The sequence below is a fragment of the Cibotium barometz genome, chromosome 16 (genome assembly GCF_041138505.1).
Source record: "Cibotium barometz isolate CiBa-2024 chromosome 16, ASM4113850v1, whole genome shotgun sequence".
In the NCBI taxonomy this organism is placed as follows: Eukaryota; Viridiplantae; Streptophyta; class Polypodiopsida; order Cyatheales; family Cibotiaceae; genus Cibotium; species Cibotium barometz.
This window is the reverse complement of record NC_141061.1, coordinates 49,647,079-49,791,257: the sequence shown is the minus strand read 5'-3', so window position 1 is coordinate 49,791,257 and position 144,179 is coordinate 49,647,079. Positions and strand designations below refer to the sequence as shown.

The following is a 144,179-nucleotide window of genomic DNA, read 5'->3' as shown; positions in this document are numbered from 1 at the left end:
GAGTCATCGCAACATCTCTATTTATCTGGCCATCACCTCCATCATGCGATCTTTGGATCTTATAGAAGAAGAGGTAGTGCGGCCAATCACAGAAGAAGAGAAAGTGAGCAACGTCTTCAACAAACCTTAGTGAATGTGAGCAAAGAAATCATTCTTGAGGTAAACTCTTCTGTGCACCTACATTTCAACTTCATCCCCTCCGACTTCTGAGAGCTCGGGAAAGCTTCACGCGCAAAGGTACAACCAAGATTGCAGAGGGCAAAGCTGCACCAGTCGGAACAACAGAGCCAGACAGCCGCTTGTGAGAGAACAAGCAAATAGAGCTTGTGCAAGAGAAAGCTCAGAAGAGCTAGCAAAGTAGATCAACACTAGCTATGTGATGAGCACAGAGGTACTACAGGCCATGGAAGTTGCACAAAGATGAGGCATGAAGAGGAAGACGATGGTGGGTCCTGTTAAAATTACAGCAATGTGATGAGCTATGGTGGATCAAATGCTAGAATCAACATCATTAACAAAGTGATTAGATGATAATTAAGATCTGATTAGTGACTAATAGCTTAATGTAGGCATGGATAATCAAAAACCAGCAAATTCTCATTAGGCCAATGCCTCAATTTATAAAGTTTACATCCAAGCATCTAGGAAAAAAGGGAAAAAATTATAATTTTCTACTAATCCTAATTAGCAAAGTAATTAGCAAGATAATGGGTCACAAATTGATGGATTCTAACCTGGCTCTGATACCATGTTAAAATTACAGCAATGTGATGAGCTATGGTGAAACAACATCATTAACAAAGTGATTAGATGATAATTAAGATTTAATTAGTGAGTAATTAACTAATAGCTTAATGTAGGCATGGATAATAAAAAACCAGCAAATTCTTATTAGGCCAATGCCTCAATTTATAGAGTTTACATCCAAGCATCTAATCCCACTAATTTCTCCTTGATTCACTCCACCTCTTTTGCTTGATTCTCTCACCAGAATATCTTCCAGAATATCTCCACACTTCCTAAATCTTCTCATGCTACCCTTTATTCTCTCAGTAGATTCTCCTCACCTTTTCACAGGTTCTTTCACATTTACACGTTCTCTTTTACAGCCTCTAACCAAGGGCTTGTTCCCGCACACACCCTATTCACTTGTATATTTCAACGGGTCCTGCAATAAAGGATAGCGGATGGTATCATTTGTAGAAGACCTGATTTCAGTAGAGTTACGTAAGCATAATAGGAGTGGGTTTGGAGTAGCAAAGACCTAACGACAACCTATCTGGCATGCACAGTGAAGGCCTCTTGAATTAATTCATAATTTTATCAAAACTCTTAATTCATATAAGGGTAGGTTCACACACCCACTCTCTTTTGGGACCTCAAGACCATGTTCATATGGAACATGCACTTCAATTCACACACATGGACCTCGGATGCAGCCAAAAGCAAAAATGAAAGTCACACAAACAAAAGCTTTAATTGCCTTGAAATATCAGGGAATATCGGCTTTTTTGTTAAGTCCTGGATTACATAGGTTCCCTGCTTGGTTGTGACCAAAATGGTTTGTATAATTTTTATTTTTCACCCATAATTAATGATGGGCAATCGTCCCCGAGCCTGCATGCTTAGAACAAGAATATCTTATAATCACCCACATTGGTATGAGGGTTACCCTACCCGAGCTCATCGAGAAGCTCAAAATGGTTATTGTGATGTGTGCATGAGCGTGCATGAGCAATGCACGTGTGAGGTGCATGCGCATGGGTTGGTTCCCACCCAAACTTCTACGTTCAAATTGGACTCAGTGGTTTCCGCTGTGAGCGAGTCGGCTCAAAATGGACTAGGTGTCTAAGATGGTAGACACGCGCACACATGTTTGGTTGATGGACACTCCAATGTATCATTGGAGGGGGAGTGTTGAGAGATAGCGATTGCGGTTGTGCAATGCTACATTGTGATGGGTGATGGGTGAGTTATGGAACACCTTCATTAAGAGGAGGGGGTGTTGAGAGATGTAATCGCGTTGTTATGTGTATGTGGGAAAGCACCCTAAAGGTACAAGATATTGTGGTGAGATAGGAATGCCACATGTAATATTGAATGGTGTGTGAGTGTTGACCAAAAGAGTGGAAAAGGAGTTGCCACATGGATGATGACATGTAAAGTGGGATAAGGCTAGAAAGCCTATAACATTGTATGGTTCATTGTGATATGCAATAGCATAGAATCGAGTGTTAAGTGTGCAATCTCTCTCTCTCTTATGGAGTTCTTAGTGTGGTATAATGCACCTTAAATATGTTTGCCTAATTTATGTCCTTCACCATGATCAATCCCATTTTTGGATTGTTATTATGGTATCAGAGCTTGGGTGGGCTCTTGGTCATGGTGATTATTTATGTATAGATTTCTTGGTTATGAGTTCTTTAATTAAGCATTATTTTCAGTTATTAGGGAAAAAATTATGCACACTCATATTATCATTTGGATTTGCATTTGTGAGTGAGGATTTGAGGGAGATTTGAAGCTACCATTCTCAAGTTTGAGAGGAGATTTACAACGAGGAGGTTGCATAGAAGCTGCCCAAGAGAGTTGCAAATGGGAGTTTTACATGGAGAGCTTGCTCATCATCAAAGAAGCTGAAAATGGAGATTTCAACAAGTATGAAGACTATGGAGTCTTCGGTGCCAACAAGGAAGCTGCCAAGGAGACAAAGGTGTCTCAAGAAGGTTGGTTTTGTGAAGTTTTGCCTCAAAGTTTTGGTTTTGAGCATGGAAAAATGCTCAATGATAAGGGTTGCTATATGATGGGATGAGTGGATCCCATAGCTCTTGCACTTTAGCAAAGAGCATGTGTGGAGGTGAAAGGCTTGTACAAGCAAAGGGAAAGCAATTGTGGGGGCTGGTTGGAGCCCAAGTGGAGAAGATTTTTCTCATTGAGTAGCTATGAAGATGAGGCAAGTTGGAGAGTGCTTCAATGGAAAGCACTATGTTAATGCAAATTTTTGGTTTCCGTTTGTGATAAACATAGGCATGAGCAAATGATGAGTGCTTTATGGAAGGAAGCACAAAGGAGTGCACAAGGGTGATGCACAAATGAAGAACCTTGGATAGCATGCAAAGAAGAAACATGCTTATGTGGGAGCTCGTGTGATTACCATGATAATGCCTCAAGAGACAAGCAAGAGGTAGAAGCTAAAGAAGAAGCAATACTCGAGAACACAACAGCTACTAGCAGAGCAGTGCATGAAACATTAACAGCACTGTACATGCACAAGAAAGTGGAGGCACAGTGTGATGGCTACAGGAGGAGATAGTAGCGCAAGTATGGTGCCAAGCAAGTATAGCAAGAAAGCAACAAACAGTAGCAAATAGGGATGCCTGGAGAGAACCAGCAGAGAGAAGATGAAGAGAAGAGAACACGAGCCATCTCTCACAAAGCAAAGGGAATCATCGCAACATCTCTATTTATCTGGCCATCACCTCCATCATGCCATCTTTGGATCTTATAGAAGAAGAGGTAGTGCGGCCAATCAAAGAAGAAGAGAAAGTGAGCAATGTCTTCAACAAGCCTTAGTGAATGCGAGCAAAGAAATCATTCTTGAGGTAAACTCTGTGCACCTACGTTTCAACTTCATCCCCTACGACTTCTGAGAGCTCGGGAAAGCTTCACGCGCAAAGGTACAACCAAGATTGCAGAGGGCAGAGCTGCACACTCGCGGAACAGCAGAGCCAGAGAGCCGCTTGTGAAGAGAACAAGCGAGTAGAGCTTGTGCAAGAGAAAGCTAGCAGAGTAGATCAACACTAGCTATGTGGCGAGCACAGAGGTACTACAGGCCATGGAAGTTGCACGAAGATGAGGCATGAAGAGGAAGACGATGGTGGGTCTTGCAATAAAGGATAGCAGATGGCATTATTTGTAGAAGACCTGATTTCAGTAGAGCTACGTGTGCATAATAGGAGTGGGTCCGGAGTAGCAGAGACGTGTAATGACAACCTATCTCGCATGCATAGTGAAGGCCTTGAATTAATTCATAATTTTATCAAAACTCTTAATTCATATAAGGGTAGATTCACACACCCACCACTCTCTTTTTTGGGACATCAAGACCATGTTCATATGGAACATGCACTTCAATTCACACACATGGGACCCCGGATGCAACCAAAAGCAAAAATGCTACATTGTGATGGGTGATGGGTGAGTTGTGGAACACCTCGATTAAGAGGGGGTGTTGAGAGATGTAATCGTGGTGTTGTGTGTATGTGGGAAAGCACCCTAAAGGTGCAAGATATTGTGGTGAGATAGGAATGCCACATGTAATATTGAATGGTGTGTGAGTGTTGACCAAAAGAGTTAAAAAGGAGTTGCCACGGATGATGACATGTAAAGTGGGATAAGGCTAGAAAGCCTATATCATTGTATGGTTCAATGTGATATGCAATAGAATAGAATTGAGTGTTAACTGTGCAATCTCTCTCTCTCTTATGGAGTTCTTAGTGTGGTATAATCCACCTTAATTATGTTGCCTAATCTATGTCCTTCACCATGATCAATCCCATTTTTCGATTGTTATTATGGTATCAGAGCTTGGGTGGGCTCTTGGTCATGGTGATTATTTATGTATAGATTTCTTGGTTATGAGTTCTTTGATTAAGCATTATTTTCAGTTATTAGGGAAAAAATTATGCACACTCATATTATCATTTGGATTTGCATTTGTGAGTGAGGATTTGAGGGAGATTTGAAGTTACCATTCTCAAGTTTGAGAGGAGATTTACAACGAGGAGGCTGCATAGAAGCTGCCCAAGAGAGTTGCAAATGGGAGTTTTACATGGAGAGCCTGCTCATCATCAAAGAAGCTGAAAATGGAGATTTCAGCAAGTATTTCAACAAGGAAGCTGCCAAGGAGACAAAGGTGTCTCAAGAAGGTTGGTTTTGTGAAGTTTTGCCTCAAAGTTTTGGTTTTGAGCATGGAAAAATGCTCAATGATAAGGGTTGCTATATGATGGGATGAGTGGATCCCATGGCTCTTGCACTTTGGCAAAGAGCATGTGTGGAGGTGAAAGGCTTGTACAAGCAAAGGGAAAGCAATTGTGGGGGCTAGTTGGAGCCCAAGTGGAGAAGATTTTTCTCATTGAGTAGCTATGAAGATGAGGCAAGTTGGAGAGTGCTTCAATGGAAAGCACTATGTTAATGCAAATTTTTGGTTTCCGTTTGTGATGAACACAAAGGCATGAGCAAATGATGAGTGCTTTATGGAAGGAAGCACAAAGGAGTGCACAAGGGTGATGCACAAATGAAGAACTTTGGATAGCATGCAAAGAAGAAACATGCTCATGTGGGAGCTCGTGTAATTACCATGATAATGTCTCAAGAGACAAGCAAGAGGTAGAAGCTAAAGAAGAAGCAATACTCGAGAACACAACAGCTACTAGCAGAGCAGCGCATGAAACATTGACAGCACTGTACATGCACAAGAAAGTGGAGGCACAGTGTGATGGCTTTAGGAGGAGATAGTAGCGCAAGTATGGAGCCAGCAAGTATAGCAAGAAAGCAACAGACAGTAGCAAATAGGGATGCCTGGAGAGAACCAGCAGAGAGAAGATGAAGAGAAGAGAACACGATCCATCGCTTGCAAAGCAAAGGAAATCATCACAACATCTCTATTTATCTGGCCATCACCTCCATCATGCCATCTTTGGATCTTATAGAAGAAGAGGTAGTGCGGCCAATCGCAGAAGAAGAGAAAGTGAGCAATGTCTTCAACAAACCTTAGTGAATGTGAGCAAAGAAATCGTTCTTGAGGTAAACTCTGTGCACCTACGTTTCAACTTCATCCCCTCCGACTTCTGAGAGCTCGGGAAAGCTTCACGCGCAAAGGTACAACCAAGATTGCAGAGGCCAGAGCTGCACCAGTCGGAACAACAGAGCCAGAGAGCCGCTTGTGAGAGAACAAGCGAATAGAGCTTGTGTAAGAGAAAGCTCAAAATAGCTAGCAGAGTAGATCAACACTAGCTATGTGGCGAGCACAGAGGTACTACAGGCCATGGAAGTTGCACGAAGATGAGGCATGAAGAGGAAGACGATGGTGGGTCCTGTAATAAAGGATAGTGGATGGCATCATTTGTAGAAGACCTGATTTCAGTAGAGCTGCGTGTGCATAATAGGAGTGGGTCCGGAGTAGCAGAGACGTAATGACAACCTATCTGGCATGCACAGTGAAGGCCTTGAATTAATTCATAATTTTATCAAAACTCTTAATTCATATAAGGGTAGATTCACACACCCACTCTCTTTTGGGACCTCAAGACCATGTTCATATGGAACATGCACTTCAATTCACACACATGGGACCTCGGATGCAGCCAAAAGCAAAAATGAAAGTCACACACACAAAAGCTTTAATTGTCTTGAAATATCAGGGAATATCGGCTTTTTTTTTAAGTCCTGGATGAATTTCTTACATAGGTTCCCTGACTGGTTGTTGCGACCAAAATGGTTTGTATAATTTTTATTTTTCACCCACATTTAATGATGGGCAATCGTCCCCGAGCTTGTGTACTTAAAACAAGAATATTTTGTAATCACCCACATTGGTATGAGGGTTACCCTACCTGAGCTCACCGCCGAGAAGCTCAAAATGGTTATTGTGATGTGTGCATGAGCGATGCACATGTGAGGTGCATGCGCATGGGTTGGTTCCCACCCGAACTTCTACGTTCAAATCGGACTCAGTGGTTCCGCTGTGAGCGAGTCGGCTCAAAATGGACTAGGTGTCTAAGATGGTAGACACGCGCACACATGTTATGTTGATGGTGGACACTCTTATGTATTATTGAGGGGAGTGTTGAGAGTAAGGTAGCGATTGCGGTTGTGCAATGCGACATTGTGATGGGTGATGGGTGAGTTGTGGAACACCTCGATTAAGAGGGGGTGTTGAGAGATGTAATCGCGGTGTTGTGTGTATGTAAGAAAGCACCCTAACGGTGCAAGATATTGTGGTGAGATAGGAATGCCACATGTAATATTGAATGGTGTGTGAGTGTTGACCAAAAGAGTGGAAAAGGAGTTGCCACATGTAATATTGAATGGTGAGTGTTGACCAAAAGAGTGGAAAAGGAGTTGCCACATGGATGATGACATGTAAAGTGGGATAAGGCTAGAAAGCCTATATCATTGTATGGTTCATTGTGATATGCAATAGAATAGAATTGAGTGTTAAGTGTGCAATCTCTCTCTCTCTTATGGAGTTCTTAGTGTGGTATGATCCACCTTAAGTATGTTGCTTAATCTATGTCCTTCGCCATGATCAATCCCATATTTGGATTGTTATTATGGTATTAGAGCTTGGGTGGGCTCTTGGTCATGGTGATTATTTATGTATAGATTTCTTGGTTATGAGTTCTTTGATTAAGCATTATTTTCAGTTATTAGGGAAAAAAATTATGCACACTCATATTATCATTTGGATTTGCATTTGTGAGGATTTGAGAGAGATTTGAAGCTACCATTCTCAAGTTTGAGAGGAGATTTGCAACAAGGAGGTTGCATAGAAGCTGCCCAAGAGAGTTGCAAATGGGAGTTTTACAACATGGAGAGCCTACTCATCTCATCAAAGATTTTGTAATCACCCACATTGGTATGAGAGTTACCCTACCCAAGCTCACCGAGAAGCTCAAAATGGTTATTGTGATGTGTGCATGAGCAATGCACGTGTGAGGCGCATGCGCATGGGTTGGTTCCCACCCGAACTTCTACGTTCAAATTGGACTCAGTGGTTCCGCTGAGCGAGAGTGTTGAGAGGAAGCGATTGCGGTTGTGCAATGCTACATTGTGATGGGTGATGGGTGAGTTGTGGAACACCTCGATTAAGAGGAGGGGGTGTTGAGAGATGTAATCGCGGTGTTGTGTGTATGTGGGAAAGCACCCTAAAGGTGCAAGATATTGTGGTGAGATAGGAATGCCACATGTAATATTGAATGGTGTGTGAGTGTTGACCAAAAGAGTGGAAAAGGAGTTGCCACATGGATGATGACATGTAAAGTGGGATAAGGCTAGAAAGCCTATATCATTGTATGGTTCATTGTGATATGCAATAGAATAGAATTGAGTGTTAAGTGTGCAATCTCTCTCTCTCTTATGGAGTTCTTAGTGTGGTATAATGCACCTTAATTATGTTTGCCTAATCTATGTCCTTCACCATGATCAATCCCATTTTTGGATTGTTATTATGGTATCAAAGCTTGGGTGGGCTTTTGGTCATGGTGATTATTTATGTATAGATTTCTTGGTTATGAGTTCTTTGATTAAGCATTATTTTCAGTTATTAGGGAAAAAAATTATGCACACTCATATTATCATTTGGATTTGTATTTGTGAGTGAGGATTTGAGGAAGATTTGAAGCTACCATTCTCAAGTTTGAGAGGAGATTTACAACAAGGAGGTTGCATAGAAGCTGCCCAAGAGAGTTGCAAATGGGAGTTTTAGAACATGGAGAGCCTGCTCATCATCAAAGAAGCTGAAAATGGAGATTTCAGCAAGTATGAAGACTATGGAGTCTTCAGTGTCAACAAGCAAGCTGCCAAGGAGACAAAGGTGTCTCAAGAAGGTTGGTTTTGTGAAGTTTTGCCTCAAAGTTTTGGTTTTGAGCATGGAAAAATGCTCAATGATAAGGGTTGCTATATGATGGGATGAGTGGATCCCATGGCTCTTGCACTTTGGCAAAGAGCATGTGTGGAGGTGAAAGGCTTGTACAAGCAAAGGGAAAGCAATTGTGGGGGCTGGTTGGAGCCCACTGGTTGGAGCCCAAGTGAAAAAGATTTTTCTGATTGAGTAGATATGAAGATGAGGCAAGTTGGAGAGTGCTTCAATGGAAAGCACTATGTTAATGCAAATTTTTGGTTTCCGTTTGTGATGAACACAAAGGCATGAGCAAATGATGAGTGCTTTATGGAAGCACAAAGGAGTGCACAAGGGTGATGCACAAATGAAGAACCTTGGATAGCATGCAAAGAAAAAACATGCTCATGTGGGAGCTCGTGTGATTACCATGATAATGCCTCAAGAGACAAGCAAGAGGTAGAAGCTAAAGAAGAAGCAATACTCGAGAACACAACAGCTACTAGCAGAGCAGCGCATGAAACATTGACAGCATTGTACATGCACAAGAAAGTGGAGGCACAGTGTGATGGCTACAAGAGGAGATAGTAGCACAAGTATGGTTCCAGCAAGTATAGCAAGAAAGCAACAAATAGTAGCAAATAGGGATGCCTGGAGAGAACCAGCAGAGAGACAGTGGGATTACCAGGCGGGGGTCTCAGAGTCTCTGTGAGGTGAGAATACCAGTCGATTGGAGGCCATCATTTGACTATTTGAGTCAATCTTGAGCAGCAGCATCTCAGGGCTTTTGTAGTTCTTCTCCTAAGCGGTGAAGCCCGACTCAAAACCTCTCCACTTGGTGCAGTAGATCGTGCAAACTAGTAGCAGCAATAGAACCATGGAAGGCAACCAAACCAGTAGCTAATCACCGATTAATTGAAGCACCATTTGGTGTTAATCAACCCAATTGACAAGCCAGGCTACTGGTGCAGCTCCAAGCACAGTAGCAGGATCAGTTGCAACATAGTTTGAGGCTGAATTGGATCCTTCTCTACCAGTTCGTTTTCCTCCTACATTTTAGGAGAGAAAGCCCATTTAAACATTTATTTGTGATTTTTTATAAGGTTTCAAAGGTCCCTCATAATTAACTTGTGATAAAAGGGCTTATCACACTCTTGATATTTTCATCTTTGTGGGAGAATAGCATTACACATGCATTCCTTGTGTGAGATCCCTGTTCCCACCGAGCAACTGATTCGGGGTACTAGCAGCGGAAGTAGCACTTCTCGCGCAGGACAGGGGTCCCACACTCGGGGCCTCGCCCACGGATATCCGGACAAGAGACTAATCCGTCGGTTTGTCCAAAACCGAAACCGGAAAAACTTCCTTTACTCGAAAAGCACGGGCGATTCCACCAGGATAACTCTTTACTCTAACGTAGTCAAGATCATTACTGATCAAACTGATCTGACTGCACCTTTAACGGTACTTGGTCAAATCAAGGAAGAACTTGCACTTGGATCATTGGGATCAACGCTTTTTTCCCCATCAAGAGGCACAGCCGTTGATTCCTATCCATAGAACAATTTCTATCCGGATTTACTTCATCTATCGTAATAATAGAATTTAAATCTCGATTTACGGATCCATCAGTCCAGCCTAACCCCATCTGATCCCATGGGTTAGCCAACCGCCCAACCACTGTAGTGATGGGATCCAATTTGAAATTTGGTTGAAATGTAATAATGTAAGATTCTCCCCCAGCCTTCGAGGTATACAGGAGTAAGAATCTCCCTTTTTGATCTTATAATTATTCCCTCTCTAAAATAAAAGAAAGATTCTGTTTAAAAAAGGAAGAACCTTTTTCCTGAATACTTCTCAAGAGTCCCACCTGTTTTAAGGATTCAGAACAACGAGTTCAGAAGTGAGAATCCATGTTTTGGATATCAAGGTTTTGGTCTCGAGTACGACCCAAAAGAAGTTCTTTATCTCTTGGGAAGTATAAGAAGTTATCTCCCAGATATTGGACCAAAGAAAGTAGGTGATTTAACTTACGAACTTCTTTTATCTCCTCATCTCAAAGTTCTTAATGCCTTCTATAGAAAATTGTGCCAAACCCAAATCATGGAAAGACGGTAAAACTTCAGTGGCAAGTTACCGTTGGCTTCTAAGTTACGCTAACTCCTTCCTTTATATAAGTCATAACTTTTACTTGTCGTTCACAGTAATCTTACTCCCATCGATCTCCTCTCTTTCTTAATCTCCTTCATGGCTTGGCAACAAGAACTAGTTTTATCTATAATGATTCCTCACCTTCAAGACGCAAGTGAGTCTGTGAAGAAGGATTTTATAGAACAGTATGAGCGCTCACTTTTTCCTCACCTAGGAACTTCTGTAGCGCAGACCAAATGGCGGACCTATCAAGACATAACTAGGGTAACACCCTGGGGTCAGCAACATTTTCGTAACAATGTCCGCTTAGCCATGGTTATTGAAGCTTTGGGTTTGGGTCCCCGATACTACTGCGTCATGAGATCAAGGCATCCTGGGTTTTCTGAGCGGGTCTTCTTACTGGCGTGTTTTCTTCCTCATGAGAAGATATGCCTTTACCCCGTTTTTGGCTTGCCTCTCAGAGGTCCTTTTGTTAGAACACCTCATACCACTGAGATAGGCGCAGCAATAACCCACAGAATCATTCCAATAGATGAGTTACCTTATACTTGTGCAGCTTGTGAGGACTGCTTTTGTGACCATATGATGGACGGGCTTATGGAGGTGTAAAGAGTTCCTCTATCTTTACTGTATAAGTTCCGAGAATGAATAAAGTTTAAATCTTGTTCGTATTTTGAATCTTGCTCTCTTTAAGACTTATCTTGGTGGTTAATCTTGATTAAAATTTTTCTCTAAGTCTCATATTCGTGAATCAGAGCGAAATTGAAAGCTAATAAGGATAATTAAATTCTTATCTGAAATTGGTAATAAGAATTCAGAAAACAACTCTTACTCCTTATTCCAATATCTTCCACGACGCACGTGTGGGTATCTTCGGCGACCCAGAGCCCGAGCACCGTATGGTCAGCACCCTCTAGGATCCTTCGCAGGTGACCTAGCGCTTCACTCATAGGCCGCTTCCTTGGTCCCTCATCCACCGTACCGGAAGCTCACCATTTAAATCGAGTCGAGGCTGGTCAAGACCTCGATCGACCTTGCTACGCGAGACGTCCTCCATTGACTCTCCGTCAGCAGTTGCAACTTTAACAGTTAGGTCTTCATGACCTTAATTCCATAAGACGGTCAAAATGCTTCCCCAGCATTCATGACATAAAACAGTCATTTACAAACAGTCACAAAATACAGTTTCTAAATCGAACTCTTGTCTTTCCATATTATCCACTCTCGGACCACATTACTTATTCCACATTCCATTCAGTGTGTACTCGTTCTCATCCATTCACTCATATAGACTACATTATCTCACATACATCTTCATATTCATTATTCTACATACATATCCATGTTCGTACGTCCACATCATACATCCAATTTCACATTCATACATACGCATCTACATGCATACATCCACATCTACATTCATACATCCATACCTCCATTTCCACATCCACACATCCACATTCATATTCATACATCCACATTCACATGTATACATCCATTTTCGCATCCTCATTCATACATCCACATTCACATACATACATCCACATCCGTATCTACATCCATACATTCACATCCACATCAACATTCACATTCATACATATACATCTACATACATACATACACATCCGTATCTACATCCATACATCCACATCCACATCAACATTCACATTCATACATATACATCTACATGTATACATCCACATCACATTCATACAACCATATTACATCCAATCTCGTCCTAACACATCCCATATACATCTTAACACATCCTAACTCATCTTAACACATTCTATCACATCTCATACACATCTTATCACATCTTTTTACATCTCATACACCTCTTATCACATCCTATCACTTTCCATACGCATCTTATCAAATCTTATCACATCTCATACACATCTTATCACATCTTTTTACATCTCATACACCTCTTATCACATCCTATCACTTTCCATACGCATCTTATCAATTCTTATCACATCTCATACACATCTTATCACATCTTTTTACATCTCATACACCTCTTATCACATCCTATCACTTTCCATACGCATCTTATCAATTCTTATCACATCTCATACACCTCTTATCACATCCTATCACTTTTCATACGCATCTTATCAATTCTTATCACATCTCATACACCTCTTATCACATCCTATCACTTTCCATACGCATCTTATCAATTCTTATCACATCTCATACACCTCTTATCACATCTTATCACATTTCATATCTTTTTTTAAAAAAAAGAGAATTCTTATATTTGATATAAGATTTCTCTACACATTTATTTATACATAAATTCCATTTAAGGAGACTAACACTTTCGAAATTAAAATCAATCTTTTATGCATCTTCTTATGCATAATTTCAATTTGGTAGGGAATTATACTTTTAGAATAAAAGAATTTCTCTTATGCATCTAAGTTAAGCATAAAATCCATTTATGAGGAAAATCACACTTTTAGTATAAAAAGAATATCTTTTATGCATACCTATATGCATGAAATCCAATATGATAAAAGTAACACTTTTGATATAAAAATTTTTCCTTTATGCATACTTCTATGCATGAAAATTAAAAATGATAAAAGTAACACTTTTGATATAAAAATTTTCCTTTATGCATACTTCTATGCATGAAAATTAAAAATGATAAAAGTAACACTTTTGATATAAAAATTTTCTTTTATGCATACTTTTATGCATGAAAATTAAAATGGTAAAAATAACACTTTTGATATAAAAAATTATCCTTTATGCATACTTCTATGCATGAAAATAAAAATTGATAAAAATAACACTTTTGATATAAAAATTTATCCTTTATGCATGATATTAAAATTCAATGTCTCCATGATTATAATGAAATTCTTTCAATTAATCTAGGATGATAATTCCTAGAATATGGTAGGAAGTCCTCTTTTTATGCTTTGAATGAAATTATTTTATGCATAATTTTTATAAAAATTTTGCCATAGCTTCGCTGCTATGACTGATAAATCTCAATTTTTCTAAGGGATAATGCTTATCATTAAAGAAATAATTAAAATAATCTCTAATTGGATTATTAATCCATAATGGATTGAATCATTAATATACATAAACTAAAAGCATAGAAAAAAGCCATTAATTTGGCCTCAAGCATAGCTTAATCTTGGTTTAGGAAAAGCTTTATGAAAAGCTTGATTTGGATTGAGAATGGGTCATGAGTATGACCATTTCTTGAGTGAGAGAGAGAATTTACATAAAAATCATTAGAATTTAAACATAAATGAAAATTAACTTCAATAGCATTATGTAACTCTTCACTACTATTCAAACTTCAATAGCATTTAAAAAAAACCATACCAATTAAACTTCTCAAGCTTGAGAGGGGTTGAGAAGAGAGAAACATTGAGAAATTATAGAAAGATCAATATTCACTAATTACCTTATAACTTGCTTGATTCTTTGTTCACGGTAGAGGCCCCCAACCAATCAATTGGTTAAGTATGTTGATGGAGCCACTAATGGGGATTGAAGAAAGAGGGAAGCTCCAAAAACTAGTGAATTATTAAATGAATTCACAGTTCTTGGCTTAGGTGGAGTAGAGTAACGATGCATAAACACTATATATTTTTCAACAAGGGGGAGGCTTCTATTTATAGGAAAAATTGAGCTCCTAACCAAACAAACTGATTCTAGAATTTTCTAAATCAGTTTGGTCAATATTTGACCATTTTTAGGTCAGTTAAGCTAACTTTTTGGAACTAGACTTGAATGAGGAGAGAGGAGAGATGAAATATCTCAATTTTTATGAGTTTAAAACTCATTCAAGCATGTGAAATATGCACCTCCTTTAAAGAACTCCTCTTCCTTACATATGTGTCATAATGGAATCATTTTAATATTGCTCATAGTTTTTTTTACTAATAATCCTTGTACATTTTCAACTCTTCATCTTATGTGAAATATGCACCTCCTTTAAAGAATTCCCCTTCCTTACATATGTCATATTTTTAATATTGCTCATAGTTTTTTACTAATAATCCTTGTACATTTTCAACTCTTCATCTTATGTGAAATATGCACCTCCTTTAAAGAATTCCCCTTCCTTACATATGTCATATTTTTAATATTGCTCATAGTTTTTTACTAATAAACCTTGTACATTTTCAACTCTTCATCTTATGTGAGCATTTAAGGGACTCCCCTTCCTTACATATGTGTCATAATAAAATCATTATACCCAAAATATCTCATATTTTTAATATTGCACATAGTTTTTTTACTAATAAACCTTGTACATTTTCAACTCTTCACCTCATGTGAGCATTTACTCATTTTTGGGTATTTTCTTTTTACAAGTTGGATTTATCTCCTCCCTACACATGGATTGATGCTATTGGTCCATAGGAACCTTAATTGGACCATAGTCTAAAGATTTCTGAAAATCTAGACCCTTAGGCTAAGGTTCTTTATAGCTATTTTCAATTAATTCCAATTGCACATTGAAAATTCTTTTTGAATTTCTGTTTCAGGGGAACTTATTTTAATAGGATGAGATATTTTTCTATCCAAAAATATTCAAAATCTGAATATTCTCTTTCTAGAATATTTTCTCTCTCTAGGTTAAAACAGTTAGAAACAAGTCTTTTATATTTCTGAAGAGGGATTGATTACAGGGGAAGATGCTGGACATTTTGAGAGGCTGGGGAGGAATCTTACATTCTACCCCACTTAAAAAACGCGAGATGTCCTCATCTCGCAACTTGTGATAATTTCGCAAGATTCACGAATATGAGACTTAGAGAAAAATTTTAATCAAGATTAACCACCAAGATAAGTCTTAAAGAGAGCAAGATTCAAAATACGAACAAGATTTAAACTTTATTCATTCTCGGAACTTATACAGTAAAGATAGAGGAACTCTTTACACCTCCATAAGCCCGTCCATCATATGGTCACAAAAGCAGTCCTCACAAGCTGCACAAGTATAAGGTAACTCATCTATTGGAATGATTCTGTGGGTTATTGCTGCGCCTATCTCAGTGGTATGAGGTGTTCTAACAAAAGGACCTCTGAGAGGCAAGCCAAAAACGGGGTAAAGGCATATCTTCTCATGAGGAAGAAAACACGCCAGTAAGAAGACCCGCTCAGAAAACCCAGGATGCCTTGATCTCATGACGCAGTAGTATCGGGGACCCAAACCCAAAGCTTCAATAACCATGGCTAAGCGGACATTGTTACGAAAATGTTGCTGACCCCAGGGTGTTACCCTAGTTATGTCTTGATAGGTCCGCCATTTGGTCTGCGCTACAGAAGTTCCTAGGTGAGGAAAAAGTGAGCGCTCATACTGTTCTATAAAATCCTTCTTCACAGACTCACTTGCGTCTTGAAGGTGAGGAATCATTATAGATAAAACTAGTTCTTGTTGCCAAGCCATGAAGGAGATTAAGAAAGAGAGGAGATCGATGGGAGTAAGATTACTGTGAACGACAAGTAAAAGTTACGACTTATATAAAGGAAGGAGTTAGCGTAACTTAGAAGCCAACGGTAACTTGCCACTGAAGTTTTACCGTCTTTCCATGATTTGGGTTTGGCACAATTTTCTATAGAAGGCATTAAGAACTTTGAGATGAGGAGATAAAAGAAGTTCGTAAGTTAAATCACCTACTTTCTTTGGTCCAATATCTGGGAGATAACTTCTTATACTTCCCAAGAGATAAAGAACTTCTTTTGGGTCGTACTCGAGACCAAAACCTTGATATCCAAAACATGGATTCTCACTTCTGAACTCGTTGTTCTGAATCCTTAAAACAGGTGGGACTCTTGAGAAGTATTCAGGAAAAAGGTTCTTCCTTTTTTAAACAGAATCTTTCTTTTATTTTAGAGAGGGAATAATTATAAGATCAAAAAGGGAGATTCTTACTCCTGTATACCTCGAAGGCTGGGGGAGAATCTTACACCTTGTGTGACAAGCATCATATACAATGCTCTAGAGATATAAAGAGCACATCTCAGTTTGCATTTCTTAGTGAAAGGGTTGAAGGGTTCAAGTGTGTGGTATGTTAGGTCAAATGCCAAGGTATCTCCACACCAAAACTAAAGCACAAATAGCACTTTCAAAGGAGTCAAAGAGAATCACTAAGAGCAAACCAAAACTTTCATACTGCCAGTCATGCGTGCAAAAGTAGCAGGTGCATTAGTTATACCGAAAGGCATAACCATAAAATCATAATGACGAGTTGAGTACGAAAAGCAGTTTTATGAATGTCAGAACTAGTCATTCGAACTTGATCCAGATTTCAAGTCAATTTTACTAAAGATAGATGCACCTTTAAGCTTGTCTAGCAAATCATCAACACGAGGGATAGAATATCTATTCTTAACTATGACCTTATTGAGAGCTCTACAATCAATACACATGTCATAAGTCTTATTTTTCTTTTCAACAAGAATAGGTGCACCAAAAGGAGAACTACTAGGTCAAATAAGTTTCTTGTGTAATAATTCTCTAATTTGGCGTTCTATTTCTTTTTATTGAAGAGGATTTGTACAATAAGGATCTCTATGAGGAGGTGGTTGGCTACTCGGAATAATCTCTATAGTATGCTCTTCAAGATGTGAAAGAGGTAAGGTAGAAGGTAAATCATCTACAAAATAATCTTGAAACTTAGCCCCATGAATGCTTGCTCAAAAGGAGTGAGATTGTTTTCATATGCTTGCACTTCATAAACTAAAATCATATATGCGCGTGATTGCTTCCAAATTGCACATTTAGCTTGGATATGGGATAATAATGGATACATCTCAAGAGAATGATCACCAACTAGTTGCATGAGAATGCCATTATTTGTAAAATCCATAGTATGCATGGAATAATCAATATGTGGATTAAATTCATGTCTAAATGGCATACCAAGTATGATATCACTAGAATGCAAAGGTGCAATGAGAAAGTTTCATTTTTATTTATAAGGTCCAATTTGCATCTCAAGAAGGTCACGTACTTCACGAGTGCCCATGTAGCGTGTGCCTTGAAATGTAAATTTAACCTTATAACACGAACTGCCTTTTCAGAAATAAAATCATGTGTACTACCATCATTATGCAAAATAGTGATATCATTTCCATTAATATGTCCTTTCATAATACGAAGCAAAGAGTGAGAAGTGATTGAAGTACCTGCCAATTTGCTTTGCGTACCCACTTCTTCAGTGTTGAGTTGTTCTTCCTTCCAATCTGGAGCCGTATGACCATCATCATCGTAGTATGTGCAATCTTCGATATTGTGAAGTTGTGCCACTTGAGTAGGACGAAAGGTACACTTGTCGGCTCGATGTCCCACTTGATGACATTTGAAGCATGTAGACACATTTGGGTAGGGCGAGGAGTGGGTGCATTACTATTGTGACTAGAATTGGATTTGGGGTGTACATTGCTTGGGTTGGTAGTATTAAAATTATTCTTTACATTTGAATTGAAAAAAGTGTGTGCATTGCAATTACCATTATTACCATTCCATGGACGCCATTGTTATGTAATGAAGGAGATTAATAAAATTGAGGGCATCGAACAGAAGATCTAAAACCTTAATTTCCCACGAAAGAATATTGTCCATTGGGTGGAGAAGCATATTGACCACTGCAAGGTAATTGACGAGGCAAACCTTTCTTGCACTCGGAATCATGAGCAAGAGAGATTGCGTCATCAAGAGAAGTTGGCTGCTTGAACATGTTCACATCCGCTTGAATAGTTGTCTCAAGACCATCTTCATACTTTTGTTGGAGTGACTCTTTAGGAACATCCCCGAGCATATGAAGCATAAGAAGTGATTGCCAAAATCTCTCCGTGTATTGAGAAACTGTATCACGATCTGTCATGCGAAGAAGATTCCATGCTCGATAAGTGTTAAGGTGGAATTATGAAGAAGAAAAGTAGATTCGAATTTGTCTTGGAAATGATCCCAAGTGAGAGGCCTAGTAGGACCCATGCGAAGTGCATTCCACCACAAAGAAGCTCAATCACTTAAATGATTAGTAGCACACTTTATTTTATCTTCCTCCTCAGAGAATCGTTCACCAGCAAAATAATCATCAAATTGAGTGAACCAAGAAAGAACTAGACCACCATCTTTTTTACCGTCAAATTTGGAGAACGTGAATGTGCGAGGCTGATTTTGGAGTCCTTGTGAGTCCGTTGCGAGTCGAAAACAGATTTGAGAATCTTGCTGAAGCGATCATCTTTGGGAGGCATGACATCAAAAGATTCCTCATGACCGCATTAGCGTTTGCGTTGTTCTTCAAGTTGCATCTCGAGGAGTAGAAGAATGCGCTCCTCCAAGGTAGGAGCGGGAAGAGGTGACACATTCGAAATGGTTAGTGGTTGAGTGCCATCAGAATCCATGGTTGTAGATGCTTGGTAGAAATCGGGGATGTAGAGGAAACAAGGATTGGAAAAGAATATTTCCCCTCAAATTATATGTGTGTGTGTGTGTGTGTGTGTGTGTTTATTTTTTATTTTTTTTAAATTTTTAATACTTCTTCTTTTCTTCTCTTCTCTCTCTCTCTCTCCTTCTTCTTCTCTCTCCCTCTTCTTCTCTTCTCTTTTTTCTTCTCTCTTCTTTTCTTTCTTCTTCTTCTCTTTTGCTCTTCTACTTCTTCTCCTTGCGGTTTCACCAAAGAACACCACGCAACCCCCCTCATAATCCCACAGTGTTGAAATGATAAATAAACGAAGTATAAAGGAAAGCAGAGGATAGTGTTTGCCTTTTTCTCTTAGAAGCACCCACGTTAGGATTCTGGGAAGGTGAGGTTGTCGGCGCGCTGGCCGTCCCCGCAGGAGATGAGGTCACCGCTGCGCTACCCGTCCGTCGCTTATATTGGCGCTTGTTATCAGGGTTGTTGCCGGTGCCAACTGTATTGGATGCCTCTTATGCTCGCTTTTATCTGGCGGTCGATAGTCGGTGTGTTCGTCAGGGAGTCAGTACGTATTAGCCGGTGACCGGTGCGATGTCCACTGTAGTAGTGTGCACTGTAGACAAGGAGATAGGCGACACTCTAAAAATTGGTGCCAACCTAGGGTTTCATGTCGGCGTCTCTCACATTCACACAAAGGAGAACAGTCCTGAGCTGTTTGAGTGCCCAATACACAACTTTTTTTTTCCTGTCAAGAAAAGTACGTGGCATAATTCTCTGTGTTTCCGAGCTCTCTAGCTCTGATACCAATATTGAAAACTCACAGTTGGCCCTCTATAAAAATCAACTTGAAAGAAACACTCAAGCTCTAAATAGAATAAAGCTTTGCACGCGACACAAGAATGAGTTAAATCTCCCCCCCCCATGAGAGTGTCTCGCATCCTCTTCATAGTGTATTTAAATATATTTCCTTGTACAAAAAAAAAAAAGCAAGAGCCAAAAATACATATAGCCAAAAATATGGATCTCCACATTACGCTCGAATAAGCCTAAATACAAAAATGTGAACACTCTAAGGTTCACTTATGAAATAGCACTAATGTATATCAAAATGTTGCACACTAATGTGCACATAAAATTTCACTACCACTATTGAATACATAATCGTCACGCGCCATACGTCAATAGATTTTCGTCGAAGCAAGCCCCCAATGGATCCATGCACATCCCGCACACTAACCCTGCCACTAATCTGCACTGACATTCACAATATAAGCTCAAAATATGTGAGCAGTTAGAGGTGATCAGTCTCGCTTCACATAAAATAAATCCATAAATTTTAAATAATGTGAATAATTCCAACAAAATCAGCCATACCAAGCCAAGTGAACATAGTTTCAAGTTGGTTACAACATGTTGGAACATTAATTATTCCATATCTAGATTACCATCCCATGTTTTAGGTGATTGAACTAATAGTTTACTTAAGCTAGTTCTATTCATTTTATCTTGATATCCTCCAATCCTAGACCCACCCGTATCTAGATTACCATCCCATGTTTTAGGTGATTGAAATAATAGTTTACTTAAGCTAGTTCTATTCATTTTATCTTGATATCCTCCAATCCTAGACCCACCCGTATTTCCAAAGAGAATTCTAAGCATTCTATCTTGAAACTCCACAAAAACTTCATATTGATCCCAAACTACTTGTAATTCAATCACTCTTTGTATAATTTTATTAGCCAAACAAATCTCTATATCATCCATGGCATCCTCCTCTTGATGAGAATGATCTCTAAGTATCTTTATACACAGATTAATACCATCAATCAAAAATAAAATCCATCATATCCATCTTATGTGAAGGTCCTATTTCTACTTCTCTATGTTTTGATTGGACAAATTGGCAAGCATGCAAACCAAGATTAGAGACAATAGTGCCAAATCTCGTAAACTTTGTTGTGCCTTACATACATGGATGCAGCAACCATTCACCCACTCGAGCAATCAGTTTTACATCTACATCATAACTACCTCCATCCATGAGATACATCAATAGTTTCATCATGGATAGATTTATTGTCATCCATAAAATTATGCTCATTCTCTTCAAATATAGTCTAGCTCTTGGGTGACTATTTCTACACAAGTCTTGGCAATAGTGTTGTGCGTAGAATGTCGTTCTACTACAGTCTTGGTAACCAAGATGTAAGTGTCTACATTTATAATTGCATACACATCTTCATAGGTTTTCATCTACTATTGATGCTATTTGAAACAAAAATATCTAAGAATACATAGTACTAATAATATATATAGTATGCCTTAAAACACACACACACACACACACACACACACACACACACACACACACACAATCTTATATACATGTGTTAATTATTTATCTTATATATGTGTGTTATATACATGTCTTTTTTATTTTTCTTATGTACGTGTTTTTGTTATATAAACATCTTATATATATGTCTTTCTTATTTATCTTATATACGTGTGTGTGTGTGTGTGCGCGCGTGCGTGTTATATTATATACGTGTTTGTTAATATTATATTTATATTAAATATTTCCTTTTATGTCTTATATACAAATTGGCAAGCATGCAAACCAAGATTAGAGATAATAGTGTCAAATCTCGTAAACTTTGGTGTGCCTTACATACATGGATGCAGCAACCATTCACTCACTCGGGCAATAAGTTTTACATCTACATCATAACTACCTCCATCCATGAGATACATCAATAGTTTCATCATGCATAGATTTATTGTCATCCATAAAATTATGCTCATTCAATTAAATATTTGCTTTTATGTCTTATATACAAATCGGCAAGCATGCAAACCAAGATTAGAGATAATAGTGTCAAATCTCGAAACTTTGTTGTGCCTTACATACATGGATGCAGCAACCATTCACCCACTCGAGCAATAAGTTTTACATCTACATCATAACTACCTCCATCCATGAGATACATCAATAGTTTCATCATGCATAGATTTATTGTCATCCATAAAATTATGCTCATTCAAATATAGTCTAGCTCTTGGGTGACTATTTGTACACAAGTCTTGGCAATAGTGTGCATAGAATGTCGTTCTTCTACAGTCTTGGTAACCAAGATGTAAGTGTCTACATTTATAATTGCATACACATCTTCATAGGTTTTCATCTACTATTGATGCTATTTGAAACAAAAATATCTAAGAATACATAGTACTAAATATATATAGTATGCCTTAAAACACACACACACACACACACACACACACACACACACACAATCTTATATACATGTGTTAATTATTTATCTTATATATGTGTGTTATATACATGTCTTTTTTGTTTTCTTATGTACGTGTTTTTGTTATATAAACATCTTATATATATGTCTTTTTTATTTATCTTATATACGTGTGTGTGTGTGTGTGTGTGCGCGCACGCACTATCTAAGGGTCAAAGATAAGGCCTAGGTGCCTTATCTTTGAGTGGTGCAACCTCTTGCTCTCTTGAGTATCACTTCATCTCTCTCTCTCTCTCTCTCTCTCTCTCTCTCTCTCTCTCTCTCTCACACACACCTTTTTCCATGTATATGCACTCACCCACCATGCTTTCCAACGAGCTAGGTTGGGTCCATTGCCATGTTATATGCTCGACATCATCTTAAGTATGAGCATGCATGCATTCCCTTATGTGTGCATGTGTGTTGTATGTGTTGTATGTGTGTGTGTGTGTGCGCGCGCGCGCGCGCTCGCACATGCGTACGTGTGTGTGTACAAGATTCCTAGTAATCCCTTGCACACATAAAACATCATGCAAACACTTCACACGTTGTTTGAAAACTCAAGTTGATGAGTAGTATTAGGATGAGTAGAATCATCTCCAGTTGGACAGACAAAATCTTTACTTCTTATTTTCTTAAAAACCACTCTTCATGATAATTCATGTGTTTAGAATGTCCCAAGTCATATGGAACTTGTTGATGTTTCATCAACCATATATTTGTTCTGAGTCAGGCTTTCTCCATTTTTCCCAACATTTCTTGGTTATAATGCTGACACCTTCTTCTCCCTCGTCCAAGATAGCACTCGCTCAGTGGCATTCGTGTCAGGCATTCATATCATTATTCTCATAATAGTGTCCCAACTCATTTAGGTATGGGGATGTTTTTGAACTTAAAACACTACTTTCTCCGCTTGATGGTAGCAAAATTTTAGCTTTGGATTGTGTTTCCACTTTACCCTAGGTAGTTGGTTTTGGCACTTGATCTTCCCCCACCCAGTCCTTAACATCTCTCCGAAGTGTAGTTATTGTGGAGCAAGGACACTATTGGCATTTTCACCTCTCAGCTGAAAGGAATGATATCAAGTTCACCACATCACAAGGTCTACTTGTGGTCTCAACAGGTTCATGAAATCATAATATCTTTTGATGTATAAATTACTAAATAATTGTTTAACTTTTATATTTTTCGATATAGTATGTTCACCAAGAAGTTCATCGTATGATGTAATAAACATGAGGGATTCTTCCTTTTTTCACATTCTAACAGTGCAGACACATTCATAATAAGTCAATTAATTAGACACATGTTTTATAATTTTAAAGTAACACAATTTTGTTAAATATATTTGTTATCACAACTAAAAAAGAAATAAAGTATCTTACAATCACAAGTAAAAAATATTCAATAAAAAATATAGATAGATATAGAGTGTGCTTAATTACATTACTATGAAAAAGAAAAACAATTAACCCAATTTGCGTTATAGTCTTTGAAAAAATGCAAAGAAATCTCAAGCACATGTCAACATATTAATCACAATAAATGGATTTGTATTTATTTAAGGGCTTTGACAAATGTAAAGCAATCTCAAATACATGTCAACATCCCTTATAGAAACTTCTTTACTTCACTAAGCAATCGATAAATGTAAAGCAAGCTCAATAACATGCTAATTCTATAACAAATTTATAGTAAATTTATTTTAGTAAACGATTAACAAATACAAAGCAATATTATGCATATGTCAATCCCTTAGCAAACCAACCTCTGATAAGAGAATTGGCATATATAAAGCAAGCTTAAACACATGCCAACCCGTTTTATCAAACTTAGATCTCTTGCTTAAATTGATAAATGCAAATCAAACTCAAATACATATCAAGTCTAGCAAAGTTAAAAGAAAATCTAGTTACTTCCTTCTTCCTAAAGACCCACCCCCAAGGCCTTCAAGATTTCCCTTTTGAGATTTAAAGTTCTCATAAAACTATAAGATTTAAGTGCTAAAATTTTCACTTTGCATGCAACTATTTTGTATGAAAATTCTATTGCTCAAAGTCTTTTATAAGAAAAAAGTTTAATACAAAATATTTTTCATTGAAAAAATTAAGGTAAAAAAATAATCAATATAACTTTCATGACATGTCAACAAATAATCTATATGAGTAATAAGCCCAAATTATTATTCAAATATTATCCACACAAAAAAATGCAACTCAGCTAATTGAAGCTTTTCTTATTTTTTTTAAAGAGTGAGAATCCTTACCCTTGTTATTAATGTTCGATGGGAGCACAATTGGTCTCACCACTATTATAACTATACATCCACATCTCATCTCAAAGTAGAGAGCTAAACCCTTGAAAGGTGAGAGGAGTTAGCATGACACAAACCCTACAAGATGTGGTAAAACTATCAAAACTATCATATCGGACTGGCAATAACATGTGGTAGTGACAGTCAAAGCGAGAACACTCCTGGCAATCATATGGTCTTAAAGATCTTTGAACAACACCTCCACTTCTTCTCCTTCATTTAGCTATTGTTTTTTAAGGTACATTTGAAAATCTTGGATTCTTGATGGATTCATGGTCGTGTGCTAACTCTTTAGCATGGCACAACCTTTTTTGTAGCTGGCTCAACCATGATCAAAACACTATCTTTCATGCTAATAATGATGGCATAAAAAACATATGCATTGCTTTGTTTCCAAGCCAAGAAAATCGTCAACCATAAGTAGTACTAGATTTCCTTGTTTGTGGAGGATGAATAACAATGCTAATGATCCTATCTCGAAGTTCATACAAGGATAAGACTACCATCACCTTGAACCCAAATGATGGTGGGTAGGACCTTGAAGAAGATAATAATTTATTACATAGAAACTAGCAAATAAGCTTTGTACAAAGCCAAATTTGTGATAACATGTGATACAAGGCTCACAAGAAGCAAGAATTTTCATACAAAGAAACTTGAACTCAAAAGCCAATAATAGAGATGGAGAACAAGAATATATTGGTGATATACAAAATAGAGGCCTAAGCCCCACACCGATATGCAATGGCTAAATTCTAAGGCAGACGCTTATATGTTGATAGATATGTTAATAGAAGCTAGGGTGAAATAGAAATAAAGGCAAAGCAAAGAGTAGGCATGCTAGAGAGTGACTATATAAATAGACAATGAAAAATTAGAGTGACTAGAGTAGGCATGCTAAAGAGTGACTATGTAAATAGCCCATGTAATATACATGTGGTGCAAGTAACCCTCCACAATGAAGTACAAGTTAGGTTGATATGACCATTCAATTTTTGGGCCCTCACCCAAATCACCTAGGTGCCTAATTCGAAACCCACAACTTCAAGAAAGGATGTCTAAAGTCTAACGTCCAATATGTATATCGAGAGAGAATGATCCAATGAATCATATAACTTATTTGGACAATGTGCCAAATCTATCCAAGTAGTCTTGAGGCCATATAGCCATCTAGCCTCCTAAGACACCATCTTATATGGATATATATAAGCTAGGCATTCTATTTGCTCATCCATGGCTACTCATAATGGGGCTTAAAGTGGCATTTTCTTTTCCTTTAGTCCCACAAGTCTTTCATGGCGGTGGTTGAGATCACCTTAATGGAAGGGGTGGAAGGAAAACCTAATGGAAGGGCCACCATTTTGTTTTTCAAAACAAAAGGGAGGGGAGGTTTAAATAAATATATTCAAAGAATACATGTGACCACCCACAAGTTTCAATAAGAAGTTATTGAGTCAATACCTAGAAAATATTGCACCACCTCAAGGTCTTTCATATTAAATCCATGGCTTTTTACTACCAAAACATGAGTTTATCATTTTCAATCAATGTGTGTATGATGATGACTAATTGCATCACATGCCCTTACATAGAAATTGAAGGTCTTTTTAACGTTGGAGCTATGGTAGTGGCAATGGCGAACGTCAATGTGCAAATTGCTGCGTTTTGCAATCTCAGTAGTTGTGAGAAGTTCTTTACGATTTTGGTGACATTCTTAAAGGTTTGGAGAGTAAAAATCAATCAGGGTTGTAGAGTTTAGATGTGCAAGAGTACAATTTTTTAATTTGTAAAAGTTATATCAAAATATATATATTGAGAATTTCACTCAAAAAGCTGCAGAATTTCGATTAACAGAATTTTTAAAGAACAACAAATTTTGATTGAATCAAGAATTACACAATCCAAAATCAAGGGCTTTGAATAAATTTGAAGTTTTTAGGAAAATTCAAGTAATCGAGCAGTTAAAGAACCCCCCCCCCAAAAAAAAAAGAAAGCAGTGTAAGAGAAAATCAAGAAACATGCTTGAGGCTGCAAACTGCGGAACAAAGACTTGTCAAATGTGTCGTTGATGAGCGGAGTCAAACTGCATAGAAGAGGGTATGAAGAGAATCAATGCTAGTTTACTCAGGAAGTCAAAGTTTCTCTACCTCGGGAATATACTTCTCTACCTCGGCAGCAGAGGTCTCGGGCTAAGATAGATATACCTGGAGTTGGAGATGGAGCTGAGAAACAGAATTGTGCAATTCCATAACCGGAAGATTAATTGGTTCATGGCCGCCTACGAAGTGAAGTGTCAAGCCCAAAAAATAGAGCCACCTAAGGGGTTGCTTCAAGTGTTCTACGAAGCCCTCTTGTGGTATCTTGTGGCATCATGAATATCCATGTAAATAAATATTGGGAGCAAGGAAGGCATATCCGTTCCAAGAAAGGCAACAATTACAGTATCGCACATGAAAATTGCAAAGTTAGTCGAAGCTAGAGAAACACACTCTTGTAAAATAAGGCAACAAAAACGTTGTGAAGATGAAGAAAGGGTGAGAGATTACATGGGTGGTAACTAACCTATATACTACCCTTAGATGCACAAAAAGAAAGATGTGGATACTCCAGAAGATGAACGTGAAGAAAGTGAGATAGATGGACACTCGTGGCATTGTTGCTGTTTATGTACCTGAACCCCCCTCTCGGCAGTAAAGCTGAGGTGGAAGACGATGAACAAGTGGACCTCCCTAGCCTCGGCTGTAAAGGGCTCAAGCTCCATGCACCATGTTGACCAAGCCATCTCTTGATGGCCTCCGGGATCCTCACATCACCGAAGGAGTGAGAGAAGGGGATAGCCTGGCTCCTAAGAGTACCCTCCACTGAATCGCTGTCCCACTCCTGTGGGGCCACGCTTAGGGGGGATGAGAAGATGGCCGCACCAATGTCCTAGGGAGACAGGCACGAGTGGTGAAGAACCACACATATTTTGAGAGGTGCCACAACCTCCTCTAGTGAGCTAGTCTAGTCTCCATTGTGAGTCCATCTAAAGAAGGTATAGTCCATTGTGTGTTCCATGAAGCGGGGACAGCACCCTTGGACTCAGAGGAGAGGGTGGAGACGGGCGAGGAATAAATGACCATTTCCATTTTTGATCAGAAACTGTTGCCAGGGCCGCTCTCATGCGTTGCTGGAGGGTGGCCCCTGGGAAGGGGCCCCAGGGGGAGGGAGGGCTTCTATAAAACTAGATGGGGTTTACCCATTCTCAAATTTATATCCCAGTGATATTGTTTTTCAAAATAGCATGCTGTTCATAATCAGGTCAGTTGCATGCAGATATAAAAATGTCTAAAGCAATGCCAAGAAACAAACAGGCCGTAAAAGCACTTGATGCATAGGTTGCTTTCGAAACAGCACCATTTGCAACATTCCTGACAAAATATGTGAAATCTCTCAAACAGCCCCTTTGGAGCCAAAATGAGAGTTACTTCTTTACAATTCAGCTGCTTTGAAGCTTTCCCTGCAGAGAACCAAAAGGTGAAGCATTTCACATCATCAGTAACTGATCATGAATGTGAACACGCCTTTCTTAATAAAATGACACATTCAAATTGCATGGATCTGTTCTCCTTCTCTCTCTCTCTCTCCAAGATGCCTATGTTTTTTCTTGCTAGAGATGCATGACCACTGGGAGACTCAGATGAGGCTGCATGCCAAGACTCACACTGCATGACACCACCCAGACCACTATTATTGATTTCTTTGGCTCCCACCTGGTATTCCGACAGAGCAGCCAGCTCTCATCAACTGCAGCAAGAGAGTACGCCCCATGCTAGACATGCATTGTCCCCCCACATACATGGTGTCATCAAAGAGAGAGAGAGAGAGAGAGAGAGAGAGAGAGAGAGAGAGAGCACAGATTCTTCCGACAGCTAGACATCCCCAAGCCTCAAGATCACCAGCTCCAGATCACAGACATACTCCACCGCCATAGAGCGGCTCTACCACAGGAGGTTGCCACTAATCCCACCTCTTTGGTTCTTGATGAGGATACCACATTATTGATTGGGTTGACCACATTGCACATGCAGGACTCATGTAGTACGTGGGTCCTGTTTTTGGGGTAGCTAGTTTTTTCTTTCATGTTTTGTTGTCATTAAGTTATTCACAGATCATCTGTACTACTTTTGGTCTCATAGACCTTCTAGATGTAAATAAAGTCTTTCTTTCCTTTTCTTCCTCCAGACATCTTCTACACTGCGACACACCAAAGTTGATTACCAGTAGTGACTCTATGCCTCATCATTCCAGAAGAGGGTGCATCACCGTTTCTCACAGTACATAAGGACATAACAGATTTTTCACATCAGGAACATGTCCTTATAGTAGGAGATTTTAATGTCAGATCTGTTGACCAGCAAGTATAGTTGATTAATTTGCATCACCGTTTCTCGTACATGAGGACATAACAGAATTTTCAGAGCAGCAACATGTCCTTATAGAACGATATTTCAATGCCATACGTTAGACCAGCAAGTATAGCTGATTAATTTTGAGAGAGGGGACTACGAGTAGTGATGCTATGCCTCATCATTCACGGAAGAGGGTGCATCACCATTTCTCACAGTACATGAGGACATAACAGATTTTTCACAGCAAAAACATGTCCTGAAAGTAGGAGATTTGAAGGCCAGATCTGTAGACCAGCAAGTATAGATGATTAATTTTTCAGGGGAAAAAAATGCAGTTAGACTCCAGAGATTGAGCCTGACAAGCAAGGACAGGCACCACTTTTCGGCAGGCATGTTTATCTCAATGGCCCCATTCAAAGGGGTTTGCTTGCTTTTCTTCGAGTGGAGGCTCTAGTACAACTGACTATGTCATAGAATCCCAAGGTTTTACCCACAATATTAGAGACCTCATCACGCACTCCCCTCCATTGGGAGGGGATCATAACTATATCAGTTTCATCCTTTGATGTGCCCGTTGTATATCAAGCTACCACATACAGATAAACTTTGACCACCAATTAGAAGGGGTGTACCTTACTCACCTCTTTCTCCATATTTAACACAATCCATCCAGCAAATGGCCCTGATATCTTTCGTTCATAAGACTCAGAATAAGTAGATCTCGTGCGGGTTTCATTGTCCTCAGAATAAGTGGTATGAAAATGAATGCAGAGATAATTAAGAACAACTGAAGCAAGTTGTCATGAGTGGCTATGTGTCTATTAAGGATGCCAAAAGAGCCAGGAAGAAATTTATTCATCATCAGAAGAGGGGTTTCTGGTGCATGCAGGTAAAACACATGATTAACGGTTTAACCTCCTCTTGAGCAATGAGTCTGAGGAGTGTTGCAAAACTGTTTTGAAATATCCCTCTCCACACCTATTACAGACCCCACGCACATGTTCTCAATCAGCCACCACCTGATCTTTCACACTTTTCAAGGCCTTCAACCACCACCTGATATTTCACAGTTTTCAATGCCTTCAGCTTCCTCTTTGTTCAACACAGCTAATGTAAAAGATGCCATTAAAATTTCTTCACAATGGGAGAGCTATGGATCACGAAGGACTATACACTAAATTTTTTGCCTACCGTTGGAAGTCCTTGCACCAGTGCTGGCTGCTTAATGAAGTATGTCACCGTTACTCTCACACTTGCTCTTGTAATACCATTACTCCTATCCAGGCTGGGCACTCTAGGAAAATCACGGTGAGCCACACTATGACAAGGATCTATGCCTCAGTTCTTCAATCTTTAGTTAGCACTTTTGAAGATGGAAATGACCTGCGGGCTAGAGGACAGGCTGGTTTTAGGCACAGTTATTCCACGCTATGGATCATATCTTCACTTTGAGGGGGGATGTTATTAAAGAAGCATATGCTCGTTCTCAGAGAGTGAATTGCTGTTTTGTCTACTGCTTTTGACATGCTTACACAAATGAAGATCTTTGTTTAGGCTTCAAGCAATAGACTTCCCATCAGATCTTCTCTAGCCAATAATGGCACTCTATAAGCATGTCACTGGATGGTCTAGAACTTCAACAGGATGTCTGATGAAAATAGACGAAACATTAAAGGGATGGGACAATATTATTATTATTGGAAAGAGATCCTTCTATTAGTTACCAAGCAAAACAGCCATAGTCACAAGGGATGGGGGACGGTAACAGGGGACGGGGACGGGGACGGGACAGGGGACAGCCATAAGTAGGGACAGGGGACAGCCATAAGTAGGGAACAGGGACGGGAGAGGGAACGGCACTCAAAAAATACTTTTTTTTTTAAGTTTTTCTACTCTACACTTACTCTAATTTGGAAGTACATGAAAATGAGCACAAATTTACACTAAAATGGTAAGCTTTTGAGTCATATTAACAAAATACGTTGATCAAAGAGTGAAGGCGTTGACGCTTGATTGTATAAATAAATAAGTAGATACAAAATGAGTCATGACTCAAGAGTCAGGACTAAGCCTTAAGGAGGCACAATACATGGAAGGACTCAAATGAGTCAATGACAAAAAGTGCTAAAACCTAGAGGCTAGAGCTAAGTAGTAAGGCCCATGAATCATGATCCATGAATGATCATCCACGTAAAGTGCTCGCCTCATGGTCATGGGTAGCTTGTGCCAAAGGAGCATCAAGCTCATCCTCACTCTCATCCTCCCTGGCATGCTGCTGCTGCACCTCATCCTCACTCTCATCCTCCCTGGCATGCTGCTGCTGCACCTCATCCTCTTGTTGCTCTTCTTGTTGACTCATCTCCCACTCGGTGAAGGGATCTGCCTTCTTGGTCACGCTCTTGCAAAGCATTCGCAAGTTCGCGCTGATAAAGACAAGGTCATTGGCACGCTCTACCCCGAGTCGGTTCCTCTTCCTAGAGGCAATATAGGTGCTCCAAAGTTGCTCCAAGCAAGAGGAGCTGACGGCCTGGCTAAGTATGCGGATGGCCAGCTGAGCTGCTGTAGCTCTCCGGTCTATATGAACCAAAGTCCTCCCACCATAGAGCAGCACCAACTTTGGAGCGGTCGATCTGTGCATCATGACAGCCAGAGCCATGAAATGACATGTACATGGAAAGCTAGTCCCTATTCTTGCGCCTAACCGATGCATCAGGCACAAGACGGTCCAACATGATCCTCCATCCAGCGCTCACCTCCCGGTCGCTCTCCTGCTTGTTGCCTTGGAATTCTAGGTCCACCACATAAGCTGCCGTATGCAATGGAGAGTAGTAGGAATTCCACCTTCCTAGACACAAGGCATGGATCTCCTCGTATTTATCTCTGTCACGACTGTGACTAACTCTCTTAATCTCTCCTTATGGATCTCCTCGTATTTATCTCTGTCACGACTGTGACTAACTCTCTTAATCTCTCCTTAATTACTCCTTAATCTCTTATTAACTAAAAGGACACATGTGAAGGATCACCCCCTTACACATGGGTCACTATAAAAGGACATGTCTATTCATTAAAAGACACACTCCTAAGTCCAAAGGACATAACCATTGATTCAAGAGCCACACTTCCAGTGATGTGTCTCTTCACTTGTACCCTTTCGGCCTCTATTTAAGAAAAGCCCATGTCTCAATGCAAACAACTACCTCTTTTCCTGCAGTATTTGTCTTATGTTCATTAATTAAGTCTTAATCATGTTAATAAAGCTATAAAAGCTTTACAATGGTATCAGAGCAAACTTTTTCCGCCCTGTGACATGCCCAAACCCTAACCCTAAAATCAGTCCCAACCCTAACCCTAAAATCAGCCTACCCAAACCCTAAAATTGGGTGTAGCAAGTGTTGAATGAAAGAGCAAGAGAGAATGCGCCATCAAATTCAGCCCCCAACTCCCAATTTTTATTGATTAAGTTTGGGCCAGCCATATGCAAGACACTCTTGAATAAAGGCAAGACAAACAAAAACAGCCTTCAATCAGGAGACTTACCTCTTTAGCCAGCACCCCTTCATGGATAGGCACCCCTCCCATGAACAATCGCATTCCTTCGTGGATCTCTTCCTAGTCGGCTGTGCAGGTGACGAACGCACCCCTTCGTGGAAGTTTCCTTCGGCATAAAAAACTCACATAATGTGGAGTATTTCATTCTTTTGCGGGCTCTCCACTCATCCGGGGCCAATATCACTTTTTACGGGTTCAAGAGCACCTCTCAGATCACATGGACACACATTATCCTCTTCTCTGACGGCATATGGGAGAGGAAACCTATGATTTCAGTTATTTACAGGATACACCGTGTTTCTCCAACGGTCTCAACCCTGTTCCAGTGAGTGTGCCCCCCTTTTTCTAGCCCACTCATTACCGTATTCAGATAGCCACACCAACTTCTCACCTCCGAGAATTCGACGTGTGTGTGATCCGTGTTCGTACTTCTGCACAGGATCTGGATCATAACTGTTTTATACTTAGGCGTCATCCTTATCTGGGCGCTATCCTTCCCGAGTGTAGCATCATTTTTCATCAATATTGCACCTACTCTGAGAACGTTTATCCATCTTCATTCACAGTGCGCCCCTCTACACCAGAATATACACCCTTGACACCAGTAGCTGCCCCAACCCATGTACCTTCTTCTCCAGTAGTAGCAGACTCGTGTGAGCCCAGCCCCAGAGGATCTCCCTTACTATACTGGATGGTCTATAGCCGCTTCACCAAGAAGTAGTCTCTCCTCTCGGGATTTCCAGATGACGCACCCTCCAACCGATGGTTCTTACTAAAGAGCCCAGCGGCGTCATCAACAGCAAAAACCCCCAAAGCCTCATCACCCTGAAGCCTCTACATCAACATCTTCTCTCATGGCAGAACCTGTTGACATACCAGCCCCTCCGGAATGGCAGCCAGCTTTGCAGCAACTTTAGCAGCACTTCCCAACAGCAACTCCAGGAGTCTATGGCATCCTTGGCTTCGCAGATCCAGCAGCTCCACACGGATCGCCACTCCTACACGAGTTCTGTACCAACAGCAGATGTTTTAGCAACAGTACCAGCAGATGCAGACGTCATTCCTTCCGAGGTAAAAGGCGACGACCTTAAAACTCTTTATCGTCTTTTACAACAGTAAAACAAAGAAATTGGAAATTAAATCCCCTGACTCTTATGGTGGTCAATGCAATAAGCACATCTTAGACCAATGGCTCTACAAACTGCGGTTATACTTTGAAACCATGACCCTTTCCGATTCCAAAAAGGTGATTTTTGCGGTATCCCTCTTCAAAGGCACTGCTTTATTGTGGTGGCAATGATGACAGCACGCCGGAAAATCGGTTACAACGTGGGATAAATTCGAGCGGGTCCTCCGTAAGCAGTTCATACCTGGCAATGCGGATTTCTAAGCCCGTACTCACTTACGCCATTTGGACCAAACTGGTTCCTTGGCGTCTTATATCTCCCAATTCACCAACTTGATACTGGAGATTGACTCTTTGTCCCTAGCAGACAAACTTCATGCCTTCGTTGAAGGTCTTAACCCCACACTACGTGCCGATGTTCAGAAATATAACCCTGTTGATCTTGCCAATGCCATACGATACGCCGAGTGTGTTGCAGACATTAATCCTCAAAATTCGGCCTCTTCCGGTTGAGCTAATGCCTTTCAGAACACCAATGGATCTCGTATGAACCGAGATAGTCGCAGAGAATCGTCTGGCACTTCTAACTCACGACCTAATCCCCAATGGAATAATTCTCAACACCCTCGCTGATCAGAAGGATCGTCCTCTTTTCGGTCCTGACGTTCTCAATCCTTCCAACCACGCAGTTCAGACGGGACCAAGGACATGACCAATCTCGCAATCCTCGTCCTTCCACTGTCCCTTCTGGACGGGATCTCTGCCGGATGGCCGGGATATCTGCCATAGTGAGATGCCTGGTCGGACGAGCCCGATGCCTCGCAAATGATGCTCTGAATCCTCCGATGTAGGCATCGTCTCCGATGTGAGGATCCGCGAACCCTCGGGCATTTGGATCTACCCAACTGGATAGCGCTCTCAACTAGAGTCCCACGGGGTGCCTGCTGCTGGGCTCTCGGCTGTGTGTCCTCCTAGGTAGTCCCTCTAAAGAAGTTAGTAATCTGTCTCTGTGTGGACTCCCTGCCACTCGGGCATCTGCTCCTGATAATGGACTCTCTGAGCCTGCGGATCTCCAGGAGATAAAAACCCAAGCATCTCTAATCACAATAGTCCATGACTCTAGCCAATGGTCCAAATCCCTCTCTAAAAAGGCAATGGTAGCGTCCTCGAATCTCATAATATGCTGTGCAACGACAGATGTAGTGCTCTTCCGTCTCTGGCTCTATCCCAACAAATCTGACAAATCCTGTCCCCTGGAGGTATGCCTCTAAATCTATCTGTCTCTATCTCTAATTGATGTGAAGAGGTGCGGATCTGCCCAATGCCGCACCTCAATCCATGAGACAGATGGGTATCCATGTAGCTTGGTCTAAGTATAAAGCCATCCTCAGTGGTGCGGAGAAGATGGTCTCTATAGAAAGCCATCTTCGTCCCCAACTCTTGTGAGGGCTCTACTCATGTCCTCCTAGTGTCTAACTAAATGAGGTCATGTCTGATGACTCTCCTCATCTTTGAATGTGTCAAGGTGAGAGAGGGTGCCTTTAGAGAGTACTAGAAGGGTGGAAGTTTGTCTAAACTGAACCCATGGAGCTCAAACCAGGATGCTATCTGCGCATACCAACATGAAGTGTCTCCCTCCATGGCTAGCTGATGAGAGGACTCTAAAGCAAGTCATGCATACCGGTGTCGGGGAAGCTCCCATGCACTATGAATGAAGGACACTGATCTGGCAAGAGCCTCGACTACGATCGGTGGTGCTCCCATCTCGGCTCTGATAATCTGATGGGGTACCGAGGCCTTAGCCCGAGTCATCCTGGAGATCATGGACACAAGTGGTCTCTCCATCGATATCCATCCATTGTATGTGCGTCCTGATCGACTGTCACGATCTAGGCTAGGCCCCTAGATCTGTACTCCATATAGCATCGCCGATGTGACACTATGTCAAAAAGCCACAGCTTAGTGCATGGCTCCTGAAACTGTACCTGTCAGCACATCTTCTCTAGACCTCCTAGTGCTGCATATCCTCTAGTCAGTCTGGCCTCTGCTTCCCCCCTCATGGAAAATGTGGGCCTAGTGAACACCACTCCAAGATGTGTATGAGTCAACATACTCCACTGTCTCCTGCCCATATGTGAAAATAGGTGCTTATCTCCAGACCCACTGAGCTGTAGAGTTAAACACCATAACCTTGGTCTTACCAAGGTTAACTGAGAGCCCACTGTCCTATGCATAAGCATGTAAAGTATCCAAGTGCCTCTGCATACCCTCTGGTGAGTCTGCTATAAGCACAATATCATCAGCATATAAGAGCAGAGGTATCCAAGTGCCAGCCAACTGGGCTCCTCTGTCCCCTCGTGTCCCAATATAATCAGAGATTTCATCAATGTATAGTCCAAATAGAGTTGGGGAGAGCGGGCAACCCTGGTTCACCCCTATAGTGGAGTGTACTGGCTGGGAGAGACCCTCTGAAGTCCGCACCTGCCCAACTACTGTCTCATAAAGTGCCATAATACCCCAAATGAGCTCACATGGAACCCCCGAGTCTTCCAGCTTGCGCATTAGTCTAACTCTGGGCACTGTGTCAAAGGCCTTGCGGAAATCCACAAAGCCACAGTAGATCCTCCTCCCATGTGCTCTGCCCTCCTCAATGACAGCCCTGAGGGTAAAGATATGATCCAAAGTAGAGAATCTCCTCCTGAAACCGACTTGTCCCTGAGCTCGGACCCCTTGTCTCTCTGCCCATCTGCTCAACTCCTGCTCAAGAATAGAGGCATATAGCTTGGCCAGCGAGTGACCAATCATAATGGTGCAGTAGTTAGTCGGCAGCCTCAGATCTCCAGACTTGAGTACCGGCACAATCGTGGAAGTACTCCAAGTCCCAGGAAACCCCTCACACATGGCTCTATTAAACATGAGAGCTAACAAGTCTGCAATCATATCTCTAGCATGTATGAAATGCTCGACTACAATGCCCTCATGATCCTGTGCCCTCCCTGTATGCAATCTGTGGCCCTCCTCACCATCTCTACTGTGAAGAAGGTAGAAGTGGGTGGACAAGGCTCTGGAGGGTTCGGTAGTGGTGGCTGCTCTAGCATTGTGTAGAGGGAGGCTGCATACTCGCCCCATGTATCTATAGAGGTAATGGCCGGAGGCGGGGGGTGCACTCTATGCAATCTCCAGGCCTCCCCAGAATCCTGACTCAAAAACAACTGATAGATGTCTCTCTCCAGCCGAGCTAAGAATGCGTAAGAATGCTCTCTTCTTCCACCGAATGAGGGATCGGAAGATGATGCGTGACTGTCTATATGTAGCTCTGAGCTCCCTACAGTCATCATCATACCAACTATTCTAGGGCATGCTCCCAAGACGTGGTCGTACTGTGAGCTGCGTGTGTGGGAAGACCGTCGCTGCAGCTCTATGTAAAGCCTCTGTCAAGATCTGTGTGAGCTCTGCTAATGGCCTCTGTGGATCCTCTGCACTCAACAAGCTGTAGATCTGTGCGGTGTATACTCCATCAGTCTCTCTACAGAAGGTATATCTCGGGTGATAGGAGGACTGCCCAACCTCGCAGGTGCTATAGTGGAAATCCACCGTAAAGGAGAGAAGTGCATGATCCACCGTAACTCCGATGGGCCTGGGGCCAATCGCAAAATCCTTAATACTCGGGATGAAGGTTGGCGAGGCTAAAACATAATCCACTGTGCTGGCCCCATGTCTGTGTGGAAAGCAAGTAAAGCCACTGGCAAGTAGATACCTCTCTAGGCCATTTAAAATGGAGAGAGAGAGAGAGAGAGAGAGAGAGAGAGGCTTGAGCCTTGAGCCTTGAGCCTTGAGGGAGAGAGAGAGAGAGAGAGAGAGAAAGAAAGAAAGAAAGAAAGATTTTATTAACGTCTTCCAAAAGACCGAACTCGGCCTATGAGACAAATCGGAGTACCTGTATGGGGTATCCTCTGTCATCCCAACAAAATGAAAAAGTACTGAACAAAAAAAAGCTGAATCTGGGTGTGCGGGGGATGGAGCTCTACTACTAGGAGAAAAATGCAAAGCTATATGCATGGAGTATACAATCATGATATGCAACCTAGCTAGCTCCATCCTGTACCATACTGGGGGTATAGAATGGTATACATCAGTGAAGGGGGTGTCCACAGCTCCCTGAAGAACATGCCTGGGTGTGCTCTGAAGCGAGCCAGTCGCTCCGCACCCTCTCTGTGAAACTGAGCTCTGATCTCTGTCATCTCTCTCTGGTATAGGCGTGGTGTCCGAAAGCCAGGTGCCCTCTGTCTCCTGCGGGCTCTAAGTGTCTCTGCTCTCTGGAGAGTAATTCCCTGCCGTGTAGGGGCTGGGAGGGGGATGGATCTCTGAAAAAATGCAGTAATCTGTGTCTGTCTCCCCCCCTCTGGAGCTGTCTGAGCCTGTAATAATGTCTCTCTGTGGCGCTGTATGTCTAGAATGTATCTCCCCAGTATGCGCTGGTCTGCTGCCTCAAAGATCTGGCGTAGGGAACGTGGCTCTCTGAATAGAATGGGATATCTCTCTCTGATGGCTGTATATGCTCTGCATCTGCATACATAATGCTCCTCACTCTCCACCTCCTCTCTGCACAATCTGCATACCCTCTCCTCTCGGGGGATCCGTGCTGCTCTGCCAGTCTCAATCTCCAATCGGTGTGATGAAACTCTGAGTTGACCAATAGCCACTCGGGAGCCGTGTGATAAAAAGCCCTCCATGTATCTAGGCCTCTCTATAAATCCATCATCAGTGATACTCATGAAGTGATCTCTGTAGTATAGCATCTTCGGTGGAAGAGGCTGTGTAGGCGATATCCATGTCTCTCGTGTATAGAGCTGCCATAGATCCTGTCTCAATACTCTGTTCCTCTCACTATGAGAGAGACGGATATGTGGTGCATCCCTATCATACTGGAATGGTGGTAGATGATCCATGTCTAGGCCATGCTGTGAGAACCAATGTGTGACCTGTGCATACCATGATCCTCTGTCTCCTGCCTCAGCCAGCTGTCTAGATGCCTCAAAAGCTCTGTATGACAATCTGTCCTGTGGCATCTCTCTGAATCTGTCTAGCAGGCATATAGTCTGAAATATGGCCTCTACCATCATAGGAGGCGCAGCAAACTCTGCTCGGATAATGTCATGAGGTACTGACGGTTTGCTGCGTATCATGCGTGCCATCATGAGGGCCTGTGGTCTCTCTATCTGTGTCCACCAATGGGTAGCAAGGCCTGGCGCCCATACCGCTGCTCCATACATCAATGCCGGTGTGACTAATGTGTCAAATAGCCACCCCTTCGTCCGGGGCTCCTGAAAATGCGCCTGGTGGCATTGTCTCTCTAGCATAGCCAATGCTGCATATCCCCGTGTCAATCTAGCTCTGGCTGCTGAACCCATGGTGAAGCGTGTGGCTGCTGCAGAGAAGGTAACCCCTAGGTACACGTATGATGTCACCACCTCCACCTGGCATCCTGCGAGAGTAAATGTCAGCTGACTCCTGCCCTGTCTCGATGTATGAAAGACCATAACCTTGGTTTTCCCAAGGTTCACAGTAAGACCCCTCTGTGTGCAAAAATCATGGAGTGCATGTAAATGCTGCTGTAGACCACCTGGAGACTCAGACACTAATACAATATCATCAGCATAGAGCATAATATGTACTGAGGTACCTGCTAAATCAACTCCATCTCCGCCTCCCCGTGTAATGAAGTCAGCCACCTCATCAATGTATAACCCAAATAGCGTGGGGGAAAGTGGGCATCCCTGCTTCACACCAATGGTGCTAGCAATAGTCTCGGACATGCCTCCTGGACATCTGACTCGCCCAAAAACCTGCTCATATAATGCATAGATGCCCCATGTCATATCTGCTGGTATGCCAAGAGACTGCAGGCGCTGAAAGAGCCTCTCTCGTGGTACTGTGTCAAATGCCTTGCGGAAATCCACGAAGCAGCAATAGAGCTTTCTCTTCCTCACTCTGGCCTGATCAATCATACATCTCAAAGTGAATACATGGTCGGTGGTAGAGAAAGCTCTCCTGAAGCCTGCCTGCCCTGATGAGCGTAAACCTGCTCGCTCAGCATATAAGCTAAGCTCCTGCTCCAGCACTGCACCATACAGTTTGGCCAACACGTGGCCAACCATAACCGTCCTGTAGTTGCTCGGATCGAGCATATCCCCTGTTTTGTGAATCGGCACAATGGTATGCATCGTCCACTCTGCAGGCAAACCCTCTGCTAGTGCCCTGTTAAACAGGTGTGCAAGAAAAGGAGCTAAAGAATCTACTGCATATATGAGATGCTCACCCTGCAGGCCCATATGGTCGGCGGCCCGTCCATGCTGTAGGCGGCGGATAGCTTCCTGTACCATCGAGTGGGTAAAGAAGCTAGCTGTGGTAGGTCGAGGCTCCTGTGGCTGAGGTATAGGTGGCTGCTGTGGGGCATGGTATAGTCCCTCTGCATATGTGTGCCATGTCTGTGGGTCTGCAATAGGTGTCGGGGTCCGGGGCTCTCTAAAGTGCCGCCATGAGACAGGGCTATCTCTACTCATGAAGAAATGAAAGATCTCTAGCTCCTGTATCTCTGCGAAGGCCCGCCTTTTGCGGCGAGTAAGTCTCCTCATCTCTCTCCTCGACTCCTGCTCTGTGATGGCTCCCAAGGCTCTCTGTATGCGCAGCCGTGAGTATAGGGCTCTGCACTCGTCATCATACCATCTGTTCTGGGGCATAGTCCCAGGTCTCGCAGGCTCTCCTGAGTGTACACGATGTGGGAAGCTCTGTAATGCAGCCGTGTGTAGGAGTGATGCGAGCTGGGCTGTAATGGTATCCATAGGTGCCAGGGGATCCATGAGTAGGAGCCCATCCTCTACTCTGCCAGTGTATATGTCTGCCATGTCATGTGTGAAGTAGATGGTAGTGTGTGGCGTCGGTATGTGGGGGGCTGGTGATACTGGTGATCCGGCTAGTGAAAATGCCAAGTATGTATGATCTGCCCCAATAGGACGAGGTGGAATGGAGAATGAGGTGACAAGCTGTGATGCCTCCAAAGACCCCATAATGTAGTCTACCACCGTGCCTCCGGTCCGTGTATGACCCCCATGTGGAAAGCATGTCAGCCCTCCTGATCCCGGCCACTGTAGCATCCCGTTATAAATAACGAGACGATGCTTGGCTCCCAACTCTAGTAAGTGGTCCCCATAATGTCCTCTATCTGGTCCAGTGTCCTCTGATGCCCGACTAGCCCCTATCTCCTCTGGATCCACAGGGTGGAGGATCTCCATGTCATCATAGTCATACACCTCACACTGTCTGCTCTGTGTGTGGGCATTGAAGTCGCCCGTAAGAAATACTTCCCCTAGTGTAGAATAATGCATAATCTCCTCTGACAGACAAGTGTATGGCGAGGCTCCTGTCTCCTCCTCCTGTGGCATGTCCTCTGTAATGACATAGGAGGATCCTGATGGAGAAAAGTAACATAAAGCTATGTATATAACCCTGTCCTGTGAGAGCTGTAAGCTGATCCACATGTATCTAGCCTCTGGATCCTGTGCTACCACTCTCAGTCTCCCCTGTAGTTCCCGTCTGAATAGGACTGCTACTCCCCCCGACCCTCTCGAGGTACCCTGGCGTGTGGTCCTCCTGTATGCTGACTCCCACTGGAATCCCTCTACTCGAGGTAGCCCTCTCTCTGGGCTCTGATGTGTCTCTGTCAGAAGTATGATGTCTCTCCCCACCATAACATGCTCCAGTCGTCCAGGCTGCACCCATAGTGAACCATTACAGTTCCATACTGCCATGTGTATCTCTGTCAGTGACCTGGTCTGTGTCCCATAGACCCCAAACCGCTAATCCATGGGCCGGCCATCAATGATGACCCGACCATCTCGATAGAAGGCCTTCTTGCCTTCTCTCCTCGCGTGTAAGACTCGTGGCATGCAAGTTCTCCTATGCTCAAGCTGCATCCTCGTGAGATCATCATCCAAGAAAATAGGAGCTCCCTCTAAACCCCGTAGTACGACCCTCTTCCTCATGAAGGTGACCCTCTCCATCTCTCCTGCAAACTGCAGGATGAGGGCTCGCTTGCGTGTTGAGTCTTTCCCGGCTCTCCACGCTTTGGTGAAGGGGAGAGGGTGCTCTTCCTTGTAGCCGAGCTTCATGCATAGAAGCTGTCCATCTTTCTCGGGGGTGGAGTCGGGTGTCTCGGCTATACCTGTGACTCGAATGTTGAGGCGGCGAGCATGCCTCATCTTCTCCTCCTCAATGGTGGTGTGAATGATTTGGTGTTCTTCCCTTTGAGTCTCCTCCCTCACTTCTTTTCGGATGTTCTTCTTCACCACCTTGACCCATCCTGATTGCTTGGCTTCGAGCTTTCCCTCCATGTCCTTGGTGATCTCCTTGGAGATCTCTTCTTTGATGGCCGTGAGAGTGTTGTCATTGATCTCCCCTTCTTCCTTCTCAGCATTCTTGATGGCTACCATTTCCACTTTCAATGCACTCACCTCCTCCTTGAGTGCTGTGTTCTCTTGTTCGAGGTTTGTGACCCGTGCTTCGAGAGCTATGATGTGCCGATGTAGTTTGTTTTCCACCTCATTGAGGTTGGAATCGGCTGTCTTCTTGTTCTCCTTGATTAGTGCCTTCATTGCCATCTCGAGGGCCTCGAGTTTCTCTTGGAGACTCGGGGCCATTCCTCCAAATCACTCTGCAGTCCTTCCCACAGGCAGGGAGGAGAGAGAGAGAGAGAGTTATGTTGCTGCCTTGGGGGCCTGAGCAAGGGTGGGTGGGGAAAGGGGAGCCGCCAGAGGCGAAATGGCTGAGCAGAGGCGGGCAGAGGCGAACTATGGAAAGGGGCGGCAGAGGCGAAATGGCTTACACAGGTGAACTGGCGGGCAGAGGCGAAGTAGCGAGCAGAGCAGAGGCGGGCAGAGGCGAACTAGCGAGCAGAGCAGAGGCGAACTGTGGAAAGGGGCGGCAGAGGCGAAGTAGCGAGCAGAGCAGAGGCGGGCAGAGGCGAACTAGCGAGCAGAGAGATGCGAGCGAGTAGTCGGGCAGCGGGAGAGAGAGAGAGAGAGCCAGAGCCAGAGCAGAAGATGAGAGAGAGAGAGAGAGAGAGAGGCTTGAGCCTTGAGCCTTGAGCCTTGAGGGAGAGAGAGACTAGAGACTAGAGTGCTTGTGTGAAAGCCTAGAGGCTTGGAAGTTGGAAGACTCAAGAGGCTTGAGGGAGAGGTGAGAGAGAGAGAGAGTAGAGCCTTGTGTGAGAGGCTTGGAACTTGGAAGTTGGAAGAAGCTTGAGGGAGAGAGAATAGAGAGAGCAGATACACCCATAGAGTGTGGCTTGCCGCTTGAAGCTTGAGGCTTGAGCAATGAGTAAACTTGCGAAGTGCCAAAGACTCAAGACTCAAGAGACTAGAGAGAGAGAGTTGCTTTAAGGTGTGTGTGTGTGTGTGCTTGTAGCCTTGTAGCCTTGTTCTTATATAGATAGACAAGAGAGAGAGGTAAGGGCCAAGCCTCAAAGGCCAAGGCAAGAGAGAGAGAGGCAAGGACCAAGGCCCAAGCCTCAACAGCCAAGGCCCAAGTGGCAAGAGGGGAAGGCATCCCCAAACCGCCACCTAAACAGCCAAAAACGGCCAAAGAACGGGCAAAAAAAAACAACTGTTGCAGAGCGCAACGGCTCCCTACCATCCCCCCACAGGTCCATCCCCCACAACGTTCCCTGCTAGCAGCCGTCCCCGTCCCCCATCCCTTGTGAGGGACGCCTCCAGGGGGACGTCCGACCGTCCCCTTCCGTCCCCGTTTCTGACGTGTCCCAAGACGGCGTCGCAAGCTGTCGTCCCTTCCGTCCCCTGTGACTATGAAAACAGCCATGCTGGTGAAGTACAAACTCAGCTCCATGGAGGGGAGCACTAATCAAGAACTAGAGATATGCCATAATTATTGCTTGTACTATACGCAATTGCACATGTAGAGGCCATGTAGAAAATTTTCAATATTCTATTTTAGAGTGCAATTTGGCCATCACCCATTGAGTCTTATACTTCAAGGACAACTTCCAACCAATGGGATAACCCAGATGCCTGACTATCTCTCTGGGTGGGAGGATCTGACCCGGCCACAAAAGCTGATGCCAATCATAATCTTTCAAAAAAGCAACTCTGATTTTGAAAATTTACAGTAATCTTGAAGCCAAACCATAGAGGGACAGTGCTTTCATGAGAGTCCTCACATCAGCCTTTGTATTCTTGGGAAAAAAGAAAGAGTCATCAGCATATGCCTGCACCACAAATTGTGTACCATCCGCCATGGAGAGACCATGTAGCTGCCCATCTCGTGTAAATTTGTCCATGTAAAGGAGCATTTGGTGAGTCGCGATGGCATATAATAGTGCACTAAGCAAACAACCCTACCAAATAGATTTTCCAAGATACAGTGAGGGTGAAAGTTCTTGTTAACCATATTGGCGAACACATTCCTATGACAACTATGTCCGCACACTTATGTAATGGATGCCCGTACTATATTGTAAATCCCGTCATTTGATGAGGAAAATGCCCTAAAGATGCTCCCAAGTATTGAGCTTCAAAGGACACACAAGAGGATCTTGGTCAGTTGGCCAAACCACAGAGAAAAGGCTTGTAACTATGTTTTGGACGCCCCAGGTCACTTACTCCTGGACGACCTAGTGGAAAAAGACTTGAAACTATAAAAGCCAATTTCTCTTGTTTGTAACTCATTCTCCCATTTGTGTAATAGAAGTGGAGTGTTCTCTCTCTCTCTCTCTCTCTCTCTCTCTCTCTCTTTGGCAACTCTAATCTAGCATGTGTGGTGTGCTTAGGGTTAAAGTTTGAAAGTGATTAGTGTTAATCACTTGTTCCCTCTTGCTTCCTCTCTCTCTTTCTTAAGTGATTAGGCTAACCAACGCGATCCTCTTCTACAAAGATCCCACACGATCTTCGCGAGACAGCTTGCATCACCCTTTGGATTAGAGCAACCGCCTCGGTGTGACGACGAGTGCGGAGGACGGTGGTGACGAGCGGCTACGGCGGAGCTCTTGAGCGGCTACGATGGTGACGAGTGGCTACGGTGGAGCTCTTGAGCCATGCTCGAGCTCCGCACAAGTCGCTGTGTTCAAGCATGGCTCAAGAGCTCCAACTTCCGCCGAGCTCAAGCATGGCTCAAGAGCTCCACCATAACCTCTCGTCACCGCCGTCCTCCCGCACTCGTTGTCACACCGAGGCGGTTGCTCTAATCCAACGGGTGATGCAAGCTATCTCACGAAGATCGTGTGAGATCTCCGCGGAAGAGAATCGCGTTGATTAGCCTAATCACGAAAGAGAGAGAGAGAGAGAGAGAGAGAGAGAGAGAGAGAGAAAGCAAGAGGGAACAAGTGATTGGCACTAATCACTCCCAAACCCTAACCCTAAGCACACCACACATGCTAGATTAGAGTTGCAAGAGAGAGGGAGAGAAAGAACACTTCACTTCTATTGCACAAATGGGAGAATGAGTTACAAACAAGAGAAATTGGCTTTTATAGTTCCAAGTCTTTTTCCCACTAGGCTGCCCAAGAGTAAGTGACCCGGGGCGCCCAAAACATAGTACAAGGCTTTTCTCTATGGTTTGGCCAATTGACCAAGATCCTCTTGTTTGCCCTTTAAAGCTCAATACTTGGGAGCGTCTTTAGGGTGTTTCCCTCATCAAATGATGGGATTTACAATATAGTACGGACACCCATTATATAAGTGTGCGAACATAGTTGTCATAGGAATGTGTTAACCAATATGTGGTTAATAGTTCTCCATCCAAAATGCATTTAGTTGATCCCTCTTCATAAAGCCAAAAGATGACATTTTTCATTCTAGGCCCAAAAGCCCATTCTATCCATAACCTAGGCTATAAAGTCCTAGTGAACCATATCAAAGGCCTTAGCTATGTCCACCTGCAGGATGAGAACATCTTACTCCGTATACAGAACATTCTGCAGTTTAAGCATCAATCATATTTTTGTGCATCGAATTTTCTACATCTTGTCTGAACAAATAATCACCTCTCACTACTGCCGCCCACATCCTTCCTACTACTGTAATATTACCTGAAGTATCAAGCACCCGTGTTAGTCGAAGCAGATGTAGAAGCCCCTTCAATCCAGTTCAGGAGACCAAAGGCCTTTGTTGACGACTTATTGTTTTATTGGGAGTCTACTATGCATCAGAGTCAGGTTTGTCTTTATCTTTCACATTCATCGCATGAGAGCCGGTTGAGGCAACTTTTGCTTTTTCTTTATCCAAATGTGCATGCTGTAAATGATTTACATTCTTCCCCTTTTGAGTTTGTAGTGATGGCATAGGAGCAGTTTGAGGAGAGGGCATGGCCGCAACAGGTGGCCACAATAAAAGCAACAGACATTCTTCCCCTTTTGAGTTTGTAGTGATGGCATAGGAGCAATTTGAGGAGAGGGCATGGCCGCAACAGGTGGCGGCAATAAAAGCAACAGACATTCTGATTGCAAATGTTCAAACTTTTTACAAGTGAAGCAAGAACCTACAAAATTTTCCCATTTAAGCTTAAAGAAAACTTTCTGTGTTGGGATTCCTTGCATTTCATCATCCATTGCTACCCTATCAGGGGTTTGTTTATCTGTATCCCAAAGGATATAGAATCTGTTTACACTGCCAGAAGATCTAGGAGTACATACAACCTTTTTTTTCCCCCGACTGCACTTAGACCCAAGATCCTCCCATAGTTACTGATTTTCCACAGCCCGTAGACACTTACTTATACGCCCATAGGTGATGCCGTCGAGGAAGCACGAAGGGGAATTTTGAGTTGTCACCTCATTGGTTGGAGAGCATACAACCTTACCCAACGATTCAGCCAAAAAAGGCAATGTAGGGCGCATATAAACCGGGCAATGCACCACTTCCACCCACACAAGGCTCCTGTGTTTAATAAAATTCTGATAGTCCTTGGTGGGCGACCAAGGGTAAACATGCACCATTTGTTGTCCAAAGAACAAGGATGATGTTTATACTTGGATTCAGTGAGAATCGCCTCATAAAAACCTCTTGCTGGAGAGTAAACCCCTTCCACAATACATCCGTCAAGCATGGCATTTATACATTGACCAACATCTACCGCAACAAGCATTTTACCAATGAAAAAAGAAATCACTGCTTTCTGAGATAGTCTCGTTTACAAGGTCAAAGAGAACATGACCTAGGATTTTCAAATGAAAATCCGGCACAGGCACATCCCACTCTTGTCAGATATCTGCAAAACTGTTGCAGTTCAGGATTGTCACAACAGAGAGGCTGCAAATCAGAATGCAATTGTCTGCGTTTGGGATCAACGGATCATTCCCTTCTATGGTAAGTAGCTATAGATTGGGCCATGAAGGAAGAGAGGGGAAAAACACAAGCAATATACACAAGAAACACAAAAGACGAGCAGACACAAACACACAAAACTAAAAGAGAAGACGGGGACAAAAACAAAGAAGAAGAGGAGAGAGCCAAAGCAAAGAGGAAAAAAGAAGCAAAAGAGAAGGCAAACTACTAAACACAATCGGATGAGGAGAGACAAAGAAGCGGGCACACACACACACACTCACACAGCCACAGGCACAGGCGAAAGAAAGGAGGACACACCACGAGGGTTGACAGTAGGCGCTGCAACAGCAGAGATGACGAGAGGTAGAAGTTGCTGGATGAAGAACAGCCGGGCCAGTAGAAAGCAGTAGGCACTACAAAGGCAGCAGCAAGCAGCAGGCCGGCGCTGCAGAAGCAGCAATGGGTGGCAGGCAGCGCTGCACGGGCGGCTCTCACTCGCAATTTTGCACACGGTAGAAAGCAGTAGGCGCTACAAAGGCAGCAGCAAGCAGCAGGCCGGCACTGCAGAAGCAGCAAGGGGTGGCAGACAGCGCTGCACGGGCAGCTCTCACTCACAATTTTGCACACACACTCACACCACACACACACACACAATAAAAAGTACATACCAAAAAAAGAGAGAGATGAAGAACCATTACCTTTTTTGATGTCTCGTATATCATGAGTTCTGGGTAGGTTTCATTCCCTATTTTGAGATGGTTTCTCCCCCCTGTACGCTGATCAATCTTATCTTCCTAAAGCATAGGGACAGTCTATTGAGAGGCGGAGAAACTATTGGTGGACAATCACATAGCATTCTAACCTCTTTCTACCAGGCTACATTGAATTGTAGAAAGAGGACTTGGAAACCTTCTCTAGCCTTTTTGTGCAAAGGCACTACTTTCCTCCTGCTGATTCTGTCTATGCACAACAAGAGAAAAAATGCCTCAAGATGTTCCCAAAATTGAAATTCTCTTACATGACATACTTCAAGATGCCTTGAATTATTCTTGCAAAGAGGGCCTAATTTTCGTCCAAGATTTTAATGCTAAAAGCTCTACTGAGGAAGACCATCAACAGGCTAGAGGATGATATAACCAGTATACACATATGCATATACCTAACTACCTACCTACCTAGATGCATGCATACATGCATGTGCTTAATGCATATACACATACGTATGTACATTGATTAATGGGCTTCAAAAATAAGGTAATGAAGGACAAGGTCTCTTACCGGCCTTCTTATTGAAGTAGAGGGCAGGCCTTCAAATTTCAGCATGAACCAAGTAAATACCCATTAAAGTCAACAATGGTCAGAGGGTTGATTCATTAATTAAACTTGTCATGGAAGAAAGCATTGGTTAGTGATCATTGATGGTCAACGGGAATGAAAGGATTACTTTTCTGCAATGGTCAACTCAAGCCTCAAGGGTGCATTTTAAGGTCATGGGCTTTGATAATAGGACACCTGTTGACACAATGCCTATAAGGTCTATAGAATGGCTAGTGAGGGCAGCACAAGGGCAATTAGAATGACACAAATAGCAAGTGCAGCTCAAGGTCAATTTATAATGGCATAAAGGCAAAAGGCAGATTCAAAACACTCGAAAGTGCAGGAACTCATCATGACTTGGGTCATTAATGTAAGAATCAATTTGTAACGTTGGACGCCCAACACTAGTGTATATTCTATGACATGCTTTGACTTCCAGAATGAAGCATTAGTGACTAAGGCAAAACTAGAACGTAAATAGTCTTAGATGTAGAGATTATTAAGTGAAGAAGTAGGTGTGAATTGTCCTACACTTGAGAGGTCCTCTCTTCTGTATATAAGTTAATTTCTCTACATTCTAATGGGTGTAGTCTCTAAGCTTTTGGTTTCTCTACACAACTTTGAGCTTCTTGGTTGCTATCTCACTATATATGCTATGCTTTGTTTTTTCAAATTTTGTGTAAAATTGTAAGATAAATCACCATGATCAGTGAACAAGAGTCGGATTTTCCAACTGAAAGATATAATGTAAGAGTTTTTTTTGGAGCCACATAGGTGCAGGGAGAGTCAAGATATTTTGCAAACTGATTGCACACAGTCGTCAACTATTACTCCTACCTTCTCTCCTTGAAGCTCTATAAAGTTAAGTGTGATATACACAACAAAGAGTTTGAAGGTATCTATTACTAATACGATGCAATATTTCCATTTGACCCATCCACACTGGATCACGTCACAAAAATTCCATGTAGACACACTAAAAGGTGGATCTCACAAGGGAGTGTACAAAGCTCCGAGCCCGTGCCCGCCAGGTACGCACAGTATATAATACACAGGAGGAGATGAGGACCATGCTAAACTCCATCGTTCAGAATAATACAAGATTCGAGAGCATTATCAATGCCTGTTCAGAGAGAGGTTCTGGGTTCACTCCCCTACAGAAACCGTAGAATATGAGGACCAAAGATGTGCTGATCTCCACTTGCATGAGACTCATTAGCATAGAGAGGCACTCTTGCAAAAGCACACGTGCAGCAAGGAAAACACCACCCAGACACTCGTTGATTCTTTCATTCCAAGCATTCAACAACACAAACTGCAGGAGATAGCAGACAGATAGCTTCTCAAGGGATGCTCTAGGTTCTCCCATGAAAGTCTTGAAAGGTGCCAAGCATGTAATATACAAACTTACCTAATACCAATCCCCATTCATATAACTATATATTACACCACCCTGAGCCAAATCTGATGCATCATCCATGATTTGACTTCTCATGTTGCACAAGGGGCTCCTGCAGGGTTTCCCAATTTGTAGAACATTATTGCAAAAAAATCTACTATCCCACATATCTAAACCAAATTCTATTATGACAGAAACACAGAGTCTTACTATGAACTCACACATATCTTACCTGATGCATGCTGCTTTTTTCATCCACGATATGTCCAACTGTGTTTGATATATTTGGTGGTGGTGATGGAGGGAGTGACGTGTTTGGAGAGGCCACTCTGGGTGTCGTTTTGGGTGCCAGTAAGTGAGATGACAATGGTGAGTCTGTCACCACAGTAGGCTGAAAACTTGCTATTGGTGAAGTTAGTGCAGAAGTATTCTGATAAGAAGGCAAAGGAGAAACTATAGCTGTTGGTAAAGACGATGATAAGAGGGATGACATAGGTGACATTCCTCCAGGTGGCAACATGTTCACCTTTATCCTACAAACATTAACTTCAATCAGTGAGAGGTAAGTTTTGACTCATAACACAAGTTTGCAGCTAAATAATCTTGACAGTTTATTTGAGCCATAGCACTTCTATTACTTGTTATGCACGTCAATATACCCATCTGTCTCATCCAAAATCTCCTCCTGCACTAAGGAAACCAATTTCGAGTCAATTTTAAGCTCTAAATATGAATATTTCAAACATACGTACATGCATGTGTGTTGTGTGTGAGAACATGCGTGCATTCATGCTTGTGTGTGTTTTGTGTGCATGTAACAGCTAACATAAAACCACAAGCGTCCATGAAACATTGGTACTTCATCCATATGCATCCATCAAGCACAGTGGCACAAAAAAAGGACTGAAAAGTACAAAACTATAGAGTAGCCAACGGCAAGTTGTAGGAAGACTATGTAAATCAAGTATTTTACTTTTCAAAACATATCTTGTCCGAAAAGTCAAAGTGCATGGACTAGGAAGATAACAATTGATTTATGGTGTTGAAAATTGAGTCGCCATGCATGGTTTTGGAGATAAATGGGAACGAGCAACAAAAAGATTGGGCTAAGGTTTGGATATTGGGTTTCTTAAGAAACGCAATAATCTATAAAATAAAATACCTTGGAGGTATGAAGCACATGAAAAAAGACAAATGAGAAAAATTTGGATTGATGTTCAACAAAATTTATTACCAATAATTTAACACCTATAAGCACTTTGTGGCAAGGAGAACCTCGCCGGGGGGGGGGGATTCCATAGATACTTTCACTCCACACATCCACCATAGATACTGTAGACAAGTTCCCATGCGGAAGTTGTAAGCCCAGCGGGGCTGCAGTGACAAACTCAACCATGTGTCCAAGAGATAAAGATATAGAGAGAGGGGGGAGAGATAGAAGGGAATAGGGATCTTGCACAGTACACCACATTGAGCGGGGAACACGCCCTAGCCCCTTTCAGGAATTTATTCAGAAACAATCCACGGGCACGCCGGCCAGGATCAATACAATCAATGAATACAAAACAAACAGATATGCCGATGTAGGATATCCAAGTCGATGTCGATGTCGAGGCACGAGATCTCTGATGCCGAGCACACCACGGGGATGACCCACAAGTATCTCTCACCGAGCTAGTACCAAATCTAATATCCAAATCCAAATCCAATGAATCCAAATGCAGATCCAAGTCTAAGTTCAAGTCCAAGTCCAAGTCCAAGTCCAAGTCCAGGTCCAGGTCCAAGTCCAAATCCAAGTCCAAGTCCAAGTCCAAGTCCAAGTCCAACGTCTAAGTTCCATGTTCAAGTTCCATGTTTCATGCCCACACTTCATGCCCAAGCTATATATCCAAGTTCCATGCGTAAGTTCCATGCTTCATGCCCAAGCTACATATCCAAGTTCCATAAGTAATTTCATTCTTCATGCCCAAGTTCAAGCTTCCAGAGTTGGGCAACCACCGGGCGGCGGCTAGGCGGCAGCTAGCGGAGGCGGGCAGCGGCGGCGGAGCTGAGCGGCAGGCGGTGGCGGCTCTAGAGTGGCTGAGCTAGGTAGTGGCCAGGCTGAGCTGAGCGGCGGCAGCTCAAGGGTGGCTGAGCCGGGCAACGGCCAGGCTGAGCTAAGCGGTGGCGGCTCTAGAGTGGCTAAGCTGAGTGGCCGCCGGGCTTAGCTGAGCTGAGTGGCGACTACGGCCATTGGATGAAGATGAGGGTCTCCTTGCTCTCCACAAGCTCGACGCCCAAAACAAGAGGACTCTAGCTTCTTTTATACTTGGGTAGGGCCTTGCGTTTTGCCCAAAAGCCATCACACTTTTGCTTGTCGATCCTGCTAAAGATACAGGCTCCATCCAATTAACATAAAAATCCGTTTTGCCCTCTCGAAACGACACAAAACGTTTTTGGCACGAAACGTTTTGAAACAAAACAAAACCTGCCCATTGAAACTGTGTTTCACCCAAATGTAAAGTGAGGTCAAAAAGACGAGCGGAAGGTTTTTTTTTTGCGATTGCGATTTTTGCCGTTGTTTCCATCTTTGTTTGCTGCCCATTTGCCACTTCACGCATCCGATGCTTCTTCTCGGCTGCAACCTATTGCTCCGCCTCTTCTCCTCGTCCACTCCTCCTTTTCGCTCCTTCACTTCTTCTCCTCCACACCTCTTTCTCTTCCCTTTTCCTCTTTCTCTCTTCTCCTCCACGGTCCACCCCTCCTCTTCCCTCCTCCTTTTTCTCTCCTTTTCTTCTCACCTCCTTCCCTTTTCTTCTCACCTCCCTCTTCCCTTCCAACTTGTTTCTTTCCTCCTCTCTTTCTCTCCTTTTCTTGCCCAAATTTTGAAAAAATACCAAAAAACCTACTCCCAAAATCATGAATGCATCTTCATCTTTCTTTTGGCTATGTTATAAATTTGGTATGTGTATATAAGAAGTGTTATTTCGAAACCTTTCCGTTTCGTCCAAAACAGACCAAACCAAACCAAACCAAACCTTCGAAACGACGAAACGGACAAAAGTTTCATGTTACTATGATCCAATCTATACAAGATATCATCAATCTTAGGAATAGGAAACCTATTCTTTACAGTGATCTTGTTAAGAGCCCTGTAATCAATACACATACGCCAAGAGCCATCCCCTTTTTCTAAACCAATAAGACTGGGGAGCAAAAAGGTGATGAGCTAGGTCGAATCAAACCCTTTTCCAAAAGCTTGGTCACTCGCTTCTTAATCTCCTCTTGTTGAGCCTAACTCACTCAATAAGGAGGCCTGTTAGAAGGTGAGGTTTCTGGCATGATGTCAATCTTATGATCTTCTGATCTCTCTGGCTTCTTGCTTTGGCTTAACAAGACAATTTGCAATCATATGTCCCTTGTTTCCACAATGAAAACACTTCCCTTCTTTGGCATATTCTTCATGTTGCTCGAAGGACAATCTTCTTCGAAAGAGTGGGGGTTTGTCTCCACTCCCATCCTTCTTCTCGAGAGAATCGGCTTCTTGACGAGAATCGGTCTTTAAACTTTTTCTTTTGAAATGGATTCCGATTGTCGTTCTTTGTCTTGCCGTCCATCCAAGGTCTCGGCTTTGCAAAAGCCTTGTCTTGAGCTTCTTCCAGTGTCTTTGGTCCCGCCATGTAAACTGCTTGCATAAGCGTAGGCTGCAATCCATTGACAGACTTCCGCATTTCCATTAGTGATGGAATGGGGGTATAAGAAGTAAACTTCAAAAAAGATTGTTGAAAAGTTGTGAAGGGACGATGCCACATTCTCACCAACTTTCTGCTTTATCACATTTCATACTTTTGCACATCAGCTCCAAAGTTTGCAGGTAAAAACTTCTTGTTGAACTAAGTCTTGAAGCCGCTCCACATCTTTGGCTCGGTCCCTTCTTGTATTACTTTTAGCCACCAATTCAGAGTGGCATCCTTCAAATGCATACGAACCATGCAAAGCTTTAGCTTTTCGAAGTGGTCGTCATCTCCAAAAGCAGCATCAAATTGCTTGACAAATGATAAAGCTTTCTGGGTATCCTGCTTTCCATGAAAAGCATCAAACTTGACGCTCTCCTCTCCTGGCTTGAAGTCCATCTTGCCGGTTGATGTAATTTCCTTTGCCTTTCTTTCCCTTACCTGTCCCAAAATCTGAAAAAAAAAAAGTTGACCTAGAAATAGCCTCCCTATTTTCTCCACGAGAAATAGACTAGGTAGCTCTAGATCCTTCTCCAATGGTAACTCCTTTTGCTCGTAGATAAGCTTTGGTAGATTCTACTCCTTCAGCCTCAGTGACTTGTTCATTGATAAAGTTTCAAATATCTGACCCCTTCTTTGGTCCTAGTCCCTCTTGGTTCTCCAAGCAAGGAATTATCTGAAAAATCATATAAACTACTGAAAGTCATGGTACTGTTCTGATGACCTTGGTTCCCATCAAGAATTTCTGTATCAACCTCATGGTTGTTCCCTTCATGAGGCCCTTGGTCTCCCTCTGCTCTCGACATGAGGCCCTTGGTCTCCCTCTGTCACCCTAAGAAAGTTTCTTCAAGAGAAATCCTGCTCTGATACCACTGTAAGGCCAGTGGGGCATGCAGTGACAGACTCAACTATGTGTCCAAGAGATAAAGATATAGAGAGAGAAAGGGGAGAGATAGAAGGGAATAGGGATCTTGCACAGTATACCACATTGAGCGGGGAACATGCCCCGTCTCCTTTCAAGAATTTATTCAAGAACAATCAACGGGCACGCTTGTAGAAAAATATGAAAGCAAGAGCAAAACTAGAAATGAAACAAGAACAAATGAAATACAAAGAGTTACCTTGAGATGAGTGTAGACAAGACACAAGATTGATACATTCATTGATGTGACACCTACAATTTATAGGTGAGAAGTACAAGATTGAGTAGACTCACTTATGGGATAAATGTAGAGGTGCCACATGGCACTAGACTCAAGACACAAAGACTGAAACTAGACTAGAGAAATAGTACACCTAGTGTGCACTTATTTCCAACACCCTCCTTAAGTGGACACTAGAAGGAAGACAAAAGACAAGACTATAACATGACAAAAGATAAGACCAAGACAGAGAGACTAGACAAGGATTGAGAGACAAGCTAGAAGACAAGATGGACAAGACTAGAAGACAGACATAAAGACTGATAGACTGAGAGACAAGACATGAGAGACAAAAGATCCTGAGACACCCCTCCTCAAGTGATATCCTCATATGGGTCCACAAGGATAGGGACAAGATGGATCTAAAACAAGACACAGTCAGATTTGATAGACAGATAGACAGACAGACAAGACTAGATAGACAGAAGACTGACTGTAGACAAACAGATGGACCTTGAAGACATCCCCTCCTCAAGGGCAGTCTCTGCCTCTTGGGTAGGGACAAGAGAGAGGTCAAAAAGCATAATGAGTAAGACACTAGAACCCCTTGACCTACATCATCGGTGGTCAAAGTGGTAGACAAGAAAAGGTGAAGTAATCAGAAAGCCCACTCCTCATCATGTGAGGAATGAACAGCAAGATCTGCTGATGTAGATGCTGCAGCAACATGGGCTGAGGTAGATGCAGGGGCTGATGTAGAGGTTTTAGAGTAGCAGTCCTTCTCCCGGTGATTATCACGGCCACAAATGGTGCATGGATGAGCCTTGAAGCAGTCCTTCTCCATATGATTAGGTGCAAGGCTTTCTTACCTTAGAACCTCCTTTCTTTGCTAAAAATGCAGTGTCAGTTACCTTTTGTTGTTTTGTTCTTTCCTCTTCTTGGAGAGCATTGATGATACCTTCAAGAGTAGGATTATTGTGATACTTGAAGGTAGTAACAAGAGTAGCATAGGTGTCAGGTAAGCTTTTGAGAAGCACAGCAATAGCAATATCTTTGGAGATGGGGGACTTCACTGAAGCAAGCTGAACCATAAGACTGCGAAAATAATTGACATGAGAGGCTATAGTAGCTCCCTCCTGCATATATAGATCAAAGAATGAGATCATAAGTGCAATCTTAGAGTTTTTAGAACGGGGTCCAAAAAGGGTATCCAAAGCATAGTTACCACGGAACGGGAACGTTCCGGGAACGGCGGATGCTAGAACGGGAACGGGAGCGGATCGGGAACGTCGCGAAACGCCACGTCATATGACATGTCAGCATATGACACAAAAAAATGTAACTTTTTGTATACGGATAGCCAAATATGCTTCCTAATATTTGCTCCCCCAAGACATGAACATACATTTCTGCAAGCAAAACACAACCCCCAAAAAAGAAAAAAAAAATTTGCGGAACGTTCCGATGTTCTGGGAACGTGCCTTCGCCCGGAACGGCGTTCCAGCGTTCCAGGAAGGCGAAACGACGTTCCGTGGTAACTATGATCCAAAGTGATCCATGCTCGAGAAGCAGACTGTATGTCGGAGATGTGATGAATGTAATCATCTCCAAGACCGAGCAGGATGATAGCATAGGCTTTGTCATTCTTGGCAGTGGGAGCGTAAGTGATAACTTGCTCAATGTCGGAATCTTCGGGAGCAGCATGGTGAACAACGTCCCAAAGACGACCTTTCATAAGATGGCACTTGATTTTGATTTGCCAAGTATGAAAGTTGGAGCCATTGAATTTGTCGATAGACATGAGAGAATGAGTAGAAGAGGCCATGTGGGAAGGTCTTACCTCTTGCTAAAATGCAAGGGCAGTGTCTATTCCCTTACAAGATTGCAGAAATGAATGAAAGAAAGATCCAAACTGTTTTTAGAAGCCGGCTCTCTCACCACTTGTCAAGGCCATAGCATTTGACAGACCATCGAAGCATGAGGAACTAGCAGTTTGCAGATATGAGGATAAGAAAAGGACTAACCAGCAAACTGAAGGAGACAATGCACAGTACCTTGTAGACTCTTCAAGAGGAAGCAATGGCAGAACTGAATGCAGCAAAATAGCTCGTTTAGGAGGACAGTCGATCTGCAGCTGCCTTGAGATGATACGCACCCTTGAGTCGATGAAGAAGGCAGCCAAAGAAGAGCTGCAACAGTACGGCCGGCAGCAGCAGCTCCAAGCGAGAGAGCAGTAGTAGCTTCACGAAAACAAGAGAAGTATGCAGCAGCTACTGAAATCAGGCCGGCGCAGGGACAGCAGATTCAGGTCGGCGCAGCCTGTGCAGAGTGTGAATAGGCTGTTCAGGTCGGCGCAGCCTGTGCAGAGTGTGAATAGGCTGGTCCTACAGGCTGAGCGCAGCTAGAGAATGGTGGCCTGAAGCTATGGCAGGCAATACACGGCAGGAGCAGCCTGCTCTGATACCATGTAGAAAAATATGAAAGCAAGAGCAAAACTAGAAATGAAACAAGAACAAATGAAATACAAAGAGTTACCTTGAGATGAGTGTAGACAAGACACAAGATTGATACATTCATTGATGTGACACCTACAATTTGTAGGTGAGAAGTACAAGATTGAGTAGACTCACTTATGGGATAAATGTAGAGGTGCCACATGGCACTAGACTCAAGACACAAAGACTGAAACTAGACTAGAGAAATAGTACACCTAGTGTGCACTTATTTCCAACAACACTGGCCAGGATCAATACAATGAATACAAAACAAACAAATATGTCGATGTAGGATATCCAAGTCGATGTCGATGTCGATGTCGAGGCACAAGATCTCTGATGTCGAGCACACCACGGGGAAGACCCACAAGTATCTCTCACCCGGCTAGCACCAAATCTAATATCCAAATCCAAATGCAAATCCAAGTCTAAGTCCAAGGCCAAGGTCAAGTCCAAGTCCAAGTCCAAGTCCAAGTCCAAGTCAAGTCCAACGTCTAAGTTCCATGTTTCATGCCCAAACTTCATGCCCAAGCTATATACCCAAGTTACATGTGTAAGTTCCATGCTTCATGCCCAAGCTATATATCCAAGTTCCATGTGTAAGTTTCGTGCTTCATGCCCAAGTTCAAGCTTCGAAAGATGGGCGGCAGCCGGGCGGAACTGAGCGGCGGTGGCGGCCGGGCTTTCGAAGCTTGAACTGGGCATGAAGCATGGAACTTACACATGGAACTTGGATGTATAGCTTGGGCATGAAACATGGAACTTAAGCTGAGCGGCAGCGGCAGCTCTGGGGTGGTTGACCTCGGCAACGGTCGAGCTGAGCTAAGCGATGGCTTTGGAGTGGCTAAGCTGTGGGGGCCGGGCTGAGATGAGCGGCGGCAGCGGGGCGACGATTGGATGAAAATGAGAGTCTCCTTGCTCTCCACAAGCTTGATGCCCAAAACAAGAGAGCTCTAGCTTCTTTTATACTTGGGGAGGGCCTTGCATTTTGCCAAAAAGCCATCATGCTTTTTTATGCTTTGCTTTTGTTCTTTTTACTTCTATTAATAAAATATTACTCAACTTTCTGGCTTTAAGGCCTTGCTTTTTGGCCTTATAGCTGCTTTTTGAGAAAGCGCCTTTTAGCTTTTTGGTCCGGCTCAATCTCCTCTTTCCAATGGTGCCCTTGACTCACGGTCAACCCTGTTTGACTTTTTGCTTTTTCTTGCTTTTTGACCAAGAATGGTGCTTTTTCTTAATCAAACCTTATGGACCCTATCCCCATGTCTTCTTCCACCTTTCTGGTGTCCGGGCATGGGTTTCATCATGTGAAATAGAGCTAGGAGGACCAAATAGTTACAGAAGTTCCATGGATACTTTCAGTCCACACATCCACCACAGATATAGATACTGTAGACAAGTTCCCATGCGGAAGGTCCATGGATACTTTCAGTGCACACATCCACCACAGATCCTAACACCACACACTGTGCACATGACAGTCAAATAGACCAATGCCACCTTGAGTGACCCACAACTCTCATAGGGTGGAGATGACAAGTCTAGGGATGAAGTCATGGGTGTCCCATCTCATCAATCTCCAACCAGTCAAGATAGTAAATGTAATCTCCCTCTTGGTCCTGGTTTGGCATGGTTAATACCTGCAACAGTACATATGTCCTGTAAAAAGCACCCAGCCATCTGGGGTGATACTCATGGGGGATAGCCGCATCAATCTGCTCAATCCATATGTGATTCCCCCTAAGATGCTGTTGATGGATGCAATTTTTTTGATCCATGGGAAGACTTCGGAGAGTCTTCCAATGCCTAACTATTGATGTGCATCTCTCCTAGCCTGGCCACTCAATATAACTAGAGGCACCCAAATGACGGCCACAAACATCCACATAATGGGCTGTCTGTCTGCAGATATTGAAAATGTTGTTGAATTTTCACCATCATATTCATGCTCACCCCCTTTCTTTTTTTTGGGCCACTTTTTCTTACTCGTCCCTCCCTCATCGATTTCTCCTACTCGCCTCCCTCCTCTCCTTCTCCTACTCGCCCCTCTCCCCATCAATTTCTCCTACTCGCCTCCCTCCCCTCCTCCTACTTGCCCCCCCCCTCTCCTCCTACTCATCCCTCCCCCCATCGATTTCTCCTACTCGCCTCCCTACACTCCTCGTAATCGCCCCCTTCCCACCTTCTCCTACTTGCCTCCCTCCCCCCCCCTTCTCCTCTAGCCCCCTTTCCCACCATCTCCTATTCACCCCCCAACAGCTCCCCTACTCACTGATTTCTCTTACTGGCCTCCCTTCTCTCCTACTACTCGCCCCTCCCCCATCGATCTCCCACCATCTCCTATTCACCCCCCTTTTACTGCACTACTCACCCTCTTCCTGCCCTACTCACCCTATCATGCCAAACCTCCTTCATGATCGCCTCTCGCCCCCCCTACACACGTGGCTGCCCTAGTCAGTTGGATGCCAAACCACAACACCCACAGCCTTTGCACTACTCACCCTATCAGTACTCACCTTGTTTTTTGACCACCAAACACCCACATCCTTTTGCACTATTCACCTAATCGATACTCACCTTGCTTTTTGACCGCCACTTCTGCACTACTCAAGCCATCGCCATCTCTTGTGCACCCTTCTGCACTACTCACCCCATCGGTACTCCTTTTTGACCGCCATTTCTGCACTACTCAAGCCATTGCCCTCTCTTCCATCGCTAATCACCTTGGCCAAATCTGCACCCCCTTTACTGCACCACTCACCCTCTTCCTGCCGCCTGCCCTACTCGCCCTGTCATGCCACACCTCCTGCATCATCACCTCTCATCCCCCCTACACACATGGCTTCCCTAAACACTTGGATGCCATACTGCCACACCTCTCTCCCCCTGCGCACCTGCTACCACATCCCTTTGGCATCCACTTGTCACTGCATCTTCTCGCTCCCCCGTTCCGTTCTCCCACTCCATTGCCTCATTTCTTCGCCTCCATGTCCCTCAAGTTTCAATCGGTGCTGCTGCTGCTGCAGACCCAAACCCTATTGTGGGGACAAATCACTCCGCTCAGGAGGCGCTCTCTTATGGCACATGCACCGCCCGCTCTTCGGCTACCTCTATCACGCGCACCTCACCGGCTCCAAGGAACCCCCAGCATTCAGTTTCTTTACAATGCTACTTCAGATACTGCATCTTCTTCTTGGCTCACCAAGGACGGTGAACACTCTAGTGGTGGGTGACCTGTAGCCACCAAGGGTCGGTGTGCAGTGTTCCACAATCTGGTCCAACTCAACCATCCTGGTTGGATCATTGTGCGTGGGGGCGACTTGTAGCCACCAAGGGTGCCTAGGGTGTACAGTGTTCCAATCTGATCTGGCTGGACCATCGTGGCCCATCTTGCTGGGTCATCTTGGGCCATCCTAGCTCGACCATCCAATGGCTGCAACAACGGATCTCCAAAGAATCTCCAAGAAGCACACCAATGGATACATGGGAGTTGCACATGCCAACAGGTACCGCACTGTCATGCTGATTGGCATCTTCCAATGGGATCAACAGATCTCCAAAGAATCTCCAAGAAGCACACCAATGGATACATGGGAAGTGCACACGCCAACAGGCACCGCACTGTCATGCTGATTGGCATCTTCCAACAGGAGATACTCACCGATGGCATCCTTGGATATAGTGTAACTCTCCACGGCGTTAAAAGACACATCAACGATCCGCTGGGGATCCTAATCTACATGCATCTTTTCGTCCCAGTTCGCTCCATCATGGTCGTCTTGTCTTGTTAATTGAGTCCTGTAATCATTGTGCCATTCCATCGTGTGTGTTGTCCATCTCACTGTGACCACTGTTGGGTATGCACAGTGTAGTGAGGGGCGTCTAGCAGCTTCTTGGAAGTAATACAAGTGATGTTTACAGTATTCTTGTGCATCGTTCTATGCTTACAGTAAAGTCTGTTTTAAGTGTTAGATTGTGTCGCAAGTGTCGAGGACTCCCAGACTTACTGTCCAGAGAAGCACCACCACTTTAGTGGGCCGGACAACCAACCTTGCTACACAGACGAACCGCCTCTCCCCCTTTGAGTTCATCTTGAACTCCCACATTCTGAACCTCTAACAGCAGGAGATCAACCGCATCATCCGTGTGGATCTAACTTGGCTCCATATAGACCGGACATGGATATCACCGATCGAGCTTTCCCCTGAAGCATTTCTTGAGGGTCACTTGGGACGGTTTTATTGAGAAGTTATCTCCATAGACACGTACCATGCCATGAGGATCGCCATCTATGCTTACATTAAAGTCTGTAAGTGTTAGATTGTGTCACAAGTGTCGAGGACTCCCAGACTTACTGTCCAGAGAAGCACCACCACTTTAGTGGGCCGGACAACCAACCCTGCTACACAGATGAACCGCCTCTCTCCCTTTGAGTTCATTTTGAACTCCCACTTTCTTAATCTCTGACAGCAGAAGATCAACCGCATCATCCGTGTGGATCTAACTTGGCTCCATATACACCGGACACAGATATCACCGATCGAGCTTTCCGCCGAAGCATTTCTTGAGGGTCACTTGGGACGGTTTTATTGAGAAGTTATCTCCATAGACACGTCCCATGACATGAGGATGGCCATTGGTCACAGCTCAGGTGTCGTCAAATCGCCTTCGAATTTGCTTTTTTGGCCCTCACCAGCGAGCCCAAGCTGACTCAGCCCACACGAGATCTATCGGGACAGATTGACACGATAGGGCTAGATGCCCCCACCAAGTGAGCACCCCAAGCACTTGGGGGGTCAGAGAGAGAGAGAGAGAGAGAGAGAGAGAGAGAGAGAGAGAGAGAGAACATGTCCTCAAGAGAGCTAGACTTCCCCAATCCCGGAGACCCAACCCTCTACCTGACAGCTCCAGATGTGGGACTTGCTTCAGCAACAGAGAAATGCACTCCCTTTTTTTTGTGAAACCACTATCTAATTAATCACTCAAGGTATGGTACAACCATAGCTGCCCATAAGAACGAACAAGCTAGAAACAGTGGAAACACACATCTAATTGTTTAGTCGTGATCTCAGCCAAGGCATAAGTGTTGAGATATCGAGCTAAAAACTAGTGATGCAGACATTGGTAACCCACTTGGGTGATAGCTTCCACAGTTATGCCACTAGCATGGTTGGTGAGATTGTCGAGTGTTCACACTATGGACCGATCATTGTATGTTATTGTACGAGAGTAGTTTCTCTTATAGTATGTACTCTTATCTTTTTAGCTGTATGGTAGAGAAGAGAAGAAGATAGAAGAAAATTTCAGCCATCCAGTGTCTTACTCTCTCTTGTGTGTGTGTGTTGTTTGCTTGCGAGGAACTCCCCGGCATTCTCTTTAATAAGAATCCTAGAGAGATTCACGCAAATAGCGTTTGAATAGATATAGATATCAACTGATCAGTCGGTAAAGACTCGCTGATTTCTATCATGCCATAAAGTCCATAGTGCCCAAGATCTTGTCCATGCAAGAAACTGTGCGTAGTCCAGTAACTTATCAAAGTGTCTGCCAAAAAGCCAGAATTGCTTGGAGAAATGATGCCGAGGAAAACGAGCCTTCAAATATCCAGAAAGCCTATCAAGATGAGCACAAGAAGACAAATAGTGCCAAAGCAAATGAAGCACTGTTTCTCGTGCAAGATAGCACCTGTAACAGTGTGGTGAGGCAATGTGTCCCTTGGCCAATAGTATACCCACAGGAAGCACCCCAACCAAGCATCTCCACAAGAAGACTCTCTGTTTCAAAAAGAGCTTATTTTTCCAAATTCTATTAAGGAATGTTTTCAACCAGCGCGATGGTTTAGATATCCGCCAAAGCTGGTTAGCATGCTCAGCAATCCATGGGGGAGGAATAATCAGCTTATATGCTCTAGCTGCAGCCAACTGATCAAGCGAAAATAGGCCTACAAGCAGGCATCTGTCTATCCAGAAAGCCTATCAAGAAGAGCACGAGAAGACAGACAGTGCCAAAGAAAATGAAGCACCGTTTCTCGTGCAAGATAGCACCTGTAACAGTGTGGTGAGGCAATGTGTCCCTTGGCCAATAGTATATCCCCAAGAAGCACCCCAACCAAGCATCTCCACAAGAAGACTCTCTGTTTCAAAAGGAGTTTATTTTTCCAAATTCTATTAAGGCATGTTTTCCACCAATGCGATGGTTTAGATATCCACCAAAGCTGGTTAGCATGCTCAGCAATCCATGGGGGAGGAATAATCAACTTATATGCACTAGCTGTAGCCAACTGATCAAGCGAAAATAGGCCTACAACCAGGCATCGGTCTATGTAATTTCCAATCCATCAACCTGTTTTGTGCATTTTTTAGTGGAACAGGTTGTATAGACTGCATTATCCACATTAATCTAGAGAGATGCACTCCTTATGGTGGCAGACATGCACTCCCGCAAGGAGCAGACATCAAGCCCAGATACTCAGTCCATGACGAGGACAACACATTATGAGTTCAGACACATGAGCTGCCCACTGCATTGTACTTCAGGGCCTAAGTAGTACATTGGCCTTGTATTTTTCTTTTCACAACTAGAATTTTTTTCTTGTCTTGACATCACGGATCACATGTAACATCTTTGCAGTCTCATGGATGTTAATAACCTCTCTCTCTCTCTCTCTCTCTCTCTCTCTCTCTCTCTCTCTCTCTTCGTGAAATGGTGTTTTATATTATATGTAAAAATGTACACCAGCCACATGGCTCACACAGAACCTATGGCCCCAAAAAAACCCCACAAAAGATCCTCTAAAGGATCATGACCATGCAAACCTGTACACTAATAAGAAAGCCTCCTAGCCAAATAAGCATCCCAAATAAAAGCATCAAAGATGAGCCAGCCGAGCCGAGCCGCCGTAGACCATAACGAAATAACATCTGCATCCAGTAGCTGAGCTGAGAGAAGAGAAGAAAACTGCCAAAGCAGCAAACCGCAGATACGTAGAATGTGCCCATGTATTCCAGACAAGGAATCAAAGATGAACCCATTCCGTGTAGTCCAAATATGCCAAAGTCCTGTCCATCTAAGGAAATGGAATATCACAAGGTGACTGTCCGAAGTAATGACTTGAGGACAAATCCCAAATATCCACTGATAAGCCGAAACAGTAGACCTCTCTACTGCCTCCCAAACGCGAGAGACAAAAGACCAAATCTGACGGGCCACTAGACAACTCATGAATAGATGCATAACTGTTTCAGTGCATGTCGTGCAGAAGAAGCAAGAGGCCAATGTAATTTTACAACGGCTGAGCTGATCCCGTGTAGGTAACCCTCCCACCAACATCCTCCAAATGAAAACCTTACCTTGGTAAGGGAGTTTAGACTGCCAACCACGCATAAGAGTTTTCTGCCACCATGATTTAGACTTGTGCAATCCCCACACCTTATTGGCCTTGGCTGAAACCCAATCTTTCTCTGATACGAGCTTATGATAGACCTGGTTAGCTGAAAGTGATATCAAGTCACCAGATTTACATAGTGCCCAATCAAAAAGCCAAGGCTGTTCTGCAGATGGCCGAGGCAATGGAGTAAAAGGCTCAACTGCATGCATGATGTCAACCCAGTGGGGCTGAAATGTCCGAGGAACCCTAAAGTGCTGCCGAATACGACGAAACGAATATGGCCTGTCACGACCAGGTATCACAGCATCTCGGATTCTAACCAAGCCTAACCTGACCATGCGGTTGAGTCGTATGCGTGAAGCATCTCTGTCTGGCCAAACAATGACACGCGACTCCACAAATGTTTCGAACTGCAAAGAGTTCAAAAGTAGTCTTTCATGACCACGATCCCACCGAGCCAATAGTAGAACTTCATGCCAAGAAAGGAGAATATGCGATAAAATGTGAGATGAGCGAATACGGACAGGATGAGCCGCATTCACAATGTCCCACCATGAAGCCTACACACGTGTCCGTCCATGTGACAATCCCTCCAACTCAAGCAAGTCACGAGCCATGAATACCCAAGGCTGCTCCTGCAAACACATATCCTGAAAAAGCGCCCACCTACGCGCCACCATATGCAAGCGGACATCCAGTAAAGCAGCCCCACCCATTCTTTTGGGCGTCGAAATGTGATTCCAAGCTATCCATGTTTGACCCATAATATTTCCTTGCCTCTTCCACAGCATAAACCGAATGGGAGCAACCAAATGGAGAAGAGATTTGTGCGTCCAAGGTAGCAAAGGCAAAAAATAGGAAATCATGCTAAGCATAATAACCTGAGCTACCTTAACCCTCACGTGCATAGGCCACCCTTGAGCTTTCCAATACACAAATTTATCCGAGATCCGAGCAGAAATCCAAGCAAGAAGCGCTTGGGGGTCCACATCCACACCCATCGGATACCCAAGATGACGAACAATGTCTCCTGTATGCACCACAAAGCCTTGCCACCCTAATGCCTCAAGATCAAATTCCGTACATACAATGAGGGCTGATTTTGTTGAATTTATTTTCAGCCCAGAAGCCAATGCAAAATTATTCCAAGCTTTCATTGCTCGATCTATATTGGCTTTTTCAGCCCTGAGAAACATAAAAGTGTCATCCGCAAGGGCTTGAGCAACCAATTGCTTGCCATGAGGGAGATGCAAACCAACCACTTCACCATGCGATGCCATAGCATCTAGGCGAGATAACATAGGATGAATGGCAATGGCAAAGAAAAGAGGGCTAAGAGGACAGCCCTGCCGGAGAGAACGGGTGAGAGAAATACCATCCGGAAGTCCTCCATTGAGCATAATCCGTGTGATAGAGCCAGAGCCAAGTAAATGCACCAAATTAGCCATTTTGGAACCAAAGCCCATGGCTGTCATTAACTGAGAAAGGAAAGACCAGCTGACATGATCAAAAGCTTTTTCAAGATCCAGCTGCACCATCACAATCTCTTGCTTCTTTGCCTTGGAATAATCCACTCCAATTTGAACATTAAGAATATTATGCAAAATATTCCTGCCACGCACAAATCCATATTGATATGGATGAATAAGAGTAGGAAGCACCTTCTGCAAGCGATTGGCAAAAATCTTTGTAAAGATTTTATACATTATACCCATAAGTGAGATCGGGCGCCATTGAGCCAAAGAAGTAGGCGAAGGGACTTTGGGCAACAAACGAAGTATGCCCAACTTCCAATCGGCAGGCATATATCCCTCATCCCAAACCCTTTGACAAATAAGCGTCAAAGGCTCTGCAAGCTGATCAGCATATTTTCGAAAAAAACTCATTTGTCAAACCATCCCAACCAGGGCTCTTTCCCATGGGAAGTTTGGAGAGAACAGCTTCCACTTCCCCTTGAGTAACAGGAGCATCAAGCTGAACCGCCACATCAGGGTAAACTTGATATCGTGCTTCAGCAAACAATGACTCCCTTGCAGCCAGGACAGCCGGCGAGACATCCTCTCGAGGGGCAAGCAAATCTTCATAAAACCTGATGCAATGCTGAATAACCTCAAAAGGTTGAGTAACAAGATTGCCTTGGGCATCCATCAGCCTAACAATATTCTCACGCATATGTTTTTGATGCAACTTATCATAGAAGCGATGAGATTGACAGTTAGCATCCCGCAAAGCATCAAGACGTGCAAGTAGTTTAAAGCGAACATATTGTGCTTCATGCACCCTAGATAGCTCCTTTTTCAGCCATTCTATGGCATCCACAACTTCAGCATCCATAGAGTCAGTAAACATGAACGCTTGCAAGCCCTTTAAAAGCGACTCAAGAAGAGCCACATGCTGTTTTTGTATAGAGGCATTAGCAAGACCATAATGCCCCGTTGATTTCCGAGTGTTGGTAAGGAACACTGGCCAAGCATGATAATCACCATGGACACTCTTGTGGAGAAATGTCGTATCAACTCACGCATATAAACATCAAAAACTTCATGCTCCAAAAAAGTGTGATTTAAGCGCAAAGGCAAGCGTCCCAACAAGCCTTTATATGCATCCACAGGATGATAGACCATTTCAAACACAAGCGGCCAATGATCCGAGAAAACCTGTTTTGCTGATCAACCATCATAGTAAGAACCTCTGGCAAAAAGAGATCTTGATGTAAAATATACATCCTATCCAATCTAGCATAAGTGCCCCGAAACTGTTGTGAGGCATAAGTGTAACCCCTTTCATCTGGATGCAACCAAGACCACATGTCTTGTTTTAGCGACCTTGCTGCAAAAGCTTCCCACGCCATTCTCTCCAGGCCATCCATTACAGAATGAGGCGACGTGGCTTGCTCCCTGGAGACACACATATTAAAGTCTCCCATCACAAAGCCATGATGAGAGATTGAAAGAGCACACAAGTCATTCCACAGCAAACGGCATGCACAAGCATTATTTGGAGCATACACCCCTAACAACCATAAAGGCGTATCATCCCAAACAATCTGTATCACTAGAAATCTTCCATGAACATCTTGAATCACAAGAGAAGGCTGAAATTGCGAACGAACAGCAAACATAACACCTGACTGCGAAGCAGGATGTCCGCTGTAGAAAACATGAAACCCCTTATATACATAGGCTTTGCCAGCCAACTTATACTGCTTATGTTCAACTGCACACAAAACATCCCAACCATGACAAAAAGTTGTACGCCAAAGCCTGAACTGCTTTTGGCGCGAAGAAATACCCTTTACATTCCATTGTACAATTTTCATAAGCCTTCCCAGAAAAGGAATCAACAAGGCCGTGTACTAGGCCCAGGACAATCTACCAAATCACGAACCTTTTGAAGCTTTGCATTTTTAGACATGGTATTTGTGATCTCAGACTGCCCTTGGAGTTCCTGAGCACGTGCCGAAGGGTAATGACCATCCCATGGCGAGATGACCTCACCCTTCGAACCAAACACAAGAGGCAATTGTTGTTGTGCTTCTTTTGTTAGGCGACTTCTAATAGGATAGCGTTCTACTCTATCCACCCCAAGAGCCCCTGTACCCTGAGAAAGTTGGCCTCCCAACCTCTCAATCATGGTTTGTTGCTGGGCACCTGAACCCAAAGGGCGACGAGCATATGTATGTAAGGGCCCCTGATGAGTACGCAAAGGCCCCCGCCAAACAGCATCTGAGAAATCCCCCCGCGGGGCAACAAATCGTGTCTTTTTACCACGTACTTCCACCCATGGCTGCTCAACCTCATTCTGAACATCCACATGTACATCCATGTGCTGGGCATCATGTAAAGGAGCATCATGCTCATCTTCCACGGGCAACTGCCCATCAACGATATCCTTGGTAGCAACAACTTGTTCTTTCTTAGGACATTCGGAGACAAAGTGGCCCATCTCACCACATTTGAAACAGTGGCCAGCAAATGTATCCCACCTCAATTCATACATTAAAGGTTGCAGCCCAGCCATATTGACACGCAAATGTGTCGGCCTAGGTCTCCCAGTATCCCACAACATGCATAGACAATTTTGGTTTCTAGATGTCATTCGAGGCACCACCAAGACATCACCGATACCTCGCATGAGACCTGTTAAAACACGCCAAAACATTGGTGGGAATTGTTTCACTTCAACCCAAACTGGGCAAGCCTGGCGCAACATATCTTGGTACTCTGCCATAGGCTTCCACGGAACCACATGAACCAACTGCCCATCCAAAAAGAGTGGCACCTGCTCCAAGACTGCCCTACGGGCTTCCGAAGTGCGAAAAAGTATTTCATAAAAGCCTCTCGGACCATCATAAATCTCCTCAAGTGCCTCAGGCGACACCAAGCAGCCCAACCATGCTCTAAGACAAGGCAACAACAAAATACGCCCAGTAAAGAAGAAGATAGCAGCACGATCATGAAAATCTGCTAGCTGTTGTAGCAACAAAGGAGTCTCCATGCATACATCAGCCACACCACCATTATCTACTGCAGCCATTTGCACGCTATTTGCCTTCACATATTCTTGCAGAAGCTCACCAGTGATCTGCAGACGTGCAAACTCCGGAGAAGGTACCTGAGAACTTTCCTCTGCATTCTCTCCAACATTCACTGGAGTGTAGCTTGCATCAACATCAAGCCTTTGACGTTTTTGTTGCTCCGAGGCATCTGAAGCATAACCCACATCCTTCTCGATCATCTCCTCAATAAGATCCATGTTAAGGCTATTGGCAGCCATGCAGCAGCCGGGTCATCCAAATCCATGTACAAAAGCAAAGAAAACCCGTTCTCTCAAACCCTAATTCAGCAGCTGCAAACCCTAAATCAGCACCTTCATAGATCGATTTACTCTCTCTCTCTCTCTCTCTCTCTCTCTCTCTCTCTCTCTCTCTCTCTCTCTCTCTCTCTCTCTCTCTCTCTCTATATATATATATATATAATGGGCTCCGCAAGGACCGCCTACCACCCCTTCAGTACACTTTGGACTCCCCTTTTCTCTGGTTCTCTCATGAGGACACCAACCGGGTTATCCGGTTACATCTTCTCAGCCTCTACACCCATTGCACATGGATCACGATTCACACCTTCAGAGCTCCCAACGAAGATGCACTTCTACAGAGATTCCTTCCTAAGGATGGATTCATCCAGCAGCCTTGCTACCTGAGTGTTCACATGTCCCATGCCATGCAAATTGTGATTGGCCAGATACAAGTTTCATCCCACCACCTTAGAGTGGAGACAAATAGAGCTGAGCGCATCTTCAAAGCCTGGGAGCTCATACGGAGACCTAAAGAGGAGAGGATCTACCAATTATGCCACCACACAGAGGTTGAGACAAAGGAGCATTGCATATGCCATTGCCCAATATACTATGAGATCCACGCGAGGTTTCCCTGTCTGTTTCGTGAGGATTTGGTCCACTCGCCAAGATCATTGACTTCCCTGACCAGTGTTGCCTAGCTCTTCCTGCTTGAGCTCCGCAGACAAAGGGACACTTTCTTGAGAGATCTTCAGCCCCAGCCCACCCAACCCCTCCCTCGCCAGCCAACCATCACCAGTTTCTTCTGAACCCAAGAGATGGAGGACACCCATTCAGTGGATCTTGTGGAGCCACCTTTTAGGCCCACGACCAAGGGTCAAGCAAGTCGACCAGCAAACTGAGGTGAGAAAGCCCTATAAATAACATCTCCCCCACCCCAAAAAAGGTTTATCAATCCAGCCTTCAGACCACTCTTGAGAAAAACGCAGCCAGTAGAGCCGGCAAACTCTCAATTAAGTGCAGTCCTGGGGGGACACAACTAGGATGGGTAACAGAGCACGACATCCATTGGCAAGATCGTGGCATGGCTGTGATGTGGCTTGTGTGGCATGATATACCTCATCCAGGTAGCACATCGTAGTCCTAGTAGTGCGAAGAGAGGTGTCAGAATTCATCAAGTAGAGAGAAGGTGGTTCACTAATGAGTTTGTTTCAGTCACTGAAGGATACTCCAAAACAAAGACCCAAAGATGCCACTCATGAGGTGCAAGACTAGGGTAAGTTCCAAGGATTTAAGAGGACTTATACTTTGGGTAGTGAGGAGAGATGTCAAAGATTGAACAGATGTCAAGTTAAGAGAGAAAGTGGCACCCAAGGTTCAGTTTACTTAAGAACTGATGTCCAGTCACGAGAGTGTTGGGAATGATCGCCAAGCTGTGCATAAGAAGGAAAACACAAAGATGCCATTCCTAAGGCGCAAGATTAGGGGTTTCTTTAAGTGGGCTACACACCCTTAAGGTTATGCGGGATCTGGATGGAAAGGCCAGCTTGGGGAACCTCCCACTTCAAGAAACCCCTAATATGGGATGGGTAGTCTCCCAGGAGGACTTACCAAAGTTCCAACACTAATATGTTTCATGTAGGGCTCTATGATGTGTATTGGCGGGTCGTAGCTTTTCCTTTAGTAACTTGCAGGTTGCTTCTTGTTCCATGCAGCATCACCTGCACCTCCATTCAGCATCTGTGCCTCCACAGCAGCATCTTCCAGATTTTACGGGTTTCAATTTCTCAGTCTTCTCAACATTGAACTAACAACTTTATACAATAAGACCTGTGCATTTAAAGCTGGGAACATTTGCGATCAGTTCAACTATTTTTAACGACTTCTTGATATGTAGTTGTACAACAGGATATTATACATCAACTTCTCTATGCATGCTAGACTTATTTGATTTAAACAATCATAATAACCTTAAGCTCATGCAATTACCTTGCAAATCACAGAGATAAATGGCTTCAAAGTTACAACATTATGGTGGCCACAAAAACCATACCTGTAAAAGCTCCTCAATGACATCTTCCATTGTAATAATTCCAATGACCTCTTCATCAGGAGGAAAATTATAAAGGGATTCTTGTCTTATGTCCAATATATCAGCTTGACTAGTACGCTCCCATTTCTTTGCTCTTTGACTCAAATTCTCTGCTATTACCTCATTCTCTTTTCGTGAAATGGAAAGACCAGATCCACTTAAAGGACTTCGTTTCAAAAGGATGAACCGTCCAGAATCAGTCAAAAACTCATCTTCTGAGATGTCCAACACTAACGACATAGGTGTGCTTGTGCCTGGAATAATTCACTTCTTGTAACTCAGTGAGGGTTACAATATATCCATGAAGGAATATTATCTAACTGGAAGTACTTAGAGATGAAAGTTGCCTTAATTCTTTCTAGAATGATAAGCTTAAAAATGTCGCATGCATACTCGAGAAATATGGAGTGAGAATAGTTGAACATAAGAATTCCATTTTTTTCCCATTGCACATAATTCTACATTTTTTACTCATTACAGATTGATTGAATGTTTGGTGCAAGAAATTTAAATTTGTGTAAGAAGCAAGAGCTCTTTATAAAGAATGGCCAAACAAAGCATACCTTGTATTATTCTTAATTCAGAAGATCGTCTCTTGTGCCTTGAGCTACTCAGCCTTCCAACCTGTGATTCTTTGCTCCTGTTGATTGCATCCATCTTATCCTTCCTATATTTCACAACTGCTGCCATGTGACTATGTCCCTTCCGAAACTCATTCAAAATGGCATACAGCGGCATGTTTTCCTCCACCCTATGAAAGAAATGTCTTAGTAAATAAATCATTCCCATTCTCCATTCCAATCTATAAGGTTCACCCTTCACTAAACATGCAGAAGTTCTCCTAAAAATGAAAGCATTTAAAATCCTAGCAAAATATGTGAAAATTTCACCATAGGTGTGCCTTTATTTTTATTAGAAAGATAATTTTTTTAAAGTAAGAATTATAATAGTGAACACTAATAAGATAAAACAAAAACCAATCAAGTAAAGATGTATAACCAATCAGCCTGCTTTTTCCGCCTTCCAGACCTTCCTCTCCCGCTTTGTTGCCTGCTCAAGCATACGTTAAATTCCTATTGTGTTCAAGTCGGCCACCCGCCCCTTGATTGGCATTATGGCTTCTGCCAAAGCCAATCCTTCGATCACTCCCACAGGCCGTGAGATCTATCAATTAAGATGAGCTTCTCATCCTCCAAAGTGACATCAACAATGAAATGAAGACTACTCTCATTGGGAAAGTATCGCTCTCACCCTGCCCGTTCACAAGTTAGAGGTTAGCTTCTGGCAGTCCTCCCTTCGGAACTGGCTGTGCACTTTCTTGATGCGCATTAACTTGGACAAGGGTTCTTCCAAGTTGCCGGCAATCCTTGGCCCCCGGAAATTATTCTTCTTGGAGTATCGGCTGGACTTTGATCCTGTGGCAGAGGATTAGCGCCTTACTCCGATTTCTCTTAGATTTCATGCTCTTCCATGGGTTTTTTGGAAGCTATTAGCTTCCATAGGAGCTACATTTGATCAGGTCTTGGCAGTACTTGTCCTTCCAGAGCTACCTTCGTCCTTCCAGAGCTACCTTCGTCCGCTTCCGCACCAGCGGTTACTGCCACCTCTGGTGCAGTACCCCGAGATTTTGTTCTTGTTCTTGATCCTTCCATTACTGATGGTTACATGTGTTGCAGGTCGGGTTGCCCAGATACACTAAGAGGATATGGTGGTTCACTCTTGAACTGTATGTCCACGGGAGTCGTAGGACAGAACAGTAGGAAGAAATGATGGCATAACACACTTACTTATGCGATACTTAATTGAACTGGACAAGCAAGGAACAGGTAAGGAACACTGCACAAGAATAATGTACTCCCCTTGTATTACTATCAACCAATAGTTACAATCACCACTCACTACACTGTGCACACCAATAGTGGACACAATGAGGGGATAACACACTCTGCTTAGGACGGAATGACACAGTGAACACAGAACAGAGTAGCCTTGCAATGGACAAGGTGGAACTACAAAATAGCCTATATCCCCTTTGGACGGGGTTGGAGATTCACGAAGATGCCTGACCCCAAGTCGTTAAGGTCATGTTGGAGATGGCCATGGGGCATCCCAAGAATGGACCTCAGGCCGTTCTAGCATTGGCTTCGTGGATCACCCAACTTTTATGCATCCTTCTAGGCATCAAAGAATGGCCCTAGGGCCGTTTTTGGATCATCAAACTTTCTTGCATTCTCCTCAGCATCAAAGAATGGCCTTAGGCCCATTCTTTTCATGCACAACAGATGTAAGAATGGCCATGGGAACTTTCTTTTTCATGGAAAATAAGGCCTTTGTTTAGCCTTAAAGGCCTCAAAGAGCATTCAATGGTGGCCTTGGGGCATCCAAGAATGGCCTTAGGGCCATTCGTTTTATGCAGAACCAGTGCAAGAATGGCCCTAGGGTCATTTTTATGTGATCCACAAGTCCTGAAGTCCTTTGTCTGTAAGTTTTCTCAAGGTCTAGATTTGATTCACGTAGGTGTAGCAGGCTGCAGCACGCATCTGCTTTCTTGGGGTGTGGTGCCTTGAATGCCTTGGAGTGGTACGCTCCGGAATCTTCATGCTCGACTGTCCACTTGGAGCATTTTGGACTACAACTATGCCACTGGACCACCGTAAGACCATAACACTACAACACTGTCACACCCCATGGTGGCTACAACATCTTGTTACAGAAACCGAATGGCTCACATTTTTGACAAAGGATGGAGATTGCAACAAAGCAAATCACTGTCATATTTCCCGCTGGCAAGGTCAATCTTGCTAGAGATTGTCCCGGATCCACAGACCCCATTAGGAGGCAGCACGGACATGCTCATCAGATGTCTCTCCCTCCAGCATGAGGAAGCAAATCAGTGGATCATCATTGTGCAAGATGAGACACATTGGTATTCTGAACATGTATGCCCTCACTGTCTTGCCTCCTCATGCTGATCATTGGATCATTGGGGGTGACTTTAATATGGTTGAGCAACCATTTTTTTTTTTCAACGGGCCTTTGGCCCAAGATCCTCCCATAGTTACCAAATTTCACCGTCCATAGACGGCTAGCCGCCCATAGGCACTTATTTATCCACCTGTAGGCGATGCCGCCGAGGAAGCACACCAAGGGGGGGGGGGGGGGGGGGGGTTTGAACGCAAGACCTCTGGGTCCTAGGCAAACACCTTCACCACTTCATTGGCAATATGGTTGAGCAACCTACAAACAAAAGAGGAGGACAAGTGGGTATGGTGCACCCACTTGAGAGGGCCTCCTGGGAGAGGTTTATTCTCTCTATACATGGCGGAGATTGTTGGCTTGAGGATGATATTCAAAGGAGGCCATTGTTACGTCCACACTAAGCACCTAACCGAGGGTGGGTCAATCACAGGTTAGAGGGGTGCGAGGCTAGGGGACCGCTTCACACTAAGTGAAGGAAGGCTTTAAATAGGAGGCATACTTATTAAAATAACATGGGAAAGCACTTATAATAAAAGCAAGGCTAAATTTAGGGCCCAGGCTCCTATATAAGTGAACCCAACCAAGGCTCCTATATAAGTGAAGGAATAGTTCCAGGACACGATCGTCTAGTCTGACTCGTAGCCTAGTAGCCTAAGGCCCAACAGGATTGCTCACTGCAAGGACACATGCACAGTGTGACATGGTGTTATGTCCACACTAAGCACCTAACCTAGGGTGGGTTAATCTCAGGTTAGAGGGTGCGTGGCTAGGCGACGGCTTCACACTAAGTGAAGGAAGGCTTTCAATAGGAGGCATAGTTATTAAAAGAACTATGGGAAAGCACTTATAATAAAAGAAGGGCTAAGTTTAGGGCCCAAGCTCCTATGTAAGTGAAACCAAGGCATAGTTCTAGGACACAATCATCTAGTCTAACTCATAGCCTAGGTCCCAACAGGATTGCTCACCACAAGGACACTTGCACAGCATAGTTACTGTCGCACACCGTACTACACGGTACGGTATAGTATCGTACGGTCCCTTTTACCCCCCACCCCCACCCCCACCCAGCTGTCAGAATACGCAACGGAGATGATGACCAAATCTGGGAACAGAAGAACAAACACAGTGCAGAAAAACAGCACAAGAGAAGGAGAGAGATAGAGGCATATAACTCTGCTCTATATACACAAAGAAGATCCCGAATGATGATACAAGATGTGGCAAGGGCTGTGGGGCCATTATGCCCCCATACAGCAATCGGCCAGCTAAATGACAGCCGACAAGGGCATGTCCACCACGACTAGCATAAATACGAGTCGGCCAGTAGTGTGCAGTCTCGATGTCCTCCGATGATATCTCCTTCCCAGCTTGAAGAACTTCCTGTTGAAGAGCCTACAACTTGTTAACATGCTCCCGCATCGTCAACGACTTTGCAAGGCTCATAACCTGCATCTGTACTTCCAAGGAAATCCTCTTCATGGGCTATACCCTGTTATAAAGAGAAGCCAAATGTTGCCATATACCTCTGGCCAGCGTCATATGCTTTACATGATTGATTACCTGCGGTGAGGAAGATAAATGAACGGACCCTGGCGTTGACACGATCCCACAATTGTGCCTATGCCTCCCGGTCCTTACGAATGGACGATAACACCCCTTCCTCTACTTCCGGCCGTGGAACCCCAACAACAATGAAATCAACAAGGTCGTAAGACTCCAGAACATTCCATCATAACCTTCCATATGCCATAGTTGTTCCCGTCCAACTGACGGTCCACCGGGAACGTGGGGAGTGTAGGGATCTTCACATGCCTATCAGCCATCTCTAACAAATCTGCCATTGCGGGGATGTAATCTGAAAAAGGGTGGGTGGGTGGGAACAAAGAAGAACTTACACCTGCAAGTGGCTGTCCAGCAAATCAGCCCGCCGTCCTCTTGCTTTCTCCTCTTCCCGAACAGTCCCAAACAGTCCACCAATCAGTAACACAACAGTCCCTCTCTTGCTCACACAAATCCCAAGAGCTATCAAGAGCCTAGGGCTCTAATACCATGTCAGAATACGCAGCGGAGATTATGGCCAAATTTGGGAACACGAGCAAACACAGTGCAGAAAAACAGCACGAGAAGGAGAGAGATAGAGGCGTGTAACTCTGCTCTATATACACAAAGAAGATCCCAAATGATGATACAAGATGTGGCAAGGGCTGTGGGGCCATTATATATGGCCCCCATACAGCAGTTGGCCAGCTAAATGGCAGCCGACAGGGGCATGTCCACCACGACTAGCATAAATACCAGTCGGCCAGTAGTGTACAGTCGGCCTGCATGAAGAAAAGTGTCCACGAACTATAGCACTCAGTCGGCCAACACCAATAGGCTCACAGCTACAGTCGGCCATCTACCAACTTACCAAGACCTCTTGCCACCACAGAAATGCCATCCAAGCCACAAGAAAATGGAAAAAATGGGGGAAAAATACGGGGAGTGAGGAAAAATGAGAACAACACCTACAAGGGCGGGCACACCCACAACAGAGACCTTGGTGTCTCAGTAAATACAGGAGATGACTTCTAACAGCAGCCACATCTTGAGAGAGGGAATAAGAAGGAATTCACCCAGAGTGACTATTGGTGGCAGCAGGTGGATATTGTTAATCAATATAACTCCAAGAGAGGTGGGGCAAAAAGATTTCGTTGCCGACATTGTGGCCTGCAAAGAGGTTGTTGTCGAAAGCAAGTTGAAGCCCATTTGCTTGCCTTGCTAGGGTTTGGCATAGGTAAATGCGAGAACATTGCTCCGGCAGATGCACTAAGAATCGAACAGGAAGCTTTACTTCTTCCCCCTCCACCAAATACTCGGCGCAAGGAGCATACAATAAGTGCTCCAACTCAGCATTTAGCTTGTCATGGCACTCCTGTAAGTGCTACATTTGGCCATCCACCCACTTCTCTTGGGGGTGGAAGCTCATTTGATATGCCTACACATGCTCCTCCCAAACGAAAGGCTAGGCAGTCCACTCTTCACACAGCATGGCATCCACAAAGAAAGACACAAGTTGATGGTGCTATAGCACACTTTTTCTACTCTTGTGGGATCTCTTTTAATGTTGCCCGCTCGCCATTCTTCAAAGAGATGGTGGCTGAATTTGCAGCATTTGGTGGTGCATACACTCCACCCTCTTTCGATGCCTTGAGGGAGAGATTGCTTGAGAATGAGATAAGATCCATCAATGAAGCCATTGCACTTGTCAAGGAGAAATGGACATGTATGGGGTCTCTTTAATGACTATTGGGTGGAGTGATATACACAGCCATTCATTGGAAGGCGTTCTTGCAACATGTAGAGAGAATCCACTCTACATAAAGTCTACAGAAGCTGGGGTGAGACAAAAAACTACTCTTGTGCTATGTGAGATATGGAGTGAGGTTGTTGAGTATGTGGGTCCACAAAATGTGGTTCAATTTGTTTCAGATAGTGAGAGTACCAACAAGGCAACAGGGGCCTTATTGGAGCAGAGGTACCCGCACATTACATGGAGCCCATGCATGGCACATTGTGTTAATAACTTGCTTAAAGACATTGGAAAGTTGGATTGGGTAAAGGCCACCATTGACACAAGCAAAGAGGTTGTTTCTTTCATGACCTGCCCCACCATTACTCTCTTGCATTATATAGCAGGTTTGCAAAGAAAGAGTTATTGAAGTAATCCAACACCCGCTATGCATACAATTTCATGATGCTTCACCGTCTCTTTCATGTGAGACCAACCCTAAAGCAGATGATGGCATGCCCTGATTGGGAGTCGTGGCCTACTCATAGGCAAGAACTTGGGCAGCTTTGCTATGCTACTATCACACAGCATGAGTTTTGGTCTTCTATAGAGCATCATCTCAGGTTATGTTGGCCGATTGTTAGGGTTTTGAAGCATGTGGATGGAGATGTGCCTTACATTGGGAAGATTTATGAGGCCATGGATCAGATGGTTGAGAACATCCGTTTGATAGAGACTGATGCAGATAGAAAACAAGAATTGGAGGATCTTGCAGTGAGTAGATGGAACCAATATGATTCTCCACTACGTACAGCTGTCTATGTGCTTGATCCAGAGTTTCAACACAAGGGGAGACGGCAACAGGCGGACGGTGAGGTGGTACGTGGTTGGAATGCCACTTTGCAAAGGTTGGTTGGTACTCCAGAGGAAAGACGCAAGGTGAAGGATCAGCTTGCAAACTATCGTAACAAAGAGAGAATGGTTGGCTGGAGTGACGCACAACATGACAAGTTGAAGCTGATATATAGATCTATGAACCTATATTTGAAGTCTAAATGTGGTTTTTCAAATTTTCATGTTGCAGGTTTCATGTCGGTTCTGTCACTTGGTGGGAAGACCATGGCACAGAAACGCCAGAGCTTCAGCATCTGGCCATTCGTATTCTAGGGCAGGTGTGCTCTTCATCAACTTTGGAGCATTTATGGAGTACCTTGGTCACATACACTCATAGAAGAGGAATCGCCTTGGGAGCAAGAAAGCAGATGACCTCGTCTTTGTTAATGCAAACTTGCGTTTGCTAACAAAGATGAAGCATGAGTACACGCATGATAAGTGCATTGGGTTTCATACATCGGAGGCAAACACGGGCTCTATCATTGGTGATGTAGTTGAGGAGGCAGAGGGCGATGGTCAACACAAGAAGATGGCATGGAAGAAGCTCCACTAGAGGAGCATGAGGATGAGCTTCAGGAGGATGAAGCTATTTTTATAGCATAGAAGAGTCTTGAGGAGTCGGGACTCAGGACTCTAGAGTCTAGACTCTAGAGAGTAGCTTCCTTTTGGCATTTGATTTTACACTTTTTTGTAATGACTTGTTCTTGAGGCTTGACTCATTGACGATTGAGTAATGGTTTTAGCTTATTGTGTGATTATGGCAAGTTCTAAATGGTTTGATTTCTCATGCAACTTTAAAGTTTTTAAACTGTGAAGTTTCAAATCATAAATGTAGAGTGTACACTATAGACTCTAGATTTTACTTCTTTAGCACATGTCTTACATTATACATGTGGCCTCTCAACTTAGTGACTTTCCCCATACCCCCCTCTTAGGATAACCTAGGATGACGCGGCGTTTCCGTTTCCCCTATCCTCAAAATTTTCGTTTCCGTCTCCGTTTTCGTTTCCCCATTTCTCGCAACTATGCTCTAGGATCATGGATTTTCCAGACCAAAGATGCCTGAGACTCTTTCTTCTAGAGCTCCGCAGACGGCTGAAAGTTATCAGGGACATCCTGAAATGGGAGGAAGATATACAGGATAAGGAAATTAAAGAGCTCAAAGAGTCCATGCAACCGAAGTGGGAAAGTGGAAAGCACAAGTCGAAGACCTCAAGGAGGAGCTACACGTATGCAAAGCACACATGAAAGAAGAAGGGGAAATTAATCCCTCCCTTGCCTCAGAGGTTGAAAGCCGAAAGAACAAATTGTAGGAAGGTTTAGTAGCCACAAAGAAGGAGATGGAGAAAGGGTGGGCCGTAGCGGTTAAGCAAGAAGTAGAGAAAGAATGGACAGAATTGGTGAGAAAACACCCCACACCCACGCCCATCATACATGATACGTTGGAAGAGGAGAAGAGGAGAAAGGTCCACGCTCTTCATGTGAGGGTGACAGGACTAAAGGAGGGGGAATCTCCCAAGGCTGACGCCCTAGCCCTATGCAAGAAACTCATAGTGGAAAGGAACCCTTAAGTGGAAACATGGCATGTGGGATTTCAATTCTGATGCCTTAAGACTTGAATATGATAAGCCTGAATTTTGTTAGAAGCATCCAAAATTTTAGCAAACAGCTCAAATCTTCAAAAGAGTTAATGGAAACCACAAACAGAGCATCATATATGAGGCAAATACTGCAACACAAGTTGGTCCCTCACCATCAAATGAGATTTTGGAATTCACCTGGGAATCTTTCGTATTGTGGCATGTTGTCTAACAAGTATCTCCTCTTCAGGACGAGTAGTGAGTAGATTTTTTACCTACAAAATGATCACCCCTTGGCAAGAAAATTAATGAGAAAAGAAAACATGAAATGACTTTTTGACCTTAAACCCAAAAAAGAACAAGAAATTTTCTCTAAACTCACCCACGTTTTTGTTTTTGTTTTTATTAAGGAGGCTTAAGCCATCAGTCCCCCAAGGCCTAAAAACTCCTTCAAATCTCTTCAAACAGCCTTAATTCCTTCAAATCTTGTCGAATTGGTTGTTGTAAATTTTGTCACTTCTCAGAGTGTTCCATCATATTATCCATATTTTTCTTAAAAATCAGCCTTTTTATCCATTTTCTAAAAATCAGTTTAGCCTAAAAATCTCAAAAAATCTCCAAAAAAGAACTCATAAAATTCTAGCAACATTTCCAAGGCTTTTTCAAAGATTTCTACAATATTTCTCAATTTTATTGAGAAGCTTCATAGGTTCAGGAACTTACTTGGAGTTCAGGGTATGGAGGTGAGCTCGAGGGGGACTGTTGAGAAATTGGGCTCAACTAGCGCAAATATTCGTGACAGGTCACGATAACAGCTCCAATCTTACGCCACTGGCATGGTTGGTGAGATTATGGGTTATATGCCGCCACTCGTTCAAGCTGTGTGACAACCACATATTTGCACGTGTGTCACATTCTCCCCCACTAAAACTACAGTTGTACGACATCCATACAAAGTGTCCTCCCAAGAATAGAACAAACCGAGTCCAATCTCATCCAAGGTGCCAACTGTCATAAGCATTGCACGACTGCCTTGCCCCAACACTAAAATGTGCAAGGAAAACTATCAAGTGCTCCTATGACCAATCATCTCTAGATCAAACACTGATGACTGCCAGTGATCATCCTCCTACACCAACACCTCGTGTCGAAGTGCCGACTCCTATAGGCCATCCTCCTGCACAAGATGTCACAAAACGGCCTCTTGTACAGAATACTTTCGATCAAAACTCCATCTACCTATAAATCGCCGCACATGGATCACCATCCCTGACTTTCCAAAGCCCCACATGTCTAGCGTTTATCTGGTGCACTTATGTCTCCTTAACATCATCTAGTTCTCGGGCTCAGCACTATCCAACGCGCTCTAGAAGAATACTCTCAATCAAAACTTCATCCACCTATAAATCTCCACACGTGGACCACCATCTCTGGCTTTCCAAATCCCCACATGTCTGGCCTTTATTTGCAGCTGTGTCACACCTTATCTGGTGCACTTATGTCTCCTCATCGTCATCTAGCTCTCGGGCTTGGCACTATTCAACTGTTGCATGCAGAAGCCTTGGTGTTACATGATCCAGCCCTAAGCCTACTGATTAGGAACACTAATGCAAAAGCAATGATTAGACAGTAGAGAGAAGAGAGGGATGAACTGTATTTTGAGTATATTGATATGGTACAAAAAGATGTCATTGACTGTGACCTTTGGCCTTCCAAAATGGACTGAATTCTGACTAAAGGACTGATTGTTGACCTGCCCCCATCTGGCATTTATTTGCAGATGTGTCACACCTTATCTGGTGCACTTGTCTCCTTGTCATCATCTAGCTCTCGGGCTCTGCACTATCCAACTGTTGCATGAAGAAGCCTTGGTGTACGTGATCCAGCCATAAGCCTAGGGATTAGGAACACTAATGCAAAAGCAATGATTAGATAGTAGAGAAAGAAAGAAAGACAGATGAACTGTATTTTGAGTATATTGATATGGTAAAAAAAGAATGTCATTGACTGTGACCTTTGGCCTTCCAAAATGGACTGAATTCTGACTAATGGACTGACTGTTGACCTGCCCCCATCTGGCATTTATTTGCAGGTGTGTCACACCTTATCTGGTGCACTTATAAGTTATGTCTCCTCCTCGTCATCTAACTCTCGGGTTCTGCACTATCCAACTGTTGCATGCAGAAGCCTTGGTGTACGTGAGCCAGCCCTAAGCCTACTGATTAGGAACACTAATGCAAAAGCAATGATTAGACAATAGAGAGAAGAGAGAGATGAACTGTATTTTGAGTATATTGATACGGTACAAAAAGATGTCATGGCATTCCAAAATGGACTGAATTCTGACTAAAGGACTGACTGTTGACCTACCCCCATCCAGGGATCAGGTGATCTAATGACTAGCCCTTGCTATTTATAGGCTCATGGGAATATCCCTACATGGCCAGCAGAGGGCGGATTCAGGTGGGCCGATAGATCCTCTCTCCGCCCAATGGGTTCTTGGAAATTGGCCAACTCTTGGAGGATGGGATGCTTCAATACTCTTTGCAGGTATTCCTCGAGGGCAAACCCTTACCTTGCATCAGCAGATGCATCCCCCTCCCCACAAGTTTGCTCCATTTAATCCAGAGTAGCAGAGGATTTTGAGCAAGGGTTTAGGTATATCCTCTCCCCATTGTGCAAAAATGTGCTTCCAAAAGACGCTTGAACAGTATGCCTCCCAGGTAGCGGGTACCTTGTCTAATCCCATCATCCTGGCATAGATCCCCGTGTGGCAGGCAACCATATCCACTTCCTCTATATGTATCCCCTACCTTGTCTAATCCCATCATCCTGGCATAGATCCCCGTGTGGCAGGCAACCATATCCACTTCCTCTATATGTATCCCCTCTGGCAGCAAGATTGCACCTAAGACCTCCTTGATTGCCCTCTTGCAGTCCGTTCTAAGGTTGGCTGTGGTGGGAGATTTATCCCCTCCACTACGTATCGTCCTCAGATACCCCTCTAAATTCTTATAAGAGGTGGAAAATAGCTGTTGAACAGGGCATTTTCTCATGTAGTAGGTGCTCCCTCTTGTCCTAAAGAGGTGGAAGAGTATATAACAAATGTTGGAACATATATCATCTCCACATGGTCTACATGTACCTTAGCATGCTTGTACTGGTCATTTCTATGAGGCCCTGCATTGCAGACATCATTTAGGATTTTTCTACCATTTTATGAGTCTTTTTTATGCTATTTATGGCATATTTATGCCTCACGACTGCTGTCGGCCTGCTACGGCTGGCCGACTGGCTCATATGGGACATATATAAGGGTTCACACCCTTCTCATCATTTCCCATCTCATTCTAGCATATTTGTTGGAGGTCATTGGCTGTTGCAACAGTCTCTTATGCTTGTAAGCAACTACGGGCTTCCCTCGTGCTCATTTTCAGCAATAATCGACTGTCTACAGCCTTCTACAGTTTGTGTTTTTGCCTACAACCTATGTTTTCTCTTTCTTTCATGGTATCAGAACCAAACGCTGTCACCAATTGGCCGACCATTTGGTCCATCTCCAGTTTTGTGTCTCGTTCACTTGAGGCCAGGCCAGTGTCTCATGTGAAGAGGCCAGTATTTTTGTTTAACATGGACGGAAGCCAGCAGACTGGTGCCACCCGTGTATGACCTGGACTGTGTTCTATCCATGGGACTGTCACGCCATGGAAGAGCCAGTATTTGTGCCGTGTCTTACCTATGGGATTGTCACTCCATAGGGAGGCTCGTGCCTGGAACTGTGTTTTACCTATGGGACTGTCACTCCATAGGAAGACCAGGATTTATGTTTTCTGTCGTGCCATTTTTGTGCCGACAGATGTTTTGTACTTGTTCCATGAACGGAAGATATGTCCATGATACTATTTACACATGTACTCATGTTTTGCATGTTTGAAACTGTTTTCGCATGCCTTGTATTCTTGTGTTTGCCTGCTTTACGTGCCACTTACTGAGCGGGGACGCCTGCCAGTGAGTCGTGAAGTTTGCTCTGTCTTCTGACAAGTTTTGTTGCATGTGAACAGGTGGTAAGTGTATTGCACTTGTTGGTTTAATAGTTTTATTTCTAACCTTTAATGTTATAAGGTTGTAAGTTCACATTCATTTAAAAGTGGGCACCCATTATGGGCGCCCACATATGGGCCAAGGTGGGGAGCCACACTTAACCCTTTGTGTGTGTGGGGGTGCGTGCATGACCACCTACCCACACCACACCATAAAGCTGGCCGCCACCATGCAAACGTGGGGAGCCGGCCAGCTGTGGTCGTGTAACTCCTCTTCAATCTCTACAAAGGAGAGCGACCACTGTTGGGTGTTGGACTCACACACTCACACACACAAACCTGCACATTAGGGTTAGGTGCAGGGTAGACAAGCTCACACACAGAAATGAGAGAGAGAGAGAGAGAGAGAGAGAGAGAGAGAGAGAGAGAGCCAAAAGTGTGGTATCCACAAAATGCAGGTCAACCCTTGCATGTGTGCCACATCCATATAATATAGAAGTACAAAATATTATATGTTAGAGTGTCCTTTCACACTTGATGTCCAAGGGGGAAAACCACATGGGAAAAAGTGCCCTTGGTTAAGCCCTGTTCACACATAGCACTACCATAAGTGAGCATATGCCTACAAATCCCCCCTGTAGTGGAAGTGTGAACCTGTACAAGGTAGCAGATCACTCTCTGTATGAGAGTAAGCCCAAAGCTTTGCGGAAAGCTTCAAACTTTTCTCGAGGTAAAGCCTTTGTGAATAGATCTGCAACATTATCCTGTGTAGGGCAGTAAGATAAACTGATCTCCCCTGCATGTAGTCTCTCTCTGACATAGTGATAATGAATCTCAATGTGCTTGGTACGTGCATGAAATACTGGATTTCGTACCACGGCCATAGCACTCTGGCTATCAGTGAAAATAGTGGTGGGTGCCTGCTCTGACACTCACGAAGATCAACCAATAGTCTCCTCAACCATACACAATCTACTGTAGCTGTGAAGACAGCCCTGTACTCAGCCTCACAAGTAGATGTAGCAACAGTGGGTTGCTTTTTACTCAACCAAGATATGCATGAACTCCCAAGAAAAAAACAATTCCCACTGGTGGATTGCCTGGTATCATAATCACCAGCCCAATCTGAATCACTGAATGCATAAAGCTGCAAGCTGCTTCCCCTAGGATAGAACAAACCAAGATCCAGGGTGCCCTTAAGATAACGAAAAATGCGTTTGACTGCTTGCCAATGCTTTCTTCCTGGGCTGTGTATGAATTTGCTCAACAAAGACACCCCAAAAGATATGTCTGGCCTCGTGTTACACAAGTAAATGAGGCATCCCACTGCCTGGCTGTAAATGCCAGCCTCAAAAGGCTCTCCAATATCATGCATAGTAAGCCGTACACCTGGTTCTACCGGAGTAGAAATGGGCTTACATTCATCCATGTGAAACCTTTTTAGCAAACTTTTTATGTACTTAGTTTGCTGCATAACAATGCCATCATCTGTATGCATAAACTGTATGCCGAGATAGTAGTGTAAAGGCCCCAAATCTGACAAATCAAATTCAGCTTTCAAATCAGCTTTGAAATCTGAAATGTCTGAAATTTGTGCTTTGCTAGTACCTGTAATGAGCATGTCATCTACATACAAGATAACTATGAGAATATCGGCATCGGTTTTCTTCACATACAATGTGCTTTCAGCTGGACTATTCTCATAACCTTGGCTGGTTAGATGAGCATGTATCTTATCATACCAAGCTCTTGGAGCTTGCTTTAACCCATACAATGCTTTGTGTAAGCTGCATACTTTATGTTCCTCACCAGGAACTACAAAACCAATGGGCTGATTTACATATACTTCCTCCTGTAAATCCCCATTTAAGAATGCAGTTTTGATGTCCAATTGATGCACATTCCATCCTTTATGTGCAGCCAATGCAATCACTGATCTTATTGTGGTCATTCTCGAAGTAGGAGCAAAAGTCTCTTCATAATCTATTCCCTTTTTCTGGGAGTAGCCTTTAGCCACAAGTCTTGCTTTGTACCTGCCACCAATAGTACCATCAGACTTTCTTTTGACTTTGTACACCCACTTTGTTCCAATGACATGCTTGCCTTTAGGCAATTCCACAAGATCCCATGTATTGTTCTTTATGATAGAAGAAATTTCAGCTTGCATAGCTTGCAACCAATGCTCATTCTCATGTGCTTCTTCATAAGAAGAAGGCTCTTCTGAATCAAAGAGACCACCCATTGCTAATGCAGACTCCCCACGATGTATATTCAAAGCATGGCTGGAACTAGCCCTTGTTCTACCTGTGAGTGGAGCTGCAAGTTTGCTTTCTTGCAAAGTTTTCAGCAACCATCTTGGCACTGACTTGGCTGTGTCTATGGCTGTTTGCTCTTCCCTGACAAGATCTTCCATAGAAGGGGGCTGAATGGCTGGCTGTTCCACATGTTCTACATGAGGATTTTCTTTTGTAGGGGCTGGCTGATTTGAATCCCCCCTAATTGCAATGGGTAAAAGTCCATCAAACATGTCTTTAGCCTGTATCATTGCTTTTATACAAGTTGTACATGGGCTGTTCTGAATTTTCAGCAAATACCACATCTCTACTGACAAAAATCCTTCGTGTAGTTGGATTATAAAGACGGTATCCTTTGCTCTCATTGCTGTAGCCCACAAAAATGCATTTAATTGCTTTGTCATCTAGCTTTGTTCGGAGTTGTTCTGGCACATGTGCATATGCCAAACACCCAAATGTACGCATATAGTCCACTGTTGGCTTTCGGCTATACCAAGCCTCAAATGGTGTTATGGTTTTCAAAGCTTTTGTTGGACACCTGTTCAACACATGAGTTGCACACATTATAGCTTCCATCCAAAATTTGTGAGGCAACTTTTGTGCTTTCACCATGCATCTTGCCATCTCCATGAGAGATCTATTTTTCCTTTCAGCTACACCATTCTGCTGCGGTGTATAAGGCACAGTACATTGGTGTTTGATGCCCTTTTGAAGCATATAATCCATGAATGCATTTGACATGTATTCTCCACCTCTATCTGAGCGGAGTGTTTGGACTTTACATCCACACATATTTTCAGCCATTGCTACAAAGTGTCGAAAGCATGTAAACACATCTCCTTTCGCTTTCAAGGGGTAAGCCCAAGCAAACCTGGAGTAGTCATCAATGAATGTGACGAAGTAAAGATGCCCCTCTATGGATGGTGTCCGCATTGGACCACATACATCACTATGTATGAGCTGTAATTTACTTTCAGCTCTAACAGCTCCATCTTTGGGGAATGGTTTTCGTTGCATCTTTCCCAAAATACACCCCCCTCACTTACATGTCTTGGTGGAGACCAAAAAAGTGTACTCTTCCTGGATTACATTAGCTGATTGTTGTGCTTTGTCTTCAGAAGAGTCTGCTACTGCATTGCCTGCTTCTTTCCTTTTCTCTTTTGCAATCCGCTTCCTACATTCACTGATGTAGTGTCCAGGCTTATGGCAGTAGTGACATTTGCCCTTCTTTTTGGGCTTGTTTGCATCCCCTTTGTCAGACTTTTCACCACCAGAAGAGGGCTGTCCATGACCAGCCTTGCTAGACTGTTGTCCCCCATGCCTAAAGCTCGTTGCTTTACCTTTATCCTTGGCTGTAAATGCCTTGTCCCCACCACGGTTGCTCAATAAGTTTGCTCTTGTTTGCTCTTCCTGCAAGAATAAACCCACCAGCTCTTCAAAAGTGATAGGATCAGCACCTCCTCTCATTGAGAGGTTAAGAGAGGTGTGAAAGCCCAAGTAGGAAGGCGGTAAAGAATGAAGAGTGTTGGTGACCATCTGTCTGTCTGGGATAACCTCATCAATGTTGAGCAATTGTTCCTGCAAATCTTTCACTTTGGTGAGATGATCTGCCATGGAGTCACCCTCATCCATAGAAAGAAGATCCAATTGCCTCTTCAAGTATGCAACTCTTGCCTCATTGCGTACCTGATACATTGCTTCTAATGTGTCCCATGCAAGCTTCGATGTCTTGCAAGAACGAATGTGCGGAATAATAGTCCTTTTCACTGAAAGGGCTATCAATGACATGGCATGTGCATCTCTAGAGTCCCATCTCTTCTGCTCTTGTGTGGAAGCAGGTTCTACATCGGGAGCTCTTCGAGCACCTCCCCTTTGAGGCGTGGCTGGCTATATGGTAAGTGGGCGTGTGTCATCACCACACACGATGCCCCAAAGCCCTTTGGCTACCAGCAAATCACGGATCATGAAACTCGAGAGGGAGTAGTTAGATCCATCCAGCTTGTCCTCCTGGGTGAGTACACCAAATACATCTGTAGCATTCTGTGCCATGTCAACAAAATATACCTGCAAGCAAACCAAGCACCAATGTGCTGCCAGGCAACCACATGTCCTGTGCAAATGTATGCCTGCAAACCAAAGCAAGTGTAAACCTGCACCAAATTGTCCAATTACACACAATGTGTATACATACGCGACAAATCACAGGTGTAATGCCCAATTACATGCTCCAATCTGAAAATCCCCAATTTTTATGCACTCCAATCGCTTCAATGTGCATCTAATTGGCCAATTTTCACAAAAGCCCCAAATTTCTACTTCAATTTGCTGATTTTGACCTCAATTTTGGAAACCCCCAAATTGCAAGCAAAGCAACATGCCCAATTTTTTTCAATTTGTCCTGAAATTGAGAAATCCCCCAAATTGCACTTGCAACTTTCCTTTGAATCTGACCTACACAGAAGTGTCTGCAAAATTTGTATTTGTATTTGGAAGAAAATGTGCACAAAGAATACCTTTGGGGGCAGCACGTGTTAGGTGGGGAGCAGACAGTTGAGGGGCCTACAGCCAGGCGTGCAGATGTTGCCGGGCCAGTAGCCAAGCGCAGTTGTCGTGGAGGAGCACAGAGCTGCATACGGGGCCCAGGTACGAGGCAGGTGTCGGGCCAGTCAGAGGTGGGCGCTGGGCGAGTATCGTGCCACCGGGGGTCTGAGCAGCAGGGAGTTGCCGGAGGTGCAGAGTCGAGGAGCGAGCAGCAGCAACCAGCGCGTCTGTGGTCTAGTTGGCAGGGCAACCGCCGAGGCTTCAGCGCAGAGAGCGGTCAGGCCAGGAGGCGGCAGCGCTAGGCGCGAACAGCGTACGGAAGCGGTAGGCGCAGGGCGAGCACGGCGCTGGAGTCGGAGTCGGAGTCGGAGGCTGCAGGCAAGTCGGAACGGGCAGGAGCCGGTTACTGGGCACGTGCTGGAGTCGCTGGCGGGTACGCACGGGAGTCGACTGACGACCGGAATGAAATGTCGAAGGCGGCCGGAGCGGAACGGCGAGGGCGGCCGGAGCGAGGTCGCTGCTGGGCGACGGCGTCTGGAATGTGACGGAGTGTGGTCGCTGCTAGGCGGCGGCGGATTTGGCTGGAGTATCACCCACCGGCTGGAGGGAGGTGCCGCCTGTGGGCTGAGCGGCGGTGGTGGGCTCCCCACTAGTGCCGCCGGCTTTTGGTGGCCGGACGGAACTTGCGTCGACGGAACTGTCGGACGGACGGCGACGAAAATCCACAGAGCGACGGAAATTTACAGGTTTTCTACCAACGGCAGAATTTCAAGGCCAGCTCCCAGCTCTGATACCAATTGTTGGGTGTTGGACTCACACACTCACACACAAACCTGCACATTAGGGTTAGGTGCAGGGTAGAGAAGCTCACACACAGAAATGAGAGAGAGAGAGAGAGAGAGAGAGAGAGAGAGAGAGAGAGAGAGAGGGAGAGCCAAAAGTGTCGTATCCACAAAATGCAAGTCAACCCTTGCATGTGTGCCACATCCATATAATATAGAAGTACAAAATATTATATGTTAGTGTCCTTTCACACTTGATGTCCAAGGGGAAAAACCACATGGGAAAAAGTGCCCTTGGTTAAACCCTGTTCACACATAGCACTACCATAAGTGAGCATATGCCTACAACCACCCCACTCGTGGAAGGACAGAACCGGCGATTGTTTCATCCCCTCAGGCTACTCCTCGTTGGCTCTCAGGCGGCTGCATCTCTTCAGGCGACTGCGCCTCTCTCTCCCACTCGCAGCCACAGGCGGCTGCGCCTGTCTACTGCAAGCGATTGTGCGCCTCCATCTCCTCAGGCTGCTCCTTCTCGTGGGCTCTCGGCGGCTGCACCACCAGGCGGCTGCAACCAGGCGATTCCACCATCTCCTCAGGCTGCGCCATCTCCACCACCTCAGCAGACGTTTGTGCGCCTCCCTCTGTCCATCAGGCTGCTCTTGTTCACCAGCAAGCTGCAGCCAGGTGTTCCCTTTCCTCTCCAGCAGGCGGCTGCTCCTCCACGTCTCTTTAGGCTGCGCCACTTTCTCCTCTTCAGACTGGCGGCTGTGCTCCTACAGCCAAGCGTTACCTCTCCAAAGGCGGCTACTCTCCTCATCCTCCCCTTGCAGGCAGCTACGCCTCCTCCTCCTCCACAACAGGCGGCTGTGCTCCTTTGCAGGCGGTTGCGTCACCCTTCCATAGGTGGCATCTCCCTTCTTCAGGTGGCTACACCTTCTCCACAGGCAGCTACTCCTCATCCTCCTCGCGACAGGCTGCTGTGTCTTGGTGTCCACCACTAGTAGCTACACACAGACACCTCGAGTATTGGTCTTCCGGTGCCGGGTAGTCCAAGCTTTTGAAGAACCACGGTCCAAAGGTGCCGAGATCGAGAGAGCCAGGTGTTAGTACGGGAGCGCCTGTTTGTGCACGGTCTTGGAACACCAGTGGGGCGCTCTCCGCGGATTCCAGTGAAGGCACAGGACCGTAAAGACTGGACCACTCAAGTGGTCGCTCTCCTTCGAACATCTACTTCGAGCCTCTTGTTTGGTACTGTATTCATTTGTACATAGACATCATCTGGTTCATTGAACCCATGGAGCATTGTATTTGTTAAATACTCCCAATAATATATCATATATTCAGGGGGGGGAGGTCGGCCCGTTCCGGCCCCAGTGCTGGTGTCCATCTATTTCATTTCAATTTTCAGTTGTTATTAAGTTGTCCATTTCAAATTGTGATATAAGTTGTGCTATTACACGTGTGGGTGTCCAACGGAGTCTATTCCCACTTGACGGGATCAGTTTCATTGGTATCAGATTACAGTTATTTCCCTCTTCTCGCTTCTAGCACACTTAACACAATGGACAGCCAAGGCCACCCTTTGGAAGTGCCTAATTCAAGGGTCCCATCAAGTGCCTCGGTCGGCCCGTTCCGGCCCCAGTGCTGGTGTCCATCTATTTCATTTCAATTTTCAGTTGTTATTAAGTTGTCCATTTCAAATTGTGATATAAGTTGTGCTATTACGCGTGTGGGTGTCCAACGGAGTCTATTCCCACTTGACGGGATCAGTTTCATTGGTATCAGATTACAGTTATTTCCCTCTTCTCGCTTCTAGCACACTTAACACAATGGACAGCCAAGGCCACCCTTTGGAAGTGCCTAATTCAAGGATCCCATCAAGTGCCTCGCGTGGTTCTGATACTCTACGAGGAAGGCACAAGCCCCTTGAAAGGGTAAATGATAGTGATTCAAAGGGACAACTGTCTCGAGGAAAGACAGTCATGCAAGAAGAAGAGCCTGATGCAATGAGGGCTGAAATGGAGCATATGAGAAAGCTTTTGCAGGCACAAGAGCAAGAGCTGAAATTTTTGCATGAAGATCCCCATGTGCAAAGTGCCATTGAAGCAAGGAAAGACGATGCAATGGTAGATGTGACTTTTGAGTCCATGGCACGGAAAGTGGGCAAGAAGCCAAGGGAGTTGGCACTTTCCTACCTCCTCCGCAAAGGTGACATCAAAGAGGGGGAAGATGGAGAGCTGAAATTCAGAAATCCACCTCGCTTGAAGCATGGAGATCCCGCATCTCAAAGGTTGAGGTCATTTATGCAAAAGGAAGAGGTGACAACCACCTCTCGTCATGCATCTTCTCCGCAAGGCACAAAGCCTGACAGGTATATGTATGCTAGTGCTCATGGAGGGCATGATGGTAACATGCATTCAAGACATGTATCCCATGGTAGGGGTGACAGATCTGCCACTACAAGAGCTTTGCCTTCTGAGTTGTCTCATGGAGAGACATTGCCTTATGCAGGAAAGTCACATGCATCTGATTCTCAAGTTCATGGAGCACATGCCACCGTGCTTCATGAAACTTCCATGATGGCCCATCAAGCCCATGCAGATAGAGCTGCCCCGTTGGATAAGGGGAAAAGAAAAAGAGAGGACCATGAGCCTCATGCCAGAAAGCTCAAGGAATTTAAAGGAGGTGACAAGTCTGTTAAGTTTGATGTTTTTCATGGAGAGCATGATGCTTCCAAAGTGTTAGCATTTGTGGCATAGTTTGACTTTGCTTTTAGCGATGAGGACTTCACTGAGAAGTCTAAAGTATGCCATGCTAGCATGTTTTTGAAGGGGACCGCTGCTCATTGGTGGATCACTAAAAAGATCACCAAGGACCCCATTTGCACTTGGAAGGAGTTTAAGGACAGATTCTATGCTCAGTTCTTGCCACCAAATGCGGAGCAAACTCTCACCCAAAAGTGGGATAGACTTGAGCAAAGAGATAATTAAAGTGTGCAACAGTATGTCAACAAGTTTGGAAAGTGTTGCTAGAGATAACTCCTTTTATGCAAATCACTGAGGATGAAAGAAAGAGGAAGTTTCGCTCCGGATTGCAACCAGCTTATCGTTCAGGCATTGAATTGCACCCGAAACATACTTTGCAACAGCTCACAACCTCTGCTCTTGCTACGGAGCAATTGGTGCTCAAAATTAAGCAGGATCAAGGTGGTTCAAAGGGGAAAGACAAGGCTGTCCCAAATCTGCAAAAAGGTGGACAGCCACCTAAAAAGAACTTCCGGGAGACCCACAAGGAAGGTAAAGCTGAAAATACCTCATCTAAAGATCAAGGCCCAAAGAAGAACAAATTTGGCTTGACCCCGGAGCAAAGAGAGCAATATGCCAAGGAGGGAAAATGTTTTTCTTGTGGCAGCAAAGAGCACATGTTTCACCAATGCCCTGACCGCAAACCTAAGCACGAGGATAAGCAGACCAAGGCTAATGTACATGCAGTTCCCGATGTGCAGGGAAACACAAATCATGATGCAAAAGAGCGGATGGTATGCAAGGCTTGGGGTCAAATCAAGGATTAGCCCGCCTTATTCGTGTTTGATGACTGTGCAACCGATAACTTCATCTCTATACAAACGGTAGCTGCCTTGGGTATTGAGGTTGAGAACATGGGATCTCAGATTGAAGCCGAAGCTGCTTTTGTTGGTAAAGAGGTGCAGGTTGCCCCATTGATAGGGAAGTTGCGCATACATATCCAGGGCTACCTTGATAATGAACATTTCTTAGTTGCACCACTAAATGGATGTGATGTATTGTTGGGCAAGCCATGGCATCATAGGCTTGAGCCCCACAAAGAGTACAAGACCAACATGATTTCTTTTATGCATAGAGGCCGCATGCATTTCATTGATGCTGGCAAAGAAGGGGATTCCATCCCACTTGTATCTCACATCCAAATTAATAAAGCAATCAAAAAGAGTCTTTCTGCGTACTTGGTTTTTGTTCGTGATAGCATTGTACCAAGTCATCAAAATGTGGATGCTATGACTTATGATAGGCTGAATTTTCTTCACGCGTTCAACGACTGTTTTGCTGATGCACTGCCAGGTGAATTACCTCCCCAAAGGCCCGAGGATCATCGCATAGATCTTGTGCCAGGTAGTTCTCCACCTAACAAACCCGCATACCGAGTGAGTGCTGCACAACAAGAACAGATCATGAAGCAGGTAAATGAGCTTTTAGAGAGAGGTTTGGTTCAGCCGACTTGATTTGAAGAGTGGTTATCACCAAATACGAGTGGTGCCACAAGATGTCCATAAAACTGCATTCAAGACAGCCTTTGGATTATATGAATTTTTGGTAATGCCTTTTGGTCTCACCAATGCTCCTGCCACGTTTAATCGTATGATGGATAGGATATTCCGACCCCATCACAAATTTACAGGAGTATTCTTTGATGATATCTTGCTTTTCTCCAAGAATGAGCAGGAACACAGAACTCATTTGGTCACAGTGTTCGAAGAGTTGCGGAAGCATAAACTTTTCATTAATGCCAAGAAAAGTGAGTTCTTCCTTTCAGAGATACATTATTTGGGTCACATTGTATCCAAGGATGGAGTAACAAGGGATCCTGCAAAGATAGAGACCATTCGGAATTGGCCAGAATTGCAAAACGTACATCAAGTACGTAGTTTTCTGGGATTATGTTTATATTATAGGCGTTTCATAAGGCATTTTGCTATGATAGCCACCCCTCTACATGATCTCACAAAGAAGAAAACCACTTTTAAATGGACTTCAAAAGAACAGGATGCTTTCTTGCAGCTCAAGCATGCTATCATATGTGGACCCGTATTGATTGTTCTTGACTTGCAAAGATCATTCGTAGTAGAATGTGATGCTTGTGGCAATTGTATAGGAGCTGTCCTAAGTCAACAAGGGCATGCAGTTGCATACGAGAGCCGTCGTTTGCATGATGCTGAGCTTCATATGGATATCTATGAGAAAGAGCTCTTGGCTGTAATTCATGCCTTAAAGATATGGAAACATTATCTTCTTGGGGCTGAATTTGTAGTCAAGACAGATCATCAAAGCTTGAGATACTTTCTATCTCAAACAAAGCTTTCAGAGAAGCAGATAAGAATGGCAAACTTTCTTTCCATGTTTCATTTTCAAATTGTGCATACTCGAGGAAAGAAAAATGTGGTGGCAGATGCATTATCCAAGAGGCCTTATGTGGCTGCAGTCTCAGTGGCCTCTCATGGGGACCTATCTGCTATGCGAGACTTGTATCATTTGGATGCTGATTTTTGCCATATATGGACTGATTTGATGGCTGGTCACTCACATGCCTCTTATGTTATCAACGAGGGTTATCTTATGAAGGATAATTGCCTATGTGTGGTGAAGGATTTGCGTCCAAAGGTTATGGAGGAATATCACACTCCACCTTATGCTGGTCATAGAGGTATCATGCCCACTACACGCATGATTGAGAGATATTTCTTTTGGCCAAGCATGTGTAAAGACATTGAGGCTTATGTACGTGCATGTATTACTTGCCAAAAGGTGAAATTTGACAGGCAAAAACCTCCACGTTTGCTTCAGCCATTGCCTATTCTCTCGCAACCTTGGGAAAGTATTACTATGGATTTTATTATGGACTTGCCTCAATCCCAGCATGGGAATGATGCTATTTGGACCATTGTGGACAGGTTTAGCAAGCAAGCTCATTTCTTGCCCGTCAAGAAAACCATTAAAGTTGATCATATAGTAAAGCTTTTTCTTGCTAACATTTTCAAGCATCATGGTATGCCTAAATCCATTGGTGGGGATAGAGATCCCAGGACTACGAGCCTCTTTTGGAGAGCTTTATTTAATAACATGGGTACTAAACTTGAGTTTTCATCAGCTTATCATCCCCAAACGGATGGCCAAAGTGAAGCTGCAAATTCAGCCGTGTTGGATTTGTTGAAATGTTATGTGGCAGATCAAAAGACTGCATGGGAGAAGTATCTTCCACTTGTTGAGTTTGCCTACAATAATACGATCCATGCCTCCACGGGAAAGGCTCCGTTTGAGATTATTTATGGCAGAGTGGTTTTGCCACCCATCCTTCGTACAAAGGATGAGATTTTTGCAGCTGATGAATATGTTCGTGACTTGGATGTAGCCTTTGCTCAGGTACGGACAGCCATTGCAAGGTCACAAGATAAGCATAAAATGGCTGCTAACAAGCATAGAAGGGACATGCAAGTCAAAGAAGGTGATTGGGTTTTGCTGAAATTTGAGAAGGCCAGACTTGGGAAGAGGCCAGGATGAGAAGGATCATATCCTAAGCTTTCTCCTCGCTATTATGGACCCTTCAAGGTGATTCAAAAGATCAATGAAGTGTCATACAGGCTTGCTTTACCTAGTCATTGGAAGATTCACAATGCATTTCATGTGAGTCTTTTTCGGAAATATGTGGGGCCAGATCCTGACGAGCCTGTCACAGAAGATCCGCTAGAGATTGATGAGCTTGAGGAGATCCTCCAGCCAAAACAGATTGTCTTTCACAAGGAGCGAAAGCTACCTGCAGGAAAGCTTTCCAGGAGATACCTTGTGAAGTTCAAAAATTATTTGCCTATTGATGCAAAGTGGGTAAATGAGGATTATTTTGTTGACTACCCACAGTTGTTGCAGGCATATCTTGAGGCTTTTCAGTTGAGGACAACTCTTTAGAAGCCCGGGGGGATGTCACCAATTGGCCGACCATTTGGTCCATCTCCAGTTTTGTGTCTCGTTCACTTGAGGCCAGGCCGGTGTCTCATGTGAAGAGGCCAGTATTTTTGCTTAACATGGACGGGAGCCAGACTGGTGCCACCCGTGTGTTAGCAGGATGGTGTCATATGGACGGGAGCCAAACTGGTGCCACTCGTGTATGACCTGGACTGTGTTCTATCCATGGGATTGTCACGCCATGGAAGAGCCAATATTTGTGCCGTGTCTTACCTATGGGACTGTCACTCCATAGGGAGGCTCGTGCCTGGAACTGTGTTTTACCTATGGGACTGTCACTCCATAGGAAGACCAGGGTTTATGTTTTATGTCGTGCCATTTTTGTGCCCGACAGATATTTTGTACTTGTTCCATGAACGGGAGATATGTCCATGATACTATTTGCACATGCACTCATGTTCTGCATGTTTGAAACTGTTTTCGCATGACTTGTATTCTTGTGTTTGCGTGCTTGACGTGTCACTTACTGAGCGGGGACGCCTGCCAGTGAGTCGTGAAGTTTGCTGTGTCTTCTGACGAGTTTTGTTGCATGTGAACAGGTGGTAAGTGTATTGCACTTGTTGGTTTAATAGTTTTATTTCTAACCTTTAATGTTATAAGGTTGTAAGTTCACATTTCATTTAAAAGTGGGCACCCATTAGGGGCACCCACATATGGGCCAAGGTGGGGAGCCACACTTAGCCCCTTAAGTGTGTGTGAGGGTGGGTGTATGGTCACCTACCCACACCACACTTTGAAGCTGGCCGCCCCCATGCAACCTTGGGGAGCCGACCAGCTGTGGTCGTTTATCTCCCCCTCCAACATCTACAAAAGAGAGCGACCACCCTTCGTAAAGAACAGAGAAAACGGGCGATCGTCTCCATCTCCCCAGGCTGCTGCTGTTCCTTCAGTTGACGGCTGTGCTCCTGCAGCCAGGCGGCTCCTTCTCCATCTCCTCAGGCGGCTGTACCTTCTACAGGTGGCTGCGTTTGTTCTCCAGCGGGCTGCCCACTACACAGCAGGCGGTTGCGCAGGCTGCAGCCAGGAGTCTTCTATCCGTCGGCGGTTGCTCCTTCTCCCATACAAGTGACTATACCACCTCACAGGCGGCTGTGCTCTGCAGCCAGGCGGCTGCGCCACCTCACAGGCAGCGGCAGCCAGGCGTACCTCTCCTCGACAGGCTATTTCTTCTGCCCTGCAGGCGGCTGCGCCACTTCCACCTAATGCCTCTCCAAATTTTCTGGATGATCCATTCCCTGCAGATGTTAGTGATCTTATACCTCTTCCACATCAACCTCCTCCTCCTGCTGCAACTCCAATGCCAACTACTTTACAGCCACCAGTTCCTGTTGCACCAGCTTTTGTAGCTCCCAGTCTTGCTTTGACTACGGGATTACCCCCACCAGTGCTTACTTCATCACCTCTCCCAGGAGCATCGGATGAGTCCTCCACTGCAATTGGATCTTCTTCTTCACGCTTTGAGAAGAAGGTTGGCCTACCTCGGAGGGTTCAGCAACTCTTTACAGATTCTTGTCTCACTGATGCACAGCTCCATAACCAAACCTCTACCACCATCCCTGGACCTCGCCATTCATCTCGGGCTTCCACATCTCATCACACAATGAATTATGCTCTCATGAGTTCTCTCCAAGAAATCGATGAGCCTGAGAGTCCAGAGGAGGCTCTTTGACAGCCGCACTGACGGCTCCTACGGCCAGGTATACCACCATCAGGATTGTTTTGGTTCTAGCTGCACACTTCAGATGGCCCGTGTTCCAGATGGATGTCAAATCTGCTTTTAGATGGATGTCAAAACTGCTTTTCTGAATGGAGATTTAGAGGAGGAAGTCTATGTTGAGTAGCCTCCTGGTTTTGTGATTCAGGAACAGGCATAGTTGCCAGGAAACGTGGAAATGTCTCCGAAACGCGTTCCTTTCATGCATTTTTTTTCACTTGTTTTTTTAACCCCAAATCCAATGTTTGAAAATTGCAACTATTTTGATAAAGACGTTTCTCTGCTTCCATACGACGCTCTCCCTCAACGTCAACATCGATCTCTGTGTCGTCCCTGACTTGCACGTTTCTTCACGAACCCCCCATTCCTCCTCCTTCGGGTCGTGTGCCTACAGCCAGGTGTGTTTTTTATCAAATTTGCTCAGTACCTAAGACTTGAAGCTTGCTAATTTGGGCCAATTTGGGGAAAAATGGAGATGCTGAAAACTGGGGGGGTTTCTTCACAGATACCCCATTAAGCCTCCAACATCTGCTTAGACTCTACCCAAGGGTCTTAAGCAAGTATGTAATCCATTACATGTCTGATTTTTGTCAATTGAAGTAAATGCAGAGGTTTGAAAATTGGGGGTTTCTCTACAAGCACACTCCAACAAAATGCCTCGCACAAGAGATGCTATGTGGACCCATGTGATCGAATCGGTCTCCTACAAGGATGGAGGTGCTTCCAAATGGAAGTGCAAATACTATGGGTTGTAGTCCGGTGCCATCATAGACCGAGTGAAGGCCCATTTCACAGGTTTAGCGGGGAAAACTGGGGGGTTTCTTCACAGATACCCCATTAAGCCTCCAACATCTGCTTAGACTCTACCCAAGGGTCTTAAGCAAGTATGTAATCCATTACATGTCTGATTTTTGTCAATTGAGGTTTGAAAATTGAAGTAAATGCAGAGGTTTGAAGTAAATGCAAAGGTTTGAAGTAAATCCATTACATGTCTGATTTTTGTCAATTGAAGTAAATGCAGAGGTTTGAAAATTGGGGGTTTCTTTGCAAGCACACTCCTTCAACAAAATGCCTCACACAAGAGATGCTATGTGGACCCATGTGATCGAATCGGTCTCCTACAAGGATGGAGGTGCTTCCAAATGGAAGTGCAAATACTATGGGTTGCAGTCCGGTGCCATCATAGACCGAGTGAAGGCCCATTTCACAGGTTTAGCGGGGAAGGGGGTTGGTCCTTGTCCAATTGTGCCAGGTGCTATCAAGGCATCATTACAAGAGTGGAAAAGAGCCAAATTATTAGGCCAAGTGCAGTTACCGACAGAAAAGGAGAGTAATGAAGATGAGGAAGAAGATGTGGATGTCTCAGTTACAAGTAGTACAAGTGTATCCAAGAAACAGAAGGTTACAGAAGGTAGCTTTGCACCACGGGCACAAAGGACTCCAATCCCCATTGGTGGCAAGGCCCTGCAAAAAGGGAGTATCAAAGCCAGTCTACAGATGCAAGCAAAGCAAGAGGCCACCCGAGAGCTGACAAAGCTCTTCATACATTGTGCTTTCTCTTTCAATATTGTTAGCACCGCATGATGGAAAAAGGCCATGAGGGCAATCATCCGCATAGGATGTGAGTGGGAGGGGCCCTCTTATGAGGCCTTGCGCACACAGGAGCTCAAAAGGGAGAGACAAGCTGTGGAGATGGAGGTAGAGCGGCTCAAGGAAACATGGAAAAAATATGGAGATGCACTCTTCTATGTGATGGATGGTCGGATGTCTGAAAGAGGAATGTTTATAACATCCTCGTCTCATCATGCAAGGGCACAATGTTCTTGCGTGCCATAGATGCATCCATAGCAGGCACAGTGGTCACAGGTGAGTACATTTGGCGACACCTCGCACAAGAGATGATATGTGGACCCATGTGATCGAATCGGCCTCCTACAAGGGTGGAGGTGCTTCCAAATGGCAAGGCAAGTATTGTGGTTTGCAGTCCGATGGCAGCATAGACCGGGTAAAGGCCCATTTCACAAGTTTAGCGGGGAAGGGAGTTAGCTCTTGTCCACTTGTGCCTGATGCTATCAAGGCATCATTACAAGAGTGGAAGAGAGCCAAATTATTAGGCCAAATGAAGTTATCCACAAAAAAGGAGAGGAATGAAGATGAGGAGGAAGATGTGGATGTGTCAACTACAAGTAGTACAAGTGTATCCAAGAAACAAAAGGTTTCAGAAGGTAGCTTTGCACCACGGGCACAAAGGACTCCAATCCCCATTGGCAAGGCCTTGCAAAGAAGGAGCATCAAAGCCAGTCTACAGATGCAGGCAAAGGAGCTGACAAAGCTCTTCAAACAATGTGCTTTGTCTTTCAATATTGTGCGCACCGCACGATGGAAAAAGGCCATGAGGGCAATCAGCCGCATAGGATGTGAGTGGGAGGGGTTCTCTTATGCGGCCTTGCGCACACGGGAGCTCAGAAGGGAGAGACAAGCTGTGGAGATGGAGGTAGAGCCTCTCAAGGAAACAAAGCTGTGGAGATGGAGGTAGAGCCGCTCAAGGAAACATGGAAAAAATATGGAGATGCACTCTTCTATGTGATGGATGGTCGGATGTTAGAAAAAGGAATGTTTATAACATCCTCATCTCATCATGCAAGGGCACAATGTTCTTGCGTGCCATAGATGCATCCATGGCAAGCACAGTGGTGATAGGTGAGTACATTTGGCGACACATTCGAGAGGCTGTCATGGAGATTGGGCCACAGAATATAGTACAGGTGATCACTAATAATGGCTCAAACTGTCACCAATTGGCCGACCATTTGGTCCATTCCTACATTTTTGCGTCTCGTTCACTTGAGGCCAGGCCGGTGTCTCATGTGAAGAGGCCAGTATTTTGCTTACATGGACGGGAGCCAGACTGGTGCCACCCGTGTGTTAGCAGGATGGTGTCGTATGGACGGGAGCCAGATCAGTGCCACCCGTGTATGACCTGGACTGTGTTCGATCCATGGGACTGTCACGCCATGGAAGGGCCAGTATTCGTGCCGTGTTTTACCTATGGGACTGTCACACCTAGGGAAACTCGTGCCTGGAACTGCGTCTTACCTATGGGACTGTCACTCCATAGGAAGACCAGGTTTTTATGTAATAAATGTCGTGCCAGTTTTGTGCCGACAGATATTTTGTACATGTTCCATGAACGGGAGATATGTCCATGTTACTTTTGCACATGCACACATATTTTGCATGCTTGAAACTGTTTTCGCATGACCTGTATTTGTGTGTTTGCCTGCTTGACGTGTTACTTACTGAGCGGGGACGCCTGCCAGTGAGTCGTGAAGTGTGCCCTGTATTCTGACAAGTTTCAGTGCATGTGAACAGGTGGTAAGTACATGGTACACGTTGTTTTAATATTTAATATTCTAACCCTTTGATTTATAAGGATAGGGGATTCACACTTATTTAAAAGTGGGCACCCCCTTTGGGCACCCACTTTGGGGCCAAGGTGGGGAGCCTCACTTTTAAGTGAGTGTGGGGGTGGGTGTCACCAACCCCCACTAATTCCCCACATGCAAGCTAAGGTTATCTCCACATTAATTTTATTAAAAAAAGGGCCTTCCTTCAAGCGTGGGAGAGCATCGCTTCTTCCTAACGTGGATCTTGATCACCCGATTCCACCATCTTTGTAAAGATACAGAAACGGCGACCACCTCCTACTCGGCTGCTCCTACAGCAACCAGGCGGCTGAGTGCACCTCTACAGCCAGTCGCCTCCTCTCTGCACATGCTGCTGTAGGTGGTTGCGCCTACAACTTTTCCCCCTCCTACAGGTGGGCTGCGCAAGTTGCAGCCAGGCGTAGCACAGGCTGCGAATACCTTATAGGCTGCAGCACCCAGGCGCCTGTTTACAGCAGCCAGGCGTCTTTTTTTTCTCTACGGGCGGCTGAACTTGTTTCTTCAGGCGGCTGCTTCTGCATTCAGTCGTGGGCTTTCTCACAAAGCACTGCTGCGCATGTTGTCATTCAGGTGGCTGCGCAGGTTGGTGTTTACCCACAGGCTGTACTGCTGCGCATGATCTTCTCTAAGGCGACTGCATTTCTGTACCCTCTGCTGGCGGTTACAACCTAAACTAGTGGCTGCGCCTACACCACCTTCACTTCTACAGGCGGGCTACGCAGTCTGCAGCCAAGGTTACTGGTTGCAGCCAAGACCCTCTTACATGCTCTTACAGGCGGCAGTAAATTGGCAAATAGGTGCTGCTTGTTTTATCTTACAAAGGTGGTACATCCTATCTCCATTGGTGTTCTACAAGGAGACTCCACATCACCTGGAATACCTCATCATACTCTGAGGATTGGCTATCATATCAACCATCTACAAGTAAGTGATTTTCAGATTTGAGTAAAGCATTTATATGATTAAATCTGGTAAAAGATTCGTCCTGCTCGGCCTACACCCGTTCGGTGCCGGGTTGTCCAAGCTATATGGGCGAACCTCGGTCCAAAGGTGCTGAGATCGGGAGAGCCAGGCGTTAGTACGAGAGCGCCTGTCTGTGCGTGGTCTCGGAACACCAGTGTGGTGCTCTCCGCGGAGTCCAGTGAAAGCACAGGACCGTAGCGATTGGACCACACTAGTGGTCAATCTGCTTCGAGCTTCTACATCGAAATTCGAGTTATTTGTTTAATACTGTTTTCATATGTACATGGACATCATCTGGTTCTCTGAACCCATGGAGCATTGTATTCTTTAAATACTCCCAATAAATATATCATATATTGAGGGGGGGGTCGGCCCGTTCCGGCCCCAGTGCTGGTGTCCATCTTTCCATTTCTGTTCATTTAAATTTCAAGTTGTTTTAAGTTGTCCATTTCATATTTGTGGTTTTAAAGTTGTGCTATTAAACGTGTAGGTGTCCAATTGAGTCTTTCCCACTTGACGGGATCGGTTTCATTGGTATCAGAGCCAGGTTGTTTCCCTCTTCCTAGTGGGGAAACGAACCTGTGTATTGGACATCCCGCTTTTAGCAAACTTTGAACACAATGGACAGCCAAGGCAACCCTTTGGAAGTACCAAATTCGAGGGGTCTCTCTAGTGCTTCTCGTGGGTCTGATGCCCTGCGAGGTAGACACAAGCCTCTTGAAAGGGTTCTGGATAGTGAATCCAAAGGTCAACTGTCTCCAGGAAAGACAGTTATGCTTGAACAAGACCCTGATGCTATGAGGGCTGAAATGGAACATATGAGAAAACTTTTGCAGGCTCAAGAGCAAGAATTGAAGTTTCTGCATGAAGATCCTCATCTGCAAAGTGCTATTGAAGCCAGGAAGGCAGATGCTATGGTTGATGTAACCTTTGAATCAATGGCTCGTGAAGTGGGCAAGAAACCAAGGGAGTTGGCACTTGCCTATCTCCTTCGCAAAGGTGATATCAAAGAGGGGGATGACGGAGAGCTAAAATTCAGAAATCCACCTCGTTTAAAGCATGGAGATCCTGCATCCCAGAGGCTGAAATCTTATATGCAAAAGGAAGAGGTGACTGTCACTTCTCGTCATGCATCCTCTCCCCAAGGCACTAAGCCTGACAGAAATATGTATGCCAGTGCTCATGGAGGACACGAAAGTCACATGCATGCAAGATATGTATCTCATGGTGACAGGTCTGCTTCCAGGAAAATTTTGCCTTCTGAGTTGTCTCATGGAGAGACCATGCCATATGCAGGTAAGTCACATGCATCTGAGCTTCGAGTTCGTGGAGCACATGCCACCGTGCCCCATGAAGCTTTTATGACGGCGCATGGAGCCCATGCAGACAGGGCTACCCCGTTGGATAAGGGGAAAAGAAAAAGAGAGGACCATGAGCCTCATGCTAGGAAGCTCAAGGAGTTCAAAGCAGGTGATAAATCTGTCAAATTTGATGTCTTTCATGGTGAACATGATGCTTCTAAGGTGTTAGCGTTTGTGGCACAGTTCGACATTGCCTTTAGTGATGAGGATTTCACAGAAAAGTCGAAGGTGCGCCATGCTAGCATGTTTCTGAAAGGCACTGCTGCCCATTGGTGGATCACCGAAAAGATCACCAAGGATCCCATCTCTACTTGGAAGGAATTCAAAGACAGATTTTATGCTCAGTTCTTGCCACCCAATGCAGAGCAAACTCTCACTCAAAAGTGGGACAGGCTGGAACAAAAAGATAATGAGAGTGTGCAACAGTATGTGAACAAATTTTGGAAAGTGTTGCTGGAAGTGACTCCCTTCATGCTAATCTCAGAGGAGGAAAGAAAGAGGAAGTTTCGTTCTGGATTGCAACCTGCTTATAGATCGGGTATTGAATTGCACCCAAAACATACGTTGCAACAACTCACAGCTTCTGCACTTGCTACAGAGCAATTGGTGCTCAAGATCAAGCAAGATCAAGGAGGTTCCAAGGCGAAGGACAAGGCTGCCCCAAATCAGCAAAAGGGTGGACAGCCACCTAAAAAGAGCTTCCGGGAGTCTTACAAGGGTGGTAAAGCTGAAAATAAAGAACAAGGCCCAAGAAAGAACAAATTTGGATTAACCCCGGAGCAAAGAGAGCAATATGCTAAGGATGGAAAATGCTTTTCTTGTGGTAGCAAAGACCACATGTTTCGGCAATGCCCAGATCGCAAACCAAAGCACGAGGACAAGCATACCAAAGCAAATGTTCATGCAGTTCCTGATGTGCAAGGTAATACAGGTCATGATGCTAAGGAGAGAATGGTTTGCAAGGCATGGGGGCAAGTTAAGGATCAGCCCGCACTCTTCATGTTTGATGACTGTGCAACTGACAATTTCATCTCTATGCAAATGGCAGCTGCATTGGGTATTGAGGTTGAAAACATGGGACCTCAGATTGAAGCCGAAGCTGCATTCATTGGTAAAGAGGTGCAGGTTACCCCTTTGATTGGGAAGTTGCGTATTCATATACAGGGCTACCTTGACAATGAGCATTTCTTAGTTGCTCCTTTGAATGGATGTGATGTATTGTTGGGCAAGCCGTGGCATCATAGGCTTGAGCCCCGCAAAGATTACAAGTCAAATATGATTTCTTTTATGCATAAAGGCCGCATGCACTTTATTGATGCTGGCAAAGAAGGGGATTCCATCCCAGTTGTATCACACATCCAAATTAATAAAGCAATGAAAAAGAGTCTTTCAGCGTACTTGATTTTTGTGCGTGATAGTCTTGTGCCAAATCATCAAAGTGTGGATGCTATGTCTAATGATAGGCTGAATTTTCTTAATGCATTCAAAGACTGTTTTGCTGACTCATTGCCAGGTGAACTACCTCCCCAAAGGCCCGAAGATCATTGTATAGATCTTGTGCCAGGTAGTTCTCCACCTAACAAACCCGCATACCGAGTGAGTGCCGCACAACAAGAAGAAATTATGAAGCAGGTAAATGAGCTTTTAGAGAAAGGTTTGGTTCAGCCCAGTTCCTCACCTTACTGCTCTCCTGTGCTTCTAGTTCAAAAGAAGGACGGATCATTCCGTATGTGTGTAGATTATAGAGCTTTGAACAAGCTTACCATCAAGAACAGATTTCCTATTCCGCGTATTGATGATATACTGGATAAGCTTGATGGCTCAGCTTGCTTTAGCAGACTTGATTTGAAGAGTGGTTATCACCAGATACGCGTGGTGCCACAAGATGTCCATAAGACTGCATTCAGGACAGCCTTCGGATTATATGAATTCTTGGTAATGCCTTTTGGTCTCACCAATGCTCCTGCTACTTTTAATCGTATGATGGATAGGATATTCCGATCCCATCGCAAGTTTACAGGAGTCTTCTTTGATGATATCTTGGTTTTCTCCAAGAATGAGCAGGAACACAGAACTCATTTGGTCACAGTGTTCGAAGAGTTGCGGAAGCATAAACTTTTCGTTAATGCCAAGAAAAGTGAGTTTTTCCTTTCAGAGATTCATTATCTGGGACATATTGTATCCAAGCATGGAGTTACAATGGATCCTGCAAAGATAGAGACTATTCGGAATTGGCCCGAACTGCAAAACGTACATCAAGTACGAAGTTTTCTGGGATTATGTTCGTACTACAGGCGTTTCATAAGGCATTTTGCTATGATTGCCACTCCTCTACATGATCTCACGAAGAAGAAAACTGTTTTCAAATGGACTTCAAAGGAACAGGATGCTTTCTTGCAGCTCAAGCATGCGATCATATGTGGTCCAGTATTGATAGTTCCTGACTTGCACAAGTCATTCGTGGTTGAATGTGATGCTTGTGGTGATTGCATAGGAGCTGTCCTAAATCAAGAAGGGCATGCAGTTGCATACGAGAGCCGTCGTTTGCATGATGCTGAGCTTCATATGGATATCTATGAGAAAGAGCTCTTGGCTGTAATTCACGCCTTAAAGATTTGGAAACACTACCTTCTTGGGGCTGAATTTGTGGTCAAGACAGATCATCAAAGCTTGAGATACTTTTTATCTCAAACCAAGCTTTCAGAGAAGCAAATGAGAATGGCGAATTTTCTTTCCATGTTTCATTTTCAGATTGTGCATACTCCAGGAAAGAAAAATGTAGTGGCCGATGCACTATCTAGGAGGCCTTATATTGCTGCAGTCTCAGTGGCCTCTCATGGAGATCTATCTGCTATGAGAGATTTGTATCATTTGGATGCTGATTTTTGCCATATATGGACTGATTTGATGGCTGGTCATTCACATGCCTCTTATGTTATCAATGAGGGTTATCTCATGAACGATAATTGCCTATGTGTGGTGAAGGATTTGCGTCCAAAGGTTATGGACGAATGTCATGCTCCACCTTATGCTGGTCATAGAGGTATTATGCCCACTACTCGCATGATTCAGAGGTACTTCTTTTGGCCAAGCATGCGTAAAGACATTGAGGCTTATGTGCGTGAATGTATCACTTGTCAAAAGGTGAAATTCGACAGGCAAAAGCCTCCAGGTTTGCTTCAGCCATTGCCTATTCCCTCGCAACCTTGGGAAAGTATCACGATGGATTTTATTATGGATTTGCCTAGATCCCAGCATGGGAATGATGCTATTTGGACTATTGTGGACAGGTTTAGCAAGCAAGCTCACTTCTTGCCCGTCAAGAAAACCATTAAAGCTGATCATATGGTAAAGCTTTTTCTTGCTAATATTTTCAAGCATCATGGTATGCCTAAATCCATTGTTGGGGATAGAGATCCCAGGACTACAAGCCTATTTTGGAGGGCTTTGTTTGATAATATGGGTACTAAGCTTGAGTTTTCATCAGCTTATCATCCCCAAACGGATGGCCAAAGTGAAGCTGCAAATTCAGCTGTGTTGGATTTATTGAAGTGTTATGTGGCAGATCAAAAGAGTGCATGGGAGAAGTATCTTCCACTTGTTGAGTTTGCCTACAACAATACAATTCATGCTTCCACAGGAAAGGCTCCATTTGAGGTTGTTTATGGCAGAGTGGTCTTGCCACCCATCCTTCGTACCAAGGATGAGATTTTTGCTGCTGATGAATATGTTCGTGACTTGGATGTTGCCTTTGGTCAGGTGCGGACAGCCATTGCAAGATCTCAGGATAAGCATAAAAAGGCTGCTGACAAGCATAGAAGGGACATGGAAGTCAAAGAAGGTGATTGGGTATTGCTGAAATTTGAGAAGGCTAGGCTTCGAAAGAGGCCAGGACGAGAAGGATCATATCCTAAGCTTTCTCCTCGCTATTATGGACCCTTCAAGGTGATTCACAAGATCAATGAAGTGTCCTACAGGCTTGCTCTACCTAGTCATTGGAAGATTCACAATGCTTTTCATGTGAGTCTATTTCGGAAATATGTGGGGCCAGATCCTGATGAGCCTGTCACAGAAGATCCGCCAGAAATTGAAGAGCTTGAGGAGATCCTCCAGCCAGAACAGATTGTTTTTCACAAGGAGAGAAAGCTACCTGCAGGAAAGCTTTCCAGGAGATACCTTGTGAAGTTTAAGAATTATTTGCCTATTGATGCCAAGTGGGTAAATGAGGAATATTTTGCAGATTATCCGCAATTGCTGCAGGCATATCTTGAGGCTTTTAAGTTGAGGTCAACTCTTTAGAAGCCCGGGGGGATGTCACCAATTGGCCGACCATTTGGTCCATTCCTACATTTTTGCGTCTCGTTCACTTGAGGCCAGGCCGGTGTCTCATGTGAAGAGGCCAGTATTTTGCTTACATGGACGGGAGCCAGACTGGTGCCACCCGTGTGTTAGCAGGATGGTGTCGTATGGACGGGAGCCAGATCAGTGCCACCCGTGTATGACCTGGACTGTGTTCGATCCATGGGACTGTCACGCCATGGAAGGGCCAGTATTCGTGCCGTGTTTTACCTATGGGACTGTCACACCTAGGGAAACTCGTGCCTGGAACTGCGTCTTACCTATGGGACTGTCACTCCATAGGAAGACCAGGTTTTTATGTAATAAATGTCGTGCCAGTTTTGTGCCGACAGATATTTTGTACATGTTCCATGAACGGGAGATATGTCCATGTTACTTTTGCACATGCACACATATTTTGCATGCTTGAAACTGTTTTCGCATGACCTGTATTTGTGTGTTTGCCTGCCTGACGTGTTACTTACTGAGCGGGGACGCCTGCCAGTGAGTCGTGAAGTGTGCCCTGTATTCTGACAAGTTTCAGTGCATGTGAACAGGTGGTAAGTACATGGTACACGTTGTTTTAATATTTAATATTCTAACCCTTTGATTTATAAGGATAGGGGATTCACACTTATTTAAAAGTGGGCACCCCCTTTGGGCACCCACTTTGGGGCCAAGGTGGGGAGCCTCACTTTTAAGTGAGTGTGGGGGTGGGTGTCACCAACCCCCACTAATTCCCCACATGCAAGCTAAGGTTATCTCCACATTAATTTTATTAAAAAAAGGGCCTTCCTTCAAGCGTGGGAGAGCATCGCTTCTTCCTAACGTGGATCTTGATCACCCGATTCCACCATCTTTGTAAAGATACAGAAACGGCGACCACCTCCTACTCGGCTGCTCCTACAGCAACCAGGCGGCTGAGTGCACCTCTACAGCCAGTCGCCTCCTCTCTGCACATGCTGCTGTAGGTGGTTGCGCCTACAACTTTTCCCCCTCCTACAGGTGGGCTGCGCAAGTTGCAGCCAGGCGTAGCACAGGCTGCGAATACCTTATAGGCTGCAGCACCCAGGCGCCTGTTTACAGCAGCCAGGCGTCTTTTTTTTCTCTACGGGCGGCTGAACTTGTTTCTTCAGGCGGCTGCTTCTGCATTCAGTCGTGGGCTTTCTCACAAAGCACTGCTGCGCATGTTGTCATTCAGGTGGCTGCGCAGGTTGGTGTTTACCCACAGGCTGTACTGCTGCGCATGATCTTCTCTAAGGCGACTGCATTTCTGTACCCTCTGCTGGCGGTTACAACCTAAACTAGTGGCTGCGCCTACACCACCTTCACTTCTACAGGCGGGCTACGCAGTCTGCAGCCAAGGTTACTGGTTGCAGCCAAGACCCTCTTACATGCTCTTACAGGCGGCAGTAAATTGGCAAATAGGTGCTGCTTGTTTTATCTTACAAAGGTGGTACATCCTATCTCCATTGGTGTTCTACAAGGAGACTCCACATCACCTGGAATACCTCATCATACTCTGAGGATTGGCTATCATATCAACCATCTACAAGTAAGTGATTTTCAGATTTGAGTAAAGCATTTATATGATTAAATCTGGTAAAAGATTCGTCCTGCTCGGCCTACACCCGTTCGGTGCCGGGTTGTCCAAGCTATATGGGCGAACCTCGGTCCAAAGGTGCTGAGATCGGGAGAGCCAGGCGTTAGTACGAGAGCGCCTGTCTGTGCGTGGTCTCGGAACACCAGTGTGGTGCTCTCCGCGGAGTCCAGTGAAAGCACAGGACCGTAGCGATTGGACCACACTAGTGGTCAATCTGCTTCGAGCTTCTACATCGAAATTCGAGTTATTTGTTTAATACTGTTTTCATATGTACATGGACATCATCTGGTTCTCTGAACCCATGGAGCATTGTATTCTTTAAATACTCCCAATAAATATATCATATATTGAGGGGGGGGTCGGCCCGTTCCGGCCCCAGTGCTGGTGTCCATCTTTCCATTTCTGTTCATTTAAATTTCAAGTTGTTTTAAGTTGTCCATTTCATATTTGTGGTTTTAAAGTTGTGCTATTAAACGTGTAGGTGTCCAATTGAGTCTTTCCCACTTGACGGGATCGGTTTCACAAACTGTGTCTCCATGGGAAGGATGCTTGAGGAGGAGTTTCTTGCCATTCTTTGGACTCCATGTGCTGCTCATAGCTTGGACCTCCTCATCGAGGATGTGGCAAAGATAGGTTGGGTGTCAGACATCTTTGAGACCTCTCGCATGATGGTAAAGTTTGTGACAAAGAGGCCAAAGGTGCTTGCTATGTATCAGGCACACAGTGACTTAGAGCTTCTCAAACCTTCTACCACTAGATTTGCATACACATTCATTGTGGTTGAGAGGCTGGTGAGAGTCCGCCATGGATTCCTACGCACAGTGGTTTCCAGGGAGTGAATGGCTTGGGATGATCATGATAGTCCCAAGGCCATTGCATTTGTACGTGTTGTCATGAGAGACTTGGTGGCAAGAGGCTGAAGCTCTCATAAAGGCCATTCAGCCTATTTGTAGTGTTCTTCGCATCACGGACATGGAGGGCAGCACTCTGGGACTCCTGTACAAGTTTATGGATAGAATTGGTGAAGCTTTGAACCGTTGCACTGTCTTATCAAAACAGAGAGGTATCACACTAGAAGGCAAAAGACGTGCTCGCTGAAGCTCCCGCCCCTCCCTGCTCGCGCTACCTGCACACCTGCGCCCCCCCGCCTACCTGCCTGCTGTGCCCCCCTCATCCTTCGCGCCTCCCCTTGCCCCCCCCCCCCCCCCCCCCCCGCCTGCCTTCGCTACTGCGCCGCCCGCCCCCCTCCCTCGCTGCACTGCCGCCGCCCCTCCTCGCCTTCGCGCCCCCCCCTCTTCTCGCGCACCTCCCCTCTGCAGCGCCCCGACCCCCCCCCTCCGCCAGCTCTTTCTCCCCCCCCCCACCCCTCTTGCGCTTCGCCCCCCTCCCCCCCCCCCAGGGCTACTCCTTCGCCGCTTCGCCCCCCCCCCCTCCCTTTTCTTGCTAATTTCCGCCCCCAGGGGGGTTTTTTCCTTTTTTCTCCAGCTTTCGTCTTCCGCCTCTCTGTGTGCAGCTCGGTTCTTGCAGGATCTCCGCTTTCGCCTCGCCTCGCCTTCGCCATAGCTTCAGACTCTGATGGAGGCTCCTCCCGCCCCGCCTCAATTCTTCAGACCTTGGCAGCACGGCTTTGACCCAGCAGCGGCTGAGCAAGGAGAGCGCCTTTTCCATGTTACAGTTTGCTTCCCTAGACTCCGCCGGGAGTATCTTCCGCTCCTCTCGAGGCTAGGAGCATTGGTGGGCTCGGTACTAGAGACTGGCCCCACAGCAGCTTCAATGGTGGCCAGAGCAGCTGGGCTACCGTCGGTCAGAGTTTTGGTGTCTGACATCTCCTCCCTTCCTAAGGTCATTCAGCTACCTAGGATAGGGGGGGGATGGATTGATCAGAGAGTGGAGTTTTCGGGGCTCCCGAACCAGTGCTTCATTTGCAGGCAGGTCGGTCATCTGGCCAAGGCATGCCCTCACAGGAGACCCCGACCCTCACCACAGCAGCAGGCCCCTGATGGCCCGCCCCTCGGCAGGCTGCCCCCGGGACACCTGCTCAGGCCACAGAGACCTCGGAGTGGCAGCCTGGACAGGGGCGCCGTCGAGGGAGACAGCCACAGCAGCACGCCCAGAGACCGCTGTAGCAGCAGCCACAGTCTCAGCATCACTGGGTTCCCGTGAGGAACAGCTTTGCTCCCCTCCAGGAGGAGACCCCTGCGACGACTGAGGACCAGGAGATGCCAGCACCCCCTCCTTCACCCTCCCCACCCCCGTCCCCTCCCACCGCCTCGCTTCCACCTTCGCCGCCTCCCGTCCCCGCTCCGGTTTCGGCAACAACGGCTCCCTCTCCACCCCCCTCACCCCCCCCCCCCCCCCCCGCCCGCCTCACCTTCGCGGGAGGCCCTGGCAGTCCCCTGGCGTTCACCTACAGTCCGGAGGGCGCTGAGCACCGACCTCGCTCGAGCACCACCGAGGAGACCTACCATGCCGATTCGGGCTTCACGGATATCATCTATCCGCAGTCGGCTGAGTCGCCTTGGCATTAGACAGCGCTCAGAGGCTTTTGATTACGCCTTCACATGGCTTTTTGGAGCAGAGGGCCCCCATGAGCCAACACCCATCCGAGTTCATGTAGTGATACCTCCGGCCCGCGGGGAGGAGGCACTGGATTCAGCGGTGGCCTTCTCGTTCCCTCTATGTGGCCCATGCAACCGGGAGTGGACTCTAGAGCTCGCTCTTAGCACTTTGAAGACTCAAGCAGTTGAGTTTTCTCAACATATGAGCGATCTGGAGGTGACAGATGTGATAGGCCGACTATGGGAGTTGGCTCATTTTTTCTTGGATCCCGGGAGTGTGGATGCCTCAGGGATTCGTCATTTGGTCGTTCGCATAGTGGCAGACTTAGCACGCGACCCTGGATATGTATGTATACACGAGGTTGCTCTGTCAGAGCGGGAGGCACTCGCCATGGGCCACAGCCACTGGCACCTCATCCGTGATTCTTGCAGTACACCGGGTGGGCAGATTCGCAGCCGCTCGGATGGGGACTACTCTCCATCCAAGCCGCTTGCGAAGGCCCGCCGTACGGCTGAGACAGCATCCACCTCAGCAGGCCATCCATGAGGATCATCTCATGGAATGTACAGGGCCTTGGCGGAGCACATTTTATACGCTATCGTGGATGCTTGAGGCAGGAGCTTCAGAGATGCCTGGTTGGTGGCAGCATTGATATTTTGATGATGCAGGAGCACCACTTGGGTGAGAGCAGGATCCAGAGATATGGTTCGGTGATGCCTGGTAGATGGGACACCTTTTGGTCTGCAGGGTTTGGTCCTTTGGGTGGACAGGGAGGAGTATGCATGGTCATTGCAGATGTATGGCGGCAGGCCATTGTGGATCGTGGGATCATTGTGCCTGGTAGAGCACAGTATGTCATTCTGAGGATGCATGATGAGCTATTGGGCGTGCTCAACGTCTATGCGCCCAACCATGCTAGTGCCAGAGCAGAGTTCTGGACCCAGGTTACGGATGCATTGCCAGAGGCCGCACATTGGTGTGTCGGGGGAGACTTCAACATGCTGGAGGACCCGGCCGATAGGGTGGGAGGCAGTCATGTTACAGTGCACGGCACGGAGCTTGCAGCTTGGGACCGGTTTTGCATGTCACTGAGGATCACTGATGCATGGCAGCATGGGGCCTTCTCCCGCTCTCAGGACAGTCTTAGTTTCTCTCGGTCGGATCGCCGGGGCAGGGAGGGACTAATCTATCACGGATTGATCGCTTTTATGTGGGCGATTGGTTAGGGGAGCGAGGGGGCTCCGTCGGCATTCTCGCTGGCACCTCATTTTCAGATCATGCGCCAGTTATCTTGACATTGGAGGAGAGGACACGGGAGCCCAGCTTGCAGTTGAGGATCCCAGAGAGGGTACTTACAGATCCCAGTCTCGCTAAGGACATTGAGAGGATCTGACATATAGTCAGTGCTCTGACCAGGATGCAGCAGGCCAGTGTGCCCAGGGACTCATTGAGCTTAGCTCTTTTTTACACGCTGCAGCTTTGACACGGCTGGGAGAGATTCGCAAGCGGGAGCATCGGTTGAGACGCAACCTTGCTTCGCTTCAGCGCCTTCAGGAGCAGCAGCCTGCATGTGAGTGGGTGGCGTCCCAGCTGAGCCAGGCACGCCAGGAGGTTAGAGAGGCAGAGGAGCAGAGACATGAGTTTTACTATCGTCGTCAGGCCTCTCAGTGGACGCAGCTTGGTGATAGAGTGACTGGGGAGTTTTTTGAGATCACTGGACCCCGCCATGCTCGAGCAGGAGTCCGTCAGCTTGGTAGGCCGGCTGGATCGGTAGCTACTGAGCCCGGGAAGATCAGAGCCATTGCCACTGCATTCTATAGAGACCTGCTTTCAGCGGAGCCAGCCACTGAGGATCGGGATGCTTGCAGACAGACTCAGTGGGCCCATGTGCAGAGGAGGGTCACAGATCGTATGCATACAGTTCTTGGTGCGCCTCTTTCAGAGATTGAGCTTGCCGAGGCCTTGAGGGTCCTGCCGCCCGCGACATAGTTGCCCAGGGGAGGACGGGACGCCGGCCTTTTTTATGCGCTATTGGGACCTTTTGGGGCCAGGCCTCCGCAGGGGCTTTCAGTATGTTTTGGACACTGGGGTGATGCCACAGAGCTTTTCAGAGGGCTTGATCTTTCTTATCCCCAAGGGGGAGGGAGTATCAGATGATATTCGGCATTGGAGACCTATTACGATCCTCAATACTGTCTACAAGGTCTTAGCCAAGGCCTTCAATTTGAGGATCCAGCCCTTCCTGGGGGAGTTGATTCATGCTACCCAGACAAAATTCGTCAAGGAGCACAGTATCCTTGACAACATCTTTACTTTCTGGGAGGCGACGGCCCGAGCTAGATTTCTTGGTGAGGACTTGGTCGTGATGCTTCTCGATTTTGAGATAGAGTTGATTGGGGTTTCTTAGAGGGCACCATGCTTCGCCTGGGCTTTGAGCCAGGCTGGATTAGAGGGGTGGCGGCTCTGTATTCCACAGCTCGTAGCCAGGTGTTGATTGCAGGAGGACGGGGGTCGAGTTTTGAGCTGACCAGATCAGTCCGTCAGGGGTGTCCCCTCGCCCCTTTTCTTTTTCTCTTCTTTGCGGAGGCTATGAGCATGTATTTGACGGCAGAGGAGGTTTTGAGAGGACTCCAGCTCCCAGTCCGGGGGGAGGACCTGCTCGATGCTGAGTTTGCTGACGACACGGGCTTATTTTTGCATGGCCAAGAGGCCAATCTTCTTCGGGCAGAGCAGTCGCTCCAGGTTTTTAGTGCAGCTTCGGGAGCATTGATCAATTGGCGCAAGACAGTGGCCTTTTGGATCAGCAGCGCTCCCACTCCGGCGTGGAGCCCGGACCCCAGTTTTAGATGGATTCCTTTAGGCACAGCAGTGCGGTATTTGGGATGCCAGATTGGACTAGATTTGTCACCTGAGCAGCAGATTGCCCCGCTTCTTCTGAGCATTCGGAAGAAGCTTTTGTATTGGAGTACAGCTCGACTATCCTTGGCTGGGAGGGTGGTGGTGGCAAATCAGGTGCCGACCATGTGGTACATTACGTCTTGCTGGATCTTTACGAGCTCTTGTGTCAGCCAGGTGTGCAGAGGCTGATCAGGAACTTTCTTTGGTCTGGGCGAGACGGTCAGCCAGCCCCCCGGGCAAAGGTTGCATGGGCAGTTATTACACTTCCGCTGGCTCAGGGAGGCTTGGGCATTATAGATCCAGTCGATCAGAGTAGAGCCTTATTGGGGAAGCTTATTGTTCGGGGGCTGCTTCCAGGCGAGCGCAGAGCCGTGGAAAGAGCTTCTCTTGCAGCGGCTGCAGGCTCAGGGGCCCCCAGCAGGGGGCACTTGGGCACCAGAGATTCGCTGGATCTTCATAGAGATGAGGAGGACATGCCTCAGTAGAGGATGGGAGGACAGATTTGCTTTGAGCATCCTGAGAGCTTGGGAGCTGCTGAGACCGGGGCTCTCTCAGCGACCTCCTCCTTGTGTTGAGGAGCGGGCCAGACAGCCGCTCATCTGGAGCCCAGCGGTTCGCACAGAGCAGGGTCATATGCTGGGTTCTCGGCCTCGTCTAGCCTGGGGACCTTTAGCGGCAGGCCCAGCACGTAGTTTTGGAGACTGGCAGGCCTTCTGCAGTCTCCCAGAGGAGATCCAGGTGGAGAGGCTGAGTCACTTCAGAGGGGGGTTGATTATGAGGGATGATATTCAGGCGACACTCACAGAGGAGTGGTTCACGCCTTTCGAGATAGCGGCCCCACGGTGGATGGGAGCCTTTACACAGTTGGAGATCCTGATTGCTGTCAGAGCTTGCACTGAGGATGGCAGATGCCTCTACTATGCGATTCAAGATGAGGGCAGACTTCAGAGAGTGGAGGTGGAGTCGCCTTTGGTTGCAAAGTGCACCTTTCAAAGGATACGGGTAGTGGCCGCCGCTTCTCGGAAGTGGCATATTGACCCCAACCCTGCAGATGTGCTCCCGGATTGGCGCATATGGGCATATGCAGCGCGCCCCTTGGCCCGGCTACAGTGGGACCCTGGGGAGTACGAGTGGCATGATCCTTATGCATCCCTTGACGCCACAGAGATCACCTTTTTCCAGTATACTGTTCGGCTGGGGCGGCATATTTTGACGGCGAGGAGGATGGTATCTCCAGCTGCAGCGGGGCACTGGCTACAGGGACTCTCACAGGAGTTCCTAGAGGATTTTTGGGCTCGGCTTTGGGCTAGTCGACAGGCCCGCAGGATCTCGACTTTCCAGTGGCTGGTCGCCCACAGGGGCTCAGCAGTTGGCTCCTGGCTTGTTTACAACGGTCTTCCGGCGGCCTGCGTCCGATGCGGCCACCCTATGGAGACACAGAGACATTGCCTATGAGATTGCCCTCAGGCGCAGCAGATTTGGCTGAGGATGCTACGTATTCTGGCCCCCCTCTCTCCAGAGGGTATGTTTACATGGGGTGCCGCTGCTTGGTCGACTTCGTCAAGGCCTGCTATGGGCTATGAGATGGAGCAGGACAGTCAGGCCATCAGATTCATTAGGGGCCAGCCTCGCCTGGTTCCGTCACCGGATTTCTCGTCCGCCAGCTGGACACGAGAGGGATTTACGATGGGAGCTCCTCAACAGCCTCACCATCTGGTTCACCTGGAGGGCTCGGTGTTTCACGGCCTTTGAGGGGAGACTGGAGCCACCAGCAGAGACTGTACGGGGGATTTGGCAGGAGTTGATCCACACCCTGCGAGGACAGTATGACCGCATCCGGGGCGACTCGGATGAGGTGATCTTGCGGCGCCAGGCCTTTCACACCACCTGGCGCAGCGGCCCCCTCTATACCTTACACACGGGATCCCCCCGTTGGCATTACAGGCCACCTGTTTGGCTGTTCCCCCCTCCTATTGTATGATTTAGCCCCTCAGTCCTTTGTACTGATGCTTGTATTTTGCAGCACCTAGGGAGAGTCTCCCGGGCTGCCTTGCTGTATTCACTGCTCTGTTTCTCTTATGAGCAGGAGAGATCTTTTGTAGCCCTACGGGCGTTTTTATATAACTAATGAAAGGATCTTTTCTCGGGAAAAAAAAACAGAGAGGTATCTTGCATTATGCATGCACTCTTAGTCTCTTTGATTCTTCAATCTTGTATAATATCATGTTTATGAGTCATGACATTATACTCTATACATTTCATGGCTGTTTTTTTAGGGTTCAGGACATCCGAGCCGTGTGGAACACACGATGGGATTGGTTTCATAGACCAATCCATGCAATTGCTCACATATTGCGTCCTCTTTGGAGAAATGAGAAGCAATACAATAATGAGGAGCTTGAGGATGGATGGCAGAGATCCACAGGAGGGGATGTGGACCTGTTAAGGCCGCTCGAGGATGAGCTACTTATTTTCCGAAATGGTAGCTTTAAATTTGGTTCAGTGACGGCCAAAATGCAGGAGACACAGCTACAGCCAGTGTCATGGTGGGAGAAATATGGCATCAGCACCCTTCACTTGGTGAGTCTTGACTCTTGGTTCTTGAATCTTGCATAAGAATCCACTTGTAGTATTATTATAAGTTATTTCTAATAAGGGCTTCAACTTCTTTTGTTGCATGAATTATGACAGAAATCCCTCGCCATTCGAGTCCTATCACAAGATTGTAGCTCGGGTCCTTGCGGAGCGTGACATTTATGCCATGCTATATGAGGAGATCACAGCACCTGCACGTGTTAGTCGTGCACATGCATCTACAGCAGCAGGTGCTGGTTCCAGTGCAGCAGGTGAGGCGAGTGTAGCAAGCTGAGTCTTCCTCCACATATGATTCATATTCTCACAATGAGTCTGAGTCTGACAATGATGAGGATGAGGAGATTGAGGACTTGCACGACTAGCTACTAGCTAGGCTGAGAGTTGAGAGCCTGAGCCATGTGGCTTATCATGATTTATTATGTATTGTTTATGGGCATTGGGCCATGACTATTGATTCATCATGATTCATGTATGATCATTGATGTGACATGCACACTTCAAACTTATAAGTTTGAACCTATGTAGTGTGAGTCGTGACAGTGTCATGTATGGTTTGACATTGATGATGGATGATTATATGGTTTTTGTTGTTTGTGATTCAAAGACTATAGACTATAGGCTTCAAATTGATGTTTACATGTATTCTATGCATTTAGGGTTATTTTTACATATTTTATACAATATATATTTGAAATTTTGTACATGCAAAAACCTGTAGGTAGGAAACTTCAGGCTGATTTTACAAAACCCGTTTGAAACGCCTTTGAAACTTTTAGGAAACCCGTTTCAAACAACCCCCTAACTACTATACGAGTAACATACGTTCTCGATCAAGCTCTCGTTGGTGCTCCCGAGCGGCGAGTTCAGCCTGACGCCGGTCTTCTTCGATCTCTGAGTAGAGCTATAGTGTCTGTTGTAGTTGGAAGAGCAAGGTCTCCTTCGGGGGAGACATCTTCCGGCTAATGGGTACTACTCTCCTCTGTAGACATGATGCTGAAGTCGGTGGTCGTGCCAGAACGCAATCTTACCATCCAAGGATGCCCTCACGCTAGGATACGGTGTGTGTGGACAAGCTGAATCTGATACCAATGTAACATGCAACGGAAGTATTCATAATTTGAGGATCCTGTCACACAAATGCTCACACCGTCTTCTATATCCTGAGTTTCACAAGTTTAGCAATCCAGTTTCAGACTTCAAACTTTAAGAGATTTGAGAGAGAGAGAGAGAGAGAGAGATGGAAACTGTACACCGTATGGGGTCCCAAATTACCCACTGAAGGGCCTCCTATCCCGTTATCGGAATAGTATTTGCTTTATTTCTTTGAAGAGACTGACTGTGGACTGACGATAAGCCAAACGCAAGATCTCAGAAGACTAAGAGTCGGGCTGAACTGTACACGGCTGTAGAAGCACCAATGATAACCAATCTTGAGCCTATGCACTCTTCCCAATGGATGTAGGAAGGCTGCAAATCTAAGGCTGAGAGAAGGGGCTGATTGGGACTGTTCTAGACTATGTATGAATGTCGAAAATGAGTATGAATTGCTGAGTTTTACCTTCACCAAGTGGCTATAACAAAACGATGCATATGAGGGTGCTGAAAACTATATGAATGCTGAAAACGCAAGGGGTACTGAAGGCTGAATGCTGTAGATGCTGCATTTTACTGAAGGGAGGCTGAATTGCTCAAGCGTTGATGCTCCTAGATGCTGATGAGGAAAACGCTGAAGACTGATGTGCTGAATTCTGCAATCGCTTATGCTCCTTGTGCTGAAGGCTCCAAGCGATGAGTGCTTCAAGGCTGAATATGATATGAATGAATGAAAGGACTACATGCTCGGCTACTTATATGGACAAGGGATGCTAGTCGGCTGGCTACAGAGCTGGCCAACTGCACTTGTCCAGGCAAAAATATATAAATGATGTAAAAATGCCCAATAAATGCTATAAATTATGGAAATAATACTAGATAAATTCTGATGGCTGCTAGATGATATATGAAGGCTTTTGCAATGGTCTAGCAGGCCTACATGCATATGGGATGAATGCTATGCTAAGTGCACACATGTCCTGATGCAAAGGCTTCTACTGACTCTACGTGCATGAATGTATCTCTTCAAGTGGGTTAAGGGACTTGGACTGACTGATTGACTGTCTAAGGCTGAGAATGACCTACGTAGCTCGTGCTTGACTTATCGTGGACAGAGGAGTACAATGGGGTCATAGCGTACGACAAATATCATCCTAAAAGGTGCTAATAATGTACAATGTTGCACTGATGATGATGAGCCATCTTGTCACCATGCACTACAGTGCAGAGTGCATGTGACATCGAGCCTCGCCAAGTCAATGTTGATAAAATTGACATTGAGAAAGTTGAAGAAGTCCTTGAGATTCCTCTAGAGGAGCGTGACATTTATGCCATGCTATATGAGGAGATCACAGCACTTGCACGTGTTACTCGTGCACATTCATCTACAGCAAGTGCTAGTACTAGTGCAGCAGCTAAGTCTTCCTCCACATCCGATTTCGATTCTCACAATGAGTCTGAGTCTGACGATGATGAGAGCGAGGAGATTGAGGACTTGCAAGAATAGCTACTAGCTAGGCTAAGAGCCTGAGCGATTGTCCATGAGCCATGTGGCTTATCATGATTTATTTTGTATTGTTTATGGGCATTGGAGATTCATCATGATTCATGTGACAAGAACGCTTCAAACTTTTAACCTATGTAGAGTCATGGATGGTTTTTTTTTTTTTGTGGCATGGAATGATGGATGATTGGGATCATGGATCATGGACCATGGTCTATGAATCATGATCATTGATGATGGATGATTATATGGTTTTTGTTATTGTGTTTCAAAGACTGTAATCTACACCGTTCAGACTTCAGTCTTCCAAGTTGCAAGTTACTAAGTAGTAAGTAACAAGTTGTAACTTGTTTGTAATGAAAGTTTTCATTGTTCAAACTTCATGCCACCTGCAAAGTGATATGTCAGTGACCAGTGTGTAGTTTGTAAATTTTTTCAACTTACATGTAGGCTTCAAATTGATGTTTCCATGTATTCTATGCATTCAATGTTATTTTTACATATTTTACACAGTATATATTTAAAATTTTGTACATGCAAAGATCTGTAGGCAGAAAAACTCGTAGAAAACTTTGGGCTGATTTTACGAAACCCGTTTGAAACACGTTTGAAACTTTTAGGAAACCCATTTCAAACAACCCCCTAACTACTATGGCCCGAACAGGACACCCATGTGTATCTTCTGAAGAAGGCTCTTTATGGTCTCAAACAGGCACCCATGCCTGGTATCAAAAGATTGATGCCTTCTTGTTATCTCTTGGCTTTGAGAGGGCATATCCAGACAGCAATCTCTATGTGCCTCTTTTTGATGGGGATATTTGTGTCAATGTTTTGTATGTTGATGACCTCATCCTCTTTTTGTATGTTGATGACCTCATCCTTTCTAGCTCATCCTCTTTTTGTATGTTGATGACCTCATCCTCTTTTTGATGGGGATATTTGTGTCAATATTTTGTATGTTGATGACCTCATCCTTTCTAGCTCAAATACTAAGTTGGTCACACAGGTAGAGTCCAAGCTTTCAGAGACATTTGAGATGACTGATCTTGGCCTTCTTCATTATTTTCTTGAGTTGGAGGTTTGACAGAGAGATGATTGTATCTTCATTCCTCAGCAGAAGTATGTGAAGAAGCTACTCTCACTTTATGGGTTGTCAAACTGTACACCTCTCTCTTGTCCCATGGATCCCCGTGCCAAGTTATCCAAGGAGAATGATACACCCTTGGTGGATTCCACAGAGTACCGGGGCAGCCTGTTGGCTCATTGCTTTACCTTGCCAACACCCGTCCAGATATCTCATATGCTATGAGTGTTCTCAGCCAGTTCTCATCAGCCGCTCGAAGGTCTCATTGGTAGGCAGCCTTGAGAGTTCTTCGTTATCTTTGAGGTACTTCAGATTATGGCATCACCTATTCCAGTGGTGTTGATTTGGTTGGTTTCACAGATTCTGATTGGGCAAGCTACGTTGATACTCGGAGGTCTACATCTGGATATTGCTTCATGCTTGGTACAGGATTTGGTTTCTTGGGGATGATCTCTTCACCAAACCACTTCGGACAGCTACTTTGGAGGTGTTACTTCAGCGTGCTGGTATTGGACCACCCCTCTGGCATATTCAATACTTTGCATATGGGATATGCAAAGTATGTGGCATGCAAGAGGATGAGCCAAGGGATCATGCCAGAATGTCATACTATGGAATCCATTCTCCTCCACAAGAGATTTGGTCTTCTTTGACAAAGCTTAGAGTATGTGGGATCAAAGATGTGGGTCCTATATCTACACAAGGTGTAGAGACATTGAGACTCATGAGACACCTTGAAAAACAATGAGTTCAAAGCCAACTCGTCACATCATTCTTCCAAAGCGCTAGTCAATGCAGAGATAGAGATAACAAGGATGAAGCTACAGGGATGGCACTATTGGAGGTGCCTCATCACGAAATCTGGGAGCTTAGCACCTGTAATGGAGGATATCTACAGGGACAGCACTGTTGGAGGTGCCTCATCACAAATCTGGGAGCTTGGCACCTGTAGATGCCCACAGAGGATATCATAGTAAAAGGAGGAGCGTAACTTCCATTGGGCCCTCTAAAATGATGCTTTTTTTTCTGTCATTAACTGTCCCTCTATGTGTACCTCAAAGTTATCCTTTTGCAAAACATACAATTCTTAAATGCAAACAGGAAATAGATTATTTTATTCAAATCCATTAACTATGAAATCCAAATTCAAGACATTTATGCTCACCAAAATAAGCCCAATGATATTTCTTGGATTCCCTGAGTACACAGGAACACGACTATGACCTTTTGTCATAATGAGGTGCATCGTACTCCTTTAGCAAGAAAAAAAAAAAAGAGAGTTGTTAATTCAAAAATGGAATGAATTCTTAATTTTATATGTCAAAGTGTGGGAAAATTAAGTCATATTCATACATGTCAAGCTTTGCATTCACATCAAGACAAAATGCCGAGGCAATCGGTGTCATTGCATCTTTTGCAGTCTTTTGTGTCAATTCCAAAGCACCAGTAATTATTGTAGTCTCGTCATGTGTAAGCTCCCCACCTTTTCCAGCCTATAATAACAAGACATCGTGCAACCATAAACTACTAATAATATCCTATAATAATATAAAATCGTTTTCAATTATAGTTAAAAATATTACAAAATTAGATTGTTCTTTGACCGTTTGGTGAATATGCAAAGCTTGAGGGGGGCACAGGTAGTCTTTAAAATGGATGTACATATTATTTACACATCCATACACAAGCCCACACAGCTACTCATATGCACACATCTTGAAAATTGAGTACGTTGGTATCAATGCAGATAGAAAGTACATATGGACTGTTTTGCACCATTCATATGTTATGTGGATTTAATCCTAGACCTCATCCATCCATGGTTTTTAGACTATCCTCCATAGACCCCAAAAAATTTGAATATAAAGAAAGAAGAGTGCACATACACACCCCAACCTACCTCATTTCCATGCATGTTGACAAGTGTCTTCAATTCTGCCCGACGAAAAAGAGCAACATGCCCTTTCCCAAGCAAAAAGTCCAGCAGCTGCAAAAAGAAATATAAATTCCTTCAATAGCTTTACACAAAATATATATATATCCGAAAGATATCAATACCTGAGCAAAGAAGCATGCCCAAAAACAAGAAACATATTAAAAAAAAGATTTATTAACTTGATGCACTAGAACACAGCAAACTTGTCCAAGCTAGATGGACAAGTACATAGCTTACTGGTCCAAGCGAGATGGATCACTAGATTTTATTGGTTCTAATTCCGTTATTTATATCAATTTAGAGCACTAATGAATGGCTTCTAAAACAACCCCTTGATCTCCCGAGCACCTTTAAGCTAGACCGCTTTCTCATCCAACGGAGAAGTTACTACACATAAAGGCCGGAAATTGTCTTTTAAGAGACTCAACAGTCTCCCAAGAACTGTCATCAGCAGTACAACCTTTCCACTTGCTTATTTCAGGAAACTCTTATTCCTACGGAATCTTTCGCACTAGTCGAGAATTGACTCCTAGTTCGTGTGCAATGTACTAAGACATAATTTCCAGCCGCATCACACAATGCATAAAGCCATAATCCATAATCTACAACACACTACATGTGTTGTGTCCACACACTGCTAACCCTAGCTAATGTCCACACACTATGACCAGCTGGACGCGGTCATTTATGTCTCACACATGTTACTACCTAACATGCCAGCACATAGTGCAACTAGCATAAGCTGACATCGAGCTTGAATCTCAACATTACATCTGAGATCTTCATTTTTTTGAGAATTACACATCTGGTGCCTTGGGATTGACACATCCAAAGATTATCAGGATTAACACGTGTGAGATGATTAGTTTTATGAAAATTACACATCTAGTATCTTGGGATTAACACATCTAATAGCATGATCTTCTGGGAATTATACATCCAAAGTTAGACCCATGTTTGTCTGAGATGGGTTCAAGATCTTGGATGATCATCCTAGTGTAAAGCATCCAATGGATGGCATTCACACGTCAACTATTCAAACCTTAATGGAGTTATAATCTTAATAATTTATAATATGCAAGTTAATGAGATATATCCTGAAAATTTCTCTAAAAAAAGATTTGGTCTATCCTTCTAGTCATTCAGGTCAGGGTTTTGCTACAAAGCAAGGCGCCTACGCTAGTTCCTAGTTGAATGAGCAGGCATCTCACCACTAGAGATAAAAGAAAACATTTCTTCATACCAGGTCCATGGGATGCTCGGCAGAGTTTCTCCTTCCTCTTCAGACTGTACCCCCCTCGCATTTGGCTGGACCGTAAATAGTGAAGCATCCGGAAATTCATCATCCCAGGTTTGTGACAAAAATCACAAATGATTGAAGAGTTATACTTAGCCTTCCCCTTGTAGCCTTTGTTTAATGTGTAGAGAGCCACTTCATTTGATGAAGTGTTGGACAAGGTGTCCTCTTTTGGTTTGACCTTCAACTTCTTCTCTTCCTCCAAAAGAGAAGCTTCAACATCAACAAGCTTTGTGATAGGCATGTTGGTCAAAGTTGTCACAATGTTGTCGAAATCGGGAGGCAATGACTTGTGTAGCACTGCAATGCCAATGTCTTCATCCACCTTTATTGAGATGCCTCCGAGTTGGGTCATAAGACTCTATGAAAGACACAGCTCTATTAAGGAGCTTGGTTCTCCTAGTTGAGGACACTATTGACAAAACCCTCTTAGGGCAAGCAAGGTCGCATATGGGCGCATCTACGACTATGAGGAATTAGGCGATGGCCGCCTGTAGGATGCCACATTCAGTGTACAACCAGAAAAGAAGTGATTTTGCAAGAAGTAATAATGGTGTGGCGCCTGTGACCTAATCCACCTAATTGATGTGCCAGGCTAGGGTGCCCAAAGCTAGGGAAGATTCTCACAAGAATGGTGCAATGGTTGAGTGAGCTGGGAGCATTGAATCCTCCACCACCTGTGGGTATGGCTAGCAACTTTGCAATCTAGTGAAAGACACTAAAAATAGTTGAAGATGTGATAGCCACACAAAAAAACGTCTAAGGATGATGACAAAGCTCTTGATACCATGTTGAAATAAAAAATAGCATGTGCAAGTTGGCTATGGTGGCTCAAAGACTAATTCAAGGTTAAAACACATGATGAGTAAGAAATAGTAGAAGGGTTGAGTACACACAAGAGAGAACAATATTGGGCAAAATAGTTGATTAATTACTTTATAGGCAAGTGCCCTTTTATAGATCCCATACAACTCAATACCAACTAGTGGTTTCATCAAAACAAGTGGTTTAACACAAAACTAGGTGCTAGAGAAGCTTCATCCACAAGCTAAGTGCTTTGGTCCCTTTCACATGTACATTGTCCATTTGGCCCCATCCTTTTAGGGATGTATTTGGTGCATATTTCAACAAAACTAGCTCTTTTAGTGGGAAGGAGCTACAAGATGGACCTAAGAAGACCCTTGAAGAAAAGATCGAGGGCCTTACTAGAGGATTTTACAGTCAGATGAGAAGGAACGGTACTTCAAAGAGAACCGTTGTTTTTTTTGCCACCACACGGGACATGCCAAGAAGGATTGTACCAAATGGCAAGCGGAAAAAAGAAAACAACCGGCTTCTATAATGGCTACCACCACAGCTGTACCACCCCTCCACCCCCGCCCTCAACCACCAATGCTGTTTAGCTTTTGCCTGCTTTGAATGCGGTACTTGCAATGGTATTTGATGATAAGCAGAAGGGTGGAGTTGAGCCAATGCTCATCAGGTATGGTCAAAATTGGAGGATCTCTTTGCTTGCGATTTATCGATGAGGGCAATTACCTTGTAGGGACAGCTCTACGGCTTGTTATTTCATGAAAACAATTCCATGCAGTCTTTTCTCATGAAGCTAAGGTTATCCATGACTAGTTACTGGCTATGGGTGCTGCTTTGTTCTCTTCTTAGCTGGCTACTCTTATCCGCACCAAGCTTCCTCCGGACTATGATGTGAGTTCTCGATCTTTTCGATGCTGGGTCACATCCACTCAATTGGATTTTGATGATCTTAGCTCCCTACTTTTGGAGGAGGAGTCCGTTCTCATCTCACAGGGTAAATTGAAGGTGTCAGTCAACGGTTCTGACTAGGCACTTTCCTCAGTTCAGAAGAAAGGTCGGAGTCGCTGCTTTACTTGTGGAAAAAGAGGCCATCTGTCCAAAGATGGTTTATCCAAGAAGAAGGACAAGACCAAGGGCAAGGCTTCATCTCAGAGAAAAGGCAAAGACACGACACAGGATAGTGATTCAGATTCTAGTACTACTTCTAGGGCTCCCAGGGCGCTTCCGGCTCAGGAGATCCCAGATGGTGTGCTTCTCTAGTACACAAAGTTTCCCCCCATGTGCTTCCAACTAGAAGAGGCTTGTGGTTGGGAGAGGGGGTTGATTACAGCTCCACCTACTCGTGCATGGGGACCATGAGTCAGAGTTCCAAGCATTAGACATTTGGCAGGACATGGTTATCTTTGGTACGACAAAGATTATGAACTGGATCTGTTCCAAGTTCATTGTTTGAGGCTTTTGGGACGTGATGTGTTCCGTCCACTGTTGGGGATTATGGGTGAGGTGTGTCAAGCAGCTCATTATCTATTCTTGGAGTTCACTGCACACTTGTGTAGGAATTCGTGGCCAAGCAAAGTTCCTTGCTATTCGTGGTGGCATCTTGTTTCAAAGAAACAGGTTGGCGGGTGATCTCTCCGAGGTGATTCTTATCCCTTCATGCTTCCCTTTCTACCCAAATCCTAATCTTAGAAACACTAATTGACCTGAATTGGGCTCACAAGAATTGTTCTCTTAAACGACCCTATATATGGCCTCAATAGTCCTATTGGAGCACATGCATTTGAAGTATGATGCGCGAGACATTATTTTGTCCCTTCTTCTTTTGATCCTTGTTGTTGGAAGCCCCCTTACCTGACTGTTGGTTAGATGCTTGGTTCTATTGGGTGGTCTGTGTCTATTGTTGCTGAGGTTTGGGCGTGACTGGAGCAGTCTTGGGCTTGCCTCCATTGAGCATCATCTCATGATTCTACGCAAGAGTCAAAGCATGTCATATGTCTGAGGTTCAAAATTTCAAACAAGGAACCAAATGTTTGGATCCAATTCCCAAATGAACTGCTTGAGCTTCTCTTCCTCGGACTTCCCCAATTGTTGAGCTGATGTGATCACTTTGTTGGAGTAGGTGAGCACAAGGGAACCATTTTGGGTGAGTTTGTAGAACTCATCTTCTAGATTTGTCATGTAATGTGGAGGTAGAAACCTAGTCTTCAAATCGGACACAAAGGTGTCCCAATCATAGTCCGGTAAGCCAGTGTAAGGATCCGTGTGCAAACGGGACCAGTGTTGCCACCAAGTGACTGCATCACCTATGAGGTGTGGAGCCGCCAGATGGACTTTGTCTTGGGTTTCTGTGATTTTGGAAATAGAAAAGTGGGCAACAAACTGGTGAATAAACTGAGTCACAACCGAATGGTCGCACTTGCCGTCATACTTAGTGAAGTTCGGTAAGGCACAGATAACTATTGTCGAGGCTATGGCTGGGGTTGTGGAGAATTGAGAAGGGTGGAAAGAAGTTACCAGAGTCCGGAGTGTCTGTTGAAACTGGTCCCTCAAGTCTTCTCGGGCATGTTGTTCGTGGTTTGCCTTCGCTTCAAGCTCCGCCCACAATTGCTCCTCTTTGGCCTTGCGTTTGCCTTTCTCTGCCAGCTATTCGGCCAGTCTTGCTTCACGGTCTTCCTCTTCCTTTTCGATCATCCATCAACACCATTGTTCCATTGAGGAACTTTGTTCTTTAGGTGTCTCCTGCTGGGCCAAGGTTGCCTGTAATTCTACCAGTTTTCTTTTCCCATCTGCACTCTTTCGAGTTGAATCTAGAGTTGCCTTATCTGCTCCTTTAGCTTTTGGTTGTCTTTGTCTTCTTTTTGCGGAAGCGTTCCTTCGACTGGTTCTTCTTCTTTAGTGATGTCTTCAGAGCTTGATGCCATTGTGGATGGGCGAGTGGTTTTTCCCGATCTCAGCTTTACCATCCACAAGATGCCCTCACCCTAGGTTGCCTGGTTGAATCACGTTGTGAGGTGAAAAAAAGAAAGAAAGACCACTGCCTCTATAGCCCTTCCACCTCGCAAACTTGGAAACACACACACCAACGGGGCACCACCAGCCACCGGCTGGAACGTTCTCTCACAATGCACCACCCACCCACGCCAGACAGACATCACCAAACAGGGGCACCATAGACCAAGCAAACACCCAGCAATATATTCCAGTCAAAACATCATACAAGCTTCTCCCGACACAGAAGCTTTACTCACACAACCATAAAAAACTCACTCAGGCCTGTCCACTGCCGAGGATACACCACATCCCCAATCACCACATGATCCACTCGCCTGCCTGCTGAAACAGCACACCAGAATGAACTCGGCCACTATCTCTTCAGAGGGCGCCCACACTAGCTAACCCTCAAGTCTCTGCAACCCATCACTTCTGCATGTGTCGTCACCAGCAGCAGCAGCTACCCAAACATCTCTCTCTCACTCTCTGTGCTGATCCTCTGCCAGCCTCACAACAAACCCAAGCAGCTTATCTGCCTTGCTACCGGCCCACCACCAAGCAGCAACACCTGTCTCTGTCTCTGCTTCACTCGGCACCCGCTCACGCTGTCCTCTGTCTGCTTCACCTACGCGGCCCACACCAGCCCTCATAGATCACCTGTCAATCCCTTGCCAGCCTGTCACTTGACGCCACCACTCGCCCTTCATGCCCAAAACCAAGGCGGCTTCCTCACTAGTTGCCACCCTTGTCTCTGGTACCACCAAGACGACCCAACTCTCTTCGCATTCAGCGCCTCTTCAAGGCTGCACTTCACCACGAACCTCTATCGTCGCTGAGACCAGCCTTTCGCACCTGGACGCTCACCCTACCCACTGCGAAGGCAGCCTTCTCTTCTCTTCTTACCCGTGTCCTCCACGCTCAGCTAACCACTGTCGCCTCTCAGTCACCAAGGGGGGTCTCACCTCAACAAACAAGGCGACGACTTCTCGTTTTCGTCCACTGCCGAGTCCAGAGCCCGCCAGCCCTTCGACTATCTTACACACACAGGGTGGTCTCCCCGCTTCTTCGCTGCTATCCTCTGTGGCCTACAGTTGCGCCCCTTTTGTCCTCGCCAGCAACTTCCTTTTGCATCTCCACGCTCACCACGCCTTCGCCCACACGTCGGCGTCTCCACCAGCAGCACTTCACAAGGGAGGCCCCCTTTCTCTGGTTGCAGCTGGCTACGCCAGAGAGCCCACTCTGCACGCCTTCTCTGTCGCCAGCAGTATCCCTTGCGCTTCAGCCACGCCAGCCCTTACTAGCTGCGCTCACCTCTTCACACGGGAGGCCCCACCAGCCTCTATAGCTACCTCTTTGCTGCGCGCTCACCTAGCTGTGCAGCTACGCCCAAGAGTCCCCCACCAAAACAAGGCGACCTCACCTCTTTTTCTGCAAGCGCCGACTCGCCATGCTTCGTCAACTTCTCTATTTTTCCACAAGATGCGCTGGCCGTTAAATATGCGCCCTTTAACCTTAAATGCCCATGCTTCCATACACATTCAAATGCAACCCACGATGCCATTGTATTTCTAGGACGCCCACACACTTCAAGACGACCGAGCAGCTGATATTATCTCCAGTGGACCTCTCACCGGACAGGCCTGCAACAAGCTCAACACCAAACCGTCCACCCTGTACACCTGGCGACGCCCTCAAAACCAAACTCTTCACAACTGCCATGCACACGTATGTACACGAGCCCAAAAAATCTTTCAGAAAAACACCTGACATACTTTGCCAACCCCCCCATCTGCTAGAGCATTCATGCTCAGCAGCAAAAAGCATCTACACTCATCGCACAATATGTACAACCTTATGTACAAAACTCCAAATCGCTGTCAAAAAACTCAGCCACCTGGATCAAAAGGAAACTGCTTCAATCCATCATCCACCTTCATAACATTCTTCCAAAAAAGTGGCATCAAAGCACACCACACGTCAACCACATGTGCTCCAAAATCATTTTCATCCATCTCTTCATAAGCGTCCATAGTCTCTCTCCATACATCCTCATCCATAGGCGCCTGCTCTCGAGACAGACCTTGATATAGCATTTCTCCTACAATATACATTTTAGTTCTCAACACTTGCGGCATCACAACAGCTAACATCCAATTCAACAACATTTGAGAGGCCCAAGTCTCAACCTTTACATTTTCACACACAAGCATATCATCATTCTCCACCACAGGAGCATCCAAAGGTGCCTCAGTGCTCTCCAAGACAGGCATCACAACATCATCCTCCAATTCAATCTTTTCAGCATCTTTTTCAATCATGGCCTTTGTCTTCAACATCTCAACCACATGCATAGAAGCCTTTGATACACTCACAACCATGTCTGCATCCATACAGGGAATTCCAAGCTCGCAAGCTGATTGCTCCACAGTTTCATCAACCTTCAAACTCCTAGAACACCCACTCACTTGCTTAGCTTCCAATTCCCCCAAGCATACCAGGTCTTGGAGTACACCATCTAGGACAGCATCGAGCTTCGCATCATTATCGATCGAACTCTCGTCTTCACGCTCTTCTAGCTGATAGCCTTCTACAACATTGCCAACCTCCCAGGTGTCACTGCTGTCCAAAGACTCCTCTTCACATAAAGCATCCCATGACAGAACATCCACCTTTTCCATCACAGGTACTGGATCTTCATGACTTTTTGTGTCCGGCTCATCTTCCCGCTCATCATCTGCAAATTCCAAAGTACCATCCAAGTCTTCACTTTCATGTACCTGCATACTATCACTCTCAACACTTGAAGGATCATCAACCAAGCTTTCCACATCGCTACCTTTCGTAGCCATGACATCCATTACCAAAGGAGAGTCCCTTAACAACTCTTCACTTTGCAAAAGACTCAGCCTGTGATCCTAAATCTTCCTTCGGCTTCCCAACATGCATATCTTTCCTTTCAATAAACCTATCAACATCCGAAACCTGGACTACATCCACATCATGCCCCAAGCATACGTTCTCACTTGGCTTTTCAACTGGCTTCTCATCCACCTGCACATGCTTTAAAGACTTTGGAAAAAAATCAACAGGCACATAAAACATCCCCCTTTGCACCTGTATCGGCCTTTGAGGTTCCTGTTTAATCCAACTTTGCATTGGACTCTTATCCACCTCAACCAAATTAACCTGCATATCCCTTGCAGACACAACACCTTCACACGGATAAATACCTATCTCCATCTGCTTCAAAACCTTGCCTTCCTTTTCCCTAGCAACCCTAACTGCATCATCAAATGACTTGGGATTCTTCAACTCAACCCTGACCCTCAAATGAGGTAGTAAACCATCAATAAACAAGCTCTTCTTCAGAAACATAGGAGGAACTTCCTGTTTCAATGTCATACACCACTTACCCCACAAACATGTAAATACCTGCACAAAATCATCCAGTGATTGCCCATGGACCTGCTTCAAGATGCTCAACTCCTGCCAAAGCACACTAGAATCCTCCACTTGCTGAAAATGCTCCAAAAGACCTTCTTTCAACCTATCTAAGGTCAAAACACCAGCATCCTGTACTTCAAAATCCTTAAGCCAGCTTCGGGCATCTCCCTTCAAGAAAATCTTTATCAACCTCAAAACCTGCTCTTCATCTGTAACATGATTGCTAATGCATGCCAACTCCATCTGCTCCAAAAAGTCACACACATCTTCACCCTTCCTGCCATGAAATTCCGGATAAGACCACATCATGACAACCTGTAACAATCCCTGAGCTCTCCTCAGTGGAACACACACCCTTCTAGGCAAAGAACAACGCCAGAGCTATCCTCTGTGGAGGCACCAGAAGGATGTGAGGTGAAAAAAAGAAAGAAAGACCATTGCCTCTATAGCCCTTCCACCTCACAAACTTGGAAACACACACACCAACGGGGCACCACCAGCCACCGGCTGGAACGTTCTCTCACAATGCACCACCCACCCACGCCAGACAGACATCACCAAACAGGGGCACCATAGACCAAGCAAACACCCAGCAATATATTCCAGTCAAAACATCATACAAGCTTCTCCCGACACAGAAGCTTTACTCACACAACCATAAAAAACTCACTCAGGCCTGTCACTGCCGAGAATACACCACATCCCCAATCACCACATGATCCACTCGCCTGCCTACTGAAACAGCACACCAGAATGAACCCGGCCACTATCTCTTCAGAGGGCGCCCACACCAGCTAACCCTCAAGTCTCTGCAGCCCATCACTTCTGCATGTGTCGTTTCCAGAATGAACCCGGCCACTATCTCTTCAGAGGGCGCCCACACCAGCTAACCCTCAAGTCTCTGCAGCCCATCACTTCTGCATGTGTCGTCACCAGCAGCAGCTACCCAAACATCTCTCTCTCACTCTCTGTGCTGATCCTCTGCCAGCCTCACAACAAACCCAAGCAGCTTATCTGCCTTGCTACCGGCCCACCACCAAGCAGCAACACCTGTCTCTGTCTCTGCTTCACTCGGCACTTGCTCACGCTGTCCTCTGTCTGCTTCACCTACGCGGCCCACACCAGCCCTCGTAGATCACCTGTCAATCCCTTGCCAGCCTGTTACTTGACGCCACCACTCGCCCTTCATGCTCAAAACCAAGGCGGCTTCCTCACTAGTTGCCACACTTGTCTCTGGTACCACCAAGGCGACCCAACTCTCTTCGCATTCAGCGCCTCTTCAAGGCTGCACTTCACCACGAACCTCTGTCGTCGCTGAGACCAGCCTTTCGCACCTGGACGCTCACCCTACCCACTGCGAAGGCAGCCTTCTCTTCTCTTCTTACGCGTGTCCTCCACGCTCAGCTAACCACTGTCGCCTCTCAGTCTCACCAAGGGGGGTCTCACCTCAACAAACAAGGCGACGACTTCTCGTTTTCGTCCACTGCCGAGTCCAGAGCCCGCCAGCCCTTCGACTATCTTACACACACAGGGTGGTCTCCCCGCTTCTTCGCTGCTATCCTCTGTGGCCTACAGTTGCGCCCCTTTTGTCCTCGCCAGCAACTTCCTTTTGCATCTCCACGCTCACCACGCCTTCGCCCACACGTCGGCGTCTCCACCAGCAGCACTTCACAAGGGAGGCCCCCTTTCTCTGGTTGCAGCTGGCTACGCCAGAGAGCCCACTCTGCACGCCTTCTCTGTCGCCAGCAGTATCCCTTGCGCTTCAGCCACGCCAGCCCTTACTAGCTGCGCTCACCTCTTCACACGGGAGGCCCCACCAGCCTCTATAGCTACCTCTTTGCTGCGCGCTCACCTAGCTGTGCAGCTACGCCCAAGAGTCCCCCACCAAAACAAGGCGACCTCACCTCTTTTTCTGCCGACGCCGACTCGCCATGCTTCGTCAACTTCTCTATTTTTCCACAAGATGCGCTGGCCGTTAAATATGCCTCCAAGTGGCTTTTAATATTACAGGCCACGTTTATATTATATTTTTTATTTTGCTTCTAAGGCCTAAGAGATGGCCACCCTCCTATGCTTCCATTTCACACCATTTCTCAAGGCAACACCGGCCCTTTAACCTTAAATGCCCATGCTTCCATACACATTCAAATGCAACCCACGATGCCATTGTATTTCTAGGACGCCCACACACTTCAAGACGACCGAGCAGCTGATATTATCTCCAGTGGACCTCTCACCGGACAGGCCTGCAACAAGCTCAACACCAAACCGTCCACCCTGTACACCTGGCGACGCCCTCAAAACCAAACTCTTCACAACTGCCATGCACACGTATGTACACGAGCCCAAAAGATCTTTCAAAAAAACACCTGACAACGTCCCAAGCTCTGATATCAATGTAGCATGCTCCAAGCTAGGACCGTGTGAAACAACGAAGCCTTTCTTTAAACCTGAGTTTAGTGAGTCTTCAGCAATTCTTTAAAACAGCATACATGAATCCGAAAGAGATGTAGTAGAGACGACACCAAATGGGGTCCCGAATTACCCATTGAAGGGCCCCCCCTGCAAGCACGAGTATTTGCTTTATTTCTTCTTCTAGAGAACTATATACAAGCTGAACTGTGTCCACAAGACTGAGTGGAACAAACTACCTGACTAACTGCCAAACGCAACGACAAAGCGACCAAACAATGGGCAGAACTATCCATAAGCTTTAGGCGACTGTGAAGCGATCTTCAAGAGAAAGACACCGGCCCGAGACTAAGGGTAGATGTGCTGAATACTCCCAAAGAGATTGAGCTTCTTTGCTTTATCTCTTCTTCTGGAGAACTGTGTACAAGCTGAAATGTGTCCACAAGACTGAGCAGAACAAACTGCCTGACTAACTGCCAAACGCAACGACAAAGCGACCAAACACTGGGCAAAAATAAGCTTTAGGCGACTGTGAAGCGATCTTCAAGAGAAAGACACCGGCCCAAGACTGAGGGTAGGCGTGCTGAATACTCCCAAGGAGATTGAGCTTCTTTGCCTTGGGCTGAGAGCACAAGTATGGCTTTAGGTACGCACAAGTAAGAGCCTAGGCATACACGCTTTACTTCTTATGATAATCTCTGATTTATGACTGATGATTTTTGGACTGAACTGATCTTACCCTTTTTATATATGCTTCGTGGTGCTCAGTCGACTGGCAATAAATGCCCACGACTAGCATTAAATGCCTAGTCGGCTGCTTGGGCTGGTCGGCTGGCTACCAGACCTGGCCGATAGGAGCCCAAGTCCACAAGGACCTAGCCGACAGCATGTACAGGCCATGAGGCCTGCCGCCTTGTCTTAAAAGGTGGCTAGGGGTACTAAGTACCCTTCCAAGGCATTGCCCAAGTTAGGGCTGCCTTGGGGCTGGGCCCCCTTCTACATGGAATGCAATTGAGTGCTTAACCTACATCATATTGCTATGGCTGACATCTACATGCCCTATATGATGAACACTTGCTGAATTCTCCACAGTGGGTTAAGAGGACTGACCTAACACTCTTAAGGCTGCCTGACATGTCCCGGACTGGGCTCACAAAGGGGTCACGGCATACGACAAATATATCCTAAAAGGTACTACACTTCTGTACATGATTCTTGCAATGTTGATGAGCCAGTTTGTCACCGTGCACCACAGTGCATGGGTGCATGTGACATGAAGTCCGTGGGGATGTTTGCCAAAAGAATGCACCATTCATCAACAAGACCACTGATAAGAAGCAAGACAAAAGGCCCCCTAATCTTTCTTTTTGTCCATGGAGGAGATAAGATCCATTACAAGATAAACACGTGTTTTAAGTGCCATGAGGTGGGCAATTCAAAGCAGAATTGTCCTCAACTGTGGGTAGTTCCAGCATGTGAGCAACTGTCATCAAAACCCATAGCAAGGGGCAATACAAATGTGGTCATTGAAGAATATCAAAGGCAGGATTTCACAAAATCAGGTCCTATATGGTGCCATAGACCAGAGAGTTAAAGTACAGTAACACAAGATACTGAAGACCATGGTGAATGAGCCAGGATACAAATCACTCCCATACAGGCCTTGCAGGTGTTTTTCCCAGAGAGAACTTGCAGACATCAGCAAGAGGTCCACGATGTGGAGTCGAAATTTCAATGATGGGTAAAGACTATGAATAACCTATCTAAACAATCAAAGACTAAACATTATGAATGAAGTATAATTCTGAAACAAGCAACTAGTGGAAGAGAAATAATATTCCACTGCATTCATCTCAGGGCTTTCTTAGATAGGGAGTGAAGGGCTACAACTAAAGAGCCATGCTTCTTAGAAGATGTGTTAAGGGGCCCTTAATACCAGAGTTAAGAATATGACTGATCTTTCTGATTGATCATAGAATAAGCATGATGAACTAAGTCGAATACTTAATTAAACAAGAAATTAGCAAAAGAGAAGTGTTGTTCCGATGCATTCATGTGAGGGCTCTCTTAAGGAGAGAGTGAAGGGTTACAATAGAAGAGTCGGGCCACTTGGAAGCCTCTTGGAAGAGCGGCGACTCGTGAATGAATAGTTGTGCTTTCGGAAGTGTGTCTTCTGTAAATGTTTTGTAGTGAAGAGTCATGTCCCATCAGTTGAGTACATCTCTTCATAAAGAAATCTGTCTTTTCGAATAGTTAAGTGTCCTTTCCTGGAATGTCATGACCTTCTATTGAGTTGCTTCATGAAAGGGGTGTCTTCATCGAAAGGTGGTGAAAAAGTGCTGTGACCCTTTGTGGAAAGTCTTGTCTATTCCTGATGCCTTTCAACTAACTACAGTTTGGGAGTTAATGAAGAGAACTATGTCACGAATCATGACAATGAAAAACTTTAACACTGCACTATTAGTGGAGGCAGATGTCATTATGGGCATTCAGTTCTTTCACACATATAATCCCCTGATCCAAAGGTGTTTTTGCACAATGTCTTTGCAAAGAGATATGCCAGAGCCAATGGTAATTAGATGTGCCTGATGATTGGCACAGTATGGTGCCCCAAGTGTTCATTGCGTATGACCCCGAGAGAGAATGCGACACAAGCAGTTTGTTTGAACAGATTTTCAGCCAATCTTCAATATCAAGGGTTTCCCCTCGCTGCAATCCCAACCAGAGGACCACCTCATACACAAATACTTGGCAAAGAGGAAAGAAGAATGGGGGGACGTGAGGGGTTCGTCCTCGCCATTAGTGCATGTTTTCTCTCATTGATTTTATGAATGTTTTAAGCTCAATTGCTGTCTAGAACTGGTCAGAGCTGAACATATGTATCAAAAGATTATTGCTTCTGCGAAGTTAGCTGACAGAAAACTTGGTCATTATACTCTGCTCCCACTATGCTTTGTCAGTGTGTCAGAATTTTTTCTCCCTCCTAGGAGTAACTTGAGCTAATGGAGGACTCGGGAGAAATTTAGCAAGGTACTAGTTGCACTACTCATTTTTCCAAGCCAGACAAATACAAGGCGGCCACATTCTTTCAAGGTATAGAAGATAGTGACAAAGCGCTAGGTTTCCGGCCCTTCAATTGAGTTAGCCCATAACTTTCAGCTGCAGAACACTATGCTAGTAAACAATAAACCAGGTCTGATACAAGTCGATTTCAGGACCACAAACTACTCTCCCTTGATTGATGCAAGCTACAATAGGATGTTTAAAATGGTTTTCTCCATATCGACTTCATTTTCACACAACAGCAAGCTATGTAAGACATTACAGTAAGTCATGGCATACATAGCACGTAAACTAGTTGCAGGATTTTGCATCTCATTTGATTTATCTAAAGAAAATGACCTGATAGTGGAGAACAAACTTATGATTTTTTTGTTCATAACCAAAAAAAAAAACACTTGGTGAGCTACAGCCACGGCACATGAGATAGAAGGCTTTAAATACTTGCCTTGCTGATAGGATATGTGACTGGAAAAAACAGAATAACCAGCATTCGCACGACTGGAGTCATTGCTGCACCAACTGCCAGTCCGTATCTAGAGCAGACAGCTTGAGGGAGAATCTGAGGCAAAACCAACCGCATCAAGAGAAGCAAAACCATATGGTCATTAACAGCTTCAAAAAGCAGACCCCAACAGTTGAATTGAATCGAAAAATCCAAGGCATGCGAGCACTAACCTCGCCAAACATCAGAATCAATGTCACGGAAATCAGGATCGCACCCCATGCAGTTACCAGTGCATCAAGAAATATAGGAAGGGCCTGCACAATCCCAATAGCAATGTTAATCTTCCCAGAGACAACGCCAGCAAGGGTATCTGCACTCAGGCAGCTGGACTCCCAACCCTGCTAGCTGGGCATGCAGATTCTACACATAGCAAGCTGGGTATCCCCAACGCATCTAGCTAGGCATCCCAACCCAGCTTGCTAGGCATTTTGACCCAGCCATCTGGGCGTTCAGATACCATACTCAGCTACATGGGCATCCCAACCCAGCTCTGGGGTAGGTGTCTAGACCCAGTCTGTAAATGCACAAAAACCTGCATACCTCCATAGCAAGGGCATTCCCTATGAGAAGGGTGCACAATAGTAGATGCTGATTCTTCACCACAGGAAGGATTTTGGCTGAAAAAAGCATACTGTCCGTGTCTTAGTGCCAAACATGAAATAAATGACAAGAAGCTAGAAAACCATACGAGCTTACCAGCATACTTCTGGTCCTGAGGTGTGCCAGATCTCAGAAGCACTTCCAGGTCCACCAGCCCCAGAGACATCAAGCCAAGCGTGAGGCCCGACATCATACCCGCAAAAAGAACCAGCCCTACGATGATGATAAGGTAGAGCCAAAACGTGATGCCACAGCAGTGTTCTGCCATGCTTTCAAAGTGTTTTCTGGTGCTGTTATATGGGGTGAAATGCAAGCTGCTCTGGTGAAGAAAGAGTGGGGTTTTTTGGAAGAATATATGTTGGAGCTAAGTGAAAATGCAAAATATGGCGAGCGTTACAAAGCGTAAAGGACAGGATAAACCTTCCAAAATTCGGAATCTCAAAGAAAACGATGCCCTTACTGCCGCAGAAATTTTCAAGGTTCGTAGCCTCAGGTGTTGCAGCAAGAAGGCTTGAAAATGCGCTGTGTGTGTGTGTGTGTGTGTGTGTGTGTGTGTGTGTGTGTGTGAGAGAGAGAGAGAGAGAGAGAGAGAGAGAGAAAGCTCTCGGCTTAGCTCTGGGCGTGGCAATCGCGAGCTTCAAATGTGCAGAATATAATTTGTTTTTCTAAGGTTTAAGAAGTTACGGAACCTGTGTGTGTGTGCGTGTGTGTGTGTGTGTGTGTGTGTGTTTTGGCGGCAGGGGGCTTTGGCGAGGCTTTAATTCTGCAGAATATTATTATGTTCATCTATGGTTTTCATAGCCTGCGAAACTGCTCATTTTCTCTCTCTGGCGTCGTGGCTGTGGCGATGGCGAGCTTCAGAGACGTTCTTAATTTTGTGCCGTTGTTTTCTTCTCGTGTAGCCTGCGCGCGCACAGTGTGTGACGAGCCCTGCTATGTGGGAAAAGGAATCGTTTGCTTAAAAAAATATTTCGAGTAAGAAACAAATAGTACTCCGCCACGTGTTGCACATAGAATATTAATTTTAAGTAAACCCATTGCTTTGAAGAGGAAGAGAGCTAGGAGACAGAATAAAAAGCAAAGGGGAGACGAGGAGAATAGACATTGAGATTGAGAAGAGAGAGAATAAAAACAAAAGGGAAAGACACAGAAGAAGAAAATAAAAATACTAAGTCTGTAAATTTTATTATTTCAAGCTGTTTTCTCTACAAACTCTACAACATTCCTTTTACAAAGGCTAGCCAAAAAGGTAATTCAAATAAATTGTAGATTGTAGATTGTTTTAGGTATTAGGTGATGAGTGTATTTCTTTGCTTAAATCAACATCACCCAATTCCAACAATTCCACTTGTGTGAGATGTGGGTTGGTTAAGGTAAGAGGGGCCCAATTTGGATGGTTAACGCAAGAGGGACCCATCATAGAAGAACACAAATTTGATAGAAAAATGGTTGAGTCCCTTGGCTTCCTCGTGATAGTGTAATCTCATAACATAGGACTTTCAAAATATATGCATGACCTAACCATTGAATCTAGTTTCAAACTTGACCGCCCCCCCCCCCTTTTTGTCACATCATCATGCTTGAAAATGCTCAAAATTTTTGCAAAACTAGATAAAAGCATAAGCATTGAATCTAGTTTCAAACTTGACCGCCTCCCCCCTTTTTGTCACATCATCATGCTTGAAAATGCTTAAATTTTTTGCAAAACTAGATAAAAGCATAAGCACCCCAAAATTACTTAGTGGTATTCTAACCCTTCTTATCGCTAGTGGACCATGTTGAGATTCCTTGGCAAGGATTCACAATAACAAATGACATGAATTGGCAAGCCATAATAGGTCCACACTTGTTGAGGCCTCAAGGTCATTTAGTCGTGTGTCATGCCATAATATTGGGTTTTAGCTCAACAAAAAGGCCAACCACTTTAGTCATGTGTCATGCCACAATATTGGGTTTTAGCTCAATAAAATGGCCAACCACTTTAGTCATGTGTCATGCCACAATATTGGGTTTTAGCTTAACAAATTATTGAGGCCTCAAGGACATTTAGTCATGCCACAATATTGGGTTTTAGCTCATGTGTCATGCCATAATATTGGGTTTTGGCTCAAAAAAATGGCCAACCACTTTACTTTAACAACCAAATCAACATATCAATAACCATCAAGTGTGTTAGATGTGGGTAATTTATGGGTGTAGTTCTTTTTTAAGTGCTCCTTCACTAAGCCATCAAGTTTTAAACTTAAAAGCTTTTCTCTTTGCTCTTTAAATTTATCTAGTTTTGAACTTCATAGTTCTTCCATTTTCTCTTTAAAAATATCAACAATGATGCATTGGTTGGCATGTAATTGGTTGAAGCTCTATGGCATAGTTTCCATAAACCACCAACTTCTTTCTAGAAATCATGTGTGGACTAATGCCTTCTTAACAAGCTTTCAGTTGTGCTAGGTGAAAAATTGGGTCATTGGAGGGGAATCTAGTTCATTGCCTCACCTATAGCCATCAAGGGATGTTATGGACATTCAATAGAGGCTAAGTAATGGTGCACTAAAAATGACGAAGAAAGCATATTTCGTTATGCGTTTCAAAGTTTGTAAGAGGTTATTAAAGATATGAAAACTCGAAATCCTTCAAAAGGTTATCTTTTGCCACTTAAAGCATTTGATTGAAAGCAAAGATATCTTCTTGGTAAAACAATAACACACATTCCTTCGTAAAAAGAGCCAATGTAATTTTTTGCCTCAGTAAAGGTTTTATCTCAATCACCTTTGCCCACCACATATGTGAATACGCAATGTGATTTTGAGATTCTTTTGTGAATTTAGCCATTATGCATCTAATATCTCAAATTGTTTCGTATAATAGAAGGTTTATAACTAGTAATTTAATCCAATTAACATGACATAAGCTAACAAGCCTTATAAAAAGGATACTATATTTCTTGATTTTACCATTGTCTATGTGAGATATCATGTGTTTCAAGTACCTCTCTCTCTCTCTCTCTCTCTCTCTCTCTCTCATACGTCATACTCCACTTTTTCATGTTGATCTTCTTATACCTTTGTCAACATCATCCTAGTGCTCCCACCTACTAAATTGTATATTAAACTTTTTCAAGGTTTGCCAATCTAAGCATGAGCAATAGCCATATGTAATGCATCACTAAAAGATAAAAAATGTATATCCATTCCTTTATTCCCAAATCTAATCCACATGTAATGCATGAGACCATAATGAATCATTCATGAATTTTTTAGTTTGAATAAAGGCTTATAGCATTTTATAAACTAAATTTATCAATTGAGCATGAACATTGCATTCGTGATTTTCCTCTTCAAACATTAACTTGTTTTTCTAAATGCATGTGGTCATAAGCACATATTGTATGTACTCATAGAAGCATGTGCTATCTCAAATCAAAGTTATCCATTTAAATAACTATAAAAGTACCAAAACAAAATCAATGAAGGTGTCTAAAGCAAAGTCACCGACAACTTATGTCTTATTTGAATCAAATATAGGTCACATATGAAAGTATTTGTGTTTTTGTGTACCCAACATGCTATCAATGTATGTACTCCACATGAAGCTTTTTGCATCGTGACTTTACTTTTTGGATGCTTGATAGAACTTGTCGAGCTTCAAAACAAATTGTAAATACATGTACAAGCAAAGTGGACACCACGTCTTTATCTTTGTCATGATTTAATCATGCCACTTTCCTTCCACTTTAGTTACTTTTTGTAAGAAATATTCAACCAATGCAAATGAGAGAGAGAGAGAGAGAGAGAGAGAGAGAGAGAGAGAGAGAGAGAATACCTCAATTTTTGTGGTCTTTACAATTTTGGCAAGCACTTGGTGATATGCAAGTATATATTTGTTAACTCGGTCTTCTAGCCATCAACAATGTATTTCTTGAAGTAAACTCTACAAGCTCAAGGGTTTCATGTGTGATCTATTGATCTTTACATGCCATGGTCCAATATATTCATCCTATGTAGGTTGATGTAGGTCAGCCCTACAACTAACATGTGACTATATGTTGAGAGGTAGGAGCTATATGTGACTATGTGTTACCCATAAGAGCTATATATGACTATATGTTATATGTGTTACCTGTATGTGACTGTATGTGACTGTATGTTACCTATGGAGTTATATATTGCATGTAGGAATTCTATATGTGATTGTATGTTACCTGTATGTGATTGTATGTTACCTATGGAGTTATATGTTACATGTAGGAATTCTATATGTTACCTATATGTGATTGTATGTTACCTATGGAGTTATATGTTACATTTATGTTACCTATGGAGTTATGTGTTACTTATACAAGATATATGTGACTTTTTGTAACCTGTGGGAGTTATACAACTTCTTGATTTAGTTTTTCTCTATTTGCCTGCTTGCTGTTTGCACACCCCTCCCATTTCCCTTTTCACTGCTTTTCCTTTGCCTCCCTCCTCTTTGCTACCGTTTCCTCTACCTTTTTGCTCAGCCATCCTCTACCCCTATCCTCTTTGATGCCCTTTCCTCTACCTTTTCCGTGCCCCTGGTGTTATTTGCACACCCCTCCCACTGCCTTTTCCACTGATTTTCCTTTACCTCCCTCCTCTTTGTTGCCCTTCCCTCTACCTTTTTACTCAACCATCCTCCCTTTGACCTCCCTTTGACCTCCCTCTACCTTTTTACTCGACCATCCTCCCTTTGACCTCCCTGCTCTCCCCTTTGCCTCTTCCATCTTCCTTGTTGCCTCCCCTCCTTTGCCCCTTACCCCCCTTTATGCTGCCCCTCGCATTTCCTACCTTCCTCTGCCCCTTTCCCCTCCTCTACTTTGCTTCGGGTGCCCTTTTTACTTTTTAGCCTCAAGAATGGATCACTCTTAAATAGGGTTCAACTTGGCCTCTTTTTTTCAATGAGCATCATGGCTAGTCAATCCCCTTCGGTTAGCCAAACCATTTAGTTCTCACAAGATGAGCTTTGCGACCCTCTTCATTGAAATTGAGATAGACTCCAAGATGACACTCATTGGAAAAATCTTTGGTTCTCCTACCCCTCCCGTATCGAGGTCCGTGAGTCGGTACTAGCGGTGTTATCCTCCGACTTCGTGCTCTATTTTAAAGATGTAAGGCTAGTAAACTTTCATGCAGCATTAGAGGTAGCCTCAAAAGTGCTCCTTTTCTTATGGGTCCAAGGAAGATTTTCTTCCTACCCTACACGAGCTACTTTGACGTGTGAAAGAAGACCGAAATCATTACCCTATTACA

General features: G+C 44.8%; 1 protein-coding gene across 5 annotated transcripts; it reads right to left on the bottom strand.

The window, feature by feature from the left end:
• Window positions 1-27,901: 27,901 nt before the first annotated feature.
• LOC147630703 (DUF21 domain-containing protein At2g14520-like) lies at window positions 27,902-140,008 on the bottom strand. 5 transcript variants are annotated; one of them, XR_015267697.1, is made up of 14 exons: window positions 139,006-140,008; window positions 138,850-138,926; window positions 138,480-138,563; window positions 138,250-138,363; window positions 123,749-123,835; window positions 123,202-123,341; window positions 123,014-123,101; window positions 80,463-80,539; window positions 72,104-72,291; window positions 71,502-71,794; window positions 50,553-50,599; window positions 50,147-50,447; window positions 49,927-50,026; window positions 28,012-28,294 (listed from the first exon to the last, which is right to left on the bottom strand). XR_015267697.1 is itself a non-coding variant. In XM_086810663.1 (13 exons), the coding sequence occupies exons 1-13, from the start codon at window positions 139,175-139,177 to the stop codon at window positions 28,274-28,276; spliced, it is 1,689 nt and encodes a 562-aa protein (XP_086666789.1). In that variant the 5' UTR covers window positions 139,178-140,008; the 3' UTR covers window positions 27,902-28,273. The 5 variants fall into 5 exon arrangements, 1 of the variants encoding a protein (XP_086666789.1); XR_015267699.1 differs by lacking the exon at window positions 28,012-28,294 and adding an exon at window positions 49,313-49,830 and having other exon boundaries at window positions 50,553-50,604; XR_015267698.1 differs by lacking the exon at window positions 28,012-28,294 and adding an exon at window positions 49,313-49,830.
• Window positions 140,009-144,179: the final 4,171 nt, after the last annotated feature.

Excerpts from the sequence above, each read along its gene's own strand:
- LOC147630703 (XM_086810663.1), bottom strand. The coding sequence starts at position 139,177 with ATGGCAGAACACTGCTGTGGCATCACGTTTTGGCTCTACCTTATCATC. Across the intron at positions 123,102-123,201 it reads GTGAATGCAAAGCTTGACAT|GAGTACGATGCACCTCATTA; the intron begins GTATGAATATGA and ends TTCTTGCTAAAG. Across the intron at positions 28,295-50,146 it reads AAAAAAGCAGCATGCATCAG|GGAAAGCTTCAAAGCAGCTG; the intron begins GTAAGATATGTG and ends GGTTCTCTGCAG.